This window comes from Cucumis sativus, chromosome 1 (genome assembly GCF_000004075.3).
Source record: "Cucumis sativus cultivar 9930 chromosome 1, Cucumber_9930_V3, whole genome shotgun sequence".
Lineage (NCBI taxonomy): Eukaryota > Viridiplantae > Streptophyta > Magnoliopsida > Cucurbitales > Cucurbitaceae > Cucumis > Cucumis sativus.
The window spans coordinates 7,890,543-8,032,395 of NC_026655.2; the positions used below are offsets into that span (position 1 = coordinate 7,890,543).

Here is a 141,853-nt window from a genome sequence, read left to right on the forward strand (position 1 = left end):
ATAAATGATTTTGATGGTACAAATTTAGAATATGTTTTGTTGCTGTTATATTTACTGAAGCTTTTTGTTATGATGATTAATGACCGAAAAAGGAAAATGTAATTAAACAGTAGAAATAATGAAAGAGAGATAAAAAGGAAATAAAAAAGTTGGTTGAATTTAATTTTGTTTGGAAGGTTGGATGAAAATCCTCTATTGCCCCATTGGGAGGGGGGATGGTATAATTATTGCAACCCATAGGTAAAGATGTGTCAAGCTGGCCATTCCAAGGCCCACCCCTTTAATAATATAATGCCTACAATTACATACATTAGACAAATGTTGCATCTTCTTTTGGGGGAATTCTATTTTGTCACAGTTTGTTGCCATATTCTTCATTCATGCATATCATCGTCCTAATGTGATGACCATTTCTATCACGGTATTCAATTTTTTGAAATTTTGTTGTGATTTTCTTTTTCATGAACATAGGGTGAGAAAAAGGAAGATTAGAAATAGATATACGATGATGGCATTAGGTGGATAGACGATGTTGGTCCCTAATGGGATGGATGAGTATTGAGAGTATAAAGGAGGTAGGGTTTGAGTAGGTATGCATCAATAATGTGAAAAGAGTTGGAGTTGATGCAAATATGGAAATGATTGGACAGCAAATCCCTCTCTCATTACATATGTGTGTTTCAACTTTAAAACTTCCACCTGCCGGTTCGAACCGGAATAAATCTCTCTCTTCATTCTCATTTATTACCATCATTTATTTATTTTTAGCACACCATCCATTATATTGTAGGGTCTTCCAAAGGCCTTATATATTTAATATCAAGGCTATTTCTCTAGAAATAGATATATACAAGCACCCAATTTGTCCTTTTTTCTTTCTCTACTACTTTTCAAAAATTTAACCATCCAAATACGAAGTTTATCTCAAAAAATAATGGAGGTGTATTTACTTGTAAATAATCTAAGCTTGATTATTATATTTGCAAGTTACAATTGTCTTTTATCAAAATTCTATTGAAGTAATATTGACAAGGATTTTATTCACACCCAGAGACAAATGTATTCAAAATAATGAAGCAAATGGTAACATTTTAAATTTTTTTGGTATATATTACGAATATACAAAAGTCTGTCAAAGATGAAAACATAGTTAACAAACTTAAATGGGCTTTGTAATGTTATGCAGGCCTTATGGGCCGAAGGAGCAAGAAGATTCGCAATGCCGGGGTTAGCTCCGATGGGATGCTTACCGGTGGTGATAACACTATATTCCAGCAACGCCTTTCTCGAACGCGGCTGCATCGACCGTTACTCCTCCGTTGCCAGAGACTTCAACGTTCTTCTCCAAGCCGAACTCCTTTCTTTACAGACTCGTCTCTCTCAAAAATCCCCCACTTTCATCGCCTACATCAACGCCTACGACCGCGTCATCGACATTATCCGCGACGGCGGAAAATCCGGTCAGTTTCTCTTCCTTTTACGTCTCTTGTTGAAATTGAATCGACGAATGGGAGTGAATTGGATTGAAAATGGGTGCGTGGTGAATTTTAGGGTTTGAAAAAGTGGATGTTGGTTGCTGTGGAAGTGGATTCTTGGAGATGTCGCTGCTTTGTAATTACAAATCGCCGGTGTGTCCTGACGCCGGTAAGTACTTGTTCTTTGATGCGATTCATCCGACGGAGAAGACGTATTACAATCTCTTTCAGGCTGGAATCCCGGCGTTTGATTACATCACCAGAGACTTGCATTGATTTTTGTTTTTCAAGTTTTACCTTTCTAATTTTTTTAAAAGAAAAGAAAAGGTATTTTATATATATTGCAAATAAATATTTTTCAAAGCATATTATATTATAATTAACAATGGATATGGTTTAAGTTGGTTATAGTGTCTATTTAAAAAAAAAAAGAGAGAAGAAGGTAAACGAATACATCAAAATTCTTGCATAAAAGATGGATCGGGTGAAGTTTTGAATCACAGACCTCTTAGTTTTCAACTTGTATTGATATCAACTAAAATGTACTTTTTTGTTGGACATTAAGATGTTTGTGATTCGGGTCTTTTTATTTAATGTGTTTAAGAAAGAAAGAAACTAGTTATACTTTAGATTTTAACTTTATTTGTTGTCTTTTCTGATCAGAAATAAAAGGATAATATTAATTTAACTTTATAAGACTTGTATCTTTTGGTTTTTTATGTTTATTGTAAATCTAACTTTTGTGCGCTAAAAATGGCTTCAATTATTTTTGGCATTTTATGGAAGTTGTTAACTATAAGATATTCGTTGATGAATTAAAAAAATTTGATCCATCAAAAGTGCCTATTAAAGGGTTTGAGCTTCCAATAAAATTGTCTCACGTGGTGGTTGCATGATTGCAACTAAGACTAATTTGTTAAACATAAATTGGGTTAATGTTGAATAATTGAAACTCGTAAAAAATAGATTAATTTGTTGCGAATACAAATTGTGATTGAATAGAGTAAGATTGCAATTAAAGTAGATTGAGAACAATAATAATGGGGAAGAAGAAAGAGGTGATAGAGTACGCTAATTTTATATGAAAACCCCCCGAAACAAGATAGGGTAAATACCACGGTCAATATACAAGAATTCACTATATAAAATAGGTGTTACAAACATTTCTTTCTTACGGATGAATCCATGACTCTCTTACAAGAGAAACTCTCTCTATTTTACACCTCACTCAACTTGGTGGAGATTTTGGGATGATTTGGCAACCATAGATCCTCACCTATTTATAGCCAAAAGATAGCAAATTCAATGGCTCTAATTTGTCTTTGACATATGTGTACAATCCAATGCCTCCACATGTCATAATAGAGATGTGAAAGATCCAATTACCATAAATTAATATTGAATAAAGTATGAGATTCAATGGTCCAAAATTTATCTTAAAACTTCTAAATCTTATAGAAAACTCTTGATAATTATCTAATAAAATTAAAGGTCAAACAAGCTCGAGTTCTCAAGATAAGTGTAAAGTGATTGAAAAGTTCATTAATTATCATAAGTCAACCAAGTTATCTAAGGTTGAGAGATTTGCAATTGAAACACTACTACAAACAAATAAAATTAGGTTTATTTCATCCTCATCGTGCTTTGGTATAATAGCAACGTTAATGACACTTTTTTGTATAAATCTTTGCACTAAATTTGAAATAAGATGAAAAATATTATCGACTCTAGGTTTTGGATTTCAAGACTTTACAAACGCATATATTTTAAACTGAATTTTTGTAGAGATGACTAAAAAAAGTTTGTATGATTGAGTTTTTTCTCCAATTTCATACTTTTTTAATCTCTATCATTTTCTCAATTTGTTATTGTGTTTAGCCCACTTGCTATAGTTTTGTTTGGCATCTAAAAGAACTTTGTGCCCGGTTGCACATTGTTAGAGGGAGTAGATACACATTGTTTGTTTGTTGTAGAGGTTTGAGGCAAAATATATAGATACAAACGTTGGCATTGTTAAAGTTGAGACACAAGAAAGAGATTTAAAGGAAAAGACAAAAGTGAAATAAAACAAGTGTTAAGAAAAAGAAAAAAACTAAAATATTAAATAAAAATAACATTTCCACTAAAAGCTAAGAGATTTTGAGAGATTTTTGTAGAGATGACTTAAATTTATCGTCTAAAGTTACAAATGAAAAATAAGTTTAATGTTTTGAACACATTTTTAAAATGAACTTTGGATCCTGGTTGAAAAGACCCTAAACATTTGAAGGCCTATCTATCAAGTATTAAGTAACTCACTCACTTTATTATTGTTGAACTTTCCCTCTCGTCTTTATTAGTTTGCATTTGCACAGCCACCATACGTTTCTCGATTCTCCACTTGAAAAATTGGCGGGAAATCAAGCAAACACACCCTACTCTCTCCTCTTCTTTGAATTAGCTTTTGAAATTCCCTATCGTTCTTTGTAGTAGAAGTTCCACCGGAGGTACGCAAAAAGCTGATGGAAAACCCTAGCAGCGGCGTTCGAGGTGCGATGGAGGAGAATACCTTAGCTATTCTCGACGCATCCGAAGCCACTAAACACACTCCAGACGCCAATGATGACAGTACGATCTTCATTTTCTACTTTTCCTTTTGTTCTTTACTGTTTGGATTCTGAAAACTGATTGGAATTATGAGTAGAGCAACCCATTTTCTTCCAATGACCTGGACTCTTTACTGTTTCACTTCTCATTAATCTGCAAATCCCTAACGTATCAGTAGGAACCAAATTACGTGTTTCCGTTTTTCATTTTATTGATCAAGATGTTCTTCGTTAGGAATTGCTTTTCTCGAAGCTGTTCGTGCGGCTTCGCTTTTGCCGGAAAATAAATCGCCACCAACATTGTAAACCTCTTCTTTCTATTTCTAGTCTTTCAAGCTTGATCGAGCATTTCATATCATCTGTTGGAATTGTAATTTGTTATCTTCTCTAACTAGCTGATATTGTAATTACATGGAATTTTGTTGATCAAGCAAAATGTGTGAAGCAATTTTCAAAATCTTGAGGTTCGGGAAGTCTCTCGAACTGATTTCAACAAGTTACCAGCTTTTGAACGAGTTAGACAGGGTACTGAGATCTATTCTTTTTCCATATATTGGTTTTCATAGCCAACTCTCTCTCTCTCTCTCTCTCCGCATGGGTGCATGCGTGAATTTGATGCTCTTACTTTCTACAGAAATTCCCTAGGGTGTATATGACGAATGCCAATGGATCCAGCACGCCCCATGAATTAGTTGTGGTTCAGGAGGTATTGCAAGCATTGAATTTCTGCGTCTTTAATCGCTAACCATCGAACTGTGATACTTCTTTCTTTTCCTTTTTCTGTGATGGTTGTGTTTCCTTTATAGGCTTGGACTCCATTTGTGCTAGGCACTGATATTTCAGATATTGAGAGGGCAGGGGCTAATGATCTCACTAGCGGACTAGTTGATCCCCAGGTCAGTTTTACCTTCCAAACTCACCCTGCATAGCTGTCTGCCCCATTGAATGATCTTTTGACTGCACCACGTTTACTGATATAACTTATTGAGTACTTGTCAGCTAGTTTTTTTTTTTCTTTCTGTTTGAAGTAAATTTTAGATTGAACTAGTTAATTTTTACTGTAACTTTGAAGTATTAAATTGATGTGCTTCTAGAATTCATCCTTCATGTATGCACTATTCAGCCTTCAATTAAGTTGATGTTTCGCAGGGCTTTCATCAACTTCTGCAAGGCCTAGCAGAAGTCTCTGATGTTGAAAATTTCCAAGCGTTGGATACCAAGGTTTTCTCCATATTTATGTTTGCTTTGTCTATGAAAAGAGTTGGTGCAAGCATAATTGTGAATTCACTCGAAATGTAAATTATTATAATATGTACTTCACACATCCTTTTGTTTTTTCCACATAAGTTACTACATAACTTGAAGGGGATGGTTGGAAATTTTGCAGCTTTAATCTTTGTCTAGTCTCGTTGCCAACTTCTTTGCTCAAATTTGTTTCAGGTTCTAAGTAACATGTTATTGTTTCATTATCTTGTCAATGCCCTTGAAGGAGATTTTGTGCCTCGAAATCAGATGTACAAAGGTAAACTACTATATCTATAAGTTATGTCCTTGTTAAGTGCTAATTGCTAGGTAATTAAGAAGTTTATTTGCTTGCACTTGCAGAAACCATGAACTGGATCCTTGTACGGGAATCTTTGCTTAACATGATTCTGGTATGATGTCAACAGTTTGCTCTTCCTATTTTAGCACTTATTAGTCATGATTCACATGGTGATTCTCTATTTTATGTATTGAACTTAAGATGGACGCTTCTCTTTGGTCAAGCAACTTGCTTAAATCTCCTATTTTGCTTATGTTTAAATTTTATATCTTCTTCAGTGTTCAAGGAAAATGAACTACAAAGGATTAATGAAGGATTGTGTGACCACCCTGTGTGGATTGGGTCAATTTCTTGCTGAATATGACAATGCTGTCCAATCTTCTGAGACTTCTGTGGCGAAACAACCTGAAGCTATTGATACTGCTTTGGCCACTGCGTTTCTTCATTTTGGAAGGATAACATGTGCTGCCATGCTGAAACTTATGATAATGGTTGGTATTTTGGCATTCTAGTCATCCAAGTACTACTTTTCTTTATTATTGATCTTAATGGAGAACTGGCGTAGGTAATGGAGCTTGATTCATCAAAAAAGAATGCGGATATGCAAGGTCATACTACAAGGTCTGATGGTGTGAGGTACTAGTTTCATTATTTTCTTTTCCCTCCAGTGTATTCTCTCCCTTATTAGAACCGCATTCTTCTCTAATAATAATTCTTTGTGTGATTTCAGAACCCCACTCGCAGAGATTATTCAGGATGAACTGACTTATGATAAAAGCATTCTTTCGCCATTTCTTCAGGTTGCATCCAAATCCAACCATATTTTATTCGTCTCTTGCTTGGAAATTTATTCTCTTCTAATTAATTTATCCAATTAGTATTAGTGACCCATATAGTGGCAAGTAGCAGAGAAATATTATACAGCTCGTTTGCCTTTCATGATATTCTTTGTCATACTACGTATGTTGTGTATTCTGGAGGTTCCTTTGTCAACGCAGCAGAAACAACTATATGCTTCCCCTGATAACATCATGATTATTTTCTTTTGTTAATGAAATTCCTTCTCAGTTTTCATACAAGTTGTCAAGGCCTTTTCTCCTTGTTTTTAGCCTTATGCCTCAAATTCAACTTGTTAATATAGTATTATGATCTTGCAATATTTTCACAGGTCTTCAAGGACTCAAAGTGGAAACTGGAAATTATCGTGCAATTTTTCTGGAAATACATCTCCAAGGTATATATGTGATTCAACACCGTCAGATTTACTTAATAATGTTACTACTTGGGTTTTTCTTTCCCTAAATCATTTCTTAAAAGTATTTGCATTAATTACCGAGTATAATTTTGACCATACTGGTTCTGTGACTCGTTATCTAACACACACACACATTGGCACATCAATTTTAAACAATACAACACAACTATTATGTTTATTTTCACCTGGCAGCCTTCTGTTCGTACTAGGAGGTCTAATGGTCCTGCAGAAGATGCAACGTTCTCTGGAGTATTGAAGTGTATTTCGAACAGCTCTAGTACTAAAAGTATTACTAAGAAGATTGGTGCACATGCAATTCATCTTTTATTAGCACATGGTTTTCAGGTGATTCACTTCCCGTCTCTTATACAATAAACTCAATGGTACTTGGACCCACAGCTATGCTACTAATGGTTGTTTTTGTCGACTTTCCAGCATGCATGGAATTCTTATTTACTATGTTGACAGCTTTTTGTCGTGTCAGTGCTTTCTATATGTAAGATGAGATAAATTTCATCAGTACTTTATGAAAAGGTTTTTCGTCTTAGCTGTTGTTACTCTTTGGTGAGCTTTCATTTACTCTAAACCTTGATGACAAGCATAGCCCTTTCATTAGATGTTTTCCATTTTAACATTATGACTAAATAAAGGGGAAAAAGTATATAAGAGATATAGTTTCTGCCTATCACCTTCCGGTTTGAAACAATTGTTTTATTTTATGTTTATGCATATTGGCTTGTAATCTATTTGCACTAGTTAGTAGAGGCCATAAATAGTTTACTGAGTTTGTCCATCATTCTTCAGGCTTTCCTGTTGCTCTCTGCTAAACAATCTGTTGAAGACCTCTCAGTTTCCAAAGAACAAATGGCGGGTGGTTCCGTCGTGGAAACTTGCAAAAATTTGATATTAGTTTTTAATTCCCTCAGGACGTTGGACAAGTAAGTATCTCGTCTTTTATCTTCGACGGATTCCAGTGTCTTTTATGCCTCAATAGTTAACTCAATAGGATTATTTGGCTGCATTTTGTATATGACATGTCAAACTTAATAATTATGTGGGTATGTCATGGTCAGTACGCCTATGTTTAGACGTCTCCTTGCCCAGGGGAAAGCTGTATATTTCACGTCAGCATATTTTGTGCCCAATTTGGGAACCATTCTTCTGACCTTTGGGTATTGCCGCCGGAAGTACCACTTCAAATTTGAGTATATTTACATTGTGATTCTACAAGTATCTTTTTTAATAAGAAAGACCAGCCTCTTCATTAATATTATTATAAAATGAGACTAATACTCAAAATACAAGAGAATTATACAAAGAGCTAGAATCTCTAATAAAAACAAACAAAACGAGGTTCAAGGACTTAACAAGCTCCAAACAAAGGGAAAAATCAATCAAAACAACAAAGGAAACAATTCAAGCCAAATGAAATGCTGGGAAAGGAAACAAAAGTGTGCCAAAGACCATAACCATAAAAGAAGTAATCTTTGAAAAGCTTGAAGAAGATCATCTCAAGAGAATGAAAACCATCATGAGTTGACCTAGTGATAAAAAGGGAGACATAGTCTAAATAATTAACTAAGAGTTCGTGAGTTTAATTCATGGTGGCCACCTATCTAGGAATTAATTTCCTATAAATATTCTTTGACATCCAAATGTTGTAGAGTCAGATGAGTTATTCCATGAGATTAGTCGATGTGCACGTAAGTGGGCTCGAACACTCATATATTAAAGAAAAAAATATCAAGAGGACGAAACGAAAGAGCTTGAGTTATCTCAAAATCAAATAGAGAACATTTGATTCATTAACTACAATGAGTTAACAAACTAGGACCATGACTTCTGTTGCACATTTGAGGTACCAATCTGAAGAAGAATACTTCTAAGCCTTGGTTGAAGGGGCAGGGCATTTGACAGAGCATTTTCTGATGACAAAACTTCCGAGAATAGTTTACCAGAGTCACGTTCAAGGATGACCACTAGAATGACTTCTTTTTGTTGAAAGCCCCTTGAAGCATTCTCTCTTTATTTATGTTATACCGAAAAAAACACATGGTTTTTCTATGCTACTGCAGGGTTTCGACCTTTGGTAATGACGATTTTGGTTCTTGTCTTACCCCATAGACGACGACTTCAGTTAGTCCTAAACACCTTGTTGAATTCTTAAATGCCCTGAGCTGCATGAACCTTGTAAACTTAAGGGCCAAACAATAGAATTGGAAGGGACAAGGTGGAGTTGCCTTATAACACGAGTGAAAACTTAAAAAGTTCTACTGGCATCACTGCCATCTCAATTATGGCGATGCAGGGTTTTTCGTTTTCCTTTTTTCAACACGTCAGAGGAGAGAATCTTGGTCTAGGATGCATGCCATAACAAGTCGTGCTATCTCAAGTTCGCTTGTGATGTCATAGGTTGATTTTTCTAATTTAGCTTTTAACATGCTGCATCATAGTTGCTATAATTTTGAGGTAGATTTTCAACCTGGCTCCCTTTTCAAAATTTAAAATTGTCACAATGCAGGCAGTTGGAAATTTCATCATGCGCAAAAGAGGCCATTTTTGTTGCTGCAACAATCATGTCCAAAAAGTTATAGAGGTCGAATGAACTTACTTCTTGAGAAGATGTACGAGGGTCACCTACAGTAGCAGGAGCCATCCTTTTGTCAAAGTTAATATAGACGAACAATAAAGCAGTATTGAGATATCTTTCATTACCTATTTCGTAGTTAATCTTAACCTAGTTGAGTAGATCATATAACACTAATCCAGTATCTTCCAGCCACTTGATTAGAATATTCAGTGTTCATCGTACTAAGTATTCTCACTTAAGCATTCTAGAGTACGAATGGTTTATTAATTCAAAACCATTTGTATCATGTTCATAAGAAGTTTATTTTACATGAGCCTACCACCCTCCAAAATAACGATGTACTTTATTTGCATCTTGTAAATTAGCTCATGGTTATTGATCTTGATTTTGCTGACATTTATTAAGTTTAAACCTGAAGAGGTTAAAACTAACAGTGGGAGCTGAACAATTTTTTTAAGTCCTCCAAAGGATTCTCAGCAAAGCCTTGGGAGCTTGCTCTGGTCTTAGAGATGAAAAGGTATGAGAAAGAAAATTAGATATTGTCAATTGTCAGAGGAGCAAGTTTGCATACAACCCCACGGCCAAGCACAAGAGGACATAAACATCTACACCTTGATGTAAAGAATCTTTCAGCCCATCAAGCAACTCCAACTTGTTAGCCCACAAAGAATCCCAGTCAGATCTTAAATTGTCGAAACCAATTACGAGTCTTCTGAAGCCTCAACTGTATTCCTGAAATGAATGAGAAAATCACAGTCAAACTACCATTTTCCTGAACATACTGCAGCAGGAAGGAGAGCTCATATATTGGTAGATTTCCTTACTTAGACGGTTGGGAGTCAATCTGCATTGTGACTGGGCCATCATTCACCAAATTGACCTTCTCAAACATCAGTGCCCAAAACATCAAAACTGTATACTCTAGTAAATATCAGAGTTACTCGGAATCCAAAACTGAGCATAGTGAGATTACCTTCATCATTGCTCCAAACACTCCATCTACCCACAGGAAAAGGGAACAAAGACAAGATTCAGTAAACTCTTTATACTACTGGTTGAACCCGTTCCTATTTAGCATATTGACTGAATTTCATATTAGGAAAGATAGGTTACCTTTTATCGCATCTGGGTTGTAGGATTTACCGAACCTCTCGACCACAGAAGCGTAAAAAGGTTTAGCTCTTTGGGGAGGCATTGCCACATGAAAGTCCGGCTTGTTCCCCTTCAACATTCCGTACAGTGTAAACTGGCTGACTGGTTGCAATCCACCAAGTATAAGTTAATTAGTGGATTAACTCCAATTCACATTCTAGGTACAAACTTCGAAGCAAAGCCCAAACCTTTTTTCACTTACCTAATAGAACCTCGTAGTTTTTCTGCATCACCTGGAAGAAATATCAAGGAAAGTAGTAAAGCAAATCCTGAAGCTTTTGTTTAATTCGGAATAAGGAGGCAAGGAGTGTTTGTATAATTAAATTACGTTTAAGTCCCAAGCTTTGCCGGTACTCTCATTTGGGAACAACCTCATATTTAGGACCTTACGGCATCTGAAACCCAATTTGAAAAGAAGTTTTAATGCCGGATGGAATCAGTATAGAAAAGAGAGGGAGGGGTGAGAGATGGTTGAGTAGATTACATGTATTCAGCGTCGGTGTCGGAGTCGGAGTCGTGAAGGCCGACGAGCACGAGGAGACCTGGGCCGATCTCTGAAACGGTGCGGCCATCGACCTGTGAAATGCAGTATCTCACACCGGCGATTTAGAAAAGCATTAAGAGAGGAAAAGAGAGAGAGAGAGGAGACCTGGACGCTTGCAGAGGCGACTCGCTGGACAACAGCTCTCATGGATCTAATGGGGCGTAGTTTGTTGTTGCTGAAGCGGAATACTGTGGTCCGCTTGGTACTTACGCTGGCTGCGAACAATGGCAGGTTTGCTACGCTATTCATTCTTTTTTTGCTTCTTTTTGGGGATTGGGATTTTGTAAAATTGTAGCCTCTAGGAATGGGTTGACGAAAATGAAAATGTGAAAATATTTTAAATATTATTATATTATGTTTTACTAAAAGTTTATAAGTAACAATCATCTATAGCCTAACATGTCTCGACTTCTTGAAATTTCAAATGTATTTCATGTTTCTCAAACTTTGAAATTTTGTGCATGCAAGTCTCTTGAATTTGACTTAAATTTAGTATAACTACTCTACAATTAAAGCCATATGAGTACAAGTTATGAAATTGTGTATTTTAAATCTTTTATAAAATCTATTTTTTTGAATACGAGTGATGAGAGATATGTATGAAGATAGTGCATCTCAATCTCAAGTATTACCGTCATGGCATCAATTCAAAGAAGTTAGAGAAATAAATTTAAAGTTATTACAAATTAATGTTTCTAAACTAAGTTTCAATGTAATTTTTATGGTTATATACTAGTTTTAATCTAGACATTAGCGTGACTTAAGCTTATTTTGTCAAGAGAATAGACAATAAAGGGCAACCCATTCCAACCAAGTGTTAGAACGTGTATTTGTTAAGTAGAGATATAACCAACATTTACTACCTCCCCTGTGCTAAGAAATGCCATTTTCAAATATTTCACGAGCTGCATAGCCAATAACCCCTCATTCTATAGAGAAATTTCTCTCATATATTTCTAAAAATAAAATTAAAAAAGAAATACAAAAAGGGATTATTTTCAAATATGTTACGATGATGATGAAAGCATCCATCAACTCTGGTGAATGCTACAATCCGTCCTTCGCTCTCCATGTCTTCGTCCTCTCTTCACACCAATCGATCCCATTTTGTCCATCGCCGCCGCAAAAGCTTGAAAAAACTTCTGCTTATCCTTCGCCAAACCCTGCACCATCGTCTTCATCCTCGCATCCGAAACCAGACCTTGATCCGTAGCCAACAATCCCAATTTCCCTTCCAAATTTCCGTAGTACGCATGATCAAACACAAACGGCGTCGTTACATCGAATGGCGCCACTATATCTGTATTTCCCCCGTACCTGGGGCACGACATTTTCAGCTCCTTCAGCAGTCTCCCGTCGATCGCTGGATCAGGTTGCTTCGTGCCTCTGTAGTCGTAGAGACGGTTCGTAAAGTGCTCGCAGTGTGCAAATCCGATCGTATGCGCACCGGAGAGGACGACAAGATCATCGGCCGATAGACCTTTGGAATTGAAGAGTTTGAGAAGTTGATCGACGGTGGAATTTGCTCGTGGTAGATTGGAACCTATTCTGGACGCCATGGAGATCTTCCCGTCCCATCGTCCCTTCTTCACCGGGTAATACGGCCCTCCTGCCTGCAATTTTCTCGTTTCAGAATTTATTTTTCTTAACGACAATATGTTTTTTCTTTAAACGAAAGGTTAAAATTATCGTTATTACTATTAACTTTTGAAGAAACTATTTTCAAACATACTTTTTATTATCAATTTAACATTTGATTTTTGTATTTTTATTCACAGCTTTCAAATTTGACAAAATTAAATTTATCTTAGTCGTAAACTCTAACTTTATATCTAAAAGTAACTTTGGAAGTCTGTTTTGGAACTTTCGTGTTTGATAATGCTCTAATCACAAATTAACTAACTAGTATATTAGATATGATATTGAATCCTGTATGTCTGTTACAACTCTAAACTGTTTAAATTTAATAATTTAGTGTCTATTAAGGAATTGAAGAGACTTCCGACGAAAATTCCAAACTTCATAAACATAGAGGACAATAAGAGCATAAGCAAGATTGATACTTTTTAAAATTCAACTCTTGTATAAGACACTCTTAAACTTGATAATCTACATAGCTAAAATAAACCTTAACCGACATGAAATATGTATTAATTATTTTAAAGTCAAAAGGTTTAAATATGCAAAGAAAAAAAAATTCAAATAGGTCAGAAGTTGGATTTGATGTCTAATTTAATTTATGATGGGCCTATAAAGGTCCAAACACTTTTGGGCTAACCGCTTATCCATAATGAAGCCTAACGGGCTTTGGCCCAAGATGGGATGGAAATCACTTTTATCATCCTTATACGACATGGGAGATTATTTCTTCCTTTCTTCCATGTAGAATATTTCAATTATTTCTTCCTTTCTTCCATGTAGAATCCAAAAACATTGATGATTATTAACTAAAGCATCATTGGACAGAGGAAAATAACATTAAATAGTGGAGTTTAGATAAGGACAACTTAGTAGTAAACCAGTTGTAGACAAAAATAAATAAATAAATAAACTTAAGCACATGGAACTTTGATCTACTGCTTTAATTTTTGCTTAATTTCGATTTGGATTTGAATTGTTTTCTTGGCTGCAATTTGCATGACAGCAGTCAATTGTGTTCGTATTCTAGTAAATATAATTTTATAACCAACTTAACAATAAAGTCCTCATTTAATGTATGCTTTTCATGAACATGAGGATGTGTTTCTGATTGTGAATTGTGTCAGAATCTGACTTTACAGAACTAGATTTCATACTGAACTGGAAAATGGTGAAGTTGAAAAGACAGTTTTTTTTATCTACATTTCGATGCTGTGGACCAAGTGTTCTTTACAGATCAATAATAAACGGAACCATCTTCTTCTTGTCATTTTCCTTCTTGTGTTGCTCAAGCTTACTAATTAAATAATGGAGACAGTGGCAAATTTTCTAGGATACTGATACTGCATCTATACGTATTTTCTTTTCTTTTGATTTAGCCTATCCCTCACATTATCTAAGCAGAATAGTAACAATGTCCATTCAATATCAAATCATTGAACTAACTATCAAACACAATCCTTTATGTTTTGCTTAAATCTTTTTTTAATGTGCCGTTTTATATGCAGAAAATGACTAGATTTTATTGAATCAAGAGAAAAGGCAAAGGCTCTCACCAAATGGACAAAATCTCTGGCTGCGATTGCTAGGATGTCAGCACAAGACACAACGCCAGGGCATTTGCTCTCAACCAACGCCTTTGCTTTCTTGATGCTTTCAAACGCCTCAGGTCTCAGCCCTTTATTGTCCACTGCATCCTTTTCCGCCGCCACTTTGCTGCCTGGCTTTGTTGATATCAGAATCGACCCATCACAACCCTGCCATTTTGAAGAGCTTTCTCAAAATCCAGGTAATTGAAATTGATTACACAATGCATGTAGTAAAAATGTAGGTGTGGCTGAGGGTAATGGCCAAATGGGGCTTTAGAATTTTCTTACTTCTACAAAGCAATCATGGAAGAAGAGGCGGAGTGTTGCTGGAGCTGAGACTGGTGCGTCTTTGAACTGTTGGGTAGTGATTGAGGAGACGAGCTGGTCGAGGTGAGGGCATGTTTTGTTATAGTAGTCGACGGAGAGGAGGCGGTGGCGGCGGGCGGGGGCTTGTTTAGGTGGTGGTGGTTTTGCATTGGCACATTTTGATGGTGTGTAGGAAATGAGAAGCAGAGTGAGAAAACAGAGAAGAGAAAAAGGGACAGGCATAACTGAGTGTGAGAGTGAAGAGAGGCAGCTTAGGACAAAGAGCAAATAGCGGAAAGAAGAATATAAAAAGGGGAAGACCACAGGAGTTGAAGTTGTTGGTAAACAGATTGCTATGAGGAAAAAAGGGAAGAATCAAGACCCGTGAAACCCCAATACTAACAGCAAAAAGCTAGAAAGAGAAACAACCAACAGGCCAAGAGAAAAGCTAGGGAGAGAGAGAAATATATATATATATATAATATATATATATATTGTTTGTGGGTACTGAGTAGTACCGATACCCAAAAATTTTATTTTGTGTTTGATATTGTATGTGTGGGTCTATGGGTCAAATGAAGACCAATCAGTAGCATCTAGAGGGTGCCAATTTGGTACCCAAATCTCATACACATCTCATTAATAGGCATAGAGTATATAGCAATTTATCATTTGTAGGAATCAAGAATAGGAGGTTGGCTTATTATCTAAATTATAGAAGGGAATTGCAAAATTTTCCAAATCATCTTCTATTAGTGCTACTTGTTTGGGGAGGATTTGAACCTAAGAGGAAATATAGATTTTCGAACAATATTGTTTGTTGGAATGTCAAAAACATAGTACATGACAAGTAAGTCATATTATGAATGATATAAAAGGCAATATTGTTTCTTTTGTTAAATATAACTATTGTGTTTGTAATTGTTTCTAAATTGTTATATATGGTCGATATCCCTGAACTTTATAAAGTATCTAGCAAGTTTTTGAAAGTTTGTGTTTTAAGCTCAATAATGTGAAGATAGAAGATTGAGGATTTGAATTTTCTACTCTTTAGTTGAGACTATATATTTTAAATCCTCAGGTTGCTTTTAGTTTTGGACTCAAAATATTGGAATTCCCATATCTTAATTTGATAATTAACTCTAATATTAGGCAATGATGCAGATGTGTGGCTCGAATGCTTGTCCCAGTCTAGAAGGTGTGTGGGGGCAACTTAGAAAATGGAGGAAAACAAAACAAAACAGAGATGGCCAGACATTTATACCATATTTTATCACCACAATCGATTCTTAATTTATGTTTGTAATTCTTTTCCTTTGTGAATATTTTTTTATTACACAAAATATACATGTACTTTATATCGTTGCATTTATCTTGCATTTCGCCATAAAATTTGGCAGCCATTGAAAAAAATCAAATAAATGGAAGGCTGATAAAAGCTGATGCATGGAGAGCGTGACAGAAGCCCTGGAATAAGCCAAGTCAAGCATGAGCGATGAACTTCATAAATGCAAGGCATGTGCTAGCACAGGTACATCACTCACTTAACTTTACCCCATTTTTTCTACTCATATCAATGTCACCCACCTGATTTCATTCCCCACTTTGATGTTAAATAAATCTAGAGTGGCTATTATATTTCTACCATGGAATCATTTTGTTTGCTTTACCTTATATATCCATAAAGATGTTCTTTCTAAAATGTTTATATGAACTAAATATGCTTGGGTGAATTGAATATGAAGGGTAGCTTTTTAAGGTTAGTAGGGGGTGAGTGCCATGTTGTGGAATTTTTTAGGTGGGTGAAATAGTAGAAATTTTAGAGGGGTGGATAAGAATCTCATGAGATTTTGTCCTTGTTTGCTTTCTATTTTTTTTTTTGGTATTGTTTGTAGGCTTCGATTTCGAACGACCTATTGTAACTATTCCGTAGTTATTGTTTTGCTTAGTTTGAGTCCTCTACTTCAAAAGTAGGTGCTTTTTTTGGGTTGGTTTTGTTTTGTATTCTTTTTATGTTTATGCATTCTTAAAGTCATTGTTTGTTTATAAAAGAATGAACTAAATATAAAGGGTAAGTTATTCAAATAAGGAATGTGTTTGGATTCACTTTTTAAATGCTTGAAAAACATATTTTTTTAGTGAAAAAACAATGTCTTAAACACTTGAAAGTCTATTTCAAAATGTGCCATAATATTAGTTGGAAGTGAGCAAATGATTAAGTACATATTGTTTCCACTCAATGACTCCATATTTAACTATTTACCTTAGCAAGTTTTATCTTTTAATGAGGTAATGCTCCTATCTAAGAAGCACATACACATATATAGATACGACATGAACATGTCGGCATGGTATTTTTTAAAATCTAGATATGACACACAAGGACATGTTTATTAAAATATTTGTTTTTAAAAAATATATACAATTTTTATAGTAAAAGAAAATTCATAGTAAATAAATTTATGCTTATTTATATGCTTGAAATACTTAGTTTGGTGTATTGCATGTTCAAAAGTTATTATTATTGTTATATACGTGTCTTTTAGTTTACTCAATGAGTGTTTTTATGCATTTGTTCTAGTAACAAATGTTTGAGTGTTCAAATATTTGTGTCAAACACACTAATCAAATTAAAGTATCCTAGTTTTCTTAGACTCTTGTGAATCTTTATTAACTGTATTTTACTATTTTGTAAGAATTTAAAGCCGATAGAAATTTGTCCTTAGAGTCCTACTCTAATTATAGACTTTGGTTGAACCATTATTCCTTCTTGAATTTGTTTAGTGTTTGATACCTCCATCGAACTTAGAATTAAACATTCATAGATAAATAAGAACAATGTGTCCATTGATTTGACAAAAAAATTCCATAAGTGAAAGTTAAGTTCAAAGCCTATCCCTAAAATTTACAATATCCTATTATTATTATTATAGAAATACATATACATCAGTAAAGAAAAAAAAAGTCAACTAACAGAAACATAATTCAATCCAAAGATCAACAGAGTGATGATAACAAAAATGAAAAAAAGAAGTTTGAATTGAGAAGTTTTTATCTTTTCCATTGTTTTACATTTTTGGAATGGCTGAGAAGTGGAGAGGCAAATTGAAACTTCAAAAAGCTTTAGGTAGGAATTAGGACCATTAATTGTCTCTCTCTCTCTCTCTCTCTCACTCCTACATTCCTCGTGGCCTTTTGAATTGGTACCACCAAATTTATGGGTCTGAAAAAGTAGTCATGAAAGCAACCCCTAAACAAAACCTGTCTTTTTCCCAGTGGCAATGCACTTCATGTAATAATACCCCAATAAATAACCTTTAAGTTTTTGTTGAACCCAACAAATGAAAATGAAAATGAAAATGAAACAACCCTTTTGGATTATTAATGGGTAGCTGAGGGGCCACTCAGGGTTTGGCTTCAGTCATCACCAACACATTGAGTACACTGCACACATCAGAAACTTAAGTACAAACTGTTGCAATAAACATATTTTCAAATTTAAAATTCTGCATTTTGTTTTTACTTTTCTTAACTTAGAAAATATGGTGTCTTAAAAATAAGGTTGCATCAATATTTGTTAGTGGCAGACAGGATTTAAAGACAAAATTAGAGACAAAGAATCTGAAGGCTTTCAGAAGGATTAGAGATAAATCCAATATTGCATGTATTTCACAAAAAGGATTTTATTATTATTATTATTTTCTGTCTTGTGTTTTTTACTCTGTAGCATTCCACTGAAAACTATATGTATGAGTTTGTTTGATTACTTTATGATGCCTTTGAAGTCAGAAATGTTTGGTTTCAAAAATTAAAGTATAGAAGAAGAACATGGTGGATGGTGGCTGAGCCATTCATGAGATTCCCTCACCCAATTAAAATATTTTCCCCATCAAAGTTAGAGTTCTCATCTTAATCTTAACTTTAAAGTAAGAAGCTAAAAAGTAAAAAAGTTTGTAGGGTTAGCAACATTAAATCACCCATAGTTTAATCCATGTTGTAATGGGGGTAGCTTATAGACTTGTTGGATGAGCTATTTCCAATGTTTGAGGGTGGGATGTGGACTGCCAACACGGTTCAATAGTTAACATATGTAGTTAAATCTGATACTTGTGTTTGGGGTAGTATTTTGAAACCTAACATGGTTTTCTCATTCTGATTGAAATTGTTGTTTGTCGTGGCAAAAAGAGAATTAGTCTATGTTTAATTGGTTTTAGAAGAGAAGTAAATTTCAATCTTATACTTCGAAAGCTAAGATATGTGCATTTGACTTAGAAATTATATACCTTTCGAGAAGATCCTAACATATTATGCAGTTTTTTTTCCCTAAAATAGTGAGTTATATCTACAGATCTTTAAATTTTGATAGACTTTATCATAGAGGATTTTGTAAAAAAGAAAATGGTCAAATTAGGACAACTTTGAAAATTAAAGAGTGGACCTACAATTTAAGTACTTCCAAATAAGCAAATATCACTTTAATGTTATCTAGGAATTAGGCATGTAAACTATTTAAGTGCACTGGTTGAAATATTAGCATTTGAGATTGTAAAATCTTATATGTTGAATTATACCATTTGAAATGATAACAAATGTCTTGTTAGAATTTTAATCTTTTATACATTGAAGTTAAAAGAATGAGAGGAAAACGTTAATATTTGAAAAACAAATGCTAGTATTTTGATTCATGTTGTCGATAATTTAGTGAAGGTCAGACTTTATTTTGTAGAAACTAAGCTTGTTTTATCTTCAATGAAATGTTCACTATTATTATTTTAAATCTATTCAAATAAAAAGGTAATTATCAAACAAAGATGTAACGTCGGAAGTTTAAGAGATGAATATGAATGAATTGACATCCTAGAGATTCTTAAGATGTGCTTAAAATAATTAAAAGTTATTATCTATGCAACATAGAAACTTCAAAATCCATCGTGCTTGGCTTGGAACAATTTTATGCTATGTGACCTGAAAAATTTTAGAATATGCATGTGAGTGAAAAACCAAACATGTTGAGAAAAAACTTGTTGATTTGTTGGAACAAAATGATGCAACAAATGTTGGGCTCCTTGTCGACTCCAAATTATGAGCCATAGGTCTAGAGCGTTACATCATATTTATTTATTTATTAATTTAAATAGAGAATAAAGTATTTGTTTAAAAGATGCACATGAATACGAATAAAAGGATGAGTTATGAAGCATAATTCTCAATACAAAATTTTAACACAAAATCGATGTTTGAAACGATAACGTTGACAAAAACATTGATAAATATCAAATGCCAACAGCCATCTTTCGATAAAATAAAAATGTTCACAAAAATATATTTAAAACAGTTACATTTTTCTTTTGTTTTTAAACAAACTAAATTTCTCGAGTTAACACTCGGTTTATGTTGGTGATGTTTTAATCATATTCAAAAATATCAATTATTTCGTTAGGTAAAAATGTCAAATGTATGAAACATTAAAATGTTGATATGTCGTCAAAAATAAGAGTGTAGAAATATGGGTTGAACCCGAATAATTCGGACTACCTAACTCATATTATAAAGGTTGAGTTGCGTTAGGTTAAAATGTGGGTTGGGTTGGGTTAAAAAAATTGATTTTTTTCGGGTTGGGTTGGGTATCGGGTTGGAAGGTTGAAAATTTTGGGTCAACCCAACCCAACCAGAATTAATATAATATATATAATATTTTTTTGTTATATATTATTTATTTAATAAAATAAAATCTAAAAATTATGTTTCCTCCCTCCTCAATTTTCATCTCCTCACTCACAGTCACCCGTTTTCATTGTGTTTGATTCTTCTATTTCATCTCACTTCAGTCTTCTGTCTTCTCCCTTACAATCTCATCGTACACCTCTGTTTTCATTAGAAAGTATATAAAAAAAACATTAATAACACAACCCGACAATCCAACCCAAACCTAACTCATATATTTACGGGTTGGGTTGAAAACTAAATTTGGGTTATTCGGATTGTCAACCTATATAACCCGAAAATATGGATTGGGTTGAGAATGTCTCCCAACCCAATCCACCCAACCCAACCCAACCCGATTACACCCTTAGTCAAAAGTTCAACGACTATTCAAAGATCACATTTCATTTAATATTCAAATATGTCGAGTGGGTAGTATGTATATACATGCATATGTATATTAAATATGGTAAACATGACAAACAAAAACTTAACTCGATTACATATGTAATCCGACTCAAAGGTTTCAGATTCAAATATACTTTACCCGAAAAGAGTAAAGTTAAGTTGGAGTGGCCCATTGCATGGCCCAAAATCATTGGAGTTGGTTCCTGATGGGCCTTTGATCTTCACATTAAACAGCCCATTTTCCTCTGTTCAACTATCCAACTTCAACCCATTTCTCTTACTCTGGAGAGCTGGTGCAGAGCATCGGCAAGTAGAAAAAAAAATGGCGCAATTCTGGAAACCGGGCACCGAGAAGCCCCGTCTGCTTGACGATGGAGAGGGTGGCGTACTTTTCTTTTCTTCTTCCTACTCTTCTTCTTCATCTGGGTATCTTATTTTTCTTCATTCTCTTCCACTCTCAAATTCAATGGCTAAGCTTTATCATATTTCTCTTCACTCCCCTGTTATAACTTTCCTTGTATGTATGTCTTTGTGGAACAGGTTTGGGTTCTCCAGTACTGAGAAGCAGAGACAGAGACTACCTGTATACAAGTATCGCACCGCCATTCTGTATTTAGTTGAAACTCATGCCACCACTATCATTGTTGGTGAGACGGGAAGTGGCAAAACCACTCAAATTCCTCAGGTAAGCTCTTCATTTCTATTTACTTTCTGATTTGGAAAGACAGGATTCCAAGGGTTCAATTGAACTTTGATACCTTCACTATTTAGTTTGTTTGTTAATTTTGTAATTACATTCTCTGCTAAGTGCAGTTCCTCAAAGAAGCAGGTTGGGCTGATGGTGGTCGAGTAATTGCCTGCACCCAACCAAGACGACTGGCTGTTCAGGTATATCACTAGCTTTCCTCGTCATGCTGCTTGCAATTTGCATTATGCAGATTAGATGATAACTCTTGGTTTCCAATGCCATTTTTGCTCTATATTGCTAGCAGTTGCTATAATGCTGTTGTGTTGATTGTTATATCACGTAGCTTTCTGCAATTTTCTTTATTCAAGGAAAACTTTGGTCGTATTAGTTTTAAACTGACCCATAAAGTTGTGTGAATTGTGTCAACTGTCAAGGTTTAGTTTGATGGACCAAGCTTCTTGTTATTGCTGTAATTTATTATCTAAATATTTAGCATAGAAAATAAATTTTCATTTTTTGTTTCAAGAAGTATGAAGTATGATACATATGAAACAGTTGTGGTTGTGGTAGTGGGAATGCTTGGGCTGAGTTTTCCCATAAAGTTCTTATCGGACAATCCTTTTTCTGTTCACAGGAATGGTCAATTGAAAGTATAAAATCGTTTATTCTATTCTAGAGATGATATAAAGGTTTCTATTCCTCTTTTGGGGTTGGCTTTTACTATTCTTTGTTATCACACTATGTTTTTTATTCTCAACAATTGAACATCTGTTTGTACTTTTGAGGGTTTCGTTTTTGTTTTTAAATGAAAAGAACTATTATTATTTCACAGGCAGTTGCTTCTAGGGTGGCTGAAGAGATGGGCGTTAAGCTTGGAGAAGAAGTTGGTTATACCATCAGATTTGAAGATCTTACAAACCCAGTGAGACCTTTTCTTCTTTCTAGATCAATCTCTTTAGTCCTATATTTTCAATGCAAAATAAATATTTGCCAATGAACTGTATTTTTCTTGTAGAATTGTTGTTCTTATGACATGCCTATTGATAGGTTTTCTATTTGTGGCAGCACAGGATGTGACGAGGGTAAAATTTCTCACAGATGGTGTGTTACTCAGAGAGATGATGGATGATCCTCTTTTGACCAAGTATAGGTAATGAATTTATCTTTTTGTAGTGTGGTCTTGCTTATTTAGAACTCAATGACATAGATGTACAACCTATAGAACAAAGCCTGTTCAAGTAAGGTCGTGCAGCCTCGTTGTTGATTTATTTTATTTATTTTTTTACTTTCCACTTTTTGTAGTAATTTTAATATCTGTCTGTTAATATATTATCTGATTGGTTTCTCTAACTATGATTGAATAGTTTCTTTTCCATTATCGGTTAAATATTTTTATTGGTTATTCACATGAACATTTTGAGTTAACAAAAGAGAGCTGGTTGTTGATTTGTATTTTTTTATTTGGATCAATTCTTATTCTATTGTGCTATGCTTGCAGTTCTTAATTAAAAAAATAAAATAATTTTGTTTGCTCACTATAGTGTAATAATGGTGGATGAAGCACATGAAAGGTCTATCTCAACTGACATGTTACTTGGTCTCTTGAAAAAGGTACGAAATCATTGATCAGGACCAAATATGTCTTTCAATAACTTGGCAGCTTAAGCATTCTGTAATTGTGTTGATTACTTGTATTCCAGATTCAACGGCGACGACCCGATCTGCGATTGATTATCTCTTCTGCTACAATTGAGGCTAAATCAATGTCAACTTTCTTCCAAATGAGGTTATATTTCTTTTTATTATTACTATTGTTTGAAGCTGAACACATTATGGTTTTAAGTCTCTGTTTCTTATCAAAAAAGAAAAGAAAAATTTGAAATAGAGGAGTAAAACTCCAAACACCTTATTCGTGACTGGTAAATTACTACTTACAACAAGACTCACTAATTGGAAATTAAAAAGGATGAACTAGAAAGGGCAAAAGGGTACGTATTTATTCCAAATGAGAGCTACAGAAAGAACCATGTCCATAAAATGATCAAAAGAAGAGAAAACATCCCTAAAAATCTGACCATTCCGTTCACCCCAAAGATGCCAAAAGAAAAAAAAAAAACGCACAGATGCGAACCATAAAATCTTCTTGGAATCACGAAAAGGATGACCTTTGAAAATAGACGTCAGAAGACATAAACATTGCTGGGAAATTGCAAAGACCATCCAAAAGCTTCCAAAACAGCAACCCAAAATTGGGAAGCTAATGGACAATGCATGAAAGTCAACACTAGAATTACACGTAATGCAGCAAGAAGGGGAAAGTATGATAAGGCATCCTCTCAAAGAAAGATTTTAATTTTCTTGGGATAATAATTCTTCCAAATAATTGATTAAAGACCTTTTAAAGGAGGATTTGCATTCCCAACCAAATGCTTCAGGAGTGATTTAATAAAATAGTGCAAAGAAGAATCAAACGGCTAAGTCCAAGAAGCGGACAAATATAAGGCATTCTCCGCTGCAACCTATTTGCTGTATTAATGTCTCCAAGCCTGAGCTCCCAAAGAAAGATTTTAATTTTCTTGGAATAAGATTCTTCCAAATCATCAAATAAATAACTTTTAAAAGAGGGTTTGCAATCCCAACTAAATACTCCATGAGTGATTTAACAATATAGTGCAAAGATGAATGAAGTGGCTAAGTCCAAGATTGGGGTAATTTCGATGACAAATTGAGGCCAAAAGATGAGAAAGACTATCCCATTCATTTGTTTCCAAATCTTTAAGGTTGTGTTGAAGGCGCATATGGCATATCCCATGCATTGGTTTTCTCCGATTATAATAGCATCAGAAAAAGAGCAAGGCGATAAAGCGTAGGAAGCACAAGCATAATAGGGCCATGACTAAGCCATGAGGCAGTCCAAAAAGAAGTAGAAGTCCCATCACCAAGGGAACGTTGCACATGACTAGCAACCAAGTCAATAGTCTGACAGATAATTCTTCAAGGGGATTTATATAAATGTCTCCAAGGGGATTTATAAACCTGATTGAATAGTTCTTGGGCAAGCTCTCCCCAGTCACAGACGCATAATATTTAGCATCAACAAGCCTTCGCTGTAATGCATGCTCATGCTCTTCAGTACAAAATCTCCATATCCATTTTAGCCCATAAAGCGAAATTATGATGCTAAAATTTCCCAATTCCAGGGCCAGCCATCAATTTTGGAAGTTGAGCAGTCTCCCAATTAACATTATGCCATACCACCATTTCAATGCAAACCTTCTAAAAAATCACGAATCAACTTATCCAAAGCACTTAAAACCTTAGTTGGTACTTGGTACACAAAAAAAGATAAGTTAATGGGCAAATTAGCAAGAGACGCATGGATAAGTGTATGGCGATCACCCTTCAAAATGAAAACACACTTCCAGTTATGGAGCTTGTGTCGAATTCTCTCAATAACAGGCTGCCGAAAAGAAGTTTTTGAATTACCACCCAAAGGAAGATCCAGTTAAGTAGATAGCCAATGTCCCTCTTTGCAACCTAGAGAACATCCCTTCCATCTCAGGGTTAGCAATATGAATCTCAAGCAACTCACTCTTTTAAAGATAATTTTAAACCAGGGGCCTTCTCAAATATATGAACAAATTTCAAGATGTTCCCCATAACCCCTGGTCAATGACTCAATGCTACTTAGTGTTGTCTTTATAAAGCTAGCTGAACAGGAATAAGATCTTGAGGTGTTAAAGGTTGAATGAGTGGTGGAACTCTAGATTTGTCGCTTTTGTGGGTTCTTGTTGGGGTTGGTTTTTTTTTTATGTGTATGTGTGCGTGCGGGTATGTATGCTAATGAATATACATATTATTACATCTCCTTTGATTGGAGAGTTTTTTTGCAATTCCTTTGGAATAGAATTGGTGGCTTTCATATCTTGTTTGGTTACCTCATCTAATCAAATGAGATGTTGTTTGATTGCTTTTTATGATTAAAACTTAAACAAAAAGTAGAAAACATCTTATGCAAATTTTTTAAAACTAGCCAACCAATAAAAATGGATACTGAAGCCAATATTGATTCAGACCTCTTTTTTTTGTAAATTAGTAAAAGGCGTAGAGGACTTGAAGGTGAGACACTTGAACCAAAGGTGGAACCTGCAATCCTGTCAGTTGAGGTATAAAATTTGGCAAATTTCGTACTGTCGGGCCATCTTTCTCTACTTTAGTTTTTTTAATTATTATTATTTAATTTAAAACTTTTAGTTGAATAAGAAAAGAGACAAATGCTCAAAAGATACCAAAGGAGTGAATGAAAAAATAGAAAAAGCATCAAAAGGAAAAGGAAATAATCCAGAAGACATAAATTGAGGGAAGCAAGGTCTCTTTTTTTTGTCTTTTTTTTAGATGTTTTTATTTTGTTAGGGATTTGTTGACGTTCATATCCAATGGAGACTATAACTGATACATTTAATACCTTCTCACATTCAGGGAAGAGGGTTTAATGTACAAATTTTTTACCTTGAGGAGCCTGTTTCAGATTATGTTCAGTCTGCTGTTTCAACTGTATTGTCGATCCATGAACAGGTGACCTCTGAGATTGTGTATATCATTATTGATTTACAAGTAACTATGTATTAACATGTGGTATGAGCACTGATTGATACTTTAAGCTGATGTATGCATTTTTCCATTTGCGGGCGATTAATTTTAAAGACAAAGTTAAAAGAAGTAGCATCAAAAGAGTAGCAGTGTTAACTGTTAAGTATGAAGTTAACTGCTAGTTGTAAACTTCCATTACTACTGTAAGTTGGATGCTTTGATCAGCACACGAATCACCTGTTCTAGGAGGTGTTTTAAGGTTGTTGCATGAGCAAGTAGATGCAGATAATGTATTTGTGAACATTTGTCTACAATTTATTCAATAGCTGCATTTATTTTTCAACAGACAACTTCCATTAGAAAGAGGTGAGAGTGAACTTCTACATTTTAGAACGTCAGTTCTAAGCTTCTAGCATCCAAGCTGTGCAATTGCAGCAACTACTACAAACCATCATTTTGCAATTGCAGACTTCCACTTTTTTTTTTTTTTTTTTTTTTTTTGAAATAATGTAAGAAATTGGTTTGAAGAAAGCTTAAATGGACTTTCTATGGCATGTAAAAATTCTTCAGATAGCCACAAAATTTTGTGTTCCTCAGACCATAGCATACCATAATGTAATGTTTCTCATTAACAATATTTTTATTGAAAGAAAAAAAAAAAACAATATTTTGGTTAAATTTATGTTTGTCCCGTAGGAACCTCCAGGTGATATACTTGTATTTCTCACTGGCCAAGATGATATTGATGCTGCTGTTCAATTACTTATAGAAGAAGGGCAAAATGACAGAAAAAAATCAGGTCTGTTTGTTAAACCTTCTATTTAGATTTTGGCTATGGACACTTGTTTATCATGTAGCATCTAGAACTTGAAATAGTTGGATATGTATGATATGTACTCCTGAGCGTCGGATGCACCCTATCTTTGTTGTATTAGGGTCTCATTATCCCTACAGGTTTTTTTTGTTAACTTTGAGATAAGTTTATTCAGCATTGTTTTCCTTTTGATTTTTATTTTCCTAGCACCGTGAGAATCTAAACTTGTGTACTGTTGGGTCATAGATCCAATTTCTTATCAATTGCTTATTTTATATGGTTGTTGGTACAAAAATAAATGCACACACTAAACAGTTTGTGGTCTGCCTGAAAACTACTCCTGATTTTACTTAAAGTTGTTTCATATGTAGATTTTGGTTCATTTCAGAACTGATTTGCATTCTTATTTTTCAGAATTGATCGTCTTGCCTTTGTACTCTGGGCTTTCACGTGCAGAGCAGGTCAGTGACAAGTTATCTTGTCCTATTGGTTCAATTTGATTTTCATTCAATACTCCTTTTTTTGCCTATATATGCTTATGATACAAAACTGTGTAGGACCTTATCTTCTCACCGACCCCCAGGGGGAAGAGGAAAGTAGTGATTTCGACAAATATAGCAGAGACATCATTAACTCTAGAGGTTAGATTTGTGTGTTTATAAAAAAACTTTCGAATTGATTGGCATTCCTTTCACTCTGTACTCATCTGTCTTGTGCAGGGAATTGTCTATGTTATTGACAGTGGGTTCTCCAAGCAGCGGTTCTACAATCCTGTAATTTTATTTATCTTTTAGTTCATAATGAGTATAAAGGTTTATGGTTTGTATCTTCCGCATGAAGTTGAGCTTCCTTCTATCTTTTCATAACGAGTATAAAGGTTTATGGTTTCTTAGTAACTTCCATTCTTTTATAGATTGAGTCTTGATGTGTTTTTAATAATTGGGTGTTCAAGACTTTTATAGTAAATACTATCTTAACCATCTTTATTGGTGAAGTATCTTTTATGTGGATTATATAGGTGATGATCCAGAAACGTATTGTTAATTTACCTCCTCTTTTGCAGATAACTGATATCGAAAGTCTTATTGTTGCACCTATATCAAAGGCCTCAGCTAGACAAAGAACCGGTAGGGCTGGAAGAATTCGACCTGGGAAGTGTTACAGGTCTTCATCATTGCTATTAAGTACTAACTACTGTTATATTGATATTGACCTACTATAATTAATTTGAATTTATTGGCATCAATGAAGTTATGTTTTTTATTTGCTCTTGTTGGTATTAAGTTGACAGTCAAGAACATGAAACCTTGGCAGCACTCTTGCAACTATTAAAATGGAGTTAACAATTCGTCTCTCCCATAGGAAGAGTTCATACCATTCAATTTTTATACACTTGAAAAAGTTCTCGTTGATCGGGCTGTTTTGCTGTATCCTTTGTTGAAAAGCAGAGGAAGCCCTAGATTATATCATATGAAGCTACGAGTATGTAGAGTTCTGAGTCTGTCAAGACTTGCTTTTTTGCTATATTTGGTATCTAGATTGTTAGGCACATGAAATGCAGGGGATGATTGAAGAGTTCTTTTGTCACCTCATTTTCGAGATAAAGGGAGGCTTCTTTGGCTAGTTGGAATCTGTGCTATTCTGTTGGGTCTTTGGGGAAAGAAACAATAAAACCTTTAAAGGGTTAGAGGTTCTGAGTTTCTCTTTGGGTGTGGATGAAATTATTCTATAACTAATACGTTTGATGTTATTGTTCTTTATTGGAGTCTCTTCCTTGAGTAGGCTCATTTTCTTTGGACGTCCTCGTTTTCATTCCTTCTCAATGAAAGTTAAGTCCTTTAGGAAAATAGAAGAGAAGGAAAATACCTTTTTGGTGTCCCTAGTTTTCATTTGATCTCTATGTTTGACACTTTTACCCATGTGTTTTGAGTTTAATTTCTATTTGTTCCCAAAGTTTTAACCTGTTTCACTTTACCCTTGAGTTTATAATTTTATTTTCATTTGGTTTCTAGGATTCAATTCAAGATTTACATTTTCTATTTGAACTTTTCACAAAATACACTTGCAGTCCTTATTCCTTAGTTCTTAGTGTTAATGTCAATTAATTAATTTAAAAGAATTAAATTATTTTCACTAATTTTTCATCACAGTTAAAATTAACTAAATAAAACTGTATCTTAATAGTTTTAATTAATCAACTAAAAGTGCGTTTTACTGTGAAACTTGAAGGTAAAATTGTGAAATATTGAAAGCTAGGGACCAAATGAAAACTAAACCCAAAACACATAGGTCAAAGTGTAACATTTTGAAATCTAGAGACCAAATCAAATTGAAACTCAAAACACAGAGATAAAAGTGTAATATTTTGAAACATGAGAACCAAATGGAAGCTAGACTCAAAACCTGAGAATCAAAACGACATCTTTCCCAAATGATGAAGAAAATAAATTCTCTCCCTGATAAATTTCGTCGAGATGCTAGGAAATGTCCTAAGAAAACTGAATTCTATCTCTTAGCTGAAATTTTAAAAGTAATCTTGTAAACAAGTCATAGGGCTTATAGGTATCAAATTTTCTGTTGTATGAGGTTTGATTTTTATTGGAATTTGGTTTATAAAGTTTTCTTGAATGTAGGAGTTATGAATGCTTTGATGGAAAATGCCTTTGACACTCGAAGTGTCTTCAGTAATGGTTTTGAAAGTTTTCTTATTAGAAGATTTAGTAGTACTAGTAGTAGTAGTAGGTAGTAATTGGGAATGTTTTAGAGAATTTGTTAGAGCCTACCTCGTAGACATTTAAAGCTGGCTTTCTTTAGTAAAAATATCAAGAGCCTACCTCGTATTCTAGTTGCAGAAGTGATCCTTAGTTTTTTCTACTGAAGAAAAAAAACAGCTGTCCTACAGAGGAGTCATAAGAAACTAGAAAGGACACCAATCTAAAAGAAAGAAAGGGGCTCCAATTTAAAAGAATCAAACAAAGCTAATAATTGCAAAAAGCCCGAATGGTAGAAATTTAGTACGAGACATTGTATTTAAGACTTCCACAACCCAACTCAAGATCCTCAACGCCTCTAAAAGCTCTACTATTTTTCTTGAGCCAAACACCCAATACATGCAAATCAACAAGCTTGCCAACAAACATTGCACATATCCCGAAGGAAGGCTTGGGGGTGGTGATTCCAGCATGAAATGATAATATTGTTTCTTGCTAACAAGACCCAAACTGCTCCAAGACCAACCCCCTAACAAATGAGTGAACTGGGAGCTACGTAGAAGATGTTCTAAATCCTTTTCCTAGAGTCAAAGAACTACTTAATGCCAAGGGAGAGATACTCAAAAGGGATAATAGAGTTGACACCTCTATCATCTCCTTATTGAAAAGGAGGAGGATTTCCTTGAGACAGATATCATGGATGCCACAGGATGAGTAGAATGCAACCTTTTATCAAACAAATGATACAAATGGAGGAATAAGGTGCAAAGAGGTTTATCTCCCACCCATCGGTCCAAAACTTTTCTACTAAATTTAATGCCACTGCCAATTGCAAACATTGGACATAATTTTCTTAGACAGATTCACTTCTATACCGACAAACCTCGAGAAAATCTTAGCATCTTCAGGAAATTGCAATATTTCTCCTCTTTTCTTGTCCTTTAAGTGCAGACGATTGGTTTGAATTTAACATCTTGTCCGGGAGCCTTTGAGGAGACTATTTTGTTTAATAGGGGCAACCAACGAGAAATTTGGGAAAAGGACCCCTTTTATTACACTGTGATAGAATCATATGAAAGTCATAGTTGATTGTCATAATTGATGACCGTTAATATTCTGATTAGGAAAAATTTCTGCATTATGCTGTCAATTGAACTAAAGTAAGCATAATTCTGATCACTGTTTTTTCTGCTTAACCATGATTTACCACTTACAGTTTTCTTCTGAAAAGTTACTACTAAAAGTGGCACGTCAAGCTTATTTTAGTTGATCTTTCTGCCTTTTATTGTTTTTCCAATCTCCCATTTTTCTTAAATTATTACTGATCCTCCTTTAAACACTTCACAGTTGCATAATTGGATTCATCGACTTATTGGTTTCTTATGCACCATTTTTGAAGAATAATATGACATTTTCTGCATGCATGGAACTAAAATTATTGTAATGCTACCAAGCACACTTGTCCGGTCTGTTTCACTTTACTCATTCAACTTTTTATGTGGCTTCAAGCAGACTGTATACAGAAGAATATTTCATTAATGAAATGCCCGCAGAGGGTATTCCTGAAATGCAAAGATCAAATCTTGTTACCTGCGTCATTCAGGTAAATGTTTTTGTTGCAGTACTTTCATTGCCACGATGACATCTGCTGTTTCTTCCTGCTGACAGTTGAGGAAGATATAATGTTATTCATCACAACAAAAATGATTAGTATCGGAAGCTATAAATTGTTACCACACACTTTTGGTCCTTGAAGTTTGTTAGTCTTTAAGTTTTAAAATTTAACAAATAAGTCCTCAATATTTAAAAATTATCGATTTTAATCCCTCTAATAACAGAATCTGTTAAATAATTAACCACTGTTAATTTGCCATTTTAATATAAAAAATAAAAATAATAATAAGTATATATAATATATATATATATATAATATATATGTATGTACTTCCTTTTATTTTTCTCCCCTCTTTCCCCTTCACCATTTTTCTTCCCCTCGGCCATTCCTTATTAGTTGCTGGCCTACTGCTGGTTGACACTTTTCCCTCGCTACCAGGCCACCACTGGTACTGCTCTCTCCTCCATCAATCCTTAAGAACCAAGATTTTAGCTCCTCGTGTTCAAAGAATAGTAACGTGGTTCAATATGAAATAAAAACCTATAAAAGTTGAAGGAAGGTAACAAACCAAGTCTGATGTGGTTCCGTTTCAAAAAAACCAAGTCTGATGTGTCAATCTTTTATTCCCAAAGTGATATCCTTGATCTCAAGCATTAAAATTTCTGTTTCTCAGCTAGAATATTGTCTCTTTGCTATCTAATTTCATTACTTTGTTCTATGGTATATTTTTTTAATGGTCTTCTCCTCTCAAAGGGTGTTAAAAAAGTATGTTTTTTAAATTGTGATGACATTAATATTATTGTACCCTAGTAAGTGATCAAAAACTGGTTTTGCATCTGAAGAATCAAGATGCTATAAATGGAAATGTGGAGTGTTGGCCATTTCATTCAGATTGAGATGCCATGATGCTGTCCCCTAGGATCTAGCATATGGCTCTTTCCCAGTTCACGCGAATTTCTGAATACTTCCTTCAAAACCTTAACCATCATGGGTTGGCCTAGTGGTAAAAAGGTCAATAACCAACTAAGAGGTTCTGAGTTCGATCCATGGTGGCTACCTACCTAGGAATTAATTTCCTACGTGTTTCCTTGACCCCTAAGAGGTTCTGAGTTCGATCCATGGTGGCTACCTACCTAGGAATTAATTTCCTACGTGTTTCCTTGACCCCCAAATGTTGTAGGGTCAGACGGGTTGTCCTGTGAGATTAGTTGAGGTGCACGTAAGCTGGCCCGAACACTCAAAGATAAAAAAAAAATCCTTCAAAACCTTTATTTTACTGCAATGCCTTCATTCCTACCAAATAAATAGATATTTGCAAGAAGGCAGTCAAATAATTACTGAGACTAACAGTAATCTAGTGAAAAAATTAGCTCACAATTATTGCTGTCATAGTTCAACTGAAATACTGTTTTTTCTGTACTGTTATGTTGCTAATCTTGAATTATTATTTTAGTTGAAAGCCTTGGGAATTGATAATATTCTAGGCTTTGATTGGCCGTCACCTCCATCTCCTGAAGTAATGGTTCGGGCATTAGAAGTTCTTTATTCACTTGGAGTCTTGGATGATGATGCTAAGCTTACTTCACCAATTGGGTTTCAAGTTGCAGAGATTCCACTTGTACGTTAAGTGTGGTCATGTACACCAGCGATATTGTTCTTTAAGCTTTTATCCTCCAATATTTTTGCATTTCAAATTTATTACATACCATTTGTACACCTTTTTCTAAATCAAATTTAATGCTACAATGGCTTGATTGATCAATTTTTTCAGTCACTAATAACATTCCAATACATAAGATTATTGTTCTTTCAATTTTGACTGCTCGTATTTTTATTCAAGTCTGTTCGAGTATATCTGCATTCTTCGTATTTATTCTCTGTCTGTCTATATGTCTATATTTCTAAGAGAATTACTTTCATTAAGAGGGATGAATTATTCAAGTGTGATATTATGTTTAGACTAATATTATTGAAGATGCGTTCCCTTTTCTAAACAAATTTCAGGAGCCAATGATCTCAAAAATGATCTTAGCTTCTGGTGAACTTGGGTGCTCAGAGGAGATAATGACAATAGCCGCTGTACTGTCAATCCAGGCAAGTCTTTATTTTTAGTGTACCCACAAGAACGTCAAAAATGATCTTCAAAGCTCATGCCTAGCAATCAAGAAATTCATATGTTTTAAATGTTCAATTCCTCAAAATTTTGCATTTATGTTTACGATTAAAATGTCATCTTGCAGTCCATTTGGGCTTCTAGTAGGGGAGCGCAAAAGGAGCTTGATGAAGCAAGGTTGCGATTTGCTGCAGCTGAGGTGCTGATGTTGAAATTTCTAGCAAGTTATATTAATAAGGGAATAGTGAATAACAGACCATCTAAGCTAATCTTATATTCATCAATTTCTGTCAATATGATTAGCATTTTCATGAACCTGTCCTTGTTTGAAAAGTAGGCCAATGTTGTGTTAAGAATCGATAGAGCACGATGAACAAATCCAGTGTAACATTAACGACTAACTATTTTAATGCATGCAGGGCGACCATGTGACCTTTCTTAATGTATACAAGGGATTCCTTCAATCTAATAAATCTTCCCAGTGGTGTCACAAGAACTTTATAAATTACCAAGCCATGGTATGTTTTTTAGGTCATACTTGGAAGCATACAAAATAATTCTCTGCATTTCATTGTTTTTGATGGACAATTTTTTCACTGATTATCCCCCACTCGAAAGAGATAGAGCAGGAGATTTATGGTCTGACACGCACATATTTCCAATATATTCCTCATAGTATTTACAAAGTTCCAATTTTGTGCAGAAAAAGGTTATGGAAGTTAGAGAACAACTCAGAAGAATAGCACAGAGATTAGGTATCATCATGAAATCATGTGAAAGAGATACTACGGTAAGTTTTTGCCTACTTTTTACCATCACCTTTATAAATATATATATATTAATTGCATTTTGGATGGTATTTTATATTTACCATGTTGTTCTCCAGTTTCATCTTTGGTACTTGTTGTTCCTTCAGAATTCATAAAACCTGATTAAAATATACCTTTTTTCATTTTCTTCCAACAGGCCATACGCAAGGCAGTAACTGCTGGATTTTTTGCCAATGCTTGTCAAATAGAGGTGAGCAGTTTCCTGTTCTAATTTACTCTTGCCCTCTTATCTAATACATGAAGAAATTTAATTGGTAGAAACAGGCGCTGGCCACCCAAATTTCTAGAGTTTATTTTCTATCAGTATCTCAAATTTTGTACTGCCCTTTTGATTAATCTCATCTTTGATTGCTGGTGCAAACTTTTTTTTTTCTCTTTGCCTTTTGTAATCCTATTCCTGGCGTGGGAACTTTTTCTCTCCTTTTGGTAACTTCATTTTATTCAATGCATGAAGTTTCTTATTGGCAAACAAAAAGGAAAGAAAGAAAGAAGAAAGGATCTGAAAATCTCTGTTTAGAAATTAATTCAGTAAATACACAAACTTATGATTTAAGTTTGATCTCTCTGTTAAACAGTTCGTCTCTAGACATACATTTAGAAACACTGATCAAATGGCCCCTTCTCCCCTTCTCCGTATATGCTGATAAATTTGGTCTTCTGTAGGCATACAGCCACAATGGAATGTACAAGACCGTCAGAGGTTCTCAAGAAGTTTATATTCATCCCTCTTCAGTGTTATTCAGGTTAGTTTCAACAATCAGTCTGACATTAAATTACTAGAAACTTCATGGGATTCTTTTAAGTCCAAAGCGTTGGCTGTTGGCTGGAGTTATATTGAGCAAGGAATCTAGTACTGGACTAGTGATTTGAACGGATGCTTCTCAAGTTTTCTTCAAGCATTGAAACTTCAGGATCCAAAGTAGTAGGATTTGTTCTCATAATATAAATAAACCCGTCTTTCAATTCGGCTATTCAAGAATCTGAGAAGTTGGGACGCAAAGCAACCATCTGATTCATGTTTGTTAAACCCCTCTTGATTTTGTGTTGCAGAGTTAATCCAAAGTGGGTCGTATATCATTCACTCGTGTCAACTGATCGACAATATATGCGTAATGTTGTCACCATTGATCCGGGATGGTTAACCGAGGTTGCTCCCCATTTTTACCAGCAGAGGCAGCTCAGTCATATGCCTCACTGATCCTGTATATGGTCTAGACTCGTTAGATTGAAGATCATGAAGAGTTGGAGCAGGAGGATTCTAACTTAAAAAGGATTATTTCTACCTTGTGACATTAATTGAACACAGTTTTCTTTAAAATCATTAGGCAATTGATGACCGTATTAATTTGTTTATTAACCTATGGTTTAAATATTTGTTTCTCCTTCCCAGTTTTCAACGAAAACTGCTCCAATTGTTGTACAATAGTTAGAGCGGGCTGAACTGCAAAGTTAGGGTGTTATTTATTATGATAAATTTACATCTAAGTTCTAATATTTTTCAAATAAAATAAAATCGATTTTTCATTGAATAACATGAAAACTGCATACTCTCAAGAGGCAGTTGTAAGTATGATAAAATATTACAAAATTAGCAGTTAAGGGCATGCAAAAACTAGAGCATAACCAATGCTATAAAGTTGGATCAGGTTAATATTATTAATTCAATTTCATTTTGGTGGATTGTGTTTTAAAGAAATAGGTTTAAAATTTTTAATTTTATATTTATGATGACATATTCAACATTTTAAAAAACTTATGGACTAGTGGGATATAAAATTAAAATTAAATGTTGTATGAGATTGACAATTCAATTTTACGTTTGATGATTCTTTCATTTAGAAAAGTCTTTTAACATGTCCAGTACTAAAGATTAGATATCAAGATATCAAATTCAAGTCTAAAAAGTTTTTTGACGTTATAGGGCATGCTGTACCATTGAAAGTTTAAAGAAAGTTCAAAGATCTATCAAATGTTAAAAAATATAGGTCTAATCCATTAGATACAATCATAAAGAATAAAGCATTAAAGTTTAATAACTAAATTTATATCTAAATGTTACTAGGAGTATCTAGATTTTTTTAATCTACATCGACCAATCTCGAAAAAAATAAAATTAACAAAATTTTCAAACTATTGTATTTTCTCAATCTTTTCGCAATGATCTGTTCTTTGTAACTTTGTTTTTATCTTTTAAGATTCAATTTGGAAACTAGACAACAATATTCTAAAACAAACCAGTTAGAGTAACGAAAAAGTAGAGAAGACAAATTGTTGAGCCAATGTATTTCTTGCAAAAGAGTACACCAAGATCTCACACAAAAGAAGGAAGAAACAACACCCAAATTGAGCACCATCGCCTAATTAAGCTTCCTTAAATATAGTATTAAGAAAATAGATTAATTATTAATATTTAGTTTCAAATAGTCGGAGTATACACTCTACCCAACAACGGTATGATAATGCAAACGAGCAGAGCAAATACTTTTGAGACTAAAAGTAGCATTAACCTCAAAATTGAAATCCCATGAAACGCAAAATTGATTAGCTCCAACGTAACACAAATTAAGTTTAGTTATAGTATCATTACAGGGAATAAAAATCTCCTACTTTTGTACGAAATGATGCCACATATAAAGTTATAGCTATTTTTTTATAAAAATGATGCATACATTTAGTAAGCATGAGATGAATTACATAATCATAAAGGATTGATATCTTCGAGATACATAACAAAGAAGCTAATGGAAAAAAAGACTGACATATAAAATAACATGTATAAGATCGTATGATGCTTGATGAGATTGACATCTATTTATTCTAAACAGTACCTTCCACTCTAAGACGAGAGTACAATAAATGAACAAGGTGCATTTAAATCTTCAATCTCAAAATGCATGCATGTCAATTACCATACATTTATACATATTTGCTCTGCTCCACTCCCACCACTTGATCTCTTACATATAATTCATCAGAGAAGAACTCCCTAAAAGAATCTTGAAACTCTAAAGTAAGACATTGGGAAACATCTATCCAAATGTAGCTCTCTACACTAAAACTACAGGTAGTCTACAACTAAATTAATATAGGAAATTGAGAGCCTTAAATCGTGTATGTATGTATATTTTTTTCGGTTACAAACATCTTTGAAATATCTCTTTGTCAAGGCTTTTTAATTCCTTCAGAACAAACAACATTACAGCTTCAAATTCAGATCGATGCCTTCAGCTTCGGCTTCGGCTTCGGATCCGGCTCCAGAGCTGATCATGCCAACTTCTCTGTTGCCCTTTGTGTTTGAGTTTGATTCATATAAGGAGGAGTTGAAGTTAAGTTTGTAGTAATCTGAGGGACATCCTCCTTCATCTCTATGCTGTGGAACCTCCATGGTTTCCTTTCAAAATAATTTCACACCTGTGAATTTTCTCTTTTGCCCTCTTCATACACACACACACACGCGTATATATTACCCTTAAATATATCACCTTTTCTTCTTGAGGAAAATCTTTATCCCTTCTTATTTTAGGTTTGAATGCTACTTTGTCCCTAACTTTCAATTTTGGTCCATTTTAGTGTTGTACTTTGAGAAAGTTGTATTTTATTTTCCTTAACAATGATAGTATAGGAACATAAACGGTTACTTTTTAGAAGTACAATGACCAAGAATTCAAAATAAACATATATTTATCAAAATATACCAAAGCTAAAAGTACAAGAGTCTTAAAATAAATTAATATTACGTATGGTTTGAAATTAATACTCCTAACAACTCATTCGTTTTAGAAAAACATAGAACTAGAAAGTAATCATAAAATTAGTTAAAGTAATGGTTCTAGAAAACAAAGGAATAAAATCCCAAATATTTTAAAAGGAAAAGAGTATAGGTATCTTAATGATTTTGATTTAAGTAATTAATTAGGGATTAGTTTTTTTTAACAATTTTAGAAAATTAGTAATGATACCATTTATTCTAAGTTTAGAATTGAATTGATTTTTTTATATTTATTTTTGATTTAATATAAAGATTAAAAAAATGAAAATTTTCCATATTATTACTATTTAAGAGATGGTAATTTTGTGGGTGCCTTTTGTAGGTATATTGAGTGTTTGTTTTTTTGTTGGATTTTAGACATTTTGGTATTGGATTAGACATTTGTTTTTGGTTTTGAGCATTTTTCTAGCTACCTGCTTTTGGAATATTTTGTTTGGTCAGACTTTTTTTTGGGTGATTTATTTGGAATTTTCTTTTAAAATTAAGATTTAAAATCGACTCGGGTAATTGCAATTATTACACCTTAAAATCGTCGATCTTCAATGATATAAAATTGAATCTCAAAACTTACTTTGTACCATTTATACAATTAGATGGTCAAATTTAACATAAGAGGCTCAAAGTTTGTAAATAAAAATTGAGGATATAATTACATATTATTAATATACGATTTGAAGTAATTTTTACAATATAATTTTCAGTAAATAAACTAAAAATTTATTGATTGCACTTAGTTCAATATGCATATGTTGAAAATAGGTAGAAAATTGTTTTTTCTATGAAGAGAAGAAAAAAAAGAGAGTATATTTTGAGAATGATGGTTGATTATTATAGGAATTTTAAAGAAAAGTCTTGAAGAAGTATGAAGATGAAAATTTAGAGATATTTACTTGGGGGAGATGGAAAATATTGAAGGTTGGAATTTCATTTGGAGCTGAGGAAGATGAAGATCCTAATGCCATCAAATTGCTTTCTTGATCTCCTAATTGATACCTTCCACTTCTTTTTGTGTTACTCATCCTTGATTGGCCTCCTAAACCCCTTTTTGTACCTCTACATTTTGTAACACAATAACAATACCAAAATTAATTATAATCAAAATAATAATAGTAAACAATTATCATATGGATAATGAGTGACAATAACGTGAAGAACATAACGACCTTAACTAGTTTAGACATTCAAGATTATTGAAGAGAAGATGTTAGAACTTCTCTTACGTGTTGGTGAACTAAAAACTCATTTTGTTATATTAATCTATATTTGAATTTATACGATTTTTAGAGATTTTAATAAAGTGAAACTTACTCATTTTCAAATTTCATTTTCTTAATACATGTAAAATTGAACCAAAGTTGATATCTATAACTTAAAACATTATATTAGCTCAACTACACTAATCTTCTTATAAAAAAACCCAAATTTACATTTTTTTTAAATTTTCTAAATTATATATACACACATACAAAATGATTTTTGAGTTCTAAATCAACATTTTTAAAGACTAAAGAAACAATAATTTTAAGACCTCCAAAAACGGGGATATATTTTGTATAAAGATTTGGTTGATAATAATCTAGCCTGTCCTATTTAACACTTATGTTTATTGCACATAATAATCCACTTTCTAAAAATTGTTAAACCAAATCTTAAAACCAACAAAAAATAAAAAAAACAAAAAAACTTCAATTAAAATGAAAGAAAAAAGGAAATATTGTAATGAAGAAATATAAAAAGAAAAGAAGAAGAATACCTGAAGTTTGAATGAAAATGAAATGGAGAGCAATTAGTTTCCATGGAAGAAGAAGAAGATGAAGATGAATCTTTGGTTCCCATAATATTGTTTTCAACTCTCATCTTCTCTATGATATTATTGTTATTATTATTATTTGCTTCCTCCCTGTGGCTTTCTTCCAAAAAGGGTATCACCCTCTTTGCATTCACCATCTGTCAATTTACACTATTAATTCAAACTTTTGCTTTAATAATAATAATATCCCATCAAAATCATACAAATCAGTTTTATTATTTTCTTCTATTTTAATATAGCTCAAACTCCTTTTTCTTTTTTTCAAAAAATTACAGACATCAATAGATTATTTTCTCTCTGAAATTTAAGTTTTTTAAATATTTCCTTTAACTAATTTAAAATGTACGAAATATAATTTTAACTGTGAATCTTAACATATTATACTTCTTCTAATTCATTTAAATTAATTAGTATAACTAAAAATATAAATTAAACTTTGAAATTTAGATATCTAAAGTTAGAACAAACGTCAAAATTTTAGGAAGGTAAAATTTTAAAACTTAAGAAACTAAGGCTAAAATTTAGGGAGAAATGGATAGTATTCCATTTTTATAAAAAAGTAAATTAAAAATTATGTTGTAACATTTTTAAATTTTAAGAATGGAAATAAAATTATCCTTATTCGAAAAATAAAAAGTAAGGAGAAGTAATTTGCCTTTTCTTCTTCCTCCGGCGAGTTCCAAATGTTGTTGAAATCCGTAGATATTTGGCTTGAAGGGTGCTCTATTTCACGAAAATGTCTCCCCGCCGACGATGACGTCGCTGACGGACACGATGATCCAGATCCTTGATTAACATTCACCTGACAAAGTTTTATTAATCAAATTTCCATACACTTCTTTATTTTAAAATCCCTAAAGAGAATATATATATATATATATATAAGATCTCATCTCGATCCTCGTCTCACCATCGGATTATAATATTGGTCAGGATTGAAGGACGAAGCAGAGTATTGAAAACTCGGGAGAAAATACGGAGCCAAATTCAGCTGTGACTCCGACATTCGTGTCGTCGGAAACAAGGGTTTTTCGGTAACGACCGTTGGCAGATAAGGCGGGGGAATAAATTCAAGAGTTGGAAACAACGGAAGATTATTCGACCAAGCAACATAGTCACGCGGGAGCGGCGGCGGCGACGGCGTCATTATCTGAACAAGCGGCGGAGGCGGAGGCGGTGGCGGAGGCCGTGGAGGGTTTAATGACAAGGGATGAGTAGTAGTAGTAGCAGCAGTAGAAGTAGAATTAGTGTGGGGCGAAGAAGTGTGTTGATGATCAGTGGCGGCACCGCTTTCTTGCTCCTTGAGGATCTTCTCAAGCTCGGCAACGCCAGGTCCTCTCCGGGGAATACGCTGTCGTTTGGCTTGAGTTTTCCTCATCTCCTATCTCTCACATTATACTCTAATAACTAACCCATTGGAAAGAAAAGAAAAAAAATAATAATTAGACAGAGGAATAAAACGAAATTAGAGGGGGGGTTTGTTTATATAATTTGATAATAAATCCAAAAAGATTTGAGAAATTGAGGTGGGAGATCGAGGGGGGGAAAAATTAATGAAGAAGAATCTACAATTTCCAAATAAATTAGAGAGAAAAAAAATCTGCAAAAAAGAGCGATGAAAATTAAAAGTTCAAAAAGAGAGAGAAAGAGAGAGAGAGAGAGAGAGAGAGAATTAAATTGGTCACCATTTTGTTTTCGTTGAAAGTAATTTTGAGAAAAGCACTGAAATTGAGGGGTTTATGTGAATCTTCTTCCTCGGGTCTATCGCTAACTTTGTTTCTCTATGCAATACCTTGATTTCTTTTGTTTTATGATTTTGAAAGTTGAGAGAGAAGGAAGAGAAAGAGATCAGAAGAAGCATTAAAGAAGGAGCTGAGGCTGAGGCATCTGTTTCTTCCCCACACTGAGACTTCAAATCTCAGAAAATCTTTGCCATTTTTATTAATTTTACAACTTTTCTACTTTATTTATTAATTTTCTCAATGCCTTGTTATTGCATGGAAATAGTTAAGGACTAGGTCTCTTGGTCCCCTTTTCCCATTTTCATCTTTTCTTTTTCATATTTACCTGCCCACACACACTACCCTCTTACATCTTATATATTGCTTGCTAACACTTTTTTATTCCTTTTATTCTCATCTTCATACATTCAATATCTTTAATTTTAGTTTATATACTTTTCAATCTTTTAAAGTATATCAACTAAAAGTGTATGAATGTGTCCAAAGGAGTGGTATGTATATGCTAATTAGTGGATACTTAAGTTTACTAATTTATGTTACTCACACCTTGTTGTAACTTGTAATACTAATTTATCTTTTTTTCAACACAAAGTTCATGCAGAATATGAAATTACAAAACCCCCAGAAATCTGAAACCAAATCACTCTCTAGAGAAGGAGCTGGGAAAAGCATAAAAGTTGGAAAGACATCTTTTCAAACTTCAAAGAGGCCTCAAAGAAGAAGATATTAAAAGATGCTAACTTATTAGCAATTTTGCTTCCCTTCTATGTCTGCATTTACTATATGAGAGTGAGAAATGTTGCAAAAATAAGTTTAATTTGGCTCAATTGAAAAGTATGATATATAAGACTTAGCTAGGATCTCTTTAAATTGAACCAAGTTATTTTGAATTATCATATACACATCAATTTTTAAATAGTTTTATTTTCAAAATTAAATAAGTAAAATGTTAAACCAATCACATCCTTAATTTATACTAAACTTCTATATATATGTATGATGATTGAAGCGAACCTTAATTTAATAAAATTTGAGATATATTACACCTCCTATCTTTTTTTAAAGATATAAAGACATAAAAAAACTAGCTAATACACACAAATTATTTAAAAATGAAAATTGAAAGTTTAAAACTTAGTTTCTATTATTCTATTAAATAAAACTGATACTTACAAATTTTGATAATAAATTAGATTTGATAAAATATTGTAAATAATCTAATGTTTTTATATATGGAACTTTTTTTTTTTTTTTTTTTTGAGGAAAAATATATGGAAGTTATCAGCAACTAGTGTGGCCAGCTAAATTAATATAGTCCAAAAATCCAAAGAGTTAGTATTGTTTCATATATAGACAACTGAAATATTCTCAATGATAAATGGTGATTTGGATTAATGAGTTAATTAATATTATTATAAGTAAAAGTATGAGAATAATGACAGCTGAAAAATCATAATAAGTAATTCAAAATTTATCTAAATATTTGGCTATGAATTAAAAAAATTAAAATACTAGGTTACTCAAATTATGATATATGAGTCATATGGATTATTTAAGGTAACGAGTCATATGGATTAATATTACTGATTAGGAAAAATATATGGTTTTCTTCAGTTTAAGGTAAAAGCTTAAATCAAAACAATCTTTTTTAAGGATTCACTTTAGAACATAAACTTAAATTGAAATTGGGTAAGATGTATATTATTATACAAAACTTATGAATTAACGTTAAAAAAGATTTAACAGTAAAAAACATAAAAAAAATTTAAGGAGACTTAATTAAGTTTTGTTAAGAAAAAAAAAAAAAGGTGTGAAGGTGAAAAATTAAAAGTTTACCTACCGAACAGCTTAACTATTCTTTTACAAAAATAAGAGGATTTTCACAAATCACACGTATTAGTACTATTGATGCGATTGAGAATCGAAATCAAACTTATTAGCTTAATGAGTATAGGTTGTGAGTTTATTTTATATTGTTATGATTCATTTGTGTTATTGCAATTGCAAGCGAATATTCAAACGAGAGATGAGTATTGCATGATTGAGTATACTCATTCCAACCCTAACGTTTCTGCCCTAATGTACCCAAAGTTACTTGCACTTTTAGTTAGGAGCATTTGGCATGAGCAATTGGCCAATTTGGTTTCATATGCTTGTCTTACCTTCAACTTTAAGAAAAAAAAATATTTGTATGTGTTGATTGAATAATGTAGTTTGTCACATATATCATTGACGTACTTTTTTAAAGAAAGAGTATACTAATTATTAATCTAACTTCATGTAGTCATCACACCTAGTCCATTTGTATTTCATGTGACATGTTCATCCAAATACACAACAATGGTGGATGTAGTTTTTCTTTGTACCTACTACCAATCTTAGCTTAAATTTGTTCATATATATAACAAACCTATAAATATTTCATTTGATATTAATTAGATTAACACCCACACACATGAACACAAATGTTATATGTTTTATGGGTGTTGGGTTTGTTTAAAAGAATGAAATATCTACTGATCATTTAAATAGTTTTTGAAACATAATTTAAATAGATTTAACCAAAACAATTTAAATAAAAATGACTTTTTGTTTTTTGTGTGCTTTTCTCTTCCATGAGTAGATTATTAAAAAAGAATTTGAAAAACATTTTTTTGAAACAAATTCTTAATTGGTTATTCAATACATTTTTCAACTTAATAAACACATGCAATGGCATATATGCCCTTTGGATCGTCAATAATATAATGAATGATTAGTGTAAAAAAAAAATAGTATATTCCCCATAACTTAATACTATCAGTCTTAACTAAGGAAGGGCACACAGAGACCTTAATTTCTAATACTTTTGGCCATTGATCCCCACTATTTTCTCAAATTAAGCCTTCAAATTAAAAAACCCAACCAACCAAATTAATTACATCCCTAATAGATTGTATTTAAATTTGATGAAATAAAATCTAATAAATAGTGTACATATATATATCCATTAATTTGGAATCAGAAACATGAGATCATAAAATATTTAGAAAAAAGAAAACAAATCTTGAGAGAGCTATATATTACCATAAATTTATGATGAATGAGTAAGGGCCATGTTGATGTAAATGTAGGGAAGCAAACTCCATAAGGCAACCAAATGATCTACCCATAAAAGATGCAATATATATATATAATATATATATATATATATATATATATATATATATATTATTAGAGAAGAAATTTCAAAGTTTGATAGTTTTTATTTTCTTTTATTTAGTGTAACACCAAATCTTTCTATAAAAATCAATGTCAGATTCTTTAGGTGAGTTGGTGGGGCTTCCCAATTATATTACTCTCTCATCTCTTCTAACCTAGTCTTCGCCCAATTGCTTCAAAGCACCAAAAATGGCTTCACATGGCCTATGAGAGACATACAATCTTATCTAATCATCAACAGAATCACACATACAACCATCTTCTTTTTCAAACCTCTTTTTTTGACTACTTTCAAATATGGATCTCAATTCCTAATTACTAGTTCTCATCTCATACATCAAAATTAGTCTCATTCAAGTTACTTTTAGGTATTTCTTAGTTTGAATACCGTTTTTTTAATATTATTTTTTTAAAATATCATTCTGATGTAAAGTGGGATATTTAAGACGACCCACATATAAAACTTGAAAACACTATTGTATTTCATGGTTTTAGTATGTGTTTGACACAAAATTTAGAAACCAAAAGTTTAAATTTAAATAATTGTTTTAAATGTGTTTAATAATATATTTTTAAATCTTAAAACTAATTTTTCGAACTAGTTAGCCATTAACCATTATTGGAATTACGTTAGAAAGAAAGAACACTTGCAAATATAACACAATTAAACTCAAGGTATTAGTAGATATAAAGTTTAAATCCACCTCTCCAACCTTATGAACTAAATGAATAGAAATCTATTTTACTATATTTTACTATATTTTTAATTCTAGATAAAATTTGATTGTAAGATTATTTTTTAAAAAAATTTATATTCCATTACGTCATGCAAATTTTAGTTTCTAATAAAGATGAATTGAGCATGATTTTTGATATCTTTATTCAATCTAATTTCACATTTTAAAATTTAAAATTAAACCAAAAACAGTTTTTAAAAATAGAATTTACCTCTTCTCTCAAAACACATTAAATCCAAAAACATAAAACAAAATCAACTAAACACATGGTATCTTGAAGTATTTACCTTTTTAATTAAAGTTAATACATATAAGGAAGGGAAGGGATTAGTATTCGAATCTGATATGTTATTTACAAAAAAGTTATGGTTGGGATCTTAATCTTTAAATTCATGTTATTGAATGTCGAATCCTAAACAAATCCTCAAGTTCTCTGAATACTTATATGGGTTTATTTTATTTTATTAGATCACACAGCTGGATGTGGTCTTAATTAATATAAGTTATATTATAATGATTTATTATTGCTTTTAGAGAATCATAGAGAATCCAAATCCTATATGATTTTGTGACATATAAAGTTATAAATAACCCAACAGATTTTCTTAAATTTACTGGCAAATCAAAACATTGTATCATATTTAGATATTAAATAACTTGTAATACACAGCTGGTTCATCACAAGTTTAATTAGAAAACTCAAACCGTTTTTCTTTTTCTTTTTCTTTTTTTATTAAGCTGAAAATCGTGGAGACATTAAACATAGAGGGAAAAGCAGGCAAGAAAAGTATATATTTAATATTTAATAACTTAATTATTCATTTATTTATTAAAATAGTGGAATTTGTCTCATTTTCTAGAAATTGTTTTCGGAATAGGAAATATTAGTATATATTTAGAAATGGTAAATATAGATATATGTTATTTTTTCTTAATGAAAAATTTATCTTAATAAAGTAACTGAGAGGGGGAGAATTTTATGTATTTTTATACTTATTATTATTAGTCTTTATGCTTATAAAAGAAGTCATAATTTTTCTAAAGAAATCAATAGTTATTGGAATAATATTTTCTTATTATCGTAAACCCATTTCTCCCTTATTGTTGTACAGACTACAGAGTAATTAGTATATATAATATTAGCTAAAAATGGACATATACTTTATGACTTGGTCTCATATAATAATGTATAATAAAGTCGACACAGTTTCTTAAATAGGTAAAAGTATGTAAATAATAGTATACAAAAATAAGTTTATGAATTATGCTTTCTGAATTTTGAAGTGTTGGATATTTTATCATTCTGACATTTTTGCATAATTGAGCCATTGAAATATATGTATTACTTAAAATTGAATTAATTAAATTAAATGAAGCAAAGTTTCATCAACCGGTCCCGTAGCTCAGTTGGTTAGAGCGCTGGTCTTATGAGCCGGAGGTCGCGAGTTCGAGCCTCGCCGGGACCAGTTTTGTATATTTTTTCATTCCTCTTTTCTCTAACTGATGCAAAGGTTTGTTTGGACTATTAACGGGTGTGAGTATTAAGAGGTAGCATGTAAAGTGTAGGGGGGGTTTTGGAGTGTGAGAATATGAAAGAGCAATGGAATATATGAGGGGGGTGGGTGGTCCAAACTCCAAAGCAGGCAACCAAAGGAAAAAAGAATCTGTTATATGTGAAAATAGTGGTGAATAATTGACCTAGAATTTTAAGAATTGAAGCAGAGATCATATGGAGTAGGAGTTGTGAGAGTGAGTGAGTGAGAGAGAGAGAGAGAGAGAGAGGGGCCACACACACACATCTCCTTCATCACCTGTGGGTTTGACTGAAACTTGCAGTTTTAAGAGTATTATACACAAAGAAATAAACATAACCAGATTGAGAAACTGACACCTTTGTAACCAACCAACCAAAGAAAAAGAGAAAAAAAGTTGCTGCTACTGCCTTATATGCATATCCCCCACAATCACCATCATCATCCACACACTACTTATAACTATTTGGGTCATGTGATTTCTTTTCTTTTTAATTTCTTTTTCTTTTTTTCTCCTTCCAAACCCCACTAATTATAATCCCAATTATGTTCATTAATATATATATATATATATATTTGTATTTCTTATAAATGTAATAGTTCATTACAAGTTGTGTCTAACCATGTAAAGTGTTTTAAAATATGTTATAAAAAAAAGTGTTTATAAACTTTTAACTTGGCATGTATTTGAATTTTAAAATTCACGTTTTATGTTTTCTTAAAACTTTTCGATGAAAGGTTAAGGTAAAATTAAAAATTATTGAAGTTTTATAAAATTTATTAAACATTCTTTTTTAAATACCGACTAAATAGATAGGATGGAGAATTTAACCACGTTTAGTTTACTAAAAACGAGTTTTTATTTGGTAACATTATTACTTTTTTTTTAGTGTCAAACATTAGGTTTAAAAATTAACTTTAGAAATTCGGCATGTTGCAATCTAAAGTTCGAATCTTATCATATTTATTAGAAGCCTAAAAAAACAAAATTATACAGAATTAAAGTTCATCAAGTATAACATCCTCTAGTTAGATATTTTGTTTAAGGACGACTGGGTCAATCCAAAACTATTGTGGAAACTCCCTCTGAATTGACTTCCTTAACTGTACACTACAACACATAGAAACATGTTCCGTGAATGTGATCCTTCTAAATTTATTATTCAATTAGGCTTCTCCAATCTCCAATGATTTCCATGATATTATGCAATCATTTACAACCTATGATAACTACACAACAAAAATACTAAGAAATTCCTTAATTACAAAAGCACTCTACCAGCTATTCAACTAGGCACCCCACACGACATGATAGAAGCTTCAATATATTTGAAGTCATAACAAAGGACTTGAAGATCATATATAAAGGAAGATACCACATGTTGTACACGGATAAAATCGAGTGAAACAGTCAAATCACCATATGTTCGAAAAAGACAATAAAAACACATCTCTTAAAATAAAGAAATTCATAAGCCAAACACCATAACAAACTCAACCTGTTCAAATTGATAAAGAATCGTAGTATGAGAAAAATGGGGCTATATAATGCTTTTACTTTCAATTTATTTGTTATAATAAAAGAATTATGAGCCCAATCATCAATAATATTTCTTTTATAATTCAACTGGTTTAGTTAGATCACGTCCTTATTTGGTAACAAAACTAAAAACCTCTCTTTTACAACTTATTGAATTAATGACAACCGTTGAATGATATAATATTAAATTTGTCAATAAACAAACACAAAACATGCAACAATTCGTTGGTAAATTCGAAATGAAATTGAAAAAGAAAAAGACGAACATGAATATTTAGAAACAAATATTGAATTAATAAAGTGGAGTTGAGATTCAAAAAAAGCAGATGGTCAAAAAACAAGTATGGCTGGTGGGTCGTTGTGTGTTGTCCGTCATGGAAGCCAATGATTCTGATGGAATAACAAAACCGTCAGAAAAGCTCCGACAATCCCATCTAAAACGAACATAGACGTTTCATCAACAAAATCCAAAATCTAATGATTACAAGTCAAATTCATAAGACCTAACCCTATTCATCCGATCCCACCGGTGTCGATTCTATGTGACAAAATATATAATGTATTTTCTCTTTTAAGAAAAGATACTAGTAATGTTTTAGAATTATTTATCTCGATCATTTTACACGAATAGTTGTTTGAGCTACAAAATTCTTTTTTATACATTTTTATACATCGTGTTCAAACTTTACAGTTTGACATAACTTTTAAAGTAATTGATGATAACTAATAACTATACATTTAGTAGAAAACTAGTTATTATTTGATAAACTAGCTTTAGACTAAAAGAATAAATGGGTTCCCTTCCTAAACCTACTTTGTTTTAGATTTGATAAGTAAAATAGATTTATTAAAAGTTACCTTCTTTTTAACAATCTATAAATTTTTAAATAATATTTTATAATATAGTCCTTTTAGAATTATAATAAAAACACAACGTATTTACACTACTCGACAAAAACGAACTACACGTAATTATTTTATTATAAACGAGGAATATTTTGTCAATTTTATCATTTTTTAAAATCCTTTAGTAAAATATTATATTTAATTTGTTCTAAATTAATGGTTTAATTCTAAGGAGAGTAATTTTGAAGAATAAAATTTATAATTAAAAAATGAAAAAAATTATTGTCTCCAATTCTATAAAATTAAAAGAACCATACTTTAAAGAGATGTTATGAAATAAACTTCTGATTTTTTTTTTTAAATCACTTTTAACCATTTCAAAATTAATTTCATACATATTCAAGGCATAATTGACCTTAAATATTACTCATTTAATCGTAACATAATTATAAAAAAAAAAAGAATTATATTAATTTAAAATTTAAACTTTACCTATCAATTGACACTCTCTTTCAAAAAAAAATTCTTAATTTGTAAGCTTAGTTTTACAAAACAGATTATTTGGAATTAATTTAAGGAATGCTTCTATTTTTTTTCTAAAGAAAATTATAACTAACCATCTAAATTGATTAAATCGAGAGAATTTAAAAGTTCGATTGTCACACCATATTTTACAAAGTTCAGAAAATGAAGGATATAAACCCATACATTTACACTACTTTATACTTTAAATTTATACTATCCAGTGTTTTAATTAATATAACAATCCTTAAATTTTACCATATGAATTAATATTTAAAGAAAGCTGTTTTCATATATAAATTATTTTTTTTTTGCTAAATTCACCTTCAAAAATCACGGCCGGTTGGCGGCTGCTATTCCCACATCGGAAAGAAAGGAAAACCAGCTCCGATATTGCTCTGACTTGGACACGGTGGTTGGGTGCCGGAAAATTCTCCCGTCGTGGCATTCAAAATCATTGGACAGAAGACAGAGAGGTTGCCCTGTTACAGAATCACACAACTTCATTTCCAGCAACTGTTATGAAACTAAACTACAAATAATGAAATCAAAACTTTAAAACAAAGAAAGCAGAAAATTCAAACTTTTTGGGAGAAATTTTGAAGTGGGTAAGACTGGAACTGTGAAGAAGAAGAGGAAGAAGAAGAAGAAGACGATGAGGAAGGAACAGGTAAACTGAAACTCTGTTTTCTACAATCGTTGTCCTCTGTTTGTAAAGGTCGAGAGAGGGCATCAATGGCGGATTTCGCATTCAGAAGAAGCCAATCAATGGCTTCAGTTGGTCGGCCACATCCAAGGCGATCTTGAAGATCGTAGAATTTAATAGCGGTCGGAGCCGAGAGCCGAAGCCGCCTTGCTCGGAGACCTTTTGAAGTATAAACCTTGCCGACACCGGCACCGGCATCGGCAGTGGAAGAGAGTCGACGGTTTCTCCGGGCAATCTTCGTGGTGTTCTTGTCGTGATCATGAAGAGAACCCATTCAGATATATTGTGATTGTTTCAAAAATAGCAATACTGATGAAGGATTTCTCTTTTTTCTTCGAATAGAAATGGTAGTAATTAGTGCTCAGCAGCTCCTGAAATAACTGTGTAGGACAGAACATATGACCTCAATTATTTTCATGGCCTTTTAATTCCTTTTATTTTCTTTTTCCATATTCATTATTGATTATTTAATGTGTTTCTTTTTTAGGGTTCTTTCCTCTTTTTATTTCAAATTTTGAAAAAGTGTAGAATTTATATATTTTTTTGTGGTAGCTGTGGATTTTCAATTTCAAACCTTTTAATTAGACGCTATTAATTTAGTTGAATTATCTTTGAATTGAAAAAAAAAAAAAGTCCTCCAATTAATTCAAACCATCTTAATTACTTTCAAAGGAACACCAAACTTCTTAGCTATGGTGTTATGATGAGGATTTAAATATTTGTGTCAATTTTGTTATATGAATAATAGCATCAAACAATTTGTTATACCCAATATATAATCTCAATCTAACAAATTTCCTTAACTATTAGCACAATTTTACTAAGTAATTTTGTAAATAAATTGAACTTCAACAAAGTTTAGAGGAGGGAGAAATGTCCACGAGATTAAATCATATGAAAAAAGTTCTTAGAAGCAATTTGAAAAACATATTTATTTATAGACTATTTGTGCGTCATTCGAATAGTCATGTCTCTTCTTCAAATTGGTTATTTTGAAAAAGACGTGTTCATTCATGAAACAATATAATTCTATACAAATGATTGCATACTATTTAGTCCAGCACATTTTGATCTTAAAGTTATGGTAAAGAAGTTGTAAAAAAATAAATACAACGTTTACGTGTTATTGTAAAAAATATTGAAGATACTTATTAATCATCAATATCGATGTCAGTTTCTCTTATTTATGAATATGTCGACACTTATATTTTCAATCCTTGATTACTGTACATTACAACTTCGTCTGCCTAAACTTTTGGATGCATGGTGAAATCGTGATTATTTTTTCTCTATATTACAATATAAAATTGTCAACCTTTTGTATGAGCTTCCACAAATTCTTTATTGGCGTTTTCATGGTGTATGTAAGAATCATTAAAAATAATTATTAAAGATATGTCAAATAAACACCGTCTAACTTGGTTTTCTAACTTTTTTTTAGTACAATAATATTGAGAATATAAACTTTTTTTTAAGAAACGAGGATGCATGTTTGTGTAGATTGAAAACCATTTCAAACTTTTTTTTAAAATAGAATTTTAGTTTCAAACTCTTTACACCGAAGAAAAGAAGATAAACCACATATGATAATCTTGTATTTTAAAGCTTTAACGAGCCACCTATAGTCAAAACATTTATAGTCGATGCAAATAGAAGAACCTCAAACGCTCCACCTTAAGCCACTATTCTTTTTTCTTTGCATCAGGAGACATGGGTGTTGAGCTTCTACAATCCATTCAAGGGAGGAGACCACCTTTTTCTAACTCATACAATTCTTGACACTCATTGTATTAAAGAACAGATTGACACCATATAAAGAGAAAAGACTATAATTTATGTCAATACGGTTGGACCTATAAATCTTAGGCTTCTTAAAGTGAGCTCTTGGATTCATATATCTCACACAAAGCAATAAATAGTCTATAAAAGTATTTCAAAACCATTATATCAATTCACAAAAAGTATAATAGATTTTAGAACACGTTTACAAGAGCATTTATTAGTCGATAGTTTGATATCCACCACTATGCTATCAAGAGAGAAAAAATTCACTACATTTAAATAATAACCATTCCTGGCACCTAAAATGTGTTATCTCACTTAGCTTTATTTAGACTCATTCATAGGGTTACTGTATTTTTTCTCTGTAATGTATATTGTAGGCTCAAATATCTAAGAAATGGATGCTAAAGGGAGCTAAAACACCAGTCCTAATGCATATCAACTGAGTAAAAGATGAGGTGAAATAATAAAAATTGTCCCTAAGGCCTATTAGCATTGCAACCTTGAACACGCTAGAGACTTGATGGTGTAATACAGAAGCTAGCTAAAGAAGTGCACAACGTCACAAAACTACCAAGATGAAGGATCAATGCAACACTATGATGCGCTAGGCCAAAAGGCCTACTGTCATGACACTGTTGATTGTTTATAAATACTTTTCTTTTTCTTTTTAAGTCATCGAACCCTAAGCTTCATATTTTGTTCACTTTTTATCTTTTATGAATGTATGTGTAATCGTTGCTTTGGGTATTATCTTAACCACTAGGAGCTTCACTAAAATGTGTTGTAATTGATTAAATTAATTTAATTAAACTAATCTCAACATTTGGAAGAAAAAATAAGATAACTTCCAATTTTGGGATAAGTTAAGAATCAAGAATTTTAGCAAGCATTACGTTTTGAAGCTTTGAAGGGGATCGATGATTGCACTGTATATGAAAAAGGTTGCCGATGGCACTTGGAAGATAATAAAATTCATAAAGATATGGAGACAGTGAATTTGCCATTTTATAATGAAATTTTGAGTTTGTCTAAACTATGAAAAAAAAATTTGAAAAAAAGTTTGTAGTGTATGAGAATTAACCATTGAAATTAGCTTTTGAAAAGAGTTCGAGTGTTGGAAAGAAATACTTGAAATCACTTTTATATAAAATAAATGTTTTTTTAGTATATAATCCCTCCCCTAAGCGGTATAATATATAAAATTATAAAAAATATTCTCACTAGTCCTCTACTCCACTACCACCATGGTTTTCACCGACCACCTTCGACAACCGCTCCCATCAGGCAACACCAGTAGGAGCCTCCGACAACCACCTCCATCAACTCTAGTGGTCACTACATGTTGATAAACCAACTCCAACCAATACCAACGAAAATCAACCTTGGCAGTTACCTCCAATGACCACCACCCCACTCCGACAACCACCTTCAATAGCCAACTCCAACAACTACCAACACAAATTCCAAATTAAAAAACAAAAAACTAATAATTAAAATATTTTAAAATCATTAGGTTATTGGACTTAAAAGATATTTTATGTAATTTCACATCTATATAAAAAGAATTAATATAGCAACCCAAACAAACTTGTCAATAAAATTAGTACGAAAAAGTTGCACAAAAACTAGGTTAAATAAAAATGAATTTTTGAAAAATACTTTTTATTTTCGAACTCAATTCAAAACATCATGTTACTTTTTTTTCTTTTGTTAAAGAACTCAGGTTTGGTTCTAGAATGCTTAAGTTAGAAAAAGAAATATCCCAATAATTTTGTATTAAATGTCGTACCAAGGTGGATAAGTAAGAATCCTCTATAAATACTCCAACAAAAATAACATTCTATGATAGTTCAATACAATAATCTAAATTAAAAAGAGGGAAGAAAAGTTGTCACGAAATGTCAAAATACGAATTTTGGTGGAAAAAAAAGATGTTTTCAGATTGTATCTTTCTGTGACATTTATTTATTGAGGTAAAAATATTAAATAATTTTATTAAATATAATACATTTCTAATTTTCTCTTCCATTTCTCTCCATCTTTACCAAAAAGAAATCTCTAAACTCTCATTTCCTCTCCATCTGCTTGTTTCGATTGTATCATGAAGTTTTTCTCTACTCATGCTTATTCTGCAATTAAACCAAAAGAAACAAGGTTGTTTACTTTTGTTTTATCTATTTCATGAACTTTTACTTTTATCTTAAAATATAGAGGTTAAACCTATACTTTTTTAATTAAAAATTTCCTCCATTACAATAAATATATATATATTATCACAATTAGCAAAACCCAAAACCCTTATTCTAATGGAAAACTTGTGGACTTGGATAATTTAAGTAAACTCAATTTTCCTTATTTTATTCTTATGGCCGGCCTTAAAATTATAAATATATCATAATATATTATTATGGAGTGATGATGTATATATAAGATAGATCAGGAAATGTTACTATTTATACCTATCTATTTGAACTATGATTTTATTACCAAGAAATGGTTGTTATATTTATAAATATTCTAATTTATTTTTGTATATTTAAACTCTTAAAAATATAATCAGCTTCATTAATCCAACAGTAAAAGTAACATTTTCTATGTTTTTACTTCTCAAGTGGGATTTATTTTTTAATCTTGGTTTTTTAATGAATTTAAAATTAATCTCAAATTAATGAAATGAAAGCTTTTCAGTTTTAAATTAATTTTAAAGTGGGATGTGACCAATAAAATAGTTTGTAATTTTTTTTGCTCTCAATCTCATAATCTTTTCAAATAAAAATTATATAATATATTGTTATTTAATTACCACATATATTTGGAAAAATAGACAGAAAAATCCTTTCATTTGCTCATCAACAAAACCTTTTTTTTGCAACTAAGATTCTCAAAGATGCCATGCATTTGAATATCTTACATAAAATTCCATCAAACCAATGCTTAATTGTATTTCAAGATTTATCATATTTATGCATGCCAACTCTAATTATTCTAAAAAAGAAATTTATATTTATAATTTTAAAATAAATATTTTAATTTTGTTTTTGTTTTATACTCTTTTTCGAGAAGGTCGAGGAGGATTTGTTGTGTGTGATTCTCTTTTTTCTATATGGTTTAATAATGTAATACTTAATGTAGATAGCTCGGTTTTATTGTCCACTAGCTTGATTTGCTAGGGTGTTATTGAATTTTTCCTATAAAAAAAAATCGAATAATTAGATAGTATACATAAATATAGATAAATGCAGCCTAATACACATAATATATAGTATTTTTTATGTAAATTAAAGATAATAATAAGTTACTTGTTTAGATCTAATATAAAATTTATCAATCAAGCTGTTTTTCAATAACTAGAAGTGAATGTTTATTGACTTCAAGAAAAACTCAATAAATTTGAACATTTAAACCTTTTTACATAAAGAAAAAGGCATAATAAAAAATTAGATTAAACCTAAATAATTTGTTGGTGTCACTATTCAATATTTGCCAAAAAGAACCCCCAAAATTTCTCGTTGGCCCTATAAGTCCCCACATGCATCTTTGGGGTCCTTCAATTCTTCCCTCCTTCTCTTCTTCTTCTTCTTCTTCTCTCGAGCTCTTCTCTTTTTTCTTCTTCTTCTTCCGCCATGGCAGCAGCATCTTCAACAGCTTCAAAGGGGAAGATCTTTACCCTTCCACCAAAGCGCGGTCGTATCAAAGCTCAAATTCTTGAGAGCCTTGTTAATTCCGCAGCTTTGGCGACTTTCATGGCTGAAGAAATACTCTGCAGACCCATCCGAGACCTCGTCACCAGCGCTAGAACCGTCGATGCTCCTCCGCCTTATCCCGCACCACCGCCACCTCTTATTTTTCATGGAGTCTCCTTTTAATTGGTGGGAGAGATATGGGATTTCTGCTGTGTGTTCTTGCTCATTTTTTTCAAGAGGCTATAGACATTTGTAATAAATTCTTCATATTTTTTAAAAAATCTTTTCTGGTGTGTATTTCCTGAGTGTGCGACTATTAGGTCGAAAATCTAGCTATAATAATCCAGTTGAAGTATGTTCTATTTGTACCAATCTGATCTCTTGATTGTAAATGGTTATTTTTATATTTGATTGGATATTCTTATATGTCATTAATATTCATTTCTAAGTTTTTTAGAATGAAATACACACATGTATGTGTGTTAGAAACTATCAATATCTTGGTGGTGACATAACAGTTAGGTAACATTTTTCTTTTTTTGTTTAATGTACATAACTTTAACGACATTGATTTAAATCATTTTGGCAAATGAATTACTCTTTAAACTTGTATTTCAATTCAATTTAATCATCAAAGTTTGGTTTAGTTCATGATTGGATAACTATTTTAACTCTTGATTTATGGGTTTTGAAATTTTTATTTTTTTAAAGTGAAAATCTAAATATGAAGTCCGATTAGTCTAGAGAAAATTTCTAAATAAACAATAATAATCTTGAAAGAAACTTTTTTTAAAGAACAAAAACATAAATTTATATTAAAATAACAATATATATCATTAATTTCAGCTTACACTATTTTGATGATTGATTAGTACAATCAAATTTGAAGAATGAGAGTTTAAACATTAATTGAGTTTGATCACATATTAAAATTGTTAAGTTATATTCACATCCAGTAGCTTTTATAATTTAGTTTAGTTTGGTGAAGAAAAAAAAGTTCAATTTAATCCTTTTATCTCAATGTAAGATTGATTTTGATGAAACAAAAGTTGAATTATTTTAATTAAAAATTATGTGCTTTTCTTAATATAATTAATAATAATTGAGCTATAATATTTGAAAAACATTACATTTTTAGATGATGACATAATTCTTAACCAACTTAACAATGATTGGATTAATAAATTGGATTAACTTGGTCGAGTATAACAAACTCAACTTTTCTTAATTATCTTTTATGCAAGATAAAAATATACACAATTTATAAAATAAAATACTAAAATTGAATTAGTCTTAAAAGATCAAACTAAAATATAATATAGTTTTTTTTTCTTCCAAAAAGTATATAGTTGAAATTTTATTTGCGTCTATCATATTTCGTTGTGCCTCAAACTTCAAAGATGACTTGAAGCTAAGTCAAACTTCACCTATGAACAGACAAAATGGTTATGTTTTTGCCGACTAAATCCCTTTATTCCTTATCACATTTTCTTTCTTTTATTCTTCTTTAAAAAAAATCCTTGTTTTTATAATATAATTCATGTATATAGTAGGTGAGATTTAAACATAGAAGCTTTTATTAAAAGTACAAGAATCATTATCAAATGGGTAGGTGGCTCGTTTGAAGGAGGTTAAAAGCTTGAAAATCGCAAATATCTATGTTCGGAGTTCAAAGTTTGAAAGACTTGGGTGTCTATGTGTTCGAATTATTTATGCTTTTTTTCTTTTTTTGTTTCAATGTAGCACTTTGCGAATTGGATAATCTCGTGTACCGTGGATTAAGTTTTATGATAATTTTGAATGAAATATTAAACTCATTGATTAACTACGTTTTCTAGACCCCTAATATAATTCGTTTTCGTATCAGTTGACAACCACGATAGAAATGACAATAGGGATTAGTTCAAACATGAAAGCTAAGTCCCGTATGCCCCCATAAAATACTTGTAAAAAGGTTGAATTATATTAAACAACAATAAAGTATTAAATATAGTATATTAGGTTATAAATCCAATTTAAATAATTTTAAAATTTTAATATATGTATTAGACAAGGAAAATTGCATAAGATGACAAAAATATTTTGAAAAAAACAGTTCATAACACTTATTTTTTGCATATTGAAAATATGACAAAATTAATGATATTACACGGTTATTAGAAAAATGTAAATTTGCGAGGAATTATCATTACTAATAATTATCGAACACTTCCTCTAATCAAATTAATTAGAGAAATCTGTTTACCAAATCAAATTATTCAAAACTAATTAATTTTTCCTCGTTAACAAATCAATGTAATGGAAAAAGATGAGAAGTCATGTAATTCCTAGAGTTGTTATTACAAATTTTAGATTTACTTAGTTTATTTAATTTTATTAAACTCTTGTATGGTTACATAGTTCTAAATTTGCAAGTTTGATGATGAATATTTTAATAGAAATTTTGAAATCTTTTAAAAAATATTTGGAATTTCAAACGAAGTTGAAAGATACAAATGAAGAGGTTTTGAGGGGCTGAAAATCATTGTAATTAAAACGACAACCATACATTTCATATTTATTTATTATTTATAATTTAATAAATTAACTTACTTGAAATGTTATCATAATACAATAATATTTTATCCTAACTCTTTTACTCTATTAATAATCAATACATATATACAAAATCCAAACTTTAGTTTTAAAAAACTTATATAGAGTTGTCCATTTTGATGCTCACTATTGATTTCACAAATTGTAAGTTAGACATAAATTTAAGTTTGTGTGATTTACTAATTTAATTTTATAGAGTTTTTTCTCACTATTTTACTCTATTAATAACCAATACATATATACAATGACTATTAATAAAGACTCGAAGACAAACAATACTTTATATTGAAATTTATCTTCCTGCTAGACAATAATTATAGGTTGTAGTTGCACTTGATAGAGTGATCTTAATGAAAACAACAACAAATTTCTGTTTCATGTAATTAGTTTAAACTAAATAATTTTAATAAATAGATAAAATAAAAGAACAAAAAAAATGTGCTAAAAGAGAAAAGAGAGTGAATAAGAAGAAAAACTATAATTTTGGATGGGTATAGTTCGTAAACATAAACAAAAAATGAACCATGCCTAAACTACACAACCTTCAACCAAATAAGGGCAGGTTTATCTCATACCTATTGCCATTTCCATTCCAATTCCCTCAATCCAAACGGTCAATAATAAATTGTGTTTGAGAATTTTTTAAAAAATATAAATAGTTAATGATGTTTTTTTATACTAATTAAATAATTATAAATAAAAAATCAATTCTAAAAATAAACAACTAATAATTAAATAAAAACTAGGTACTTGTGTTGTACTTTTATTTTTTTATGTTTTGTTTGGAGTTTTAATTGAATTTGGTTGTTAGTTAGTGCATGAAAGAGATTTTAAAACAAAAAATAATTTTAAATTTTATTGGCCAAAATGGTTGGATTTTGGAGGATTTGATAGGACTTCAAACTAAATTATATAATTGATCTTATTATATTTTTAATTTTCAATAAACGCGTTCAGGATGGAAGCCTAGTAAACAAGAAATTTTAAATACATTTATTTCAAATATTTTTCTTTTCAAACAAAATAAATAATTTAAAATAATTTCTTCGACTCTCTGGAATCCAATCTCAATGGTTCATTTTTTAAATTTATTTATTCAATTATTTAAAAAAAATTTAATTAACGTTTATCTTAAAATATAACGATGTAAATTATGTAAATTTAAGATAGGTAAAAGGTAGAGTAGTGTAGAAAATGGCTATTCGGGTAAGGCACCTTTTGAAAGAGTATGATATGATCTTCATATATTTTCTTTTTTGAAAACTCACCTGATTTTGAAGTTTAATTTAAAGAAATGGATTCATTTTCAAGTTTTGTTAAAAGAACACGACGAGAATTGGCAATTTGAAAGTTTAAATACTTAAATACCTTATATATTTACAAAATCAATAAGAAAAACCCTAATTTTAATTTTTCTAATTTTTCCCCACCCCAGGAATCCCCACTATTACCCCGCGATTTTTCCCCTTTCTCCAACACTGACGCTACTGCCCCTTCTCCTCACTTAACACAATTTCCCTTCTTTCTCCCATAGTCATCGGCCGCCGGACTCCTCCCTTCTCCCTTCTCCAACAGTCGCCGGCCCCCACCTCTCCCACAGCCACAGACGCCGCTGCCCCCTTCTCCTACTTTTTCCACAGCCGCCGGCCTTCTCCCTCCTCCCTTCTCCAACCGCCGCCAGCCCCAGCTCTCCCACAGCCGCCGCCGCCGCTCCATTCTCCTACTGCCGCGCCCCCTTTCTCCCACAGCCCCGCACACAGCACGCAGTAGCTCCCCTGCTCGTGCCCGACTTCGTCTTCTCGCTGAAATCGTGTCGACGTTATCCCTTCGCACGCTCACTGAAATTTGGTAATTCTTTTATTTTCATTAAGTCTGGTGAATCTTAAACTCTCATTCTATTTAATTTGAAACAAAAATTTAACATTTTCTTTTTGTCTAATTGCTTATAAAGTCATTTGAAACCGAAGTTTAAGTTATCTTCAATGTTTATTATCACAAACCTCTATATGCAAGTATCATGTTCATTTATTTATTTTATTAACTTTACTACCATGTTAATTAAAAATATTGTATAAGTGAATTGCTATGACTATATGCAGTTATGGTAGTCATAGATTTGTATGGAATATGAGTATGGTGATTTTTGTTGAATTTGAATTTCAAGCATGCTCTTAGTGTTTGTTATACAATACGAGTTGGGTGATCTTGGTTGATTATTTCTCTTTTGATTTGGAATTAGTAGAAATATTTTGAATATAATGAACCCATTGTTCTAACTTGGGTGATCTTGGTCGACATTTGTGTTAAAGTAACACTTTCAATTTGGTACTTAGGCACCATTATCTAGGACCTTGTAAAGTTATTTTTAGGTTTGTGGAACAAAGTTTCTCATTTTGGATCAACGATGAATAAGGATTAAATTTTTTGGTACATTTTTTTTACAAGAAACATGTGTATTCATATAACAAAATAGAACAACCTACGGGAAAAGCACAAGAGGGCCCTCCCCATAAGAAACTAAAAAATGATGGCCTTCCAATTGTCAAATATCATTGAAAGGCTATTATTACAAAAGTGTTTGGTGTAATTTGTACTCCACCAAGAAGTCGTGTGTTTCAACATAGTCCAAAAAGAATCAAAAGAATTATAGCTATCTTAAAAAAATCGACTATTCCTTTCTTTCCAAATGCACCACAAAAGGGACCGAGTAGCACATCTCCATAAGATGTTTCCTTTCGGGCTATAACCTCTAATGTTGAGCCCTTCAATCAACCAGCTATCAACCTTACTAGGAAGACAAAGCTCAAAATAAAAAATTCTAAACAATGTGTTTCAAGCTTTTCTAGTAAAGAGACAATGCAAAAATAAGTGGTCCAGGGTTTCCTCTTCTTTGAAGTAAAGGCAACACATCGAGGGGCTAAGCATAGTGCACTGAAATTTTTTTTGTAGCTTCTTATGAATGTTAAGGCTTCTGTAAGCAAGTAACCATAAGAAAAATTTAACCTTTTTCGGAATTTTAGTCTTCCAAATGTGACGAATCAAAGGAACAACAATGGAGGGGGATCTCTTAGTTAAGTTGAGAAAAGTAGACTTCGTAGTAAAGCTGCCATTAATGTTAGGAGTCCATTTAAAACTATCATCACCATTTGAGGGGGCCAAGAATGAAGAATTTCTAGAATTGAGGCCACATTGGCAAGCTCGTTATCGAACATATATTTCTTCTAAGGCTCATGTTCCACGAATGAGTAACAATACACCAACATTCAGCCACATAAGCATCCTTATTCAAAGACAAGGAGAACAAGTTAGGGAATTTTTTTGCAAGTGGCTCCACACCACACTAATTGTCCTTCCAAAATCTGATTTTGGTTCCTTTTCTCAGCATAAAAGCTGAGAATTTAAAGGTCTCCTTGTTCTTCAAAATACCGGTCTATAATTTGTAAGACTTTCCCTTGTTCGGGTCTTTAATAGACCACCCATTCTCCTCTAAGTCGTAAATGGCCACAATTAAGCACCTCCATAAGGAGACTTCTTCCTTGCTAAACCTCCAAAACCATTTAGTGAGAAAAGCAGTGCTCTTTTGCCTAAACGAGCTAATCCCAAGACCACCATAACAGATCGGGGAAGAAGTACAATCCCATTTGACGAGGTGGGCAACCGAATTAGTAGACCCTCGTGTCCAATCAAAATACCCAATCATCTTTTCCAATCTATTGATAACACCAGCCGGAGCTTGAGCAAGGGAGAATAAATAACAAGGAAGACTATTGAGAACTAATTGCACAAGAGTTAACCTACCCTCTTTGGAGAGGGACACATTCCTTCATCCATCGATTTTATATCTGAAAATCGCTCTTCAAGGGTGTTCCACATCTCTTTTATGTTACGACCCCCTCCAATAGAAAAGCGCAAGTAATTAAAGGGAAGACTATCAACCGAGCACCCTAGAGAGTTAGTATAAGGAGGCAAATCACCACTGTTAAGGTTAATACCGTCAGAGACGTCTTGGATTTATTAAGGGATAAACTGGCTCCCAAAAGAAAGATATTGATCACCTTCCACCAAGTCCCCGAATTTCCATCCTCCCAAGAAGAAAAAGAAGAGTGTCATCTACATACTGAAGGTGGGTTAAATCATCTGACAAGTTCTCAAAATGGAAGCCTTTTAAACTCATTTTCTCATGATAGTAGTGGATAAGGCAGCTTAGGGCATCTCCCACAATCATAAAAAGAAAGAGGGCAAGCGGATCCCCTGACGAATGCCTCTTTTAGCAAGAATCTTTTCTCCAGGCCTACCATTGACAATGATGGAGAAATTAGTTGTCGACAAACAACCCCATATCCATCTCCTCCATCTCTTACCAAAGCCTTTAAGTTTCATGGCCATATCAAGAAAAGACCAATCTACCTTGTCATAAGTTTTTTCCAGATCAAGCTTCAAAAGAATGCCTTTTCTGCCTTTTGAAGACCAGTCATCAACAGCCTCAAAAGCAATCAAAATAGCATCAAGAATTTGCCTTCCCTCCACAAAGGCCATTTGAGAATCATTAATTATCAAAGGAAGGACTTTTCAAGTCTCGTTGCAAGCATCTTTGAAATAACTTTATACGGGGAGGTAACTAAGCTTATGGGTCTGAAATCACTAACACGGAACACCTCTTTCTTTTTGGGGATGAGGCAAACATAAGTCTCATTACATCTTCTATTAATAATTCCATTTTTAAAAAAATCTTGGAACACCTTTACTAGGTCCGATTTCAGAATATTCCAAGATTTTTTATAAAACTCTCCAATCATGTCTACCCTTAAAAAAACATTTTTTGTAAAACTATAATTTGCCTTAAGGTTGGTTTAGTTAGTGCTTTTAAATTGTAGTTTCCCTTTAAGGACTGGAGATCACCTAGCAGGTCTTGGTTCATGTCTACCCTTAACAATTTTTAGTGTACAATGAATTTTCAATTGGAATTCTGTTATTTGATATTTTATGATGGAAGAACACTAGTAGCTTGAGAAAGAGAGGCCAGGGCCATTTTGTAGTATTTTTTGTGTAAATGTGAATGATCAAATGGAATATATATATATATATATATTATTATTATTATTATTATTATTATTATTATTATTATTATTATTCTTGTTTATTAATAATTGCATTTTTGAAATTGTGAAGGCCTTTTAAGTAATTTGCAACTCCAAATGGTGACCCTTCGGTAGACGTTCTGATTCCTCCGTTGCCTGCCGAGCACAGAGTTCCAACTCCTCAAATTTAAAAATCCACACTTCGATTGGTTCTAAATTAGTACCTGTAATCAAACCAGAAGCAATGAATTCAGCTCCTGAGAAGCTAACTTTGCCCTTGCTGCAGTCGAAGATGAAGTGTGACCCTGAGGGGTACGAGTGTGAGTTGGTTCTCCTCTACAACCAATTCAAATCATCTATGGAGCTCTTCAAACAGCAAGCCTCTCTTCACTTCACCTCTGTTGGTGGCATTGGCAGCGACCCTTCTGTGGCTAAGGATCTTAGTGACAGGGCAATGTTTTTGGCTCATGTTACTCATCTTTACCAGAAACATCTTATTGAATTTCCCAAACAGTTGGCAGATTTGCTTAACTCGTCTTCAAAGTCACTCCCTTCGGGTTTACGTTGCCACATAGCTCAGGCGCTTATACTTCTTATTAATCGAAAGGTAGAGTTGAAATCTGGGTAAAATATTGTACTTTAGAGAATTTAACTTCCAAGAGTTGTATAAGTTTAGATTGAAGTTTATGTATAAGCTCATATCGAAAGTGATTCTGCATTGAAAGTAATTAAATGTTCTTAAATTAAATTTAAATCCACATAATCACTTGTTTAAGTTTTTTATAGTTGTATTTATCTTCCTCTTTGTATTAAGTGAAATTCATTTGTTAATTGCTCATTTCTTTGTTGTTCAGATGGTTGATATTCAGGAAAATCTTGCGTTGTTTGTAGAGTTACAGACCTTAGGTGACCGGACATTGAGAAAGTTGACATTTTCTCATGTTATTCACAGCATTAAAAGAATGAATCAAAAGCATAAAAATGAAGCAAAGAATCGAGCTCTCCAGAAAATTTTGTTTGTATTACTGCAGGTAAAGTATACTTTTCAGTTTTTGCATATAAGAACATTTGGCATGACTTGGATGCATGGTAAACTTTGACTTCTGATGTAGCAAGAGGATGAAGCGAAGGCCAAGAGATCGCTGATAACTTTGTGTGAACTTCATCGAAGAAAGGTGTGGTTTGATGAAAGAACAGCAAATGCTATCTGTACTGCTTGCTTTCATTCATCACCAAGGTATTGAACTTTATTGATTCAATGATATTCTTTTGGTACCCTTTTTGAAATGATTATAATTCGCTTGTGCTCTCTAGGATTATGATTGCTGCCCTATCCTTTCTTCTTGATTATGAGAAGATTGAAGATGGTGAGGATGATAGTGATGAGGAAAGTGGTGAAGATGATGTGGCTTCTCAAACTCCTCAAGTCATTCTCAGTAAGGAATTGGTTTATAAGGTTGGTGAAGGCACAAACTATAAAATAATATAACTATGAATAGTTTTTAACTTATTTGGATGCTTTTTCAAACCTGTCAACCTCGAAAAGTATGAATGTGTTGTAGTTAGTTTAAATCTTTTTGTTATTATGTTTTGGGAATTTAGGCACACAATAAAGGTACATCAGCTAGCAAGAAGAAAAAAAAGGCTAAGCTGGAACGAGTCAGGCGTAGTATTAAGAGGCAGCAACGCATGTCATCAGAGAGAAGCAGTTCAAGTTATTCTCCACTTAACCATTTGATAGATGCACAGGTTTGTTTCTTTCCGCTGTTTTTTCTTCTTCTCAATTTAGGTTGTTTTTGTAGGATTAGAATTTGGGGTGATACGATTAAAAATTTTCACTGCATCTGCAGGGGTTTGCAGAAAAGTTGTTCTCTCGACTTCGTGCTTGCAATGAGCGATTTGAGGTGAGTATTTTAACTGTGACTGATTAGCATACATATGTTATAATATTTATTGATTACTTGAAGGGAAAGAGATATATTTCATAATTACATGTGGTTGTGGGTTAATAGACATGACAAACACTGATTTGCTCACTGACTATTGAGTTCTTGACAAGCACATCATTACAATGCATATAGTATATGGTACAAACACATGTGACAAGTGACTTATGGCATAAATAATCATTGCATACCTATCTTTGCCTATGATATGGGGGGCGGGGGGGTGGTAAACGCCAGTAAAAAGTTGAACAATATAAAAGACTAATGGTAAGCCATCTCCTTTCTGAGAGGGATCAGAGAAAAGCTCTCCCCAATCTAGGTTAATGGTGAATGTTGTGAGGTTTCTAAAAATCTCATGGTGGATACTCCGATTTGAGGCCATGAGTTCGAGTTCACAAAAGAAACCCAAATAATTTGACTCTCTGTAACATTCTAGCACTTCGTTCCTTCTAAAGAAAGCAGAGGAAAGTCTTGTCTATGCTAGACCAAAGATGGAACTGTCAGCAGAGAGAACCTCATTAGTCCAGTCTTCCAATATATTAGGGAACGGACCAACAATGTCCCTTTGCTTCCCATTTAATTGTGAGACATTTTTCATATTCTATCTAAAGAGTAGAGTGATTAGATGGCCTAGACTCCATATACATTGATCTGTTATCGGCTACAACTGAAGGAGAGGTATCCATTGAGGTCGATTTAGACTCACACTTCCTGTGAAATTCCCTTGTATCTTTCTTTAACTAATAAAAAGTGGCAGAAGGAAATTTAAAGATTCAAAGCAAATAGAAGAGTCCCACTCAAAATGAGATCAGACGAAGTGTTTAATCATTTAAGTCTCCAACCTTCTGACAAACTGTCATTCTCCCAGTGTAGAGATGCTTCGAAACATTTTCCATGGTAGGATAATGATCCTAGTACGAAGGAAGCAAAAGTACTTGATAAGCTCCACCAAGCTCACTTACTGTGCTTAAGTTAAGTCACTATAAATGCCAACAAAACATTTAAAAGAGCCAGATGATCCAATAGCTATAATTTTGTTGGTACTTCTTTTAAAAAATGATAACAGAGTATTGTTGTTTTTTTCAATTAGAAACAAAGATCACATATAACTAAGTAAAACTCAACCATTCTCAAATAAATATATTAGACACATTTAAATTCCTTAAGATTTAACTAAGAAAAGTGTTGGAATTTGAATGGGAAAACATTTTGATTAATCAACTTGATAAAAAGAAGAAAAGGAAGATATCATTGGCGGCTGATCATGGTTTTATTGAAGGCTTCAATTTGAACAATGGGTGTAATGCCCCAGACCCAAGATTCAGAATTCAAATTCGGATTCTTGACATTCCCCTGCATTTCTTGCGACCTGGCAGCATCATCCTTACATATCCTAAAAGCTTATTAGAGTGAAAGGTCTCCCTACCAACCAACACAAGTTCTTTTAGCATGCTTTGTCCTTACTCACATGCATCCTAGTAAAATTCCTAGGAGGTCATCTAACATTGAATTCCTCCAAGCTAAGCACGCTTAAATTTGGAGTTCCTATGATCGAGCTATCGAAAAGTAAGGTGCACTTTGTTGGCATAGGTATTAATTTTTAATTCTTTTAAGTCTTTCTTAACCTTACTTTCATGTCCTCAGATCTCTCTCATTCAAGTGTGATACCGGTTCATTCATGTCCCCCTCCTAAACTCGGGGCATTACAATGAGGCACCTTTTATTTGGGGATGACACCAACCTTTTATCTATCAACAATGCGGTTCACGTTGATCTCTTGAATTTGGTTAGATTTTTTTACAATCATCTAGCTTAAACATCAACAACCAAAAATCCGTATTTTTGGGCAATCCATCAATTGTGAGTATCATTGGTTGAAGACATTGCTAAGAAATCCGATTCCAAGACGATTTGATGGCCAACTGAATATTTGGGACTCCATCTTTTTGGTAAGCCTTAGGAGACTCTCAATTTCATAAAAAAGTCCATGAATTCATTTTCAGAAACTAAAGCGGAGAACCCAACCAACCCTACATAGAGAGAGAGATTAATAAAGAAAGGTGAAAATGATAATGACTTAACGGTGAATTCTGGGACATCAAATGGTGTTGTCGGCTTCAAGTTCACTACCCTCTTTATCTCCCACGTCGAGGTTACACTATCCAAGGAGAAAACATCTTTTTATAGCTGCTTTCTGTTGCATGGTAGTCGCCGTCATGGACACTTTAGTTTTGAAGACATCTGAGAGATGATGAGACCAAGGAATGGGCTAACTTCACTAACCTCCTACTGGGTTTTCAGCTTACAGATCGGCTTGATAGTTGGACTTGGATTGGAAGCTTGAAAAAATGTGTCTTTTCTCATCAAGGTCATTACTGACATAGTTCTCCTTCAACAATTCCTCCCTTGAGTGACTTTTATGGGAACTTTTGGGATTTTCGATGTCCTGAAAGAACCAAATGTTTTGTTTGGGAGATTAGTCACTCCTATCTGGATATCTCTTGGTGCTACCTTTGCAAGAAAAACAGCAACTCTATGAACCATCTGTTTGTTCACTGCCTGTTTGATAATGCTATTTGGAATGATTTTTCAGTACCTTCAACTGGACCATCCCTTTAAAGACACAGAAGCTATTCTATGGATCAGTTCATTTGCGCGGCTTTGTCTAAGCTATGGGAAGAAAGGAATGCTAAAATCTTCAAGAACATCTCTAATGACATCAATTATATCATAGAAGCATCCATTTTCATTGCTCTTTATTGATGCAAACAAATAAGTCTCTTAAAGATCACAGTTGAAGTTTTCTTGTTGAAAATTGGAACAATCTTTTATTGTCCCTTTTAAATACTCGGCTTTCTGTATCCTTTTGGATATTTTGTTGATAAAAAAAAAAGAAGAAGAAGAAAAAAAAATCGAGGGTAAGCAAATAAAATTGAAGGCCAGTTTTACATTTTAACAAACTACAAATTTAGTATCTTTAATGAAGGTGATGCATGTATCCTTGGATTTCCATTCCTTCTGTCCTTCATAAGTATACCACTTTATCATTTCAGGTTTGGTGGGTAACTTGTTTCATTTTTCATTATGCAATCTTTCATTTCCTTACTTGTCTATTACAATTTGATGTCTGGCTTCTAAACATTTTAGAATAGTGAGAAATTCTGATTCAATGAACACTATGGTTGGTGCTTTAAACTTTGTAGTCATTTGTTTAATTATGATGTTTTTAGAATTAAATAATTTTATCTAAATTTCAGGTTAAGATGATGATGTTGAAAGTTATTGCTAGAGCAGTTGGGCTTCACCGCCTGATTTTGTTAAGCTTCTACCCTTTTCTTCAGAAGTATGTTCAGGTATGTAACGTTGTTTTGACTTGTTGAATGTGGCAATTCCTTTAACACGTAACTAATGTTTGGGTTTATTCATGAAGCCCCATCAACGTGATATCACAGATTTGCTTGCAGCAGCAGTTCAGGCCTGTCATGATATGGTATGTGCTATTTTTTATGTTCAAATTCCTACGATTCCATTTATAAAGACTTCGTTTTTAATCTTTTGAAAATTATGCTTGTTTTTGCCCTGTTTTTTTGTTATAGTTTTCATTTCTCTTATCTGACTTCGATTTTTTAGCCAAATTCTGAAAACTAAACAAGCTTTTAAACCTTTCTCTTTTACTTAATAAAACTTGGCTTAGCTTTTGTAGACAACCTTAGGAGGTGGATAACAAGACAAATAAACCACATTTGCAGAAGTAGCCTTCTTAAGCTTGATTTTCGAAAACAACAAAGATTAGCTTACATTACAATCTTATAATTGGAAAGTTTATATGTTGAATTAGTTTTATTTTTCTGTGGCCAACTCTCATGATTGACTCCCTGTTAGTAAGTTTAGCCTTTTTTATTCGTTTCAGGTTCCTCCTGATGCAGTTGAACCTTTGTTCAAGCAGATTGTAAATCAATTTGTACATGATCGTTCACGAACAGAGGTGCTTACATGATTGGTGATGTTTTATATTGTTCCTATCTACTTTAACTCAAAGGTCTATTTTTTCGTTTTCAGGCTATTGCGGTTGGACTCAATGTAGTAAGGGAGATATGTATGCGAATGCCTTTGGTAACTATCATTATTTGCCATTTGGACTATGATATTCAAATGTTATATTATCCGAATTTTATGTGTTGACCTTTCCTTCAGTATTATTTTTTAGAGAAAACCCCATATACCTGATTTATGCAAATCTTACAGAAGAGAGTCCATAAACCCAAAATCCCAAAAATGAAGCTACAGAAGAGAAATTGCGTTTAATATGTAGACTTGGTTTATTTTGATAAAATGAAATTGGTTTTAAAGAATTTTCTGAGATAGGATATTATACCTTCTGAAAGTGGAGGTAGATTAAATTGCACATTTTCTTTACTGTAGAAATTTATCGTGTGTTTCATATGGTGCCGGCATTATGCATGTGGTGCAACAATTACCGCAATTGTCCATATGGTGCAACAAATACCGCAATTATGCATATCGTGCAACTTTTTCGGTCTTGTATAAACTTAATAGTAATTTTGTATTCTTGTTTTCTTGTCAACTAGTTAATGACCGAAGATTTGTTACAAGATCTTGCATTGTACAAGAAATCACATGAGAAGGCAATTTCAATAGCTGCACGATCCCTTATTGGATTATTTAGAGAGGTATACATAGGCTTGATCTCCATTTTTTTAAAATTTCAGCTTCCTGTTTTTTTTCTTTTCTTTTTTTCTTTTTTATAATTGTACCCAAGAAGTGACAATTTCTTTGTCTGTAGTATTGTCCATCTTTGCTGGCTAAGAAGGATCGAGGGCGCCCTACTGATCCAAAGGCAAAACCTAAAGCGTATGGGGAGGTTGCTGTAGCATCCAATATTCCTGGTATCGAGTTATTACGCGAAGCTGATGGTGACAATAGTGATGACGACAACGGTGATGAAAACAGTGAGGCTATAGCAAGTGGATCTGATGATGACCTCAATGAAGTGGTTGATTCCATTGCAAGTGGATCTGATGACGATGACCTCGATCAAGTGGTTGATTCCAGTGATGCTGATGATAATCAAATGTCCAGTGACGAGGAGGAATTGGCAGATGGGGATTCAGCACCTGAAGTTGATTCTGATCCAGGTACAGATGATGAAAATGTCAATAATTCTAGTGGGATGGAAACGGAGGAAGATGAGGAGCTTGAGGATAGTAGTGAGGAACAAGACACGGAGTATAAAAGAGAGGCTATGTCAGATGAGATTGTGGAGACTGGTTCCCTGGAGGCTACAACTAGTTCTCAAGATTCTAAGCCGAAGAAAAGGAAACATTGTGATTTTGACCAACAACTTGTTACTGCTGATTCAAGTCTTCGAGCATTGAAGAGACTAGCAAGCACAGCTGTGGAAAAATCATCAGACCCAACCGATGGCATTCTTTCCAATGAAGATTTTCAAAGGATCAAGGATTTAAAGGTAACCACGATTGTGCAACTTTTCAGGCTTTGTAACATCTTCAAAATGTAAGTTTATAACTTTCAAGTAGAAATACATCCCAACCAGTAACTATTATTTTGGGTAATTATTAGGCAAAGAAAGATGCGAAAAGTGCTTTGGCTCAACATGGTTTGTTGAGAAATGGTTCAGATGCCAAGCGGACAGCTTCTAAGGTTCCAAATACCGATGAATTGAGTAAAAAACGAGTGGATCCTGCCAAACTCGAGGTGCGATCCTAGTTTACTGGATATTTATACTGTTCTGCTTGCATATTATGATTTATGTGATTCTTGAACTATGAAAGCTTCGACTTGATCAATTTAACTTGAGTGGATATGGTGTTAGGTTCATATCCGGAGAAGGGTAACCAAGGAAGAAAAATTAGCATTAGTTAAGGCCGGGAGAGAGGAAAGAGGAAAGTACCAAGCACGTGCTGCCGTCAAACAAAAGAAGGTTTGTGTTTCGAATAATGTTCTTCCGTATCTTGTCTCCTCTCCTATTAGCTGTTTTCCAAATTCATCATGTTTTGAAATGTGTTAGGTCCATACTCAAGTTCTATGCTTAATTTTGTTGATAGCTCCCTATTGTTAAAAAAGTTGCTTTCCCATTTCGTTTGAAGTACTAATTTCAGTAAAAAGAAACGGTTAAGTTCGAAAATACTCAAAATTTTCAAAATTTGGATTTCAATTTTTTTTTCTTGAACTAAACCCAATTTCCATTAAAAGAAGCTTATGATAACGAAATGGATCAATAGAATTTACTTGCAAGCTAAATTTTAGCATTATCTTAGATTGTTTATTCATGTGGTACTCAATGCCGTGTTATTAGCTGACGGTTTTTTGTTTATTGTTATTAAAACTACAAGACTGGAGGCTTAAGCAATCGGCAGAAAGAACACAAGAAGGCGATGCCGTTAGCTGCGAAACGATCTAAAGTTGCAAAATCTCGACTTGACAAGAAGAAGAAGAATCAACGTTCAGGCAAACAGTTTAGAGGGAAGAAAGCCTGGAAGCAGTGAAGACTGAAGAGACAATTTTGATTAAATTGTTTGCTTTTGTTTTATTATATTTTTGGAGAATGGAATGGCAAATTTTGTTCAATTGTATTGCCCTCATCCAACTGTGCTCTTATTATAATAATAATTATTATTATGATTATGATTCTTCATTCATTTGCTGCCCGCTCCATCCCCTCATCCATGAATGCATTCTGTGATTGTGAAAATTATACTCAACACTTTCTTTGTTTTGTAAAGAAAAGATGTTTTTCTTTGATTGTAGTCTCCCTCTTCTCTTTGTGGAGGAGACGAGAGTTGTCGGTTGTGGTTTTTCTGATATGCTTAAGATTCTTTTGAATTCATTTTGATAATTATTACATCAAATAAGCATAAACCCAAGAGCCTTGGGATTCTCAACTTCAATTTAACCTGTGAAAGGTAGTGTGGATTGTTAGGGTCAAAATCATTAGAATATGATGGATAAAAGTACAAAACGAAAAATATTGTTTATATATATTTTTTTGAAAAAGATTGTAATGATTGAAGAATCTAAAGCCAAATTGGGAGTGGATTTATTTATAGGAATTTGGGGTTGAGTGTCAGGTTTGTTTCATTTAGAATAAATGAATTCGAATCCCACATGAAATAATTCAATTAAAGTAGCCTTTAATATATCTTGAGCATCTGAGCTAATAGGGCAACTTTAGGGTTAATGAAAATCAGGAAAATTTTCTAAGACAAATCCCCTCGTCAGCCATATGGAGCATGTTAGATTGAAAAATTTAGTCGATGGACTAAAACCGACCAAATTGAAGGTCGTCAATTTGAGATAATGAGAACTTCGAACAATTTGGAAAAAATTCAAACAAACAATGTGTTTAAAAAATTTTAAAGACTTAAACCAATCAATCAATTGAACAAACTGTTGGATTGTATCTTTCATAGTCGGAGTCGATTTGAATATTTAGTAAACCAATGGAAGTTGGTTCAATGACCGTTTGGTTGAAAAATCAACTCTGATCAATCGATGCTCACTACTACATGTACATATCATTGAACAAGACCTAAAAATTCCAAATCTTCTCGTTTCCCATATTTAACTATGTAAACAATTGAATAGAAAATTTTAAATTAAGAATTAAACAAGTTTACACGTTAAGTAGCTCCAAAATATAATATCTATACCTAATGGCATATCCATGAATGAATTGATGAATTGATGGTGATTAAATAAAATTAATTAGAATCTCCTTTTGGGAAATCAATTTTTTTAAAAATAAATTCAACCAAAAATCCAATACATTTGAAGATACCAAAATTTGGATGTGGATTAATTGTATCATTTTGTGGTTGTGTTTGCTTTGTTTTATTATTCCTTTAAAAAGAGTTATATTGACTTTGTATTCATTTAGTAAATAAATGAATCAGATTCCAGTAGTGACAAAAATACAAAATTAAAAGTTGCCCTTAGAGATTATTCCACATTAAACTTAAAGATTATTCCACATTAACAATGTAATGTATTTCTATAACTTTATAATACCAACATTTGAAAATTATTTATTTCTTACTATTTGAAAAAGAAAATACCTATATTTCATTCTATCAATATATCTTTTCATCCTAAATTCTATATTCACACCACACATTTAAAAGTTGACAACATTGATGCCTTCAATTCTACAATACGGAATTTTTTTTCTTTTAAAAATAATAATAACTAGAAAATTAATTAAATATAGTGACTACTTTTATGGTCAAGAACTTTGACTCGTTTGAACTATGAGAAGAAAATGGAACACAGTTGTATGTAATAAATTTGTATTTGTTTTGCAAATAAAGTTTTCCAGTTGAAAATGCAATATATTTTGACCACTCATTTATATATCTTTTTTGTTTAATTATCTATTGTGAATTTTTTTCTAAATTTTGTTTAATATAATAAATATTTGATGTACAATGGATAGCGTACTTGACAAACAAGTGACCTTCATTCATTAATAATGAATTTTCATGTCAATGGACATTCCACTTTTCATTTAATCTATAAATAGAAGTTTGTGATCCATCTCCTGAAATGATAAAAATTAAAAAAGCTTAAGGCGTTGTTTAGACAAATATGATCAAAGACTATAATAAACATCTTTGTTAAAGTTATTACTAATTAAGCTTCTAATTAGTTAACATCTTTGTTAAAGTTATTACTAATTAAGCTTCTAATTAGTTATTGTAAATACTATTTTAAAACTCTTAATTTGGTACGATATTTACTATTTGCTACAGTTTTTACTATTTAACATTCATCATTTTTTTATTCTTTGTATATACTATTTCTTTAACAAACTAAAATAATCTGTATCTAAAATATAAACTATTATAATTAAGCTATAATAACTCACTTCTTGCACTAAATACTTCGTTGGAAAAATCACACATATTATTTAATATACTTTATCATTATATAATATTTCTCCATATCCGTTTGTTCATTATGTGCAAACTTGCTTTCTCAATTTTACAACATTTTCAAAATTCAATGATATAACCATGAAAACTAAAATCACTTATATTGCGATTGGTTTTTGAAATAAGAATGTTTACTTGAACAATCTCCTAACACATGAAAGATTTCGAGAAAATCTAAACTAATTCAATTATTAATTTTTTAAAATTAATTCAATTATTTTATACCTAAAGTAAAGTAAGGGAAGGTATACATTATACCTAAAATAATAATGTAACAATGACATATTTAATGTAAATTAAAAACATTAGCTAAACATTAAAAAAGGTCACATTTGGCAGATTGCATAAAAGTTGGCAACAACCTAATTTTTTATAAAAATACTTTGACATTAGAATAAGATAAGATCTAAATATAAAAATTATTTTTCTTTTCTCTTTCAAACAAAATTGTATTTATTTTATTATTATTTTGGTCCAACATTTTGTTGGCATAAAAGGGACAGAAAGATTATTCTCACAAAAGAGTATGATTTCACACTTGCCTACGTCGTTTTCGTACTTTTATATCAAATTAATTTTCTTGGTTATAGAAAATGTGAAAGTACATAATTGCACAAAGAAGCAAAAGTTAAGTAATAAAACAAATGCTTGACTTTGCTTTCTTTAATTCATTGTATCTAGGGGAAATTTGTTTCTTAAAAAAGGTAGATTGTTGTATTTATTTTTGTAAATATTTAAACGAGAATAACTGTTTTATTAGAAAAAGCTCCAGATCAGTTAACTTATCGTTTAGGTTAGATTTATCTCAAAGTCAGAAGTTTGATTTATTTATTCACGTGTTTAATTTAGCGTTTTTAGTATTAAAGTAGAATTGGAAAGTATAAGATGAAGTGAGATAAGATAAGAATTGGAAAAGAAAACCCATAGGAAAAACTTACAAATGTGTGACCTTTGGGAGAATTTCTACACTTTTGGATCGGAGAGTTCTTTCTTTTGGCTCGATTCAACGACCTTTTAGAAGGTTAATCTCATTTACAACACTCTCCCTGATGAGGTTTGACCTATAAACTGAAACTTTCATTTCTTAAAGTGATGAAAAAATCTCTTCGTAGATTTTGTCAAATGGTTCAACCAGGTATGTTGTTGTTCAAATTGAAATAGATATTATAAATTGTATAAAGGACAAAAGAGAACGAAAGTAGCCAATATGAGTGTTGTTCAATTGTGGTGAAACTTTTACTATGGAACTTAAATTTAAGGTTTTGATCATTCCATATATTACAAAATGAAATATATTAACGTACGTTAAAAAGATTCCTACCAATCAAATGATCATTATCATTAAGATCTATGAAACATATCTTTTGTTGAGTATATGTATAGCTTTCAAGTCAAGTTCATAAATAAACCGCGTTGCTAAAGTAGCAAACAAACAAAACATAAAAGGATAAACATAGTAGAATAATAGAATAATAGAATAGAAGACATTGGACAATATAAAAATTTGCATTAAATGTCAATCTTTTCATCCTATCTATATGAATTGACTGACCACTCTAATAAACATCACAAGTTTTTCTTTTGAATATTGAATGTGTTGAAAAAGTGAAAAATGTTCAGTATCAAATTGTTTTTAAGGATAATAATAAAGTATATAGCAATAACTTTTTAAAAGAAGTAAATATAGCAAAATCTATTGTTGATAAACCATAAACGATATGATATTTCATCGATAGACCATGGTCTGTCAACAATAAATTTATGGTCTATTATCGATAGATTTCGTTATATTTGTAGATTTTTTTATTCCTATTTGCTACTTGTAATTTATCCTACAACTTAATTGGCATGATGTTATTACTAACCATGGATTTAGATTATAAAAACAAAAATTGAAATAAACAGTATTTAAAATTGATTTTGAAGATATATACTCACAAGATTATTTTGGGTCCTCCAACTTCTATGAAAGTAACGTCAGTCTACTTTAGTTTAGTCATTCTCGTACTTTTAATTTTGTAACAATTTAGTTTTTAAACTTTAGTATATGACAACTTAATTCTAACAAGGTTAGTTTTAATATGAACAAAAGAAAATGAAAATTTGATACCAATTTTTATTATTGACTTTAGATTATAAAAATGTTTTTAATCTCTAATTTATGTTTATCCATTCATTCTGTGTAATAAACTAAATCTAATTAAATATTTACACTAATTTCTTAAATGGTTACAGTTTTGAGAGTATAAATGGTTACAAATAAAAGTTTAATGACTATATTATACTTTACCAAATTTTAGAGAATAAATATGATTTTTAACGTATTTTAAAAAATTGTAAAAAAATTATCGTCCTTTGTTAATTTCTTTTAAATATTATTGACTTTATTTATTTTGAGAAATATTGACTTCCTTTTGGTTGAGTTTATATTATTTCTTTGAAGTTTACACCACTTTGTTAATTTAAAATAGAATATTGCATCTTTCTTTTTCTTCTTATAATATGATTTGTCCTTTTTAAAAATGGAGAGACTTTTTTCTGTAATTGTAATTTGACATTTTCATTGAGTTCAATTTTAAAACCTACGTTTTCAGTTCATGATATTGACCTTTCTTTTACTTTTAAAATAATTTAGAATGCTAACTTTTTTTAATCAAAGTTTGACGAATTTATAATCTTGATCTACAAAAATAATTATAAAAAAACTAGGAGTATTGTTAGCGGTAAAAACTCAACTTTTTTTTTCTTTTTTTACTTCAAGTCCAATCACTTTATGAAGTTTACTATTTGTACATCTCAATATTACAAATTAAATAACAAAATAAACAAATCAATAAAATATAACAAGAGCAATAAGTTGTTTTTAATTTAAAAAATTAATTATGAAATTACGTTATATTCGGTAATATTTTCAAGAAATTTATCATTTACAATAATTAACCTAAAGTGAGTTGGGAAATTGCCAAAAATGAGATTATTTGGATGGGTAGTGATAGTTTTGAGATGAGATTTTAAAAAAGAAGACTTTTACGACAAATGAGTTGTGAAAAGTCTATATTACCCTTTAATTTAAAAAACCCAAAAAATTAACTTTGTGTCATTTTCTCCTTTTCCTTCTCCCTCACGTTCTCTTCTTGCGGCTTTCTCCTTCTCCCTCACTTTCTCTTCTACTAAGACAAAGGGCAGCCCGACTTCAACTCTTCTCCTTTCTTAGTCGCTGTCGTATCTCATTTACCGTTGCCAACCGTTCAGGCATCCATTGGTGGTCAGTTTGTACGCGGCGTGCAAGATTCTCCGTCGAAGATGCGGCGTGCAAGATTCTCCTTTCTCAGTCTTTTTTTTATAACCACGCACTTTCTGTTTAGGGATTGTTTTGATCGGATTGCCTTTGTTGTTGTGCATTTTCATTAAATGGTTGAATGCAGCTATCTCGCACCTATCTCGTACACATCTCGCACCTATCTTGTCGTACACATCTCGCACCTATCTTGCACATTTTTGTTGGCAATTTCCCTATAGACTTTTCCTAGTTAATTTGTCCTAAATTTCATCTTTTTTAAAATCCATCCTAAAACTCTTTAAACCCTTAAAAATTCTTATTTTTGTTAATTTTCCAAGTGAGTTTCACGTTTGTAAAAATAAATATAGGAGAATAAAAAAACAATAAACTGGCACATGTATGAGTTCAAATCTACACCCCATCATTTACTACAATACATTTACAAAAAAAAAATGTAAATTAAAAACCGTATCTTAAATTACAAAGAATTACTATATGAGATGGTGGTGGAATATTTTATTATAGTAGTTGAAAAAACCCAATAAAATTTGAGGTAGAAATGAGATGGAATATTTTATTATAGTAGATGGAAAAACCCACTATTGTTAAAATTTTCAAAAAATGAGAGATGTATACACGTCATACCACAATGAAACATATAATAAAAAAAATAAGAAAAAATCACATAAAACTTTAATTTCAATACTAAGCATACCCTTTTTCTAACTGACAAATAAACCATCTTTTCAACATTTATGTCAAACACGTTTAAAATTGAGTTATTTAATTAAAACTCAAATCAATTTTAGACGGTATCAAACTACATTCCAATTTCACGTTACATGTGTCCAAATAACATTATATTTATTAGATATAATTGCTATAGAATATATATTATATATACATAATATACACAATCATTTTCATTGTGGTTAGGCCTCCCTCATGTCATATAATGTCACATCATAATATATATATAAAGAGTTTTTTGGGATCAAATTTCATGGAAATTAATTTTGTATTAGGGTGAAAAACGCGTAAGAGATCAGGATTTGGAAAATGTCTTTTATCTCATGATATATACACTCAAAAGTAACCAAGTATTCAAATTGGAAAGAAACTCATCCGAATTCATATCACTACAATTCCAATGCTACATTATTTTATTTGTCAATATATGTTATTTGTACTAATCCAATTAAAATTTTATTTCCTAAATTTTGAGGGTGAAATATATTGTTTCCAAAACTTTTTAAAATGTCTCATGAATCATTCTTACACATTCAATTTTAGGTCACGTTTATTAATTCATAATCAAAATGGTTGGTCATCTTAGTAGACTTACATTCATGTATCAATTGTAATGAGTATCAATCGCAAGAGAAGTGAAACTCTTTTGATGATTTTGTGCTCTAAAATGATGTAATTGTAATAGAAAAAAAATATCAACGTTATTTACTTTCATTTGAAAACGTAATGAAATATCGATAAATTTTCAAATGATTTTTTCTTTTTATGGTTCTAGTTGGACGTGACCACTAAATTGTGTGTAATAAGAATTGCCACGAACTTGGATTTGAGTTTAGGTTATGACACTATAAGAAAAATTACAGACGGGCTGGATCAATAATGACATTGAAAAAATCAAACATATCGCGACGTCTTCGTTGGGATATATCTCTTCAAATTAGTTATTGGTCTTTGCACGATATTTTCAATATGAGAAAGTTTCGTCAGGAGATTTCGATATTATTACCGACGTTGTGGCTACGACGTTAAGAGAATAGCATTCTCGACGGTAGAGGATATCGACAGCAGTTACATGTTCCTACAACCATCTCAACGACGTTGGGAGTGGTTCTCTCGATGGATCCCTATGGGCCAATTGCCAACAAATAAAACTATGTCTCGAGAGGCTTTGCTGACGTCATTTGGGTATTTTTTTTTTACTCTTTTGCATAGAATTATTATCCCACTTTTTATGTCTCTATACATACTAACTACAAAGAAGGTCGCAATCATAGTAGTATCAAAATAAGGTGTTGTCGAACCTTATTCATACACTATAGATTGTTTAGGCTATAAACTCAAACTGGATCCACACATTTATGTCTATACATAAAATTAAGGTTCTACAAGATAGCTCTCAAATCTTAGTTTATTGAATTCAAGATTATAGTATTATATTTCACTAACTATTCCTCAATAACTACTTTATTGATCAAAATTTAATTTACAAAATACGAATTTTAGGACATAAAATCCAACATAAGTATATAACAACATTTTTTTAAAAATTGCAAATATAGTCAAGTCTATCACTAATTTAATTTTTATTTGATCTTTTTTTTTTTTTAGTTTTTGTTATGTATCAAAATTCGAAAGTGACATGTTTGATTAATCTTAATAAGGTTTGAATTTGACTTTGCTATATCTATGTATATAAAAGAGATACTATATATCAAAAGAAAAAAAAAATGAATTGGCTAATGAGTGACACATGTGAGGTAAAGGAGTGAGTTTGTTGATGGGGTTGTGATTTTGGTGTTTGATTGTAAATGGGCATATGGGTTTGTAAGAGCCATCTTGAGAGGAGTTTGGAAGGGAATCCATATGTATAAAATGAAACATCTAAATATCCATTTGTCACACCACGTGAGAAAGGTACATGGAAACAAATTCTTTTAATTCAATTCTAATTTGAGCATCTATGTACCAGACTTTACATATGTTTAGTATTGTAATCTTGTAATATAGTAGATGATTCAAACTATAAATACTCTTAACCTAAATTTATATTTGGTATCATTGAAGTGGAGTAATTTATAGGAAAATATATTTGGGATGAATATTTTTAAAAATTTATAAAAGCAGGAGTTTTAAAAAATTAAAATTAGTGAATAAATATTCAATATATTTTAAAACAAAATAATAGATTTATTAGTTATATTTTATTTACACTAGAGACATTTAATTGTCTTTTCATGTTTCACCAATATTTCATGAAATAATAAAAGTAATCATTGGTCGGGGTAATTTGAAACTATCGACATTTTTAAATGAAAATTTAATACCATGCATTTCTATTTAATGTTTAATATCAAATACGACTCGTTTGGTTCTTTATTTTAATAATAGATTTTTCACAATTGTGTTGATCATTAAAAAAATACACCATATAATTTTTAGTTTTAATTTTTGAAAATTAAGCGTGAGAATTACTCATAATTTTTTTTAATAACTTATTTTTTAACCCTGTTTTAAAAAAAAAAACTAAGTTAAAATTTGAAAACTAAAAAGATAGTTTTTATAATTCTTTTTGGTGAGAATCAGATTTTTGTTCTTCAGAATCAAACTATTCTAAAAAAGTAGAGAAAATAGACTTAAAATTAAAAGTAAAAAAGGATATGGTTACCAATATAATTCTAAGTCCGATCAAGTTACCACTAATTTCAATTTAATATATAGGAGTATGTATCACGAAAAAGGTGAGAATGTGAATGTTAAATTTTTTTTATTTGAAAGCTAAAATCTTCAAATTCAATAAATTGTGATTTTATATATAAAAAAAAAAAAAAGAGAGGTTGCACGAGATTAATACAAAAATTCTTAAATTATATAAAATATTTTGTTTAAAGTAGTATCATAAGATAAAGAACTAGTTGGCATTAATTATTATTATTGTAGGAAGAAGAGGAAGGAGAAGATGAATTATAGTTATAAATTATAGAGTAGTTTTCATTTTAAATAAGGGTGTGATCACGAAGTGATTTAATTAGGAATACTACGTAGGATGGAGGAATGAATAATGAATAATGAAAATGTTGGTTGATGTAGGGGGTTTTAAGAAATTTTATAATTTGTTGCAAAATGACCCTTAAAGTTTAAAACATTGTAAAAAGTATCCACACTCTTAAAACACTGTAGAACTCTTGTTGAACAAGCCAAGATATGTAAAGGCATTTTCTTTCTCTTTAAAAGCCCATTTCATTTTCTTTAATTTCCCAATTTCCTAAGGTTCAAACAAGCTCAACCGCTGCCGTCAAATCCCCACATTCTCGGCCGCCTTCTTACTCCTTCACTCAATTTCCATTTCTTCCACCTATTCCCTCCATTTCAATGAATTCCATCAAGGACCCGAGGAAGCGGCAGGCGGAATTCCCGCCTCGACGGGGTTTGATCAAGATCAAGATCTTCCGGAGCATTTTCAGGACGGTCAAATCCATACCGGAAGGATTCGCAAGAAGCCGGCGGGAAGACGAAACTCCAACTTCCACTTCCACTTCCACTTCCACTTCCACTTCAACTTCGACAACGCCGGCTCCAGGTACTAGCGGGTATAACTCGGAAGCTCAGCCCGAGTCATGAGGAAGAGTTCCTGAGTCGATCGGAATCATGAACTTGCTCGTTGAATTTGTGGCCAATTTTTTATCGGGGTCTCGCTACCTACCTATGAACTTCACACCATAACGATAAACTTTTCCCTTTCTTCTTCTTCTTTAAAATTCTTTTTGTTTTTATTTGTTAAATGTATAATTCTTGAGACCCTCGTTTCTGTTGATTTAGGCTTAGATTGTAATTAATTTTAATTACACTATAATTTTTTTACACAACTTGAGTGGATCTTGTCTCTTGTTATGTGGATATTGTATTTGGAATTTTGGGAAGAATGTTTGAAAATTACCCATTGAATTAGATCGAGCTTAAAACACTCTCTGTTCAGTTCAAAACGAGATCGCAAGGGTGAAAAACAGTGTATTTTGAATTCAAAACTGTGAAACGGAATGCAATTTGTCATTATAAATTGGGCCTTAAACATTGCATCTCCAACTTGGATTACATTACCCTACAAACTCCTTTTTCAATATTTTGTTCTATTTGTCCGAATTACCTTTATTAATTAACCTTCTTGGGATTTGTTTCTGTGTTTTCTTTTGGTTTGGAACTTTGGATAAGAGGGTTGCGTTGTTCATTTTTTCTCTCTTTCTGATAAATTACCCTATCAAGTACTTTCTTGGGATTTGATTTCTTTATTCTGTTTCTCTTTTGGATGATCCCATTTTTTTTCTTCTTGTGTTGAAATTTGATTGGCTCCCTCTTCTCTGTTCATTTCCCTTTTTAGATTCTTTTTGAAAATTTTGCACTCTCTAGTCTCTATCTATTTGATGTGTGTCTAAATCTTATCAACTATAGTAAAAAAAAAAAAATATTGGGTTATATTAACCATTTATTTAGGTGGGGTTATTTTATATTAGATTAATGTAAGAATAAGGTGGAATATACTAAAGAAATTTCCAAAAGGGAATATATCATTATGACCACCATTTAGTTAAAGACTTTTCCCATTAGTAGTGACTGTGAAGAATAGCAAAAAAAGATGCAATTTGGTTTTGTGAAGATTGAGAAAAAGAAAAAGGCAAAGATAAAAAAGGAATAGAGAAGAGAAACTTTGAAAAAGTACCATTTGGTTTGTTGAAGATTGAATGAACAAAAAGAAAGAAAAAGGTTGCACTTTTAATGGGTGCATTCTAATTAATTACTATAACTAAACAACAAAGTACTTCTCTTTCACCCTCTATAAATATTCTCTCACATTAATCACTTTTGTCATTTAATTTTACCAGATCTAGGCATACAAATAATGAATGCAACTCTCTTCACATTTCCCATTTTAAATACTTATTCATATATATTTTAATAAATATTAAATTTAGCTCCTATGGTTCGTTTCTATCAAATATTGATTAAATAATTGTAGTAATTTCCAATTTATAGTAAAAAAAAAGTTGATAAATAACTAACATATATGTTTAGAAAAATCAAACTCTCAAATTTGTACCATTGTCACCATTTTTAAGTTAATAGATCAATTTTAATTTAATTGCTACAAAAATGTTTTTTTTTTTTTTGCAACTTTTGTTTTCTTAGAATTACTTTCAAATATCAATAATCTAAAAAAATGAAAGAAAAAAAAGAAATCAAATTCAAAATGTGATTTTTTTTCTGCAAAGGTATTGTAATAAATGTTGGGTGAACCTCTTGGCCATAGAAAGAATTTTTGTCCACAGAAACATACAAGTGTCAGTTGAGCTAAGCTGATATTGACTCAAAATGTGATTTTTCTTCCATCCTTTTTTCAACTTGGTGATTCTCAATCAAACGACTTCTATATTAAAAACATAATTGTAGTTTATCACGTGACCCAATCATCTATTAATAAATTAATAATGATATTTTTTTTTGGTAATTTTATATTTTAAAATCTCAATATATTAAAATTATTCATTCCTTATAGTCTCCTCTTCCACTTCTAGAAGTTATATTTCATTCTATAGTAAGCATTCTTTTATAATTATATATCTACATAAAAGGCTAATTATATTGTCATTACAATGAAGTTAGAAATTACTTTTGATTTGATCGGTAAATTATTACCTACTTAAGTTTAGAGACTTGTTACTTTTACAAAAAATTGGTGTAATGTTCTAGGTTCGGAATTTGACAACTAATGGCGGCCCCGACACCTCTATGTGTCTCGTTGACCTAACAATATCATTACTACTTGTCTTGGCGGTTTATAAGATTGAACTACTATCCTCATAGATCAATACTCGATCATTTCAATATTTTTTTTTCTCTCTCACATGAATTCTAAAAGATTTCTTAGGAGATCACCAAACATAAAATTGCTCGTTTAAGCACACCAGTACTCGATCATTTTCTTAAGTCTTTCTCAACCACGCTCTCATGTCCTTAGAATACTTCTCATTCGAATATAATCTCAATTCACTTTGAATATAATCTCACCTTATCTAGATCTAGTTAGGGACGTTACACTTCGGGAACAAAAATAATGATTATGAACCTTTAAAACTAAGTCAAGAAATCATTATATATTTATATAAAGTGTCGTACGAATTCTAATTTAGCTTGACGAATAAAATACTAATTATCATTTTAAAGGTATGGTTGAATTTATGAGTCATAAACTTTGAGACTCGAACAAAAATTGGAGCATACAAAAATTGTTCTTATTGTGAGGATATCTATTACATATATTAAATATATAATTCTTCAAATTATATTGTTATTATCTTTCATTTGCAAAAGAATAAATTCAAATAATGGAATCTCCCTTTTGGAAATTAAAATTTTGAATTTTCAAACAAACATCCAATAAGATTGAAGATACTAAAATTTACATATGATGTGCAGATCATTCAAGATCTTTAGAAAAGTTTTTAACTTTGTTTTTATCTAAAAGTTAAAATTAAAGAATCAGATTCCTGAAGTCATATACTATAATATATATAATTAAAATAAAGTTTATGAGGGATGATATAACTAAATTAAAGTAGCCCTTGAGATTATTATTCCACTTTATAATTCCACTTTATAATTGGATAAGGGTATATTTGTAATTTTGTAACACCAATCATATGCATGTTTCTATACTAATAATACATTTAAAAAAATAAACATTTTTTATCTTATTATAATAATAGCAATAGTAAAATAACTTGATTTTTTTTAATTTCAACTATTATTGGGATAAAAATACGAATCTTTTAACTTTTTAGTGGAAGATATATATTATCTTAATCAGCTAAACAATACTCGTGTGTTATCAATGATGACAAAGTAAGAATTTTCCATAAATAATCCTTGAATGATCTTTGTTCGACTGTATCAATGACTCTTGCATGATTTATGGATGATCAATATGTGTGGAGAGGATCTACATAAGTCAATACACATGCCAAATTTTTAATTTAGACAAGCTGTGTAAGTAATTAAACTAAATTAAATTAAGAGTAGTTTAGATTCATAAGTAATGATCCAATTAAATGGATGATGAATCTTTTTAATATCAATATCATTTGGGTCGGTTACATCTATCCTTCACTATGCTATTATCAAACTAATCACAAATGCAAATTAAATTTGAGCATTGAAGTGCGTGATTTGACACCACATTTAATGCAGGTTAAGTTTCAATCCCTTCAACATAAGTTTCCCCTAGCTATCTAAAAATCTCCCTTCTTTTGCTGGAATGAAAGGACACAAAAGATTCATATAAAATAAAGAAGAAATTTCTTTTTATTATGAAGTTTTCTTTAATGAAAAGTTCAGTTGGAATTTCTTACTAAAAAAAATCTTCACAAAGAAAAAAATAATAACAATAATCTTGAGAGATTTTGTGAAGATTTTAAGTAATAAATTTAGGTTTATTTTCACACTTGGCTTAGTTGACGTAAAGCCATTGGACAAAAGTTTTATTTCATTCATTTTGATGAATTATTTTATCTTTTTCCATTTCCTTGACCGGACAAAGCACTTTAAGAAATTGATTTGCTTAATTACGTCATATTTTTCTTATTTTATTTTTAAAGTAATATCAAATTCTAAAATCTAACCGACAATATTATTATAAATAACAAAGCTACGTAAAATAATTACAATACACAATTCAAACGTGTATTTTTTTCTAATAAAATTTTCGAACCAACAAAGAAAATCAATGGAATTAGGTCTTACAAGGTCCAAGTAATTCCCTTTCCCCCCCTTTCTTTTCATAGTTTCACACCTGCTTTATTCATTAGTCAATGGACTCTTTTATCTTATTTTATTTTATTAATTTTATTTTGATATTGAAAATTCTCCATTTGAAAAGTTACAGAGATCAAAGAGAAGCAATTAGAGGCTAAGAAAAAAGAAATAATATATATAAAATACAAAAAGTGACCACAAAATTAGTTGACCATCTCATCTAAATTATGATATATTTGAGTCAATATACACTGAACATTTCTTGTCCCATTTTATTAATTTAAGTATGTTGATGGATATATCAACCAGTGGCCAACAAATTTCTTAATCTCAACCTCTTCTGACCTAATGACTATGATATGCATACAAATCATGGATAAAGATACAGAGAGTGGAAGATTATGTTATGATCTTTAATCAAGTGTTTTCAAGATTGAAGGCTTACATCCTATATCACTCTCTTCAATTTAATTACATATGTGTGAATAAGATAGTTATCATTTTAAAATGTAATCTTAATAACTAAATTTCTAACAAGATTGTTGTGGTGAACATTTGATCTTGATCATGTCAATAGTAAAAACTTATACTCTCAACTAAAATTTTAATCAATTATTATTTTTTAGTACAAATTGAGGGTGAGAAATTTGAATTCGGGATAATTTTATCATCATGTACATACATGTGTTAGTCGATCAACTAAGCTCATATTGACCATTATTAACTGTTTTATTATACTAATAACATTACCTAATCAATTCTTATGATAAATTTAATGAGATTTAATTAATAAATAAAATGATAGTAGTATGTTAAATTATTTATTAGTCCATTCAACCTACATATAGAACGAATAAAGATGGAAAGTATTTTAATAGAGATTAGGTGAAATGAACTATTTTGATGAGTAATTGAAGAAGAGAGTTGGTCTAAAGAAGAAAGAAGTTATTTATTTCATTTGAAAAACAATAGAAGATTAAAATACTTTTGCATGAAGATGAGGAATATATAGTTAATTAAATGATGATTTAAGAAAAAGTAGTTTAATTAAAATCTTATCAAATGTGTAATGACTATACATAGAATAAAAGTGGAATACGTTGTAGCTGTCCATTTTCCATTGAATTCAACACTCAATTGAATGCTTCAATTAAAAAAAAAAAAAAAGACCATTCTTTTTATAGAATCATTGATATATACAATGTATAGTACTGTTTTTTAAAAAAATTGACCATTTCTTTTTATAGAATCATTGATATATATAATGTATAGTACTATTTTTGGTATTAGGGTTTATAATCTTCAAAATGTAAGATTGCTTACTTGCTAAGTTTGTTGTTATCTACTTAAATCAAATTAAATTAGAAAGTTTTGAAATCTTAAGCTTTGATTTTGATAGTAATTTCACTTAGTGCACATTTTCCCATACACAATCACATTTATCGGTTAATTAATGTAATATCATTAAAGTATTTTTGTTGTTAATGATTTTTCTTTATGAACGGCCGTCATCTCGATAATGTATTTTTTCCATGGACCACTTTACGATCTTTAATATTAGAGAAAATTTTTAAAAAATATGTTTCAAGGGTCGGTGATTCTATTCAATATTTTGAAGTCCATTACCAAAATTATTAGAGACGGTAGAATATATGTTTGGTCATGAAGAATTAAAGAGGACAATAAATGAGTCAATTTAAATTCATGAATAAAATTGAAAATAAATTCAAGAAATTAAAGATGAAATATTTGAGAAAACTTAGGACTTGTGGGACGGGCAGAATCAGGAGGGGTGTTTGGCTTTTTGTCAAAAGAACTTTTTGACAAAAACGTCGGCCTATCATGCTTTTATAAAAATCTCATTTTGCATTATTGCATGTCCTTCCTACTATTCACTAGTATATTAGTTGAATACATAGTACTTCATGTATCATGCATGTATTAAATATTGTATAATTCGAAATAGGACGAATATGATTCAAATCTAACCGACTTCCGAAGTAAAGTAAAAATAGTTAAATGATTGAAATATAACATTAATTTAATTGGAGACGCCTACATTTTTCCTAGTGATTATCATATAAATCTAGCCGAATGAATGAAGAGATAAAAAGCAATCAATATATTTTGTATATTTTTAAAATTTAAATTCTTAGTGTGATATCAAATTTATTTTGAATTTATTTTGGTTGAACTAATTTTAAAAAATATTTACAATTATTCAGTATTAATTTGTTTATTACTTAATTTTGTGATTTTGATGTATAACATATATTTTACATTTTTATCTTATTCGTTTTTTATCACTTTAAAATGTAATAATCAACCAATAATCTACTGCAACTTTTATCTGATTTTATTTAGAATATTATTAACTAAGTTGTTTTGTAATTAATTATCTTTGTTTATGAACCACCGTCTCTGTAATGTATATTTATATGTTTGGTAGTTAATTAATTTAGAATATCATTAAGTTGTTTTATAATTAATGATCTTCTCTTTATGGACCAATTCCACCTTAATATTAGAGAAGATTTTGAATATTATTAGAAACAATCTTACACCTACATGTTATTATTAGCTTCACTTACAAAACAAACATAAGGCTAATTTACAAATAAATACAAAAGAGCTTTGATCCAATATTTCAAACCCATTATCAAGATTAGAAACTAGAATATGTTTTGGCCATGGATGAGCCAAATTGGGAATAAATTGAAGAGGGACAAAGGATGAAAGAGTGGTGTGTGGCACTATTGCACTCTTAATTAGGTCTACTTATGTTTTATATTGGAGTTCTAAGGTTTAGGGTTTGATATATAAAGACCTTAATTATTAAATTCAGCCCAATTCTCTAATTAATTAACTTTCATCCTTGGTTAATTAAGCTATTATGTATTTGTATTTGTTGTTAGTTTATGGTTTAACTTCAATTAGATTTAGAGTTAAGTGTATTAGGGTTGTTCAATTATAATTTTCTGTACCATAAACCTCTAGATCTAGCTATAAAACTACAAGTGAGTCTTACCCCATATTGATACTGTGATTAATATATTTTGCTTGTTGTGTGATTTATACGTGCTACGTGATATATAACATAGGTAGGGTGTCGAGTTTTAATACAATAACGGTGTATGATTGTCCAATTCATCTTCAAAATTGAATTTATAGTTTAATTGAATGTGATAGTTACAACCACCTAATTTTATGTTTGAGTATGTAAATGATAGATTGAAATTAAGCATAAAAAACTAAACCTAAAACTAATATATGGATGGAATTGTGTAAGAGTCTACATATTCATCTTTTGGTTCGAGTGGTCAAAATGTACTGCATGTTCTTAATTCTTTTGCAATTCTTTGTACAAACTTCTCTAACTTTTCGATTTTGGCTGCATACTATAAGTTGAATTTTGACCAAATATTAAAAGTTGTTTTTAACGAAGTTATTTTGTTTTTTTTTTTTCATCTAAATTTGATTGGAAATTCAAACTCTTTTACTAATTTTAAATTTGTATAGTATAGGAGTATGTCAAAGAATAATATACCTAGTTATTAAATTTTAAATTTTAAATTCAAACTGCATACTGTGATTGTGCAGTTATGTTTCAGATGCTTCGCCATAGAATTTTATTTGGTTGATCATTTTACTGGATCTTACATTCATGCCTTCGTTTGACAGCTGTTCGATCAGGGATGTATTTATTTTAGAATTTAACTGACTTTAAAGTTAAATAGTACAAATGGTGAATTGAATAAGGCTCACTTTTTGACGATAGTGACACTTGTTAATCTTTATATAATTTTTTAAAAAAAGGAATTTGACAATTATCCTAAAATTAATAAAGTTGTAAGTCTTTTGATTTGTTCCCTAGTTCAATCATTATGTGAAATTAACACTTCACCCCAAGTGCATCATTCTATCTTCTTCGTTTTGCAACTTTATTTTAACGTTTTTGTACGTTAATTCTTCCCTTTTTTCTTTTCTATTTCTTATATGATTCTTCTCTTGTTTCTTTTTATCCTTTGCATTCCTTTTTCTAGTTTCTTCTTCCTCTTTTTTCTTGCATTTCTATTCCTTCCATATTTGTTTAAGCACCATTTAATTTAGCAATCATATGGCATAGAGCGTAAAAGGTATAACATCAAGTATTAAACTTTGAGAGCATAGACTATTGAGCATTAAGCGTTGAACGTTGAGTTAACTTTTGAATCAAGCATAGAATACAGAGCGTAAATCTTGAGCATCAAGTAATCTTCTTAGATTCGAATAATCAGTAAATTCACAAGATAGTTAGCAAGACCAACACTCGTTTTCTTTCTTTTCTTTTTTGAGATAAAAGAAATCTTCGTAGGTAAACAATTGAATAATGAGGATTACACTTTGGATAATCAACAATTTTAGAACAAATTGCAAAAACTACCTCTAATGTATGGTGGAAGTTACAATTACACTCTTAAACTTTCAATTGTAAAAATTATACAAACTTTTAAAATTGTTAAAATTAAACCTTCAAACTTAGACTAATGGTAGAAATTGAACCAACAAATGATAAAATTTGAACCTCAAACTTAAGAATTATTACAATTTATACAATTATGTAAGTATAAGCGTTCAATTTTAACACTCACACACGTTTTAGGCTTAATTTTTAAATTTGAAAGTTTATGGGTGTAATTGCAACTTCCACCATATTTTAAGAGTGAGCATGATAAATCGAAAAATTGAGTCGACTGACCAATATTAATAAAAAAAACGAAAGTAAATTGGTTGGAGAAAGAAGGGTCTGTCTATCCATTTGTGAAAACCCCCCACAACATTTTGAAAAAGAATTTAAAGAATTAAAACTAATTATTGACTAATCAATTATCATTTTAACTCGTTCATGTTGGAATCAGTTTGAATATTTGACTGAACTGACCTATGGATGCTTACCCCTAAATGTCACGATGGTTTAATTTGCAATTTATTCCAAAAACATATATTACCCAATGAGGCAAAGTATAGTGCGCCATTATTTATTTATTTTCCCTCTTCTTAAATGGAAGTCCTATCTAATTTTAATAATTTAAATTTTAAATCTTTTTTATGAAACTGATAAAGGTGTGAGTGATAATTTTTACAACAATTTTGGGTTATATCTTATTCTTTTTTTTAAAAATCATACTATCCTATTTTTGCTACTATTTCTTAATAAAAGAACATTATTTGAAAAAAAAACTCCCTAAAAGTATAATATATGGACAGATGAAAAAAAAACTCGTCGACCCAACCCGACTTCTTTTAGTTATTTTGGGTTGGGTTCGACCTTTGCTTATTGAACCAATAGGTTCCTCCTCAGTCGTCTTTCTTCTCCATCTCTACTCTAAGGCAACTCGGCGCCGGCCGTCATCGCTCAATTGCTCAGTGCAATTGTTTTGATTTCGAATCTTTCACAATCCCAATCCCAAGTTTCCAAATACCTTCTTCTCTCTCTTCAAAACCCCGCTTGGGATTGCTACAGACCACCATGAACACACTTCCGGCGAAAATGGCTGACAGTCTCTCTCTAATCAGAACGTTTACAACTTTTCCCTCTTCTCAACTGGGTTCGTTTCAATCTTTCATCCCCTTTATCCTTTTGTATGTTTATTGTAGGATTGAAACATGAATTGACATAAATTATTATATTTTAGGTTCTTCCAATTATGGGATAGTTTCGTTCTTGCAACGAAATAGAGGATCAAGGGTTAGTTTTCTTAAAACGAATTGGAGTTTAGAGAAGTGTTGTATGCGTGTGGAGAATTGTTTGCAAGCACTTCGTCCTGCCTCTGAAGCTTTTGCTCAAGAGGCTACAGATGCTCTTAAAGCTGGGAAGGTTATTGCTGTCCCCACTGATACTCTTTATGGACTCGCTTGTGATGCTTGGTATGCTATTCCTATTATGGGTTTTTTGTGCAATCGTCTTATTTTGTGAGTTTTGATTTTTTTTGGTGTGGAAGTTGATGTTACAACACCTGTTTGTTTTTTTTTTTTTTTTTTTTTTTTTTTGTCAATGAGGATAGTGCTTTATAAATAGTAGTACAATCTTTCTTAAGAGGGGAGATTGATATATCAGTGGTCTTGTTTAGTACAAACAAAGTTCTTGGTGAGAGGTCTTGGTCAGGAGTGCTCACTCCCTTGGTTGTGTCATGGGTGGTGATCGTAGGAGATGTCACATTATTGTTAAAATTAAGACTCTTTTGAGTTGGCGCTTGGCCGGTAGTCATCTAGGAGGAATATGGTGGATGGTGACTGGTGATGGGGAACAGCAGGGGGAGGTTTCTTATTTAGTTAGCATGGTTAAGAAATGCTTAAAGAACTGATTGCTATTACCATACCATCAAAGTGTATCTTTCTGTTTGGTAGGTCAATCATAGGAACTCCAGAATTATACATGCTTAGTTTGAAGCAATTCTATATTAGGTGACCTGAAAATATTCCTAGAAAGCATGTGGGTGCGAACCAAACATGTTGAAAAGACTCGTGTTGGTTTGTGGAGACAATCTTCACTCTTGGAAGCAGTTTAAGACGAGCAAACAGTGTGACCAAGTCACTAGAGAATGCCGGGGCTATCAAGTTCCAAATCTGAATTCCAAATTCTAGTTTGAATCTTGGGCTCGGGGCATTATGAAAATTTTGTGAAAAAAAAAATATTGGGAGAGATGTGGTTAGGATTCCTTGTTTGGGCCTTAGTTCTTTAGGATTTCTGTATTTATCTCTCTTATGCACAACAACTAGGACTCTTTTTTGTTTTAACATTTTTGTTAGGCTAATATTGTGGTAGGCTCTTATTCCTTTTTATTTTTTATTTTTTATATGTAGTATGTATTCTTTCACTTGTACTAACGATAGCTTATGCTCAGTTTTCATAAAAAATAACAATAGAAAATAGACTTTTATGTAAAATTTTATTCTTAAACTTCAACATCAATATTTATTTGCTGATCTGTGCATAAGTCAGTTGACTGTTTATAAGAAGATAAAATCATCTTTTTTTTTAAAAATCTCAAAGATGACAGTGAGCGATTACGTAAAAAACTTTCATTTATTTGATTGCCTACATCTCTCTTAGTTGGCTCTTTCTTGTTCCAAAATCCACCATATTTCCCGTTTGATAGAATAATTATTTTACTGCATGAATTCTGAGGTAAATACTGCATAGTGATATACAATGTTATAAAATTGAGAGATACTTCTGAAATACATCCTTGTGTTGGAACATACTCGTTACCAGGCCCCACAGTCTTGAGGAATATAAAATGGTTATCGATTTGGTATAAATATTGATAAGTTTTTCAACTTCGTAAAAACACTCTTCTTTCATGTAATTATAGTGTAATTATAGGAAGTATATTCTATAATGTTGTTAAACAATGAGATCTGTCTTTCCGTAATGGAGGGTAACGCAATATTCATTTTCAAAGCACATGCGCAAAAAGTTGATGAACAAAATTAGAGAGGTTTTTTTTTTTTTTTTTTTTTGTGAAACTATATGATCAAAGCAACCATAAAATTAATCACGTTGCAGTTTGCTTTTATTTAATTGTGGCTTCTGTGGGAATTGATTTTGCAGTTCTGCTGAAGCAGTCCATAGGATTTATGAAATTAAAGGACGTAAACTTACAAGCCCTCTCGCCATTTGTGTTGGTGATGTCTCTGACATAACTCGCTTTGCTGTAACAGACCATTTGCCTTCTGGTTTGCTTGATTCTCTCCTTCCTGGGCCTGTGACTGTTGTTCTGAAAAGAGGTATATATCAGAAATCTGCTTGTTTATGCTGAGGTAGTTAATAGTGCATTAAAGGTTGAAAGTGGTTTTGAACAAGTAGCATTTAGGAGCATTGTTTGATTGAAATAAAGTAAATAGGTTGAACAACATTTCTGATCCTTAGACTGAAGGAGCAATTGAATCGATAAACTTTGGATTGTTCATGTACTTTAAATTTATACTAATCTAACCTCTATTTAATTCAAAATGTTCTGTCAAAAGTGTCAACTTTTATAATGCAATGACTTAAAGTCTTTATTTCTTAGATACACCTATGGTATCTAATTTGTTTTTCAATCTACGTTTGGAAGAAGTCTCGTTAAATCTTTAACAATATTTATTCACGATAGGGTCTAAAGTCACTAAACTGTTACTTCCATTTAAGATAAGGGACTAAAAATGCCTTTTGTAACCAAGAAAGAGTTCTTGAGAAACTTTTATAGGTAGGGTATTTAACAACAGTTGGGCTGGTTATGATAATCTTTCAGATATTCTGTTCTCTTCTTTTCACCTGATCCCATATCATTTCTTGGTGACTTGTAACCTATTGTTATAAGTGAGAAGCAGATGGGGCTTTGAGAGAGCTATGAGTTCTTGCGAGCTTACTTATTAACATTTTTCTCTCTTACCAAACTTTAGCAGAAAATTATTTTCTTCAAAGCAATTTCAAATGCCCTTCTTGGAAATTAGTATATCTCACCAACTATAAAAATAAGATATTAATTTTTCACTTCCCTTGTTTTGTTGGATTGTTCTATATTATTTAAATAGTTGCCCCCTCCTCCATGTTACAACCTGCATATCTGAGATTATGTTCAGTTATATTTTAGTCTCCAAACTTCCCGTTGTCTGAGTTTTTACATTTTAGGTATTTTGCAGGTGAATCGAGTGTTCTTGACAAGTCTTTGAACCCTGGATTGGACAGTATAGGAGTTCGTGTACCTGATGCTGACTTTATTCGGCTGATTTCACGTAGATCAGAGACAGCATTAGCTCTTACAAGTGCTAATTTAAGTGGACAACCAAGCAGTGTTTGTGTTAATGACTTTGAAAATCTATGGCAACACTGTGCCTATGTATACGATGGGGGTGTTCTTCCTGCTGGACGAGCAGGCTCAACGATCATCGACCTCACTGAGCAAGGCACATTTAAGATTATAAGAGCTGGAAGGTACATTTCTTCTTGTGTTTCTTCTATTTACCGTAAAAAGTGAAAATAGTCTTCTATTGCAATGACTTTGTCCTTTGATTCTGAAGTTGTGATTCAAAAGATAGCAAATCAGAAGTGATTATGTTTCATTGTGATAGTTTTCTCATGATGTTCACTGTACATTTGCAGTGCAGAGGAGCAGACTATTGCAACACTTGAAAGGTATTCACTATTAGAAGCAGCAGCTACTATTTGAACATCTGAATCTAATCATGTTCCTAAGCATCTGTTCATTATCATAGAGGTTCCAAAGTTATTTCGGTAGGGTGATTGACTAGAAGAAAAGTGTTTTTCAAAAAGTTTTTTCTTTCTTTTTTTTAACTCTTTTGATGAAAAGGGGTTTAAAATAGATTTTTAAAGTGTTTCATAAGTCTGTTATTTTTAATGATTGTCAAACACGTCAAATTTTTTTCTAAGATGACTTATTTTCAAAATATCAAAACCCAAACTAGATCAGGTCTAGATTAAGTCTTGCTTTACCATTTCCTTTTTAACCACCATATTTCCCACTTTCACTGAAGTTCTTGATTTGATTTGTATGATTATGTAACATTTGGATACGTATTATGATGAGGAATTCACTAATACTTGGAATGAGAAGAACTTTCAAATTTGCCTAGGACTTGTAGTGCAGTGAAGAAAATTACATACAAAATATGGTGGGATGGATAGGGTATTAACATTGTTGCATCGAGAAAGATATTTTAACTTATAATGAATGTGTTTTATAGTAGAGTTAGGTTGAATTGGTAATAATTGTTTGTGTTTGGAGAGTTAAAGGGGATTGTTTGTGTTTGGAGAGTTTAAAGTGGATGAGTAAAAAATGGAGAGTTAAGTTGATAGAGTAAAAAAAGTCTCATTTTCAACTTAAGATATCAACTTAAAAACTTTGTATATATTTTACAATTTCATGCATTTCACCATTTTAAATGATCGAGGTAGACAAAATACTAATTTAATTTTTATAATTTTAACAAAATTACTATATACTTTAACATTTCACATTTGAACATCATAATTGTTTTTAATATTATTGTATATAAATTTTGAATGTTCATTTTTTTTCTCTTTACTTCTATACTTAGATGGGTTGTATCAACTTTAACCTTATTTTTTTTTATTTCATTAATTTAAATTTCAAACTTGGCAAAATTGTATCAATTCTAACCTAACATAGCAATTTAAAATCTAGGGTTGTTAGTTAGAAATGGTATTAATTTAAAATTTTCCTTTAGAAAACAAAAAAGAAGAAGAAAAGAAAAATATCTCAAAGTTTGAAATTTATGAAAATTAAAGTTGAGGATAGCTGAAACCTAGAAGTGAGTATGATAGATCAAAAAATCGAGTTGACTAAACAAAAGTAGTTGAGTTGAAGTAAAATTTGATTCTTGAAGCTTAAAAGTAAATCCTCAATTGAATTTGTGAAGTCTTTACAAACGAATTATTTGGATGTAGTTGGTGGATATTGATTCAAGAAGCTCAATCAAAAAAATCTTTGAGCGAGAAAATTATATACGAAAGGGATGTTCTTCATTCCATGACAAGACGTCTAATCAATTTGGATAGCCTAAGTTTGACTTGTTGATTTATCTTTAATTTGAGAATGGTAACCTTTTCGCATGCCTAATGTTCTAATTAATGAACATGCATAAATCAAATCTTGTTACCTAAGCAATTGATGCACACAACAATTACACATCATACATCAATTTCTATAACAACAATTCACAAACAAATCCTCAGGTTAATTTCATTACCAAGATCAATTAATGGAGTTTATCTATTCAAATAACTAAAATTTTAAATCCTTACTCACAAAACTAGATTCTACCCTACACACCCTCCAAATCATTAGTAGAAAACTATTATCTTAGCCCACTTCATTAGCTCTCTAATCTCACCCCCATTTGTATGAATTTACATAAAAATAGTGGAAAGAGTAAAATAATGAGGAATGGGGTTTGAAAGATTAGTTGATTTTAAGGTGGAAAGAAAGCTTACATATAGATTATCAGTTGTATTGTGAAGCTAAAGTGTATTATAACATTAAATTGATTTGCATTGGAAGGGTTGCCATACTTGGTAGAACCTTTTGATGACGTTGAAGTGTTGGAGTGTTTTCTTTTTTATAAGTTTTAGGGATGAGCTAAATTTTGATTATTTCAAGTTTAGGAGAGCATGTGGAATATTTTTGCACGATTATATCCGTGTGTTGATTATGTTGTATGTCAAGAACATTCAAGTGAGATTAATAATTATATTTTGCTTAGTTTTCGAGAGTTTTGGATCAAGGAACTTGTTCTTTGTCTCAAAATCTTTGATCCTAAAAGAGATGTCAATTCTAATTTTTTATAATTATTTTCGTATCAATTATCGTTTTCCTCTAGTTCTATACGATCTTCTGTTTGTCTCATTCAGTAATGGATTGAAGGGGATCACTAGCTCACATGCATATCTTGGATCTTGATACATGGTGCTTGTTTAAGTATAAGCTTCTTGCCAAGAAGTTGAGTAGGTTTATCATGAATTACATCAACATGACTTGTAGATTAATCGATATTATTATTTATTAGAAGAAGAAAAAAACTTTTCGTATATTGGGAACAACAAAAGGTAGATCTAGACATTACAACAATGACTCAAATGAGGCTACAAATTGAGTTACGTTACTTGGGGCATAAATTACAAAATATATCTTTCATTTAACGTGTGTTTGGTTTGACTTTTCAAGTGTTTAATTTTTTGTAAATATGTCATTTTGAAAAGAAATCAAAATCTCGTACCAAATTAAGAAAAAATAGTTATGTTAGATTAAAAAGAGGTAAAATTTGATCGTAAGTCCAACCTTGGGAATAATATTCAACTGAGGACCAATTACCTTAAACTTTTCCAATCTTTTGGGTGAGTTGCTATCATATAATGACTTAATGAGAGACATTATTCAATAACTCCCATCACTGCTCCATCTTTCACTATCAACTTCATAAATATGAACAAAACAACACATATTATGTATTTATTGTAACCTCTCATCCAAAATTAAACTTTAAAAAATGCTCATCGGCTTCCTTTCTTTCGTAATTATTTGACTTTTAGTTTTTAGGTTTTCAAAAACTAAGTTTATTAATATGCATACGGCGGTATTTTTATGTTTTCAAGAGTTCGACATTGACATATAGAGATTAATTGATATATTTTTATATTGTAGAAAAATCCACCATACATAAAAAAAGAATCAGAATACCACCATACAAATATAATATAAAATAATAACATATTTACTTGTTTAAAAATAATAAAAATGTTTATTTATAAATTAAAAATTTTAAAAAATATCCATTAAAATCATAATTTTTATCGAAATTTAATTTATGTAAAATCAAGATATTGATCTCAATATTTTAAATTTTAGTAACTTTGTACTAAAAGAATGATACAAAAGTAGAACAACCCTAAAGTGGGTTTGGGAGTGATAGTTATTACACTCATTTTAGAAAAAAGATTTAGTTTACTGTTAATTCAGAACTCTTGTTTTGAATTGTTGTGTTATAAAAGTTAATTTAGAGTAATGAATTTAGTAATTATATTTTATTTGCTTATGGTATATTTGAAAATTTGCGTTTAGAGAAAAAGAGAATAATATGTAAACTCTTTCCTTTGTCATAATTCTATTGAGTAATGAAGAAAAAAAAAGAAAAAGAAAAGTGAGTGAGTGAGTGAATATTCAAATTTCAAAGTTTGAAAACATGAAAGACGCGCAAAGTAAAAATTCCAGATGAGATGGCGATTACACTTTTTCTGCTTCTCCGTCTTCCTTCCATCAATCCCAAACCAAACCCTTTCTTTATAACTCTCTCTCTCTTCCGCCATTATCACTGACTACAAAACGACCTTCATTTCTTCTTCCTTCTTCACCCCATTTTCATACCCATCATCAACAATAACAACAACAACAACAACAACAACATGGAGAATGATTCTTCTTCCGCCATGGATATCAAAGGTACTCCCACTTACGACTCCAAATACTTACTCTACAATGTTCTTGGCAGCTTCTTCGAGGTCTCCGCCAAATACTCCCCTTCAATTCAACCTGTTGGACGTGGTGCTTACGGCATTGTTTGGTAATTCATCTCTCTTCTTATTCTTAATTCCCCATTTTCTGCTGCTGATTTTTGTGGTTTCAGTTCTTGTTATGTTTATTTCTACGTGGGTTTTCTTTGATTTTTTTGGTAACTTGTTTAAATTCTCCTGTTGGGTTGTTTTCAGTCATGCCCATTTTCTCTATTTGTGTTTGGTAACTCTATGTTCTGATTCTTAATTCCCCACTTCTGCTGTTGGTTTAAGTATTTCAATTTTTATTGTTTTTGTTGCACATTTAAATTCCCATGTTGGTTGTTTTCTGTCATGTCCATTTTCTCTCTTTATGTTTCGTAATTCTCTGTTCTGTTTCTTGATTCCCCATTTCTGCTGCTGATGCAAGTGTTTCGATTTGGGGGTTTCTTTGATTTTTGGGTAATACGTTTAAATTCTCATGTTGGATGGTTGTTTTCAGTCATGCCCATTTTCTCTATCTTGATGGATGATTTGTTATTTGCTAAGATTTTGATGATTTTCTTGTTCAGTTGTACGACTAATTCCGAGACAAAAGAAGAGGTTGCGATTAAGAAGATTGGGAATGCTTTTGATAATAGGATTGATGCTAAGAGGACGCTTCGTGAGATTAAACTGCTTTGCCATATGGATCATGACAATGTATTTATCTTAACTGATTCTCTGTTTCATGCTTACCTTGGTTTGCTTTGTTTAATTTCTTTATTTGGGTCTAGATTTTGCAATATTTAACATCTATTTATCGTTATGACTAGTTCTTCATAACCGCTGGATCTTTATGTTGAATTTGAGTTTAATTAATGAGGCAAAACGTGTGGATTATTACTTTTATAGGGAAGAGAATTTCTTGTAGCTATTCCGTGAAGCTTATTGTTGAATTCTTAAGCTTGTGAAAGCCTTGTTTCTTCTTCAGCTGTACTTTCTTTTTTGTCATTAACAGATTTTCTTAGGCGTTTTGGTACTCATTTAGTTTTTTGTTTTTGAAAGTTGAGCCTATTTTCTCTCACTTGCATATCACGGTTTTCACTTTCTTTAAATAAAAAAAATAGTTGAATTCTTAACCAGATTCTAAAAACAAGTTTTTAAAAACTACTCTTTTAGTTTTCAGAACTTGGTTTAGTGTTTGAAACATGGATAGAAAAATAGATAATAAAGTAAAATTTAGAGGCGGAAAGGGTATCTATAGGTTTAGTTTTTTTTGTTGAAGGAATGATTGCAAAGGTTCTGATATAATCCATGGAGAGTGATACTGGGAGGCTTATATTATTTTGTCATTTAAGCATAATGATCTCCTTTTTCCTTCTTCTCAGATTATAAAAATCAAAGATATTATTCCACCTCCAGATAAGGAGAAATTCAATGATGTGTATATTGTGTATGAATTAATGGACACTGACTTACACCAGATCATTCGCTCTTCCCAGGCTTTGACAGACGATCACTGTCAGGTAATGGATACTTATCATGCTATCACTCAGGTTTACTTAGACACTGTTACACTCAAGTGAGATATTCGGAAAAGTCTGTTGTAATATTTATGAAAAAGCACTATTTGGAGTACACATTTGTTGGAGCAACAATCTGAAACAGTTTGAATGATCTTTATGTTTGGTTAGAGAATATGTATCTAGTTAAGCCTTTTATTGTTTTTTGTTTGGACAGTACTTCTTATACCAATTACTGCGAGGTTTGAAGTATTTACATTCTGCAAATGTCTTGCACCGAGATCTTAAACCAAGCAACCTGCTCCTTAATGCAAATTGTGACCTCAAGATTTGTGACTTTGGGTTAGCAAGAACAACATCAGAGACAGATTTCATGACGGAATATGTTGTAACACGATGGTATCGAGCCCCTGAGCTACTGCTCAACACTTCTGAATACACTGCAGCGATAGATATTTGGTCTGTTGGATGTATTCTCATGGAAATTCTTAGGAGGGAGCCACTGTTCCCTGGTAAAGACTATGTGCAGCAATTGGGGCTTATAACTGAGGTAGTTATTACTTAATCATTGCCTTCCAAGTTTCTTCCTGCTGTTTAAAAGTTTAAAACTATGCATGTGGCACTGAGGTGATCTTATTGTTTTTTACAATGGTTATTGTCATAAACTACCTGAATTATTATTTGAATGTGTTGCAACTATAGATTTGTGGTGTTTCTTATGGAATTATTTCTTTATCATTTCCTCAAAAACAGTTGCTAGGTTCACCTGATGATTCAGATCTCGGGTTTCTTAGAAGTGATAACGCAAGGAAGTATGTTAAGCAACTTCCTCATTTCCCAAAACAACCGCTGATCGAAAAGTTCCCAGATCTTCCTCCACTGGCTGTTGATCTTGCAGAGAGGATGCTACTCTTTGATCCAAGCAAGAGAATAACTGGTAATGCACCTACCTTTGCATCTATAACATTACTTAAAGAACCTCTTTTCTCTCTTTCCTACATTTTCTTGATATGCGATGTATTTCTTATTGTGTTTACAAGTGGAGGAGGCCATGAATCACCCATATATAGTAAGTCTTCATGAGATCAATGAAGAACCAACCTGCCCTTCTCCTTTCAACTTCGATTTTGAACAGGCATCCTTGGATGAAGAAGACATAAAAGAACTTATATGGAGGGAGTCTATCAAGTTCAATCCGAATCACATTTAGTTTCAAACATTTTGCTCCTCGGTTTATTGGGTCTTGATTGAAGAGTTGATCTGGTTTTGAAGATTAATCGAGTATAGTAGTGTGAATTCATGTCGTGTCAGCGAGCGGTAAGTTGGCAACAAACAAATAATTCTTGTATATAATCATGGAAAAGATTCATTTATCAGGGATTAAAAGGGATCTATTATTCACCTTCGTCTGGAATCTTGCATCCAGTGAAGGCTGGTGTGACATAAAAAAGGCAGCGTCTTCCATGGCCTTTGGATCGAGCTTCTTTACCTGTGTTTTTTCAATATACTAGGAAGTGAAATTTGTGACTATTACAGGAAGACAAAAGAAAAAAACAGATGTAAAATTTAATGGTTCTGCTCTTCCTGAAATTGTTGCTGATGTTTAATACCAAAACATACAGTTTTGTTTTTGAGATGGAGAGTTCATGTTGCCAATGGAATTACTGTTATCAATATGCAAAGGTGATTTTGTCTGTTTGTTTCGAGGCAGGCAGGGTTTTCAACAGGGATAGCTTTAAGAAATTTCAACTTCTAAGTTTTGTAGAACCCAAAGTTTAGTTTTGTTTCTTGCTCTTTAGGTGTATGTTTTTGTTTTAACTATGAATATAGTAGATTTGTTAGCAGGTAAATGTATTTATTCAAATTCCGAACTTTTACCGACTGTATCAATTAAAACATAATGGAGTTTAAGAGTTTGTTTGGTTTGCAATTATACTTTTGTTTTAGGTCTATAAACTTGCTAAATGTGTTTGGCAGAACGATCTGAATTCTATTTTTTAAAATTATTTTTGGATTCTGTAATCGAAAGAGTGTAAATTTTGAAACCTACAATTTTATGTTTTGATAGCATCTTTAATTTGAATTTTAAAATTTAGGGTTTAGAATTATATTAAATAAAATTAAAACATTTAGAAATACCATCTCATTCTATAAATTCAATTCTATTTAAAAAAAACGTAATTATTATAAATTAGATTCAATCTCAAATTTGTTCATATCAACTTGATATATTTGAAATTTTGTTGTATTTTGTTATTATTTTGCTATATTTGAAACAACTCTAATTTAATCTTTAAATTTTCTAAATGTATCCATTTACGTCTTCCTTCTAATTCTCAAAAGTGCATATGTTTCACTCAAATATCAATTTTACACAATGGAAGATTAGAGTAAATCAATATACAATAGGTTCATTTACTAAAGTTTAAAAGTTTAACTGATACAATTAATTTTTAAATTTCAAATGAGTTTTCTTTCGAGAGCTAATTGAATTGTGTAAATTGATCGATACACTTTACAAAAGTTCAAAGTTTTGAGAGGACGTTGGATATATTTAGTTTAGCTTCGAGTTATAATATATTTATTATTTTCTAAAAGGAGAAATTAAATTTGTTGTTAGAGAAGTTTAGGAGGCATTTGAAATCTAATGTATAAAAGACGATTTTGTATACTCTCTCGCTCGAGCTTGTGAAGATTCAAAATCAAAACTTTTGCCACTACGACTACAGAATGAGCTTCCGTTTCCTCACAAAGCAGCTGCGGAGCCGAATCAGAGCCCGTATATCGCCATTTTCCTCCATTTTCTTGCGTTCATTCTCACAATTCTCCAGGTTCTTACTCAATCTCTTTCTTTGTGAATCCAATCTTTCTGTAGTCACTTGATTGAGAGAAGAAACGACAGTTTCTGTTGTAATTTACGTTCTTTTTTTGCAGACCTACGTTTGGCATTGCATTCGACATTGATGGTGTGCTTCTCCGTGGCGATGCTCCCATTGGAGGCTCTCCACAAGCTCTCAGAAAGTTATACGACGATTCTGGCATGTTTTCTTTGTTTTCGTAGCACAACTACGTTGAAATGTTTGTTTTTCTCTTCCTCCCTTGTAATGTATCTTTGTTTATTATTGGCAGGTGTATTAAGGGTTCCTTTTATCTTCTTGACAAATGGTAATTTCTTTTATCTTACTCTAGTTTTTAATTTGATGTGCTGGAATTAACTAGGGGTTGTTCAATGATATCATTGTTTAACTTGGTGGTGTAATAGTTATAGAATGACTGATGATATTGAATGCTACCAATTTATATCTTTTATTTGTATTTGTTTGTCAAATAGTTAATTGCATCATCATTGATCATGGCATTTTCTTTGCAATAGTGGGTAAATGGCCTGTAAATGAACTCATCCTCGATTGTTTTTAGAAGTTTCTGATCTTCATACCATTCTGATCTTTTTACAAGAGTTATGAAATCGTTCCTTTTTTTTTTTGTCTTTCTTATTAGTAATAATGCATTTTTCTGAAAAGTAGCTGAGCTTGAAGCACTTGGTCTATACTTGTTTCAATGAGTGAAGCCAAGTACAGTCTCTAGAAATTTTTTGGTTGAATTTAGATATGGATTTCTAGTAGGACTCTGTTGAGGCACAATTATGTATTCAGCTCTAGTTTTGGTTACTTCTCCAGGCGGAGGATTTCGTGAATCCAAGAGAGCCTCAGATTTGAGTGAAGTTTTAGGCGTAAATATATCACCTTTACAGGTAAGATACTCTTTTGTCCTTTTTTTTATTAACCCGGAATAGTTTTGACCCATTGCTCTGCTAACTCCAAGGAATTTCCCATTATACTTAGTTTATTGTGTAAAATCCTTTCATTTGGATTTTGAACAGGTTGTTCAGGGACATTCACCATTTAAACACCTAGTGAACAGGTATAGTTAGATCTGATGGGAATTTGTGTCTATTACATTTATTTTCTACCACTCAGATGAATGTTCAAACCCCATTTGACACATGTGTTGATAACTTAAAATTCCTGAAGATTATTTATTTATTGGATAGAGAAATGCTATCCTTGGTTGATGATAAAGCTTTGCCGAGCTTTGAAATGAAGAACAAGGCAGAAAAAAATCTCTAAAATTGATGATAAAGTGGCCCACACTTCAATCTCCATATCTGCGAGATTTCTTCTCAGATGGGGACTTTGCAATACCATATCTTTTAATCAAACCAAATTGTTTTTGATAAAATGGCTGAAGTTATATTTATCTAAAGATTGCTTCAAATGCCTATGCAAATATTTACATTAAAAGGTTTAAACTGATAATTAATGGTTGAATTTAGCCAATAGGAGGCACTAAATTTTTGCTTCATGCAAGGATATTAGATAAGTTTGGTTTAACATAAAACACATACACAATTTTATCTTGTCTAATAACAGGAAGTTGATGCAAACCTTAAAGTACTATACCTGATTTTGCATATAGGCAGTAGCAGCCATGGTGTGGTCCAGTCTACTTTGTCCAAAACTAATGCAAACCTTAAAGTATTATACCGGATTTTGCATAGAGGCAGTAGCAGGCTTGGTCCGTCTACTTCGTTCAAAACTAATGAACTAACTTCAAGTAGCAATAACAGCTGTTTGTTGGTCAAGTAACTAACTTCAAGTAGCGATAACAGCTCTTGGGTTAGTCAAGTAACTAACTTCCAATGAGTTTGATATCAAAGACATTGCAATTTTTGCATCAGATATGAAAACAAACTTGTGATTGCCGTTGGAAAAGGAGAACCCGCTGCAGTGATGTCTGAATATGGATTTCGGTAAGCTTTTGTTCTGAAAAAAATTGATTGTTCTGTTTATATCATATCAACTTGGTGAACTGTTCCTTTCTATATGAGCTTTGTACATTCTCTTCTCTTCAGGAATGTTCTTTCAATTGATGAATATGCATCCTTCTTTGATAACATTGATCCTCTGGCACCATATAAGAAATGGACGACTATAAAAGGTGCTAATCATGAAAAAACTATCGCAGATCTAACTGAGAAGAAGAAAATTTGCTCAGAGAAGGTTGAGGCTGTCTTCATCGTTAGTGATTCTGTTGATTGGAGCAGGGATATTCAGGTTGCTTTCAGCTTTATATCTTTCAAGACATGTTCTTGCAATAAATAAAGCTTTATCTCATTTTTTTCTTTCTGCTTTCTATTGGAAAAATTGATCATTTTTTCTCAATTTTACTGAGCTTAAATAATTAGCTGTAATGGCGATAATCCACTTCCTTTCTGTGTTTAGAAAATGTAACTTCTTTAAACGTGCAGAACAAACTGAAGTAAGTGAAGATTTTTTCTTCTCTTTGTTCCCTTCTTTCTGTGACACATCACATAAGGCATCCATCTATTCATGAAGCTTTTGGTTGCGTCTCTTTATTCACCTATTATGTCCATTTCAAGGAGTGAAGAGGGTAGGTGTCACGGGAAAAAAACTTGAACAATTTTTTTACCTTGTTGTCTGTGCATCCTAAGAGGTTCCACCCTTAGTCAGCTTTCCTATTTGTTCAACAGATTTTGGGACTCCTTTGTTATAGCGCAAATAGGCTACACAAAAGACACATGCAAGGGCCAAATACCGACCTAGATTTTTCACCTTGCCCGCGGTGGCGCTAAGAGGTTCTCTAGGCTGGCCGCCCATGTGCATGGTTTGCAGGACTAGTTTGTGGGACATCTCTTAGCCAGCCTTCCTCACCATAGTGTGGTTCTCTCGTAAGGTTAGTTTGGAAGTAACCACTCTTCACAGCTGTCCCAAACCTCTCATTTGGACATTACTTACAACACCCTCTCACAAGGCTCACACAATTATTGTTGGACAAGTACCCTCTTCATTCTTTTTTTTTTTCTAACAGAAACAACTTTCATTTAAAAATTAAATAATACAAGGGCATCCAAAAATACAATCCCCAAACAGAAACAACTTTCATTTAAAAATTAAATAATATAAGGGCATCCAAAAATACAATCCCCAAAAAGGAACCTCATAGAGAAAGGGTTTCTAGCTAGGTAAAATATTCCCTAGAGAGTAATTACAAAAAACTGTTGAAATAAATTGTACTAATGATATTTGTGTAATCTTTATACCCTTGTTTATTTCCTTTTTTGTCAAGGCCCATTATGGCCTATGTATATTCCCCCTGTATTATTTTGATAATAAGATAAAAAAAATATACAACAGAATCATATCGTGGTTTTTTCTCCTTGAACTAGGATTCTCCACGTACACCTAGTGCTATTCTTTCTTCTTCTCCTTTTACTAATTTTAGTAAAACCTTCAAAACCAAAGTCCAAAGAGAAACATGAAACATCACCAAGGATCAAACCTCGCAAAAGTTCCTTCCTAAACACTCTTGTTTCTCTCACTCCCATAGATCCCAAATCACAGCACGCACTCTAGCACACCAAAGGAAACGTCTTCTCTCTTTGAAAGGTAAATGAAGGAATTCCCCAATGACCAGATGAATGTTCCTCTTCATACCCTTTTCCTGACGTGCTTGTGTCATGCTTGGCTGAACCTCCCACTGTTTCTTATCTCGTGAAACAGCCTTGTGACAAACCTCCCCTCAATTAAGCTACTTAATGTCCTTGTTGAGGCTAACCTCCATCCTGTCCATCAAATAAGTGTCTAGGGTTGTGTCCTGACTGCAGTTGTTGCCATCATAATATGCTAGCCTCTAAACACAAGTTAAAATAAATTATACCACTTGGAAAAACGTTTCAATAAGAATTTTTTTTCTCTTTTTACAAGAATTGCAAGATTATTGCAAGCAATAGAAACTAGAAAGAAATTCCTATCTATAATGGACCTACTTGCATGAAACAAAACGTCTCTAACCCAACTTTGAAAAGTTTTACCCAACTCTCCTTATTCTTAGTAGGCATGCCCATATCTTAGCCAATTGTTCTCCTTAGGATTTAGGACGTTGATTTTATCTTGAGAAAACAATTAGTTTAATGTATTGTGTTCTTGTTATGAGGCTATTCTTACTGAAGTGCTTTGTTTTCTAGTTGTTTCATCTTTCTGAATCTAAATTCTATGTAGTATGAAGTTCTCTTCCATTAGCAATAACTACCTACCTGCCTAGGTTATGCTACCACCGACAATTTTATTTTTTCCCCATTTATCACCAATTGCGGTAAGTAGGAATTACTTAATTGGTGTCTTATTTACTAAGTAGTGTTTGGATTGGTGGTAAGATTGTAGCCTTTTCTAGTTGAATTGCAAGTTTAACATGATTATCAAGTATTATTAATTGTAAACCTAATCCAAAATCATTATTTCTGGCTCATGCTTGCCTATTTCATTGCATTTCTGCTCTCTAAATCTGGATATCGACTAAATATGAGAAGACTATATTTGAAGTCAAATTGTGGTATCAGGTACTTTGTGATATCTTAAGAACTGGAGGTCTTCCAGGCAGGGAATTTGGGAACCAACCGGACTTGTACTTTGCACATGATGACCTTGAATACCAGGTTACTTCCAGTAATTTTCTTATGGATTGTTTCAGAATCGTTTCCCAGTGATCCAGTGTTGCTGTTTTCTTCATTTCTAACCCCCCCCCCCCCCCCCCCCCCCCCCCCCCCCCAGTACTTTCCATTTTATTGTGTTTTTATGGGCCTATTATTTCAACTAAATTTTCTTCAAGGCAGGCTGCTTTTCCTTGTGAGCGTTTTGGTATGGGAGCTTTCAGAATTGCACTACAATCTATCTACAATAAGTAAGGAAAACATCACTGTAGATTTTAAATGCCGTATGTGTCTGGAAGTAGTTGAGATAGTTGGTCGTGCTGTCACATAAGTAAACGATTGCAGTTAAAATTTTTGCCTACCTTTTAAGTAAAAAAGTTGCCAAATTGTCCCGCTAACCAATAGAAGTTCATGTTAAAAAAATTTGTAATCACTTTAGAATAAAGAAGTAAGTTTATGCGTAGGCACAAGTTTATTCTACTACATAAATATTTGAAAAGAAACTTGCAATTAAAGTGATAATTAGAACAGGTCATAGCCAATTTTTTGTGCTTAGTTCGATCATGCTGGTGTTTCATTCGTTCGGAACAAGAATATGCATCCAATTCTGTTTCCATTTGTGAAGAAACCCTCCTGAAATTTTATGTGATAGTTAAAACTTGAAAGTGATACTGCAGGATTCACCCTCATGCTTTGCAATATACGTGCTATGGCAAACCAAATCCACTCGTATTTCACAATGCAGAATCTGTACTTAAACTAGTGTCATCAATTCATCAAAACAAGGTGGATGTGAATACTGAAACTCATCACTTCAAGACACTATATATGATAGGGGATAATCCTTCTGTCGATATCAATGGTGCAATTCAGGTTAGGTGATCTTATTCTTTACTGGCAAAGAAGAAACCACTTGCGTTTATACTTACCCATTTTCTGTTGCTCACTGAATAGACTTTTGATACTTCTGTAATTCAGGCTGGAAGTCCTTGGTTTTCTATCATGACTAGAACAGGGGTTTTTAAGGGAAAAGAAAATCATGATAAGTATTCAGCTGATCTGGTAGGTTAAACATTTCTCTCCACCCTAATTTTTCTTTTTTAAAATATATATTTTTGGTCCTAGTGTGTTAGAGACTATTGAAACTAAACTCAAATCATAACTATAAAATTGTAACATTTTCAAAACTAGGAACTAAACTGAAATTAAACTTAAAATTTACAGATTAAAAATGTAACTTTTTGCAACCTAGAAACCAAATAGAAACTAAACTCAAAATCTTAAAATCAAAAGATGTACTTCTTTTCCCCTTTTTTAACTGTTAGGAAAGAAAATGTTTTCAAGTAGAGTTTGGGTTTAGGGTTTAGCGTGTGAGTGCGGATGAAAAATGTTTTTACCTCGTTAAAGCACCGAGTGGATCTTCAACACAGTGGAAATTCTCGTATTCTGTTATGTACATGTTCTTGCATCTCAGATCCCTTTATATAACTTGTCAGTCCCTTTAACAGCTGAGTGCCAAAAAAATTCATTACATATTAAATTCTCGATAGATAACTATCATAGAATGAGCTTGTTTCCTCCAACTCTTTTATTATAAACATGTTTTTTGTTATCACTAGGTCAATCTATGATGGTTGAATATTTATAGTATTTTGTTGCATCACATGAAATTTTAGAAATACTTGAAAGCACTTTAAAATACTCCTGTAGAGGAAGTACTTAATTGTTAGTATTAAAAACGCTTGGCTTAAAAGCAAATTCCAACGTTGTTGTTGTGCAGGTAGTTGACACTGTTGAAGAAGCAGTGAACTTCATTTTCAAGAAGGAAGGGATCTCTTGAGAAAAACATGAAGGGAAGGTTTATTTTTTTGTCAACATATTGATAATTTCATTATTATTGGTGAGATTCTTAATTACTTTCCTAATTAAAATGGCAGTTGTTCGACCAATTTCTATTGGAAAAAAAGTATTTCTTAATCAAGATTATAATCTTTTCACATTCGGAGTATTAGAAGAAATCTATTTTTTATTGGTTAGTAGTGCTAATTAATGGAATTTAGGAAAATGAAAATTTTCTATTTTTAAATTACTTTTTGTTCTTTTTAACTTTTATGAATGAGTTAAAAAGGTCATCTCTGTATCAGATGACTTGCTTCTTACAAACTTATGATATACAACATTTTGTTTGCATCATAACTTACTATTGCATTAGGGATCATTGTGTGTATCATCCTAGCTTAAGGAGTTATCTCTGTTAGGGAAAATATAACAAACATCTTATAACAAATCATGTTAGGGATGACCATGTCACGATATTCATTTTTCTCAACTAAAAGATAACTTATTGAGAAAAAAAAAAAGGAAAACACAACAAAAATAATAAAAATTGTGATTAGAAAGTCATTGTGTTGGGTTACAATCTATTGATTGATAATCTGTGTTGGTTTCGGTTAATGTGGCTAGTTTTCTTAATATCATTGAGGAGACCTCTTGTTGGTCATCCCCTCCCCTTGGCTTGTATGAGGTGATTTCTGACGTCGATGTCTTGGATAGTGATGTGGGAATCGGAGCTATATCCTTCAGCATTCGAATGGTGAGGTTATACTTGCTTTGGAGAGTCATTTTCTTTATGACAAAGTTTTGTGGAGATTGCTAAAGATATTGTCATGTTTAGTGATATTTCATACGCTATTGAGGCTAACACCTCTCAATTGTGAGTTAAAATTTATTCCAAAGTTTTCTCACATCTTTTTGTTGGAAATGCTAGATGTACGAACGAAGTTTAAACTTTCATTGATTTTATTAGAGATCTCTATTTTAGTGGTTGTATTATAGACGTACTTTGGACTAACCATTGCTGGAATTTGGTTGTTCATGACCTATTTCCCATGCTTGTCGTTTTGGAAATTTTGCCACGTGGCTCAAAGAACATCCTCTTTAAGACGTTCTTTTGTTTCTCCTTTATTGTACAAAAAAAAAATACAATACACAATGATCATTTCTAACGCTATATGTTAAAAAAAATGTGATAATTGGTTATAGCGTACGCAAAAGGTGATATATCAAATTTCTCACTCTTATATTCCATTAGTAATTCAGTGCATAGCACACACCATCACTTAAGTTAAAATTGTAGTTTATGTTAGTAGTGGTATATCAAGATAAAAGTTCAAGAAAAATCTCTCTAATATATCAAATAGTTTTTACATTACTTTATCTAAATATTTTTAACTACTTGAAAAGAAAAGCCAAAATAGAAATTTGTGAAATTTTTAAACGTAAAATATATGATTGTCTATTCAAACATATATTCATTTTTAGATATCGATGATTCATATTTATTAACAAATTACTCATACATGAAAATAGACTCCTTTAACCTAAATAGTAGTAAGATGACCAAAGTTATTACTATTCATTCAAACATATCTTTAACATTAGATTGTAGTTTTTTATCTTTATGGTTTCTATCGGATTCATTCAAAAAAATATATCACTTTGATCCCAATAGTTCTAATAAAAGAAAGATATGATTGTTCCTTCAAACATATCGTTGTGAAATGGTCTACATTACACGTGTACATTAAAAAAATACACCACTTAGAGCATAACTATCCCAACCTGAGAAACAAGAGAATTAAAAAATGAAATTTAGAGACAAAGTAGAGAATTATAAAAAAATGAAATTTAAGGGTAAAATAAAGATCCTATAGCCTCTTTTACATGTAATATATGTTATTATTATTACGCTAATGTGGCTGAAACTTATAAGTTTCATATTTATTAAATGGTTGCGGTGACAAAAATTTATAGAAAATTTATTTTAAATGACAAAAAATTTACAAATATAAGATAATTTTACTCCATCGACCATCACAGATGTCCATTCAAATCTATCGTGATTAGTCATCAATAGAGAACAAAATTTACAAATATAGTTTGTTTTTATTTTAATATTGATCATTTTTCTTTCCTTCCATCCTCACAACCCACCTCATCCTATAGCTGCTACTCCTTTACTGATTTCATATTGTTGCTGCCAACGCTCTCGTTCCTCTTTTCTATCTGATGGTCATCCTTCCTACATGAGTTCTCGATGCTAGAGGTGCCCATGGCATGAACAAGGAGTTAAATTTATGAACTTCAATCATACCATATGATTTGATGATAATATACGGTGATTTTACTTTATTGTAGCACAAGCTTAAATTTTATGTTTTACATAATTAATGTTATAACCAAACGGTTAGTATATGTGTCTATTTTGGCTATCTTGAGAAAGAATGTCATGAATCTTGATCAAGATTTATGATGTAGATAGAGTATCTTACATTTCTATCTTGTTTGAGAAGAAGAGTCCTTTCGAAGGTATAATCGACAACTCACAAAATTAATCTCGCTTGAGAATTTACTAGAAGGTAAAAGATAGAAATATGATGGATCTTAATCTTGAGCGTGATCTTGGCCCAAGATTCTTCATTCTTTTGATGTCACTTATTACCTCAATGTTGTTCTCAAGTTACATTGTCACCGAGATGAAAGGAAGAACGTGAGGGTGTTGGCTGCTTGACTATGGAGAATTCAAAGTACTTATTATTGTAAATCTTCTTTCAGTTTCACCTTGCTTCCTTTTTTCTTTTTTTGTTTAAATCATTGGATATACTCAATGCCCCATGTATCATAATTTATTTTTTATAATAAAATTTTATTAAATGATTTCAAGTTTATTTTTCTTTCTTTCTTTGGAACCTAATTTAATCTTAGTTTAAGATTTCTTGTAGGATATTTAGTGAAACTTTTACATTCATTTACTGCTAAATATAATCTATTTAATTTTCATAAGAAAATGTTATTAACATTTTCAAAATGTTTGATTTTAAATTTTTTGAAATATAAAATGGCTTTCCTTTGGATGGGTTGTTTATTTCTTTATTTTTTATTTTTTCAAAACAATACTATAGTTCTTCAAACAAAATTCTAGTTTAAACTAAGTTTTGAATTTTAAATAAATCTCAAACTTTGGTCCAATTTTCATGAGATCTAAAATTGTCTACAAACCAAAATTTTGTTATATGTTTTTTTTGCACATTAATATATAATAGTATCAATTTCTAATAAACTTTTTGGAAGAGAAATATTTATAAGAAGGATCCAAACATAAACGTACAATATTATCACTCACAAAACTCAACTATGTTTTATCAAATTTAGGAGAGACATTTCTTCCATTCAAAATTTAACTTTTTTTTATATATTTATTTATCAATTTTTAATTCAGCTCTAAAAAATAGAGTAAAACAATTTCAAACGGATGTTGTAGAGTTTTAATACCTTCCCTACACTCAATAGCCCCCGAACCCATATTTGATAAAATAAGACTAGTTTTACTTTAAAATAGGTGACCAATCACACTCTAAATCGATTGGAAAAGACTCCAAACCTTTCGTCTTGAAACAAACCATATAGGGTAGGACATCGGTCGCTCCGTATCACGACAACATTGCAACACTTGTGAATTGGTTTGGATGTCAACTTTTTGTTAAATTGAGATTTGATATAAAGCATCAACCAAATTGTGGTGTGATAATCAAGGGGCACTTAGGGGCACTTCATATCACATCTAATCTAATATTCCACGATATGACTAAACACATTGAGTTGATTATCTTTTTGTAAGTAAGAAAATTTAACACAACTTGGCATGTATAGGGTAGACTAGAGAATATTTTGGAGATTTCACCAAAGCGTTAAATGAAGCACACATAAATTAGCTATGTAATAAGTTGGTCATGATTAACCTATATGGCTCTAACTTGGGGGAATGTTATAGTTCTAACATTAATATTAAACACGTTCACATATCTTCGTCATATTGTCTTTATTGTTTTTTTACTTCTCCTGCCTAGATTAAACCTTGTACACTTGTATAATTATACATCTCTTCAATGAATGAAATAAACAGATTTTGATTCTTTCAAATGTTATGGAGTTTATGTAGTAGAGTTCCTTGGATAAACAAAATCCATAAACAAATTTCACTTTATTCTTCAAACTTCAAACCATAGAAGCTTTACAAGTGAATTAAATGCTATCTCTAGCAATTTGAGCATTCTGTTTTTAGTTTTTACAACTCAAAATGAGCATATCACTCTAGTTGGCTTTCATTGGATGATTATATGGTCTTCAATTTCTTTGGAACAAGAGGTGTATTTATTTTAAGAGCTTAGTATTTAACTCGGTAAACTTGAAAATTACCTACAACCTAAAGCATGATCCTGGAAAAGAAAAACCAAATGTAAACCAATGTCAAAAGAGTTAGAATTTGATAACCTGTTTAGGTTGGCTTCCCTGTTTTCCAAGCGCCTTGTTGAGTGCAATGTGAAAATTGTCAAAAGGAACCACCTCCATCCTGCAACACTCACAAACTCCAATCAAATATAATACCACAAAAGGAAGCCATTTCATATTAGTATTTTGTATTTTAAAAAAAAAAAAAATTAAGTTCTCTATTTGCCAGATGCCAATTTTCATAAATAAAAGATTAGGTATAAATGATACTTGGATTCTAGTACTTTTGGCGTTGGCATAGCATTTTCAATTTTTTGCAACTTTTGTTCATTTTGGACCTCCAATAAAGTTGTTGTACATAAGAAAATATAACCGCTATGTTCCTTCTTTTTAAAATTCTATACATAATGGCCCTTTAATATAAAATACATATTTATGGCTACATTTTAAGAAATGTAGTGAATAGTGTAATACTAATATTTCTATTTGAACAAGTGGAATAAACATGAAGATGAACGAACCAAAATAGTTACTTTTAAAAATATTAGAATCACAATGAAAGAAAGCAAGATGTATAAGGATTAAAATGAAAGCCAATGACAAGTTTTTGCAATATCAACAGAAGCAGATACATACTCGTATTTTAACTTCTCTTGACGAGCCAAATCCAGTAGGTAATCTATCAACTTCCTGCTCTCGTTTGCTTTATCTATACCCATCAATTTTTGCAACCAAAATCCCCTCAGAGAAACATCCTGCACACACATAAGTTTCAGAAGTCTTCGGGTGCTAGGCTTAAACTTTTTTATTTTTCATTCCCTTCTAACCTTCGTTACATTGGAAATTAGTGTTTGATATGACCATCTTTGGCCAGTCGATATCTTTGGTTTGAAAATTGACTGATCAGTTCTCTACCTCGCAGACTACAAATGGAACTTTGTATATGTAATGACCATTAACTAGCAAAATATCCATATATACATACACATACTAAGAACTTCCAAAATTTATCCATCGTGTATTAATATTCTACATTTTAAAAAAAAATCCGAATTCTTTAATTATTTCAATTTTTAGATATACTTCACAAGATTTTAGCCAAAACCCTGAAAACCATAAGCTGTTTTTTTTCTTTTTTGAGAATCCTCTTCCATCTTTTGGACTCATTATCATATCTCAATTACGAATCGAATTGGCTTATTCTCTCTACGAGAAATGACAAGAAGTACAGCAATCATTTAAGAGGAAAGGTTAAACCCTGAAGATCTCTTGGCAGTGAATCATCATCCACAAGTCTAATTGATTGTGCTAATATATCCCCAATATTTGTCCATTCGGAATTTGTCTATTCAATTGCCAAGTACTTCAAAGTTTAAATTAGAAATTCCTAAAACCATGTAATCAAGTAACTACAACGATGGCCATCCAAAACAAATAAGATAAAAGCAAAAGATCATTTACCTTAAAAATGAAAGATGAGGTCGACACTGTAATTGGTTTCTTAGACATGCCACCATACGTTACCATTGTTCCTCCTTGCCTGGAAACAAACACATCGTTGCACCATGAAGACAATCTTAGACCTATATTGAAACAATAATCAATGATAAAACAAATCGGACCTCAAGAACTTGAGAACCAATGTGGCAGCATTGCCTCCAACACAGTTAAATCCCAAAGCAGGTTCAGGAAGGTTAGCCTAGCATGTAAATAAATCATTTTAGCGAGAAAAGAGAGAGAGAGAGGAAACAAAGAACAAGCGTGCTAACAGTAACTGACAGCAGAAGTTTATTGGATGTCTTTCTACAACTGTCAGTTCCTCAGCTTCTACTATCACCAAAATTCAAATTTATATGGAAAATGTTTTCTAAACTAGTAGGTTTGGTTTTCCCTTTAAAAACAGCAAAATTATGTTAGATACCTAGATTAGTACAAGGGCAGGGGTATAAGGGTAATTAGATTGTTGGTAGTTAGATGGTTATAAATAGGAAGTTGGGGGAGGGAAGAAAGGCATGAAGATTTTGGTGAAGATAATGGGCTGCAACATTCCTTGAAAGAAAGGAAGAGCAGAGGGTTAGGGTTCCTTTAAGTGTTCTTGAGTTTCCTTTTACTTCTTGTTCTTTTATATTGTAATTTCTGTTTGAGATATCAATAAAGAAGAAACACTATATCAATGTTCTAACAAATTATCAATTTCTTTCTCCCTTCATTCTGGATATCTGGTAGAATTTTTCTTTTGCACTCTCGGGAACTCAAACTTTGTTTCTAAAAGTCTCATTGTATTTCCATAAAATCCTTAAAAACATATCCTCTGAATTCACTCCTAGTTAATTGTTACCTACAAAACTATAATAGGAAAAGTTGTTCAGCGTACCAAGAGACTCTTAACATTCTTTACTTCAAGCTGACTCTCACTGAAAATTTCATCAGCTCCAAGTCTCTTAAGTTTTTCTTTTGATTTGTCAGACCCTGCCCTACAATAACAAAGAAAAAGATGTTAATAACAGTAGGACTCTTTAAAGATTGCTCAACTGAAAAAAAAACTATGGAAAAGATTGCTTAACTGAAAGACAAACTATGAATAAAATTGAACCATAGTGACTTCAAATATAAAATATAGATACACGTAAAAACAAATATAGATTTCCACAAGTTTAAAAAGGAGCAAAAGTATAGTTGATCCTCAGCACCTATCACGTATGATATTTATGCTATGGATGCCGCGAATCTTAGCGAGCTGAATTATACATTGTCCAACTATGCTTGTCGCTCCATTTTGAACAACCGAGTCTCCTATAAGAATCCTATAATTGATTATGAATGAGCTGATATAGAGGAAGAAGAACATCAAAATTTCTACAAAAACCAAACCTGCTTTTAAAGAGACAAAATCCTCCAGCATTCTCAGAGCAGTCAAAGGATTAACTGTAACAGTAGCAGCATATTCCATGGGTACTTCCTTGTTGATTTTGTGCCAAACACTCTGATCTTTCACAACATAAGTCTGCCATGTCCCTATGTATAGAAATCAACGAATGACATCAAGTACGGTAATGGTTGCCTTTCAGATATTCTTGTTCAGCTTTTGATAATTTCAAGGATTTAGCACCCATTTTCTCATTTCAGTTTATCCTTTTTATGCTCTAACTAGCAACTTCTACAGTAATCACTTCTTGGAGATGGATTCTTTCTTTATTTCATCCATCAATAAAACGTTTCTACTTTCCAAAAAAAAAAATCCCTAAACTAATTGTTCGTACAAGTAGTTTGACAGAGCAATTTATATGAAATGTTATGTAGAGAGATTTTCAAGCCCTTTGAATAACTGTTCACAAGTTCACAATTATAGAGTCAGTCCGAGCATAGTTTAGTAGATAAGGCCCCAAAGTCCACAATTACCAAGGAATTAACAACTTCAATAATTCTAGAAAACAGATTGCTCATCACAATAAACCAAGAGAAATGTACATTGAAACTATTGTTACACAACGATTCCCCAAAATCATTGCCTTCAAATACCATGTTACAGGAGTTAATGGGACAAAACATTACCCGTAAAATTAAATTTTCAAAATTCCTCCTTTACCAATTTTTGGGGTTAAAGAGCAGAGGTGTACCAGAAGAAGGTGGAGATGGGATAACCCAATCACCAGGTGAAAGACCCTGAACAGCGTTGCCCACTGAATGCACTTCACCAACTCCCTCATATCCTCCAACAGCCGGCACTTCGGGCCTCACAGGGTATACACCTAAAATTCCTCAAAATCTCTAACATCATCATCAGAACCTAAGAAACGTCCTTTCAACCTCAGAAAATCAAATCCATTACAACTCCATATTAACAATAATCAATTGCTTCGAAAGTAACAACCAATTATACCTTCAATGCGGTTGATATCGGAGGGGTTGATCGGAGCCGCCAGCATTTTAACACAGACGTCGTTAGCTTTCATTTCAACCGGCGGTAAGTTAATCACTCTGCACCAAACCAAAGGGTCCCGGTTGTAAAGAGAAAAGGTTTCCAAGTCAATTTAGATTAAAATGGAAAAGAATGATAACCTGGTAACGGTGTCTGGAGGACCATGGAGATCGTAGACGACGGCTGTGGAGGGTGGAGACATAATCACGGAGAAAGCTCGTATGGTTCTTGAATTTGATGGGATATGGGTTCGATGGAAAAAGAGACGTGATCCATTGATGAATTTGAGAGCTACCAACGCCATTAGTTTTGAGAAGCTCGATATAGATGGCAATGGAAGAAAGACAGTCTTCAATCTCTCGTCTAATTTCTTGTTGCCACTGTGAGGGATTGGCTAATGGCTTTCCAAATTAATTGTTCAATGGGCAGTAAATTAGGCTCGGTTGAGTGGAGTATAATAGCTTGCTTCTATGGCTATGTGCTTTTGGTATCGACCCTTGCAACCAACTCGGATGGCCAATTCTAGTGAAGGTTTACTCGACTCACAATTTCATTTTAGGTAACTAGTTCTTACAACAAACTTCCATTGTCAACTTCAGTGAACACTTCCTCACACTCCCAATTTTACCAACAACTAGTTTCGACAACGTCACCTTCGACAACCAATTTTATAATGTTTGATTGTCTTCTTAAATAGTGATTTTACGGTAATAAAAATTCACTTTGAATAAAGCGAACCAAACAAACTTGTGTATGAAAACATTCTATAGTTAACTTATGCAACATTTTGAAACATTCTATAGTAAACATTCTTGATTAGAATGTACAAATTTCCTATTTCACATAATTTCACGATTTAAAAGTAGTTACTTCTTTGTCATATGCATATTTATATGTTGTTTTAAATTTAAATTTATTATTTTTAATAGCATCTAAATTAGTTATAATTTTCCATTGAATAATTTTTTTTAGTGAGATAATAATTTATGTTATCTTTAATATTTTACAACCCCACATTCACGTAACAATATAATTGAGTTGAATTTGAATCAACGTCATTTATGAAAAATAATATCTCAAATCAAATTTTAACAGCATATGATTCGTAAAAATTATTGTATCACAGTTATTGATTTTGCAACGAAATTTATATGTATTTGATCATGTTAATGTTTTATAATTAATTGTTTTCATATTTTTATGAATTATATATATTTTATTTTTTAAATATATAAATTATATTTAAACTAAAAAAGGGAATATGTTAGAAAAAATAACACAAGAAAAAAATAATTATCAAATCAAGATTATGTTTCTTTTTTTCAAGAAACATGAAACAATAATGTTATCAAACGAACCGTGAGAAGTACACCATGTTAGTTGTTTCATTATAAGAAAGAGAAATTTTTTTCTCATTTCAAATATAAAAATAAGTAAATCTCACTGTATAGAAATATCTCTAAGATAATTATTCTTGTTTTTTTTTTATTGTTTTGAGAGATTGTTTGAATAGCTTAGAAGCACTATAGAACACTTGATTAATATAATTCTTTTGGATTAGATCAATTTATTGTGTAGGGCATCATATCTGTGTTTTACTTATTTGATTATAATAACCAACATATTGTATATCTTGCTATCAGCTATATTGTTTTACCACAATTTTAAAGTTGAATATGTTATAATTTTCGGTATAAATGGTCCATAATCAATGTAATGTGATATGATTATACGTTATTAAGGACTAAATTATTACTTCAAAAAAAGTTCAAGAATACATTCTATCTAAGTTCTAGCTCTATTAATTTTTTGCCTTACTAGTTAAGCCTTTAGCAGTCATATTTTGTTTTTATTGTCTTTCATTGGAGTTATAAATTTAAATTCCAAACCTCTTAATCAATAGTGCACGTCTAAATTAATTTATCTAGCTCGACTTAACTTTTATCGTTGGCAATTAGTCAAATTGGTAAATTAAGTGCCAACATTCCTCCAGTAAAAGTTCTAATGACTAAAGAAACTCAACTGTATTATTTGCAATTAAAACTAAAATCTTATGCATGCAATTAATTTTTTAATGTTATTCTTAAAAAAAAAAAAAAAAAAAAAAAAAAAAAAAAAAAAAAAAAAGAGGAGTAAATAGATGTTGGGAATCACTTTGGGCCAAGGCCCAAAAAAAGAAGGTTAAGTTTGAGGGAATATATACATAACTCAAGCAAGGGAGCTTAGGATATCAAAACAATTTGTACTTTCTTTTGTGGGTTTGAAACTAATTATTGAAATTGATTTTCCCTTCTTCTTAAGGTTGTTGTTTGGTTTTGAAAAAGACATCAATAAAAGCTCTTCTCACTCTTTCCTTTCTGTTTTTTAATCTATACCATCTTGGAAGTAATAAACGATTAGCATTATCGTTTTTGCTTTTAAAAAATGAGTTATTTGACAATACTACGAAGTGCATTTGGTTCATCGATAGACATAACTTTCTGCACTGATTAACGGATCACCTTACATGTGTAACAAGTTGATACCATTCTATGAGAAAACAGATGTATGTTAGACATGAATGGGATTGAAAGAAATGGTTGGACAAAAAGGGAATTGAAATGGAGTGTCCTAAAATTAAAATCATTAAATAACCAAACTCCAAATTCCACCTTTTGTTTTAATAGTGCAGTTGGCTCCCTCTCATTTATTAGTATTTTCTATTTCTTTCTTTCCCCTACCGCCCAAAATTCCCCAACCAAAGATTTAAATATGGATGGAAATAAAAGTGTAGAGAAGGGTCCCATTATTACATAAATGTCAATAAAATAAAAAATATATATATATATATACCTTTTCAATTCTCAAGTTAAAAAAAAAAAAGTAAAGGGAATAGTTGAAATCTTTGATCGTAACTTTTAGTATGAATACGTTGACATTTGTTTTGTGGTTGGTAGTAAAAAGTTATTCTTCTCATGAAACAGAACTCAATCTTTCTCAATTTCTTGAGATGTTTTCTTACGAACTTCTAACACTTAGAGCAACTTTGGGCTTAGGTAGACAACCTAACAAATATATACATCAATGAGAATTAACTAACTTGCACTCAATTCACCTCCTCGTGTAGTGGTGCAAGCTCTTCTCTTAATAACATATTTTGGTTTAGACATTATTGAACTCTTTGTAAAAATTTAGTTTGCCTATCTAAAACTAGATCTTGGTATAGATGAGTTTTTCTTAGAATAGGGTACAGTTGTTACTTGAGTTTTCAATCTATATATATTTATTATTTTCAAGTTTTTAAGTATAGAGTTTGTGAAGTTCTTTTTTTTTAAAATTAAATATAATAAAATGAACTAAAATATAACAAAACTTCAAGTTCTATCAATGATAGACATTAGTATAAGTTCATCAGTTTCTATCATTCTTAAAAAATATGAAATTTTGCTCTATATATTTTGTAAATGTTTTTAGCATTTTTTTGTATTGACAATAATTTTTTATTTTTTTTAATTATCAGTTTAGATAATTATATGAGAATTTGAATTGCAAAAATAAGTTTAAAATAGTTCATGGAGAGGATGTATTTTTTTATGAATTAACTTTTTAGTTTAAAATAATAGAAAATTATTTAAATGACCCCTTAAACCTATTTTTAAAAATTTATGGATTAAATGCAAATATTATTAGAAAAAACTCGAGAACATAGAAAAGTATCAAATCACAAATATTCTTTAAAACTAGGAGACCAATAAGATAATGTTCCCTAAATTCTATTGAATACTTTGATCAAACTAATATATAAATATAAAGACTAACATTATATTCTTTAACCCTAAATTTATACTTTTACACTATGTAATATTTTTAAATATAATAGAATGAATCATATTGTTTACAAATATAATAAAATTATAGTAATAGAAAGACAGAATCCCACTAACAAAATATTTTATATAGTTGAATTAAAATTGTATATACACTTTGGGAAATTCAATCCATAGAGAAATCAATTTGTAAATAAATAAAGGGTTGCAATGAAGTTGGGTATGAACTCCTTTGCAAAAGAACAAATAAATAATAGTTTGGGATTTACAAAGAAGCATGTCCTTCCCTAGGAAGTCTCTATTGACTTTCTAAAATCTTAAATAATAAACTCTCTCTTTCTCTAAGTAGATTGGAATAATTATTATTTATTGTGATGATTTGAATGTTTAGAAATATTGTTTATCTTATTATTATTACTAAATTTAAAAAAATTGAATGTGTTTAATATTGTTAATTAGAAGGGGGGAAATTCAAACATGCTTGATTTGGCTATTTGTGAATCATTATTGATTCCAAAGTACGAACATATATATTTAGTTTTGGTCATGTGTCATTTCCTTTGTACTTAAATAGTTTAATTAATTAGTATTTCCAATTTTTCCTATATCTATTTTAGATTCTACTAATAATAGAGACTGTTCGAGTGTATGATTGTGTCTATTATTCATAAAATTTAAAATTTTGTTATATTATATTTTGGAAATACGTTCAACAGTTTTTTCATTTATAATAATTTTAAAATATTTATCTTTCAATTTCCTACTATTGATTTAACTTTTATTATATATTTGATTTTAGACGATAAACTTTTAGTTTAATTTTTCATAATTATATTTTATTGAAATTAGCTAAATAATAATAATAATGTTTACAAATAATGTGTGAATACTTTTCAAAAAGGAGTTTTTAAAAATAAAATATAAGAAAAAATAAATTATTTACTTTTTATATAACAAAGCAAAATTTTTATTATATTTTATAAATATTTTTAACTATTTTGTTGTTTACAATAATTATATATATATATATATATATATATTTGGAATTTGGTTCCATAATTAATGAATTGTTCATGCCACAATATAAGCACATGCTTCCACGAACACAAGGCGTTTTTCTAAAATTCCCTTCATGCATGCTACATTGGAAAATACACAAACCTACCCTTTTATTCTTTTTTTTTTTTTTTTCTTTCAAACATACACAAATCTAGTTTTGTTGCTTCACAAATTTACAATAAAACTTTAAAACTTCTTAACATACATTTTTATTTTTATCTAAGAAAGAGGGAAAGAAAGAAAAAAAAAAAGTAATTTGTCACCTTACGAATTTTTTGGAATAATATAACTTTTTTCTCATAATTTTGGGATATATATCTTCTAAATCCGGCCAATATTTTGTTATATAAAACATATATATACCTTCTATATTAATATTTTTTATATTATCTTCATGGAATTATTGATAAAATCTTTCTTTTAAAACATATATAATTTTGCAGATTGAGTAATATCTCCAAAATCCAAAAAAGAAAACGAACAAATAAGCAAAAAGGAAAAAAAAAGAAAAAGGTTCTTATCCCATTCCCCCTCTTAAGTCAATTGAGGAACTTTATGTACAAACCCTAAGTCTTGCAATGAATTACCGCTCATGAATTCGACATCTAAATTTACGATGTATAAGAGTTTTAAAATAGTATTTACGGTAGCTAATTGAAAACTTTTAAATAGTATTTATAACTGTAGCAAAAAGTGATTACTATAGACTTAAAATAATTTTTGTCTTAAATAGTCTCTTATTATAGCCTTAATTTCACTTATAAACTATAAAAAAAGAATTCAATGTAGGAACAAAATTTACTAAGATCTCACTTTGGTAACGTTTTTGTTTTTGTTTGTTTTATTTTTGAACTTTTGTTTATTACAAACAAAAAAAACCATCTTTTTCTTTTGATTTTGAGTTCTACCTTATAATTATTTTTAAAAATATATTGTCTTAAAATCAAAATGATGAATTAAATATGAAAGGCACTCATTATTTAAAAAACTAAAAATAAAAGATGAATAAGTTACCAAACAAATGGTTAGTTATTAAATATTACATTCTAAAAACTCATATACCAAAAGCAATTTTTTTTAACCTTTATTAAATGAGAAAAGACCTAAAATATAATTAAGAATCCTAAATTAAACTTGAACCAAAAACAATGGGTAGACTAATTCGAGAGAGATTCCATAAATGGTAAAATAAATTTTGTTAAAAGGAAATAAATGAGGTGTGTTTAGGTCATTTTCAAAGCTTTACAAGTCATGAAATTGGCTTTTCCTTTATTTCAATTTAAACCTTAGTAATGCTATGCATAGGGCAGCTGGCTTTGCCTCTTTCGTTCTAACTTTTAACAAAAATAAAAAATAAAAAAATGTGTGCATATGTCATCACCCACTACTCATCTTTCATTCTTTTACTTCACATAATTCACTTTCTTTTTCGGTTTGGTTCATTTTCCCGCTAAATCAAAATTGTAAATATTAAAAGATCAATCGATGATAACTTCTATCGTTGATAGTCTTCTGGTAGTCTAAGAATGATGAACTGATAATAGCAGTATAGTCTATAAATAATATATTTTAACGGATTTTGCTATAGATGCTAATACTTTAAATCTAATCACTATGTTTACAACTATTTCTTAAAAAATCAGTATAGAGTACAACTAATCTAACATGCATGCAATAATATGTGTTAGTGATTAAAAGGTTGATGGTTCAAATTCTCCTTTGCTTAATTATATTTAAAATCCGTTTAAAAGATTAAAAATCATTTAAAAAATATATTTTGAAGTTTGTTCAATTTTAATATGTTAACACTATTTTAAAAGATTAAAAATAGAGTAAAAAAGATAAATTTGGTGATAGACTTTTGGTAAATTCTGTTATATTTACAATTTTTAAAAAAATGTTAGCTAATATTTTAAATTGAATTGTTAGAGTGGAAGTTGTTGCAAACAAAAAATGATGATGAAATAATAAAAGCAGAAATTGAGTGGTTACTGGTGTTTTTAGAAAAATATAAAATATGGTGAAGACAAATAATGATAGAGATGATGATGATCACTGATATTGGAAAATGTAGCACATGCAAATAATATACACACACAAAAATAAAAAACAATAGGAATAATAATATAATAGATTCGGAATCAAGGTACTAGAAATGATTTGTCCAAGTGTGTCCCTTGGAAACCACATTTCAAAATTAAGATTTGATGCACACAAAACACAATAAATACAAAAGTCAAAAGCAAATGGGAAGAAGCGATTTTGACAAATGTTGCATTCTTTGTGGAGACGTCTAATGTTGGGATGCTAATGCTTTCAACCCCAATAATTAATTTCCCTAACTATTCTTTACTTCTTTTTCTTTCTATTTACCTTTTCTTTTTAAATATCATTTTACTCCTTTCTACTCCGTCTTTATGTTTTAAAATATTTTTAGTTTTATTTCAAGTTGGTTCCTAAGTTTCAATATTCATAATTAATCACTTTTCCTTAACTAAATATTCACTTCTTTTTTTTCAATTCATAGAGTTAATGTCTATTGATTAATTTTAAAAAATTAAACGTTTATAATAATTAAAATTTCACTAATTTTCATCCTTATTTAAAAAAGAAAATTAAAATCATAATTACTTTTAATGTTTAGTTACTAGAAAAACAAGTATTTAATGAAAAAACGATAAAAATAAAAATAAAAAACTCAAACTTCAATCATAATATTTTAAAGCAAAGGGACTTATTGAAATCAAACTTAAAATTTAATAACTAAATACATAACATTTTCACTAACGGGTTTTCTTTCATCGAAAAAGGTCTTTTTTATTAACAATAAAAGTGGAATTTACGATGTAACATTTTAAAAAATAGTAAAATAAATTAAAATACTTACAAATTATAGTAAAAAATTAGATTATGTACTTCTATCATTGTTTATCAATATCACTAATAGAAGCATATTAGTGTTTATTAACGTCTCTATTATTGATAAAACCTAAAAATTTTGCTATATGCTGTAAATATTTTATCAAATTTATTATTTTTTACAACTAATTCTCTTTATAAGATTAGAATTTCAACTTTAAGAATAAGAGTGAATACCAATTATTGTCAAGCTCGCTTTCAACGTCCATATTTTTTTTTTACTAATAATATAATGGTTATGTTAACTATGGTGTTCCACATGCTAACTACTAAGGATAAGTTTGAGATAGACTTTTAAAAAGGGTGAAAAAGTGCCTTTGGTAAAAGTAATCATCTTCCAATAATCCTTTAGTAATAGTTCCATCATTCTAATGTTGTACAAATGCATCTTCTATATTATTCCAAATATATAGATTTTCAATTAAAAAAAATGATTATAGCTACGAAAATACTTGTGTAAATTGTAAGTATATATATATATATATATATATATATATATATATATATATATATATATAAATGTTTAACTATTTCACACAATTGAGGTATTGAAGTTTTTATTTTAAATTTTTGCAATAGATAAGAGGTATTTAATGTTCAAATCATGGAGAAGATAATATTATTGTTCTTGGAATCTTAGCATATTTGACTCATAAAATATGATATTTTTATGTGTCATGGGTTGTAATAGTAGTTGGAAATGAAAAACATATAACTTAAGCCCCAGAGATTTATTGGTTGAGTACTCAAAAAGCCCTAGGCTTTTGGCAAGGTGAAAAGATATGTATACTCCACTTTTGTATTTTAGCATCTTCTAAAAACACAATTTATGAATAATATTAAAAATATATATATGTGTATCTTAAATTGCATTCATCTTTGTCTAATCTTTTTTGTTTTATTGGATTGAGCTCCACAAAAATGTTGGGAGATGGAGATGAACTCAAGTATTTGAGTAATGAATGGACTTAATTTTCTAAATACACCATTTTACTCCAAATTTAAATAAAAAGTAATATATATAACAAAAATTCATATTCTACCAATAACAACGTTATAATAAGTACGTAAATACATTAATAGATGTTAATACATATTTATTGATGTTATCGTTGATAGAATCTAAAATTTGTTATGTTATATTTTAAAAAGTTTCATACAAATTTCAATGAAATATATACAAGTATTAAAAATTATTATTATTATCCTTATTCAAAACTATGGAAGTTGTTTGAACCCTATGCTATCGAATATGCTCAATTTTATGACTGAGGATTTATCTGATACTTTTAAAAGTCCGAAGATTGAAATGGACACTTTTAATATTTGAACATGTTTGAGAGTGTTTCACATCATGGTTAAAAGTCAGCTTTTGATATTTTCAAAATCATTAGCGATTTCTTTTAATCGTTGAAAATCAATTTTAGTAACATGAAAATTAAATTAAATGTACGTAATGAAATGACTTTTTCAAGTGATTAATTTAAAAATCAAGTCGCTTTGAAAAATAATTTTACTTTACATACGTTAATTTGTCATTAATAAGAAAACACTTTTATTGTATAAAACAGAACAAATATGTATATAAAAACACTGTGAGAAAAACTTGTAGAATAATGAAAATAAAGTTTCTAAAGAGATATTTTTCTAAGTCGTCCCTAAATATCAAATTTGATTTTGAATCTGCAAAATAACGTTTTAATTAAAATAAGTTTTTAAATCTAACAAGGTGATATTAACAATTTTAATATCACTATTGTTTTTAAAGTCTTTTTTTTTTCTTTTGACATAAGATTGGTGTATATACTTTTATTAAAAGAAATATAGATTAAAACAATGCTTAACCTAGAAGGTATTACCAACATATAAGTGGAGTAATATTAAGGTAAAAGAAGAATACTTTATGCAAGGTGTCAATTTCATAAAGTTGCAATTTTCAAATTTTTACCCTTTTTTTCATTAAATGGAATGTCCTTTTGTGGTGAACTTAGTTTTCTTCCTATACCTTTTTAGGATTATACCATTTCAATTTTTCATCTTTATAAAATTAATATTTGAGATTAAATAAAGAATAAATCAAATAATAGATTGGAAAATAACTTGATTAATAAAACAATAATGTTAAAAAACAAAATGATATTAATAGCTCATATGAACACATAATTCAATCAACCTTTAGAACCTTTACAGAATGAATGATTCAAATTTGTTGATTTCTTTAAATTGCTGTTATATATATATATATATATATATAAAAGATTAGTTAATAAGAATATAACTTGACCCACGTTAAAATCTATATATACCATAGGATTAAGAGGTCAAACACTTGAATCTTTATTTTATAATAAGAGATAAGATTATTTTAATATAATCAAAATCAAAACTTACTATTAAAACGGACAACTAAACTTCAATGAAACGAATTCAATCCTAAAACTTATCTTAATTAAAAAAATGAGTTAGCTATCTTAAATGGTGAGAACAGACGGTTATTACTATTTTAGTGGTTACAATTACAAATATTGTAACCATTTTAATTATGGTAATAATGTTACGTTTTAATAAAACATGTCAACCATTATTTTATTATTCTTTCTATATATTTATTCGAAAATAAAATTAATCATAAAAAAAATCCTAACTTGTTTATAGGTTACATGACTTTTGGTTCAGTGATTATTCTTTCTTTCAAAACTTCGAATCTTTCTTTGAGCAAAATTTTTTTGATTCCATTTCTTACTCTCGCAAGTGTGTACTTGAGTTGGGATATAGTGTTAATCTTTGAGAGCAACTGACAAATACAATTTAGCACCAAGATCGCGTCGAATTTTACTTTCAAAGTAGTGGTTCAACATGACACAATAATGATCAACATTTTTCTTTCAACATCAAGTTTACCATTTTTTAAAGATTTTTTACAGTAAATGATTGAAAAATTATCTTTAGCAATGTTATCAACGATAAAAACTAATTTACTAATAAAAGATTTTTAGTCAGCTTCCACACATAATGAACAATATGGTGATCATACACAGCTATTTAAATTAATGGTTTATTTTTAATTATTTTTATCATAAGAAATGAAGGAAAATTTAGTGTAAATAGAACTAGAAGGTCAATTTGAATAATCACTATAACACTTTGTGTTATATTGAATGATTATTCCTTGTAATCATATAAAAGTAATATGTCTTCTACTAAAGTTTGGTTAATGATAATAATGTTAACTTGATTAATATTTAATTTTAGGTCTTATAGAAATAATTTGAGAAAAGTTAAATTTATTAAAATCATGGTAGGTGAATAATTGGGGTAGGTCTAAGTTTGTACTATTTCTAAACTTTTGGATTTGGTAAATAATAACCCCAAATATTTTCTAAAAGTTTAGTTCACTTTGTGCTAATCATTAATTACTAATACTTTTACTATAGTTTTACCCATTGTATAACTAAATTATGTATGACTCAACTAATGACTAAGTCACATCTTCTTAATTAAAAAAAAATTACATATTCTTGTTTTCACTTTAGATTGGAAAAATACTTCAACTAATAGTTATATGAAATTAGTTCCATAAGTGAACTATTGATCTAAACATTTACAACTTTAATTATTATATCAATTTTAACTCTCCAATCATAAGAGAGTGAAAGAACAAGAAAAAAAACTAACTACACTATATATTTTTTTGATGAACGGTAAATATTTTATTTTTGATAATTTTTTTAAAAACATTTTTTCATTTATGTTTTGTTTGGATACATTTATGAAAGTTGAACGTTTTTAAATTGATTTATTTATGAAGGTTCAAGGCTTAAATTGACACACTCGTAAAAGTTAAGGGTCTAATTTGATATAACTATTAATTTGGAGTTTATATTAGACAATTGCAAAATTAAAATTTTAAACTAATATAATTATTATTTTAAAGCTTGAATTCATATGATCTTCGAACTCTAGGGTTCAAATTGATATTTGCCTAAAAAGGTTTGGTAATATTATTAATTGGTCTTTTCTTTTAGTCGAGACAAATACGACCTTACTAGAAAAAAATATACTTTTTTGTGGTGCGTACAATAAAATGTTGAAAGTCAAAACACATTACTGAAAGTGTTATCAACGCTTACAAGCGTGTCGTCGTGGTTCTTGAATGTTGCAGTGGCTGAATATTCAAAAGTTTTAATGACATACTCAATGCACACTTCTAAAACGAAACTTTTATTTTCGCTAACACGTTACTAAAACATACACATTTCATTGCTATTTGTGTTATATAGTGTGGTGAGAGTTTATTTCTAAAAGTTAAATAGTTAAGCTTTAACAATCTTATCATGACATCGACAAACGTTAGTAAAATTTATATATCGGCTATGGATAAAAATTTCAAACTACGTTTGTTTAGTTGCTTTCAAATAATTTTCATTATCGTTTTAATTGTTATTAATTTATTTAAATTTTTTTATATTCCTTGTTTATTAAAAAAGTATATTTTCTTTAAATATTATATAATTCTTTTAGTTTGTACATAGACTAGCTGTTTTTCTTTTCCAAAACTGTTTTACTTTGGCATTTAAACTTTCATTTACTTTGTTTGAGGTCTAAATTTTGAATTGAAAAAATGTTTTCAATTACTGTCATCAATTTTTTTAAATAACTTTAACAATAACATATATTGAATTTAAAAAATCAAAATACTTGTCCAAATAGTTACATCAGCATATCTTTAATCACAAGATATTCATCATTAGTTTTTCTTAGTGAAAATTAAACTTTTACAAAAAGTTTTAATAAGAACTAAAAAAGGAATATTTAACTATTTAAAAATTAAAATTATTTACACAGTAAAAACTATTATAATTAATAATTCTTAACAACAGCAGTAGATAGTTTCAATATTTGGATTATGCCAATTCAATAGATTTTCTTTTTTTTAAACTTAATAGAAAAATGATATCATATTACAAATAAAATTTTAAAAAAGAGTTTATTATATATATTTTATATATTATAAAAAATAAGAAATAATTAGATATATTATATAATTATTAGAGAGCTATTTACTTTAAATTTGTTTACTTTTATAATTTAAAAAAAATCTTGATATACACTCTGTTATTATAAAACTTTTTGGTAGACCTTGCAAACTTGAATAGGTGAAATGGAAGAAGAATGAAGAAAAACATTTTAGAATAGAAATAAAATAAATAGATAAAAATAAATAAAAATGCGTCGGCAAGTAGGTCCCACCAAAAGATGGACGCTTTCGTGCAGGGGGACCCACTTAACTTTGACTTAATCACTTTCTTCTTCTTCTTCCTTTTTTTTTTTTTTAATTTCTTTCTTTCTCCTCTTTTATTATATTTATTGTAAATTTGCTTTTTAGATTATCTTTACATCGGGATTGGATTGAAAAATCGAACGGCGATTGAGGTGTCCTCCGTGTACCGTACGATAAAGCAACCACAGATGATTTAATTTCTCAAGGAACAATCTTCTACACACGAGTTTACCTACACCCTTTTCCATTCAACACCTAAAAGACAAATAAACCTTTGATTTTTGAAAAAGAAAATGGTGACGTGGAGAGTTCCTTGAAATAAAAAAGAAAAGAAAAAGAAAAAAGAAAAAAGGAAAGGGGTCATTTATTGCAAATTAACTCCGCAGGTAAAATTTACTCTCTTTTATTCCAATTTACGAAATGGCCCTTCTACTGTACACGTGGCGCTTTTTTATCGGTAAAAACCCTGGGAGAAATAGTCTCTTTTTATTATCGTTTTGGTTTACACTTTACAAGGTGAATGAATTGACATAAAAGAGACTTCCCCCATTAACCCATTTCTTCAAAATAAAATAAAGAAACACCCATTCATTAACCAACTAATATTCTATTTTTTTAAAAAATTAAGTTGTAAATTTGGTATATAAGGTTTGGGAAAAAAAAAAGATTAGTATATATTGTTTGAAGGTTCACTTAACCTTTACATTTTGATTTTGGTTTGAGTGTCAATGCCAAATTATCCTCAACCCATAAAATCGTCACTAGAAAGTAGTTATCAGATTTTATTAAATTCAGATTTTTAAAACTATAGGACTAAACTCTTATCTTTTTCTTTTTTTCTCGGAATTACGTGTATCAAATTTGAAGTCTAAAATCTTTTAAAATTTAGATTTAAATCGTTTCTTAACTTTGAATCTTATTCTATTTGGATCTTTAAAATTTTTAGAATGTTTATTTTAGTCTTCAAACTCGAAAAAGTATAATTTTTAATTTCTCGTGTCAAAATTTTGTTAATTCACTAAATTTAAACTTGTATTTTTATGATCCAGATGTTTAAAGCAAGATGAATAGAAGTAAAACAACAACCAAAATATTCAGCAAAAAATGACTTCTAAGTCACCTTTATCAAAATTGAAATGATAGATTTTTTCAGTGTAATCCACTTATTTGACAATACATAGTAATATAAAGATATAAACTTGTGAGTAAAATTCTATCGACTAAAAATCGAGTTTAGAAATGAAAATAGAAAAATAGTACAAAATCAAAATATTATTTGAACCTAAAATATGTTATCAATATTAACATTTTATCAATATTTTTATAGAAAGAGAATTTGTGGATATTTTGAACATTCATTAGCACCAAATTGTGTGTATATATATATATTTATTTAATTTAAATATTTATTTATAAAACAAACAAACAAAAATAAATAATAATGCTCGAAAATTCGAATTTCGAAAGCAGCCTCTCTGTTTCTCTCTCTCTCTCTCTGAGTTTATACAATTTACAAATTACGAATTCTCTCTCTCTCTCTGTTTCTCTCTCTCTCTCTCTCTCTCTAACTCTATTTTCCTCTTTCTAACTTTCTTGCTATTTTCTCCCGTTGTCTTCGGATTTCCGGAGGTGGGTTTTTTTTTTTTGTTATTTCTTTGTTGGTGTTTGTTTTTGTTGTCAGCTCTGTTTTTGGAGCTCAGAAACAGAGAGGCAGGAGTGGTGAAGGAAGAGCTCTTCATTTCTAATGGGTTGTTTTCGTTGTACCGGTTCATCCAGCAAGAAATCGGAGGATATCGAACAAAAAGACCCCAATACCTTCAATTCCAAAACCCATAAGCCCGATGATCGAACCCCTTCAGGTTTTTTTTTTTTATTATCTTTTCAACAATATCTTAAATGGGTCAAATCGATTCTGTTTGACCTTCTTGATTTTGGGTTTTCTTTTTCTTTGAAATTTTTGTCATGGGATTTATGTGAATTAATTCTTTTTTTCTGGTTTAGGAATTAGGAATTGAGATTGGTTTTCCTTTTCTGTTTGGTGTTTAATGTAATATTTGGACTTCCAATCTGTTTTGTATTTTCTGCTAATTAGTTGCAAGGTTTTATAAGCTATTTGAGAGGAAAAATCTCATGTCAAGAAAATTTTAATGTAATTTGTGATGTTTTTTCTCTTTGGTTTGAATTTCAGGTAGTTGTTTGGTGGTGGTTTACTGGTTTTTGGATTATGAGAGGATTTGGATTATGGTCAAGTGAATTAAGTAAAGATTTTTGTTTCTTATTGTTTTTAAAATTTTCTTTTGGGTTTCTACAGATAAAGCCAAAGTTATTTCAAATTTGGTGAAGAGGGATTCTGATGTGAAGGTGGTTGTGTCTAAAAATGACCAATTGGCTTTAGATGTAAAGAAATTGAATTTGAAAAATGAGGTTTCTGAAGAAGGAGAAGCCAATGGCCGTGCTAAGACGTTTACATTTGAAGAACTTGCAGCCGCTACGGGCAATTTCAGGTCAGATTGCTTCTTGGGTGAAGGAGGATTTGGCAAAGTTTACAAGGGGTACTTGGAAAAAGTTAATGAGGTACATTCAGTGAAACATTTTACTGTTTATGTGTGTAGGGTCATCATGCATTTCTAAGGCTTTTATTTGTAAATGTAATACAAAATTCAAACTGAAAACAATTATAAACCAAATCCGTTCTCATGTGCTAATAGTATTAGGCTGAATTGCAAGTTTGGTCATATCTATGATTTGGAGAAAGTTGGGATTTAATTCCTATGGTTTGATAAAACTCTCCTGAAGGGTCCTACAGTATGACTATTAAAGAGGTTTCTGTCAAACCACAGGGACTAATGTCTATTTTTCTTTCAACCATAGGGTCTAAAATTTGAAATTTAACCTAGTATTAAGCAAGCTAGATGTTCATATAGTATGGTACTGTTTCTCATTATCTCTCTTTCTTTAATAGAATTTGTGCTTCTGTTTAATTTGTTAAGTTCCATTAAATAGCAATGCTTTAGTCATCTAACCCCTTCTTTTGCTTTGGTCTAGGTTGTAGCAATTAAACAGCTAGACCGCAATGGACTTCAAGGAATTCGAGAGTTTGTTGTGGAAGTTTTGACTTTAAGTCTAGCTGATCATCCCAACCTTGTAAAACTTATTGGCTTTTGTGCTGAAGGGGATCAGAGATTATTGGTTTACGAATATATGCCATTGGGATCATTGGAAAACCATTTACACGGTACCTAATTAATTGACCCACGGCTTATAATCCTTTTGCCTACATTGTTTCTCGATTATTTTACATATCCTTCGCTCCTTGTAGATCTTCGACCTGGTGCCAAAGTAATTGATTGGAACACAAGAATGAAAATAGCAGCAGGTGCAGCGAGGGGGTTGGAGTATTTGCATGAGAAGATGAAGCCCCCGGTTATATATCGTGATTTGAAATGCTCAAACATTTTACTCGGTGAAGGATATCATCCAAAGCTATCTGATTTTGGATTGGCTAAAGTAGGTCCTAGTGGGGATAAAACCCACGTTTCAACCAGGGTTATGGGCACATATGGGTATTGCGCTCCAGATTATGCAATGACAGGCCAGCTGACATTCAAATCAGATATTTACAGCTTTGGCGTTGTTTTATTGGAACTCATCACGGGCAGGAAAGCAATCGATCATTCAAAACCTCATTCGGAGCAAAATCTTGTGGCTTGGGTAATATAGCTAGCCTATTCTCTTTTGTAGTCTAGTTCCACTTATATGATTGTATAGTTGTTTCTTCATGAAAATGCATGCTTTGGAAATATTATTTGTAGAACTTCAACATTTGACTGCTCGGCATAATACTTTGATGGTTTGTGCATGTACTTGAGCAGATTGTTTCAAACATTTGGAAACTTTGTTTGTCGTAACAGGTGGAGTTTAGTGATATAAAGCATTTGAATTACGTTAGACTTTTAGTAGGCTGCTACATGCAAAACAAATTCATGGCATGATAAGAAAATGCTGGGTGTATTTATTTGCATATTTTGAGTTTTGTGAAGCACGCAAACATTGGTTCTGAATGCACATTGGAGGCTAAAGCAAACTTATGAATGTGTCTGATATTGCAGGCGCGACCCATGTTCCGAGACCGAAAAAAGTTCTCACAAATGGTTGATCCAATGCTCCAAGGACATTATCCTGTGAGAGGATTATACCAATCTCTAGCCATAGCCGCAATGTGTGTTCAGGAGCAACCAAATATGCGACCAGTCATAACTGATGTTGTAACAGCTTTAAACTACCTAGCATCCCAGAAATACGATCCCCAGACTCAACCAAACCAAAACTCCCAAAAGAGACCATCTTCTCATAAAATGGAACGGGGTGATGATAAGAAAGAAACTTCAGACAACGATGAGTCAGAGAGAGAGTGAGGCAGGAGGGGATACATTGTACAATGGGCCGGTTAATACTGTTCAGAAGCATTCTTACGACGTGCCTAGTTATCAATTTTTGTGCCATATATGATAACAGGTACCATGCTTAGATCCTTGATCTTTCAGTAAATTTGGTCAGAAGCTGAGAAAATTGTCCTTTTTCTCCCTTTTTTTGGTCCTCCAATGTAAATTTGAGCTGAGGTTCTTTTGTATGTAAGATTGGCTCTTTAGAGAACCATGCTCCAAGTTATATAGCTATAGCCTAAAAAATTCCTTTCCCAATAATCTGACTTGGACTTTGCTTCTCTTTTCTTTCTTTATGCAATACAAATACACACTAACACAGATTGTCTTTGGAAACTCTTATGTAAATTGTCAGCATGATTCTTCACCCATTAGCTGATGTGTAGTTTGCTTTCTTCTTCCTCATATACTAACACTACTATTTTTCTAAAATCTTTCATCAATCCCCATTGCTCTCTTCTCTATCTTCTTTTTGAGTTCAACGAGATTTGAACATCCAACCTTCCTAAAAGGTTGTTTTTTCATCGGTGACTATCAAATAATCTACAAAAAATTCACATTAATTACATTCAGTATAAGTTTCAGACACACAAAGGCTCTTAACTATAAATTGGCTCATCATCGATCCATGGATACTTGTTAGGAATGACTTGTCAAAGAGCATCCCATTTTGGAAGTCTTAAATTTTTTACGTTACATTTTGACTATAACGTGGAAAATTGAACAAAATGGCCCAAAACAAAAAAAATAAAAGCTTTTATGTGAGTGACCTCTTTCTAGAAACTTGTTTGTTGTTGACTCTTTTGGTATGTGAAATACCACTTTTATTCTCAATATTAAATGTTCTCTATGCCCATGTGTTTTCTTAAAACTAAAGAAGTTTTAACCTTCTGTTAACTTCTATTCATTTCGATAACCAATTTTTTTTTATTGTTTTTGAAAATCGAGTAAAATAAAAACGAATTTTTAAAAGCTAATTTTTTAATTTTGACTTGGTTTTGTAAATCATTCATGAAAAGTAGATAAAAAAAAAATCAAGATGAAAATAGTGTGAGGCATAATATTTTAAAAATAAAATAGAAAACGAAATGGTTACCAAACTTAGCTTCGGTAACCAATTCGTTTTATGTTCTTTTTAAGATTAAACCTATTTATTCTTCATATCTTATAATAATTTGCATATTTCTTGAATAAAAGCCAAATTCCAAATTCCAAAAACAAAACAATTCTTCGAAAGCAATTTTTCTTGGTTTTTAAACCATTTGTAGAATGTAGATGACAAAGGAAGAAAGTTGGAGCTAAAAACAGTTTAAATTTTTAAAACAAAAAATAAAATGGTTACCAAACGAGTCTACATTGTTAGTTTCGTAAAAATTTGTCTTTCAATGTTTTTATTTCTTCACGTCGTCATTACAGTATTTCATCACTTTTCTCCATGAACCCCTGCTCGGACATAAAAGAAAAAGAAGAAAAACTACAAAAATTCCGATTCCTCTCTCTTGAAAATAACACTTAAAGAGTCAATCCAAACAAATCCTAAAGCTAACAAATTTGGCTAGTGTGACCATAGATTATCGCCTAAAAAAGTGTTCAAAAAAATAATGTTGTGAGAAGTTGAGGCAATAATGAGAAAGAAAAAAGGTCGAATCTGTTTGATTTTGTTGATGGGTGTAGTAATGAATATCATTGATCAACTTCACTAATTTCAGCTCCACGGCAGTTGCCAACTGATAAGTACAAAGTGGAGGGTTTATGTGATGGAAGAACTCTGCAGCAATCTCTTCTTGGTGACTGCATCCAAATATATATTCAACATTGTAATTCAGTTATTATTGAATGACTAGTCTGCAAAAGAACAAATATATACATACATACATATACATATATATATGTCTTTTTAGTCTCTAATGGTTTGGTCCCTTTCGTTCTAACATTTTCTAATTATACTTGTGTAGTAGTGTGGCATATTATTTAATGAGAAAAATGTTAAAAAACACCATATAGATAAATTAATATACTTTGTCATAAAACTATAATGGGTTATCAGGTAGTAAAAAGAGATATAGTCTTACAATAACCAACTAAGAAATCGTGAGATGAGTTGAATGTGCATGAGCTAGCTGGACACTGGAGTATATATATATAGGAAAAAAGTTAGTAAAAAATTTGAAGATTTACCTTTTGCCATCGATAAGGATCGGGCTTCTTCAAGATAATAACAGAGTCAATTTTATCTGGCGAACTCATTTTCCAACGGCAAAAAGGGTGACGAGACTTATCGCGAATATAAATACCAACAGTTTGCTTTTTGGTTCGATCATAACGCGTAGTCCCCATGTAGAATATGAATGGCTTTTGACAAGGGTGCTTTGTGACTGGTCTAGTGTTGAAAGCATAAGCAGTGTAATCTGCTCTTCTATACCAATTGAGAAAGGTTCTTGTGGGCATTTCAAGCTCTCTAGGTGAGATTACACCTCTCAAGATTTGAACAACATATCCCCAAGAAACAGAAATTGACCAATAACGTTTCTTATCATAACAAATAGATTGTTGCATTATGCTTGAGGAGTCGAGATTTGAGGATTGGAATAGACGTTGAAGGGCTTTCACTCGAGTCATTTTAGGGAAAATTGGTTCAACTACATCAAGGTGGTGAAGTGATAACAATGGAGTCACTGGATGAGCCCCTAAAAGTCCCAATAGATCTCCATATACATCATACTACACCATATATGCCATGCAACAGTACAACAAATTAGCTAAATTAATTCATCTAATCAATACAAAGTTGCTAATTAAAACAACATTGTTCCCTTAATCAAGGTTTTTCATGTGAATATATTTACATACTTAACATGATATATATATGATTGGATGATGGAAAAGTTGGGAGATAATTAATTGGGATACTTATCTTGAGAAGTTTATATTTATTAGCTTTCTGAATTAAGTATAACTTTCAATTCACTAGACATAATACCAAATACACTTATCATCACCAAGTTTTAACAATTATGAAAAAAAAAGAAGTTTTGATTAAGAAAGTATTACTCCAAATCTTCAACTAAAAAAATAGCAATATAGTTTCTTATCTAAATTACTATCAACCCATTAGAAAGGGTCTGGTGCGCATGTTTAGAATCTTGTAAGCTTGAGGGTTAGACTGAGAGGTTTAGGTAGCTTGGATTTAAAGAAAACTATGTTTGAAGTGCAGGTTCAAGTTGTCTGAATTTAAGAAAACTGTGTTTAAATATTAAGAAATATTTTCTTGTAAAATATCATATAATGTAAGCTCATGTTGCTTACATTGTTGGTGTCATATTACCTAAAATGCAAAGGTCGAGTAAATTGAAATCTTTTGTTTTAAAAGAACTAGTTTGCAAAGAGTTAAAAGAGCCAAAGCATCGTCAAATACTCGAACATATATTTCATTTACCCATATTTTCCCCTCATTGAGTAACAAACTATAACAAACATATAGGGATAAAAAGCAAAAGCAAAGATGAACACCTAAATCATCCATTAAAAAGTGTCAATTAATGTAATATATATACCTGATGAAATCCAGGTTCTCTTGTGAGTGGCACTCCAAGCTCAGCCATACAAGCTTGAATTCTATCATCACTTCCATACAATCCAGGGTACCTATCAAATTAAGTATATATCGTATTCATATAAATAAGACATGAATTACTATTTCAAAGGTTGATACGATAAGATATTTTGTGATGTCGATGCCAAAATTGTTCAAACAAAAAGAGAAAAAGAAAACATGAGAAATACCTTTGAATACATTTATCTTGCATCTTCTCTAATTCTTTGGCTAATGGATAACTTATAGCAAATCCTCCACCACCATAAGCCATTGCATAAGAAAAGTAAATGTTTTGAACATGGCTTTCAGATGAGCTCCCAATGTAATAAAATTGGCTATGATCATACTTAGATAAAACCCTCACAACATTCTCCACCATAAAAACTGTATCATCATCTCCCATCACAAACCATCTAACATCCTTCATCCCCAACCTCAAAGTCTCAGAAACAACCCTCGAAATCCGTAATGCAGATCTTTGTCCTTGTCGGTTCGTGTACTTGAACCGTGACGTATCGCCTGATATTCGAATTTCGGGTAACCCTTCATTTCTTTTAGCATAAACTTTTTTATCCAACCAAACAACCCCTCTAGTTTCCTTTGGCCTCCACCATAACTTTATGTATTCTTTCCTCTTCACCCATAAATTCGACGACCCTGCGATCCCGAAAACGATGTGTTTTAGCTCCGTGTCATAGCGTTGCAACTTTAAAGGAAAAGATACTGGCTCAATTATCCTTTTTTGTTTTTCCTCATCATCATCAACTCGGAGAAATTTGCTATTATTGTTGATGTTGGTTGAAGAGATATTAGTGAGTGTTTGTATATGTTCTTCGGTCGAGGAGTCTATGGTCGTCGAGCATTCTTCGCGGTGATCAACAGTGAGGATGTTGGTGGAGTACAAAACATAGATAATGAAAACGGTGAGGAAAATCCAAACAGCAGTGTTTTTGAGTCCTAGAAAAGTTGTCAAACGTTGTTGTTGTTGCTGCTGCTGCTGCTGCAAAGTAGGTCGAGACCAAGGCGAAGATACAGACTTCTTTTCAGCATCTTCAAGTTTGTTCTTGTTGTTGCTTTTGTTGTTTCCCATAGTTGTGGAAGTGGTAAGAGGAGGTTGGATCTTGAATTTGTTTAATTGGGATCTAAAGAGTAAGAGAAGGAGGAGATTAAGGGAGTGAGAGTTTTTTTTTTTTTAATCTCAAAACCATTTGAGTTGGACTTGGTAATGTGAAAACAACCTATTTTGAATGCTAATAATATGGAAAGAAATTTGTTGAGTTTGTGGCAAGTGGCTGATCATTACATATATACATCAACTAATAATAGCATTCGTTTGGTTTATAAAATTGTTGGAAATTGTTCAAAAGATATAAAAAAAAGTTGAGAGGAAGAGCTTTTATATTATTTTTTTTTTAAAAAAAAGAAGGTTAGGGATAGATAAATTGATACATTAAGTATTATACCCAATTTTGAGGTTTATAGTCTTTTAATATTCTTGATCTCAAAAAATGTCTCTAACGCTCTTTCATGAAAGGAATTTGCGATGTTTTCTTTGTAAACATGTTTGTCTTAACTTTTTTGCAACGTTTGTGTCGTCACAAATGACAACTATTTTGAATTTTAGATATTGCAATGATGTATAAAAATGTGGCACGTTGATTTGCATAAACATCGCAAATTGAGACTAACTACTTGAAACTAAACTGTCACATGTATTTTTTTTATTGCATATATAAATGGGTGGGAAAAAATGACAATTTTTCTAAAAAGAAATATTTGTGAGATTTTCTTCAAGAAAAAATGAAATTTTATTTTCCAAATTTCAAGAAAAACATATAGCAAATAATAAAATAAAATAGAAAACCAATGTACGCATTTACTAGCTTGAAAGACATCATGATATTTTTTTTTTTAGGAAAACGAGCAAAAGAAAACAACTTAGATGAAACTCTTATGAATGTTTACGATCATAGCTTAAACAATGTTGATGTACTATTGATATATATTTGGTTTATCGACCTATCTTATTATTAATGTG

At 31.2% G+C, this 141,853-nt stretch overlaps 14 protein-coding genes, 1 long non-coding RNA gene and 1 other non-coding gene across 22 annotated transcripts in view; 10 read left to right on the forward strand and 6 right to left on the reverse strand.

Moving 5' to 3' along the window:
- Positions 1-2,192, forward strand: part of LOC101216985 (GDSL esterase/lipase At5g45960) — a 5,727-nt gene extending 3,535 nt beyond the window's left edge. The window contains exons 3-4 of the mRNA XM_004148736.3: positions 1,187-1,460; positions 1,552-2,192. Coding sequence (XP_004148784.1) covers positions 1,187-1,460; positions 1,552-1,751 — 474 coding nt within the window. The 3' untranslated portion in view covers positions 1,752-2,192. The remainder of the gene's footprint in view (positions 1-1,186; positions 1,461-1,551) is intronic.
- A 1,578-nt stretch (positions 2,193-3,770) lies between these two features.
- LOC101216512 (negative regulator of systemic acquired resistance SNI1) lies at positions 3,771-9,840 on the forward strand. 2 transcript variants are annotated; one of them, XM_004148734.3, is made up of 15 exons: positions 3,777-4,082; positions 4,296-4,362; positions 4,492-4,585; positions 4,695-4,766; positions 4,867-4,956; positions 5,210-5,281; positions 5,501-5,582; positions 5,666-5,715; positions 5,882-6,094; positions 6,169-6,239; positions 6,334-6,403; positions 6,772-6,837; positions 7,051-7,203; positions 7,663-7,796; positions 9,380-9,840. In XM_004148734.3, the coding sequence occupies exons 1-15, from the start codon at positions 3,977-3,979 to the stop codon at positions 9,450-9,452; spliced, it is 1,413 nt and encodes a 470-aa protein (XP_004148782.1). In that variant the 5' UTR covers positions 3,777-3,976; the 3' UTR covers positions 9,453-9,840. The 2 variants fall into 2 exon arrangements, with proteins under 2 accessions (XP_011653380.1, XP_004148782.1); XM_011655078.2 differs by lacking the exons at positions 7,663-7,796; positions 9,380-9,840 and having other exon boundaries at positions 3,771-4,082; positions 7,068-7,203.
- On the reverse strand, positions 9,773-11,570 carry LOC101216751 (D-aminoacyl-tRNA deacylase). Of its 2 annotated transcripts, none has more exons than XM_011655066.2 (8): positions 11,250-11,563; positions 11,085-11,176; positions 10,929-10,995; positions 10,803-10,833; positions 10,562-10,702; positions 10,422-10,447; positions 10,273-10,328; positions 9,773-10,180 (listed from the first exon to the last, which is right to left on the reverse strand). In XM_011655066.2, exons 1-8 carry the CDS (start codon positions 11,529-11,531, stop codon positions 10,150-10,152), a joined length of 726 nt encoding a protein of 241 aa, XP_011653368.2. In that variant the 5' UTR covers positions 11,532-11,563; the 3' UTR covers positions 9,773-10,149. The 2 variants fall into 2 exon arrangements, 1 of the variants encoding a protein (XP_011653368.2); XR_004216139.1 differs by having other exon boundaries at positions 9,886-10,180; positions 10,273-10,360; positions 11,250-11,570.
- Positions 11,571-11,929: 359 nt separating this feature from the next.
- LOC101216263 (peroxidase 19) lies at positions 11,930-15,122 on the reverse strand. Its single transcript, XM_004148733.3, has 3 exons — positions 14,660-15,122; positions 14,339-14,539; positions 11,930-12,757 (listed from the first exon to the last, which is right to left on the reverse strand). Exons 1-3 carry the CDS (start codon positions 14,918-14,920, stop codon positions 12,176-12,178), a joined length of 1,044 nt encoding a protein of 347 aa, XP_004148781.1. The 5' UTR covers positions 14,921-15,122; the 3' UTR covers positions 11,930-12,175.
- On the forward strand, positions 14,435-18,571 carry LOC105435206. Its single transcript, XR_004216142.1, has 3 exons — positions 14,435-14,571; positions 15,842-15,975; positions 16,078-18,571. It is a non-coding gene; the product is annotated as an uncharacterized LOC105435206 (long non-coding RNA).
- A 2,481-nt stretch (positions 18,572-21,052) lies between these two features.
- Positions 21,053-35,681, forward strand: LOC101216027 (probable pre-mRNA-splicing factor ATP-dependent RNA helicase DEAH9). Its single transcript, XM_004148732.3, has 23 exons — positions 21,053-21,214; positions 21,329-21,473; positions 21,602-21,676; positions 22,309-22,398; positions 22,547-22,626; positions 23,018-23,087; positions 23,177-23,262; positions 25,573-25,642; positions 25,956-26,051; positions 26,763-26,865; positions 27,295-27,341; positions 27,438-27,521; positions 27,600-27,653; positions 27,944-28,044; positions 31,104-31,194; positions 32,660-32,824; positions 33,211-33,300; positions 33,447-33,518; positions 33,739-33,837; positions 34,023-34,109; positions 34,286-34,339; positions 34,813-34,892; positions 35,200-35,681. Exons 1-23 carry the CDS (start codon positions 21,111-21,113, stop codon positions 35,345-35,347), a joined length of 2,091 nt encoding a protein of 696 aa, XP_004148780.1. The 5' UTR covers positions 21,053-21,110; the 3' UTR covers positions 35,348-35,681.
- Positions 35,682-36,945: 1,264 nt separating this feature from the next.
- Positions 36,946-41,769, reverse strand: LOC105434463 (arp2/3 complex-activating protein rickA). 2 transcript variants are annotated; one of them, XM_031882322.1, is made up of 6 exons: positions 41,414-41,769; positions 40,639-41,135; positions 40,384-40,530; positions 39,672-39,865; positions 38,809-38,971; positions 36,946-37,540 (listed from the first exon to the last, which is right to left on the reverse strand). In XM_031882322.1, exons 2-6 carry the CDS (start codon positions 41,104-41,106, stop codon positions 37,346-37,348), a joined length of 1,167 nt encoding a protein of 388 aa, XP_031738182.1. In that variant the 5' UTR covers positions 41,107-41,135; positions 41,414-41,769; the 3' UTR covers positions 36,946-37,345. The 2 variants fall into 2 exon arrangements, with proteins under 2 accessions (XP_031738182.1, XP_031738184.1); XM_031882324.1 differs by lacking the exon at positions 41,414-41,769 and having other exon boundaries at positions 40,639-41,344.
- A 5,031-nt stretch (positions 41,770-46,800) lies between these two features.
- TRNAI-UAU lies at positions 46,801-46,874 on the forward strand. The gene has a single exon. It is a non-coding gene; the product is annotated as a tRNA-Ile (tRNA).
- A 1,676-nt stretch (positions 46,875-48,550) lies between these two features.
- Positions 48,551-50,989, reverse strand: LOC105435209 (transcription factor PCF8). Of its 3 annotated transcripts, none has more exons than XM_031882476.1 (3): positions 50,433-50,989; positions 50,173-50,330; positions 48,551-48,914 (listed from the first exon to the last, which is right to left on the reverse strand). In XM_031882476.1, exons 1-2 carry the CDS (start codon positions 50,826-50,828, stop codon positions 50,202-50,204), a joined length of 525 nt encoding a protein of 174 aa, XP_031738336.1. In that variant the 5' UTR covers positions 50,829-50,989; the 3' UTR covers positions 48,551-48,914; positions 50,173-50,201. The 3 variants fall into 3 exon arrangements, with proteins under 3 accessions (XP_031738336.1, XP_011653401.1, XP_031738333.1); XM_011655099.2 differs by having other exon boundaries at positions 48,636-48,870; positions 50,433-50,985; XM_031882473.1 differs by lacking the exon at positions 48,551-48,914 and having other exon boundaries at positions 49,933-50,330; positions 50,433-50,988.
- A 9,057-nt stretch (positions 50,990-60,046) lies between these two features.
- Positions 60,047-72,421, forward strand: LOC101218876 (protein SDA1 homolog). Its single transcript, XM_004148744.3, has 16 exons — positions 60,047-60,465; positions 63,787-64,302; positions 64,550-64,726; positions 64,808-64,932; positions 65,010-65,151; positions 65,298-65,444; positions 65,546-65,599; positions 68,899-68,994; positions 69,072-69,131; positions 69,552-69,626; positions 69,701-69,754; positions 70,231-70,332; positions 70,446-71,129; positions 71,243-71,377; positions 71,496-71,603; positions 72,016-72,421. Exons 2-16 carry the CDS (start codon positions 63,940-63,942, stop codon positions 72,166-72,168), a joined length of 2,475 nt encoding a protein of 824 aa, XP_004148792.1. The 5' UTR covers positions 60,047-60,465; positions 63,787-63,939; the 3' UTR covers positions 72,169-72,421.
- A 19,268-nt stretch (positions 72,422-91,689) lies between these two features.
- Positions 91,690-96,063, forward strand: LOC101218637 (yrdC domain-containing protein, mitochondrial). Of its 2 annotated transcripts, none has more exons than XM_004148743.3 (5): positions 91,690-92,031; positions 92,119-92,350; positions 94,038-94,213; positions 95,111-95,402; positions 95,571-96,063. In XM_004148743.3, the coding sequence occupies exons 1-5, from the start codon at positions 91,953-91,955 to the stop codon at positions 95,635-95,637; spliced, it is 846 nt and encodes a 281-aa protein (XP_004148791.1). In that variant the 5' UTR covers positions 91,690-91,952; the 3' UTR covers positions 95,638-96,063. The 2 variants fall into 2 exon arrangements, with proteins under 2 accessions (XP_004148791.1, XP_031742584.1); XM_031886724.1 differs by having other exon boundaries at positions 95,576-96,063.
- A 3,096-nt stretch (positions 96,064-99,159) lies between these two features.
- On the forward strand, positions 99,160-102,752 carry LOC101218403 (mitogen-activated protein kinase homolog NTF6). Its single transcript, XM_004148742.3, has 6 exons — positions 99,160-99,565; positions 100,067-100,196; positions 100,865-101,002; positions 101,217-101,549; positions 101,753-101,936; positions 102,040-102,752. The coding sequence occupies exons 1-6, from the start codon at positions 99,408-99,410 to the stop codon at positions 102,207-102,209; spliced, it is 1,113 nt and encodes a 370-aa protein (XP_004148790.2). The 5' UTR covers positions 99,160-99,407; the 3' UTR covers positions 102,210-102,752.
- A 906-nt stretch (positions 102,753-103,658) lies between these two features.
- On the forward strand, positions 103,659-111,369 carry LOC101215550 (uncharacterized protein YKR070W). The gene is made up of 12 exons (XM_011655120.2): positions 103,659-103,830; positions 103,934-104,037; positions 104,129-104,164; positions 104,677-104,750; positions 104,880-104,920; positions 105,738-105,809; positions 105,912-106,113; positions 108,417-108,512; positions 108,690-108,757; positions 109,184-109,379; positions 109,485-109,568; positions 110,287-111,369. Exons 1-12 carry the CDS (start codon positions 103,730-103,732, stop codon positions 110,344-110,346), a joined length of 1,134 nt encoding a protein of 377 aa, XP_011653422.1. The 5' UTR covers positions 103,659-103,729; the 3' UTR covers positions 110,347-111,369.
- A 3,144-nt stretch (positions 111,370-114,513) lies between these two features.
- Positions 114,514-119,273, reverse strand: LOC101215312 (enoyl-[acyl-carrier-protein] reductase, mitochondrial). Its single transcript, XM_004148730.3, has 10 exons — positions 118,854-119,273; positions 118,675-118,772; positions 118,412-118,543; positions 117,666-117,809; positions 117,485-117,587; positions 117,169-117,268; positions 116,417-116,493; positions 116,256-116,334; positions 115,431-115,549; positions 114,514-114,915 (listed from the first exon to the last, which is right to left on the reverse strand). Exons 1-10 carry the CDS (start codon positions 119,015-119,017, stop codon positions 114,822-114,824), a joined length of 1,110 nt encoding a protein of 369 aa, XP_004148778.1. The 5' UTR covers positions 119,018-119,273; the 3' UTR covers positions 114,514-114,821.
- A 13,976-nt stretch (positions 119,274-133,249) lies between these two features.
- On the forward strand, positions 133,250-136,594 carry LOC101215066 (probable serine/threonine-protein kinase PBL5). The gene is made up of 5 exons (XM_004148729.3): positions 133,250-133,637; positions 134,090-134,352; positions 134,824-135,013; positions 135,098-135,489; positions 135,888-136,594. The coding sequence occupies exons 1-5, from the start codon at positions 133,523-133,525 to the stop codon at positions 136,191-136,193; spliced, it is 1,266 nt and encodes a 421-aa protein (XP_004148777.1). The 5' UTR covers positions 133,250-133,522; the 3' UTR covers positions 136,194-136,594.
- Positions 136,595-137,253: 659 nt separating this feature from the next.
- On the reverse strand, positions 137,254-140,905 carry LOC101218166. Its single transcript, XM_004148741.2, has 4 exons — positions 140,004-140,905; positions 139,775-139,865; positions 138,399-138,941; positions 137,254-138,011 (listed from the first exon to the last, which is right to left on the reverse strand). Exons 1-4 carry the CDS (start codon positions 140,903-140,905, stop codon positions 137,904-137,906), a joined length of 1,644 nt encoding a protein of 547 aa, XP_004148789.1. The 3' UTR covers positions 137,254-137,903.
- Between the last annotated feature and the right edge of the window lie 948 nt (positions 140,906-141,853).

Excerpts from the sequence above, each read along its gene's own strand:
- LOC101216512 (XM_004148734.3), top strand. The coding sequence starts at position 3,977 with ATGGAAAACCCTAGCAGCGGCGTTCGAGGTGCGATGGAGGAGAATACC. Across the intron at positions 4,363-4,491 it reads AATAAATCGCCACCAACATT|CAAAATGTGTGAAGCAATTT; the intron begins GTAAACCTCTTC and ends TTGTTGATCAAG. Across the intron at positions 6,240-6,333 it reads ACAAGGTCTGATGGTGTGAG|AACCCCACTCGCAGAGATTA; the intron begins GTACTAGTTTCA and ends GTGTGATTTCAG.
- LOC101216751 (XM_011655066.2), bottom strand. The coding sequence starts at position 11,531 with ATGATTGTTACTTATAAACTTTTAGTAAAACATAATATAATAATATTT. Across the intron at positions 10,329-10,421 it reads TGTTTGGAGCAATGATGAAG|GTCAATTTGGTGAATGATGG; the intron begins GTAATCTCACTA and ends ATGTTTGAGAAG. Across the intron at positions 10,181-10,272 it reads ATTGACTCCCAACCGTCTAA|GAATACAGTTGAGGCTTCAG; the intron begins GTAAGGAAATCT and ends CATTCATTTCAG.
- LOC101216263 (XM_004148733.3), bottom strand. The coding sequence starts at position 14,920 with ATGCCTGTCCCTTTTTCTCTTCTCTGTTTTCTCACTCTGCTTCTCATT. Across the intron at positions 14,540-14,659 it reads TCCATGATTGCTTTGTAGAA|GGTTGTGATGGGTCGATTCT; the intron begins GTAAGAAAATTC and ends TCAAAATGGCAG. Across the intron at positions 12,758-14,338 it reads CCAGAGATTTTGTCCATTTG|GCAGGAGGGCCGTATTACCC; the intron begins GTGAGAGCCTTT and ends AGAAAATTGCAG.
- LOC101216027 (XM_004148732.3), top strand. The coding sequence starts at position 21,111 with ATGGCGCAATTCTGGAAACCGGGCACCGAGAAGCCCCGTCTGCTTGAC. Across the intron at positions 21,474-21,601 it reads AAACCACTCAAATTCCTCAG|TTCCTCAAAGAAGCAGGTTG; the intron begins GTAAGCTCTTCA and ends TGCTAAGTGCAG. Across the intron at positions 27,342-27,437 it reads GGCTTTCACGTGCAGAGCAG|GACCTTATCTTCTCACCGAC; the intron begins GTCAGTGACAAG and ends AAAACTGTGTAG.
- LOC105434463 (XM_031882322.1), bottom strand. The coding sequence starts at position 41,106 with ATGAGGAAAACTCAAGCCAAACGACAGCGTATTCCCCGGAGAGGACCT. Across the intron at positions 39,866-40,383 it reads CGCCGGAGGAAGAAGAAAAG|ATGGTGAATGCAAAGAGGGT; the intron begins GCAAATTACTTC and ends GTAAATTGACAG. Across the intron at positions 38,972-39,671 it reads CATTTTCATTCAAACTTCAG|AGGTACAAAAAGGGGTTTAG; the intron begins GTATTCTTCTTC and ends TACAAAATGTAG.
- LOC105435209 (XM_031882476.1), bottom strand. The coding sequence starts at position 50,828 with ATGGGTTCTCTTCATGATCACGACAAGAACACCACGAAGATTGCCCGG. Across the intron at positions 50,331-50,432 it reads TTCAAAATTTCTCCCAAAAA|GGCAACCTCTCTGTCTTCTG; the intron begins GTTTGAATTTTC and ends ATTCTGTAACAG.
- LOC101218876 (XM_004148744.3), top strand. The coding sequence starts at position 63,940 with ATGAATTCAGCTCCTGAGAAGCTAACTTTGCCCTTGCTGCAGTCGAAG. Across the intron at positions 64,727-64,807 it reads TTTTGTTTGTATTACTGCAG|CAAGAGGATGAAGCGAAGGC; the intron begins GTAAAGTATACT and ends CTTCTGATGTAG. Across the intron at positions 64,933-65,009 it reads TGCTTTCATTCATCACCAAG|GATTATGATTGCTGCCCTAT; the intron begins GTATTGAACTTT and ends TGTGCTCTCTAG.
- LOC101218637 (XM_004148743.3), top strand. The coding sequence starts at position 91,953 with ATGAACACACTTCCGGCGAAAATGGCTGACAGTCTCTCTCTAATCAGA. Across the intron at positions 92,032-92,118 it reads TTTTCCCTCTTCTCAACTGG|GTTCTTCCAATTATGGGATA; the intron begins GTTCGTTTCAAT and ends ATTATATTTTAG. Across the intron at positions 94,214-95,110 it reads GACTGTTGTTCTGAAAAGAG|GTGAATCGAGTGTTCTTGAC; the intron begins GTATATATCAGA and ends GGTATTTTGCAG.
- LOC101218403 (XM_004148742.3), top strand. The coding sequence starts at position 99,408 with ATGGAGAATGATTCTTCTTCCGCCATGGATATCAAAGGTACTCCCACT. Across the intron at positions 101,003-101,216 it reads TGACAGACGATCACTGTCAG|TACTTCTTATACCAATTACT; the intron begins GTAATGGATACT and ends TTGTTTGGACAG. Across the intron at positions 101,937-102,039 it reads TCCAAGCAAGAGAATAACTG|TGGAGGAGGCCATGAATCAC; the intron begins GTAATGCACCTA and ends TGTGTTTACAAG.
- LOC101215550 (XM_011655120.2), top strand. The coding sequence starts at position 103,730 with ATGAGCTTCCGTTTCCTCACAAAGCAGCTGCGGAGCCGAATCAGAGCC. Across the intron at positions 104,165-104,676 it reads TTTTATCTTCTTGACAAATG|GCGGAGGATTTCGTGAATCC; the intron begins GTAATTTCTTTT and ends TTACTTCTCCAG. Across the intron at positions 104,921-105,737 it reads TTTAAACACCTAGTGAACAG|ATATGAAAACAAACTTGTGA; the intron begins GTATAGTTAGAT and ends TTTTTGCATCAG.
- LOC101215312 (XM_004148730.3), bottom strand. The coding sequence starts at position 119,017 with ATGGCGTTGGTAGCTCTCAAATTCATCAATGGATCACGTCTCTTTTTC. Across the intron at positions 117,810-118,411 it reads CCCATCTCCACCTTCTTCTG|GGACATGGCAGACTTATGTT; the intron begins GTACACCTCTGC and ends TTCTATACATAG. Across the intron at positions 116,335-116,416 it reads TTGGTTCTCAAGTTCTTGAG|GCAAGGAGGAACAATGGTAA; the intron begins GTCCGATTTGTT and ends GTTTGTTTCCAG.
- LOC101215066 (XM_004148729.3), top strand. The coding sequence starts at position 133,523 with ATGGGTTGTTTTCGTTGTACCGGTTCATCCAGCAAGAAATCGGAGGAT. Across the intron at positions 135,014-135,097 it reads ATTGGAAAACCATTTACACG|ATCTTCGACCTGGTGCCAAA; the intron begins GTACCTAATTAA and ends CGCTCCTTGTAG. Across the intron at positions 135,490-135,887 it reads AGCAAAATCTTGTGGCTTGG|GCGCGACCCATGTTCCGAGA; the intron begins GTAATATAGCTA and ends CTGATATTGCAG.
- LOC101218166 (XM_004148741.2), bottom strand. The coding sequence starts at position 140,905 with ATGGGAAACAACAAAAGCAACAACAAGAACAAACTTGAAGATGCTGAA. Across the intron at positions 139,866-140,003 it reads CAAGATAAATGTATTCAAAG|GTACCCTGGATTGTATGGAA; the intron begins GTATTTCTCATG and ends TTAATTTGATAG. Across the intron at positions 138,942-139,774 it reads GAGAACCTGGATTTCATCAG|TATGATGTATATGGAGATCT; the intron begins GTATATATATTA and ends TATATGGTGTAG.